Consider the following 144,179-nt stretch of genomic DNA (forward strand, 5'->3'; position numbering starts at 1 on the left):
ACCTTCCAAAGAACAGGAAGGATTTGGGACATGGAATATTTGAAGACCACTCGAGCATAAGCTCAAGTGATGGTGAACTTGAACTACAAATGAAATCTAAAAGGTTCATGAAACAAAAATTAAAAAATAAAAAGAACGGAACTACTTGCTTTGAATGCGAGAAGAAGAACAAAAATTGGGATGAATTGAGCTCCTCTGAAGACGAGGAGAAAATCAAGAAAGGCGAGATGGCTAACTACGCCTTAACGGCTTTCGACGTTGAGGTAATCAAAACGCATTTAGTTTACTTTGAAATTACATGATGCTTTCCATGATGTATTTTCTTTTTTATTTAATTTAAAAAAAATTATTTTTTTTTAAAATTGCATAATGTAATGAAAATGCAAAAATTATGATCATGATAGTAATTTCGAAAATAATAATAAAAATTACATGTTTAATAAAAAAATTTATTTTGATTAAAAATACCTTATGAAATCATGCTATATGTGGTTAAGAAATAATAATGTGTATCATGTTGATTTTCATATTATTTCTCGATTTTGATTAAATGAAATCATATTTGATTTGAAGTAATGCATAATGATCATGCTTAATAAATTTATATTTCGAAATTATGCATGATGATTTTTATGATTTTGCGATCTTTTGAAATATCTTTTTCGGCATTAATGAATGATGTATGGATTTGGTATAAAAGAAAAGAACAAGCATGTATGAAATCAATCAATGAGTTGAAACAAGAGGAAAGCATTTTTCTTGAAAAAATTCCTTTTTCTCTATCTTCTCGATTTTTCACTAAGAGACCAATAAAATTATTTATGCCATTTTGAATCTCTTGAATTAATGTTGAGATTTTGATGATTATGATGATTTGAATTTAATGATTTTTATCGAAATCATGATCTTGATTTATCATGAGTTATAACTTGAAATCATTTATGAGTCAAGATCTCCTACTTTGTGTTCTTGTATCTTTTTATTGAAATTTATCCAAATGAATCATGATTTTTTTTCAGAATTATAATTTTTATGATTCAAGATTTGAATCAAGATTTGAATTATAATTTATCCAAATGAATCATGTTTTTAATTGAATTTTTCTATGAATCAAGATTTTTCATACCAAAATTCTCTTGATATTTTGAATGTGATGAAATGAAATTATACATGAAATACAAATGAGAAGTTAATGATCATGCATGATAGGATGTAATGAATTTTGACATTTAGATACCATCATTTGAAAAGCTATGATCATGTTGCCAAAATGATGTATCATGAATGCTTGAATATCATGTATGATATGCCCATAGTGATGATTAATTTTTTAGTATCATGCATGGAGTAAGGATTGTTAGGATCGGAGCGGCACTAAGAGGGGGGGGTGAATTAGTGCAGCGGTAAAATACGATAAACTTTCGACGATTTAAACACTTACGAGAACTTCATACGATAAAAGCAACGTTTTGTTTGAAACCGTTTCGATTGCGTTTTAACTTGAAGGCATATGTAAGAAGGAGACTAAGCAGTATAGCATTAAAGTGCAAATGGTTTGCAGTAATATAAATGACAATAAGTAAATGCAAACCAGAGATTACGCCGATTTTACAGTGGTTCGGTCAAATGACCTACATCCACTTGCGAGGCCCCTCTTCGATGAGGCTCCCAGCTTCCACTAGCAAATCTCTTGAAAGTGAAGGGTGAATACCCCTCTTACAACTTTTACAAGCGGTTCACTCTCTTACAGATTTTCAGAAAGAAAGAAGGAGGTGAACACTAGCAAATTGAAAACAAGACAAGCTAACACTTTTCTAAGGCCTTTCTCTCAAACACTTGCTGCTCAAAAGTTGTTCTCTCAGCTGAGATTTGAGGGGTATTTATAGGCCTCAAGAGGATTCAAATTTGGGCTTCAAAATTTGAATTCTCTTTGGGTTCCCGCTGTTGGAGGTGCCACCGCCCAGCCAAGCGGTGCCACCGCCCAGCGCTCGGGTGCTGGGCGGTGCCACCGCCCAACCAGGAGGTGTCACCGCCCAGCTCTCGGGTGCTGGGCGGTGCCACCGCCTAGGCTAAATCAGCTCATTGGTTGGGCTCCAAACTTGGCCCAAACCAGTCCGAACTCGGGTCCAATTGGCCCCTACTTGGGTTATAGGATTAAAACCTAATCCTAACCCTAATTAACATGCTAACTACGAATTTAAAGACATTTTCTAAGCTATTACAAAGTCCGTAAGTCAAGACTTCTTCCGGCGAGCTTCTGGCGAACTTCCGGCGGTCTTCCGATAAACTCTCGGAAACCATTCTGCGGACTCCCGGCAAGCTCCTAGACTTCACGATTTGATCTTGGCGAGTTCCGATGAGCTTCTTCGGCAAGCTCCGATCTTTCTCGGCGAGCTCCGCGAACTTCCAACGAACCTTCCGGCGAGCTTCCGAAAAACCCTTCGGCAAGCTCCCTACTCATTCTCGGTTAGTTCTGGCAGCATTCCCGACGAACCTTCGGACTTCCGTCGAACTCTCGAACTCGCAACAAATCCTTCGCGCTTGACTCCAGCACTTTGTTTCACTTTATGTCTTCATCATTATCGTAGTTAATCCTGCACACACAAACCAAAACTCAACTCTGATCTAGACAATTATTACAACGCGAATTGACATTCTGTTGCCCGGCACGTCATTGGTTGGCGCTTCGTCCGATTCTTCGGTGCATCGTCCTCTCTTGCGGCTTGTTGCCCAATCGGCGGTTGACCTCCGCAACCCCAATATCCTTGGCACAATTCCACTCTCCTTGGCCCGACGCCCGACGTCCGAAGCCTTCTACCGTCCAATACCCTGACGTGATCTCCTCCGGCACAACGTCAATTCCTCCTGCCTTAATTGTCTAATCCTGATCGAGTAGACCTGCATCACTCAAAATACAGTTAAACATAAACATAATTATCAATTGGTTTCATCATCAAAATACGAGATTCAACAATCTCCCCCTTTTTGATGATGACAACCAATTGATGACGGAGTTAAACTTGACTCCCGGAGTTTAAACAAACTCCCCCTATCAATATGCCATATTGATAGAACCTTAAATTCAAACTGAATTCAAGTCATTGCAATATTCATCATGAATACTTGCAACACGTCATTATGAACTCATGCATAGACTTATGCATATCATGTCATCAACATACTTCTCCCCCTTTGTCATCAACAAAAAGGAGAAGTACAACTATTCTTTGTGTTTGTAATATAAGTTCAACTCATTGCATGAAAAACATAATATTAAGTTTTATCATCATGCAGTTTTGAAGCTAGAAAATTTAGCAAGTAATGCATCATGCTTAGGACATTCAAGCTATCAAGTTTTAGATATGCAAGTTTTACAGCATACAAGATAGCACTTTTGGTAATGTTCAAGATAGTAAGTTCTACATCATGCAAGCTAGCAATATTGAGATGTTCAAGAAAGCAACTCTTGCTTCTTGAAATATGCAAATTTGTCAAGTTTTGCTAGATGTGCAAGTTAGCATTTTTGCCTCTTAAGATAGGAAAGATAGCACATTTGCTTCTTTTGAGATAGCAACTTTTTGCTTCTCTTTAGACTACAAGCTAGCAATTTTTACGATATGTAAGTTTCACAATATATAAGCTAGCAAAAATTTCGAAAGCAAATGCAAGATAGCTTTCTTATGTAGGCTCATGACTCTTGCTTCCTATTGCAATGTGCAAGTTGCAAGTTTTTGAAATATCCAAGTTCAACATTGGATACCAACATTGCATAATTAACATAATCTCCTAGTTTTATCATTATGCAATTTTGCTATCATCATAGATATGCAAGGTAGTATGATAGTAATTTCTACAACATACAAGCTAGCAAATTTTACAATATTTTTAGAGCATGCAAGCTAGTAAAATGTTTGAAAAAGTGATCAAATTTTGCAACATACAAGCTAGCAAAAATGTCAAACTAGCAAGAGATAATGTTTTACATGAGGCAAGCAAACAATTTGGCAAATGTTACATTTGCATCTTCTGTTTTGAGAAGTGCAATTTTTGCTTTCATCTTGAATTGTGCAAGCTAGTTAGTTTACCTCTTTTCATGATGTCCACGCTAGAAATTCTTGCTCCCCTTTGTCATTGTCAAAAAGAAGGGAAGACCCTTATATCAATTTTCATATTATGACAAAGGTAAGTATCATTCTTATTTGTGCATCATTATATATTCAAATTAAAACATACACAATTTCAATAACCTTATTTTTCATGCACGATACCGAAAAATAAATCAATCATCATTAATAAGCATATCATACATGATACTCAAACATTAAAATTTTCAAGCATTTATCAAAATGTTGATCATGATACCAAACATTCATCATTTAAAGCATTCATGATACACATCATATGCAATACATCACATAAAAAGCATAAGTGTTGCATGCATTATTTTAGCAACAACTCATAGCATTTAAATCATGATTTACATCATATGCAATACATCACATCATAATTAGAAAGCACAAGTATTGCATGCATCATTGCAAATCATAAATGTTTCATGATGGTATAAATTTTGTCAAATTATATCCTACCATGCATGATCAAAACTTCTCCCCGTTTTATCATTGAAAACAAGAAAGAAGTAGGGAAGAGCATAAAAGTGTAAAATATTTCAATCATTTCAAGGCATTTATATCATAGATATAAAGAAATCATATCATCAAAGATAAAACCATTTGAATACTAAAAGACATGATTCATTTTATCAAATCTCTTCCTTTTATAAATAACAAAAATTGTAGGTGTACAAAGAAGAGATTGTGATTAAAAAAGAATCTCAAGTAGTAAATCCAAGAAATCAAGATCATAATTTAAATACAAACTCATTCAAATTCAAATCGTCAAATTCATCAAAATCTCAACATTACTTTCAAGAGATTCAAAATGATATACATAGATTTATCATAATAATCATCAAGATCAATAAGATAGAGAAAAATAAAATTTCAAGGAAAAAATATTTTTCTCTTTTTAGTTGTTTCAATTCATATGATTTTATTTCATTTATGCCAAATAAAAACATATATCATGTTTAAAACTGAAAGTGTAAGATTTATTACAACAAAGATCAATAAGGCACTTCCATTATAGTAAAAATCAATAATCCGTAATTCGCAAGATTCATCATGCATAATTTTAAAATTTATTAAGCATGATCATTATGCATGACACTAAAACATGGTTTCAAAATGTTTAATATTTTCATTACATAATTTCATCATTATGCATCATCATATTTTCAAATTCGAACATGCACAATTTCAAAACTATATCTTTTATTTTTCATGCATGATACAAATAACTCAATCATCAATATCGGCATATCATACATGATATTCAAGCATTCATGATAAATCATTTTGGCAACATGATCATAGCTATTCAAATGATAGTATCTAAATGTCAAAATTCATTACATCCTATCATTCATGATCATTAACTTCTTATTTGAATTTCATGCATTATTTTGTTTCATCACATAAGGAATATCAAGAAGAGTTATTGGGTGATGAGATAAATATTTCATGAGTACAAGGAATTGCATAAAAATCATATCATGAAAAGATAATAATAGAAGACACGTTTTGTTTTGAAAAATCTCCTCTTAAATAATCAAGGAAAAATCTTAGGAGATCATGATATAGATAAAATTCATTCAATCTTAATTCAAGTATATAAAATTTCTCAATTCATTATGAATCATAAAAAGAATTGTGGTTCCGAAATATCACGATTCATTTAGGAAAATTTTCTCTTTAGTGCACGATAAGAAGAAATATAGCAATGATACCAATCATAATTCATTTGGATAATAGATGCTAAAAAGGAACATTGAGGATACAAGATCTTGATTTTTATAGAGTAAATCTCAAGTTATAAATCTCGAAAAATCAAGATAAAGCTCATTCAAATTCAAATCATCAAATCAAAAATTATTTTCAAGATATTCATAAAAAGATGATAAAATAGATTCATCAAACCAAGAATTTTCAAGAAAAATACTTTTATCTATTTAGTTGTTTCATATAAGTATGCATTTGTCCTTTTTGTGCCAAAAAATATATATATATCATCAATTATTTAGGATCGAAAAATAAATTTCTTCATAACAACCATCAAGATCATTATGTATAACTTTTAAAATCTCATGCATAAAATGGTATTAAAACATTTAATATTTTCATTCCATCATTTTGCATTTTTTATTGAACATAATTTTGAATGATTCTTATAGATAACTAAAACTTCTTTAGTTTTAATTTATGTGATTGACTTTATATTAGCATGCTCAAGTTTTGTTCTTATGTCAAAAACATACATCATGTTTGAAAACCAAAGACAAGGTTTAAAAAAAAATATCATCAAGCCTTCCATATAAAAACCATGCATCATCATTGAAAGTTAATATGGAAATCATCAAAATACACATTCTTGCTTCTCAAGCACATATATATGATTATTTAAATCTAACATTTTATTCTATTAACATAAAACATACAATTTTCAAGAAAAAATAATTATTCAAAAGAAAAGAGAAAATGCATCATGGAAAACATCAAGTAATTTCAAAATAATTCAAGAGAGTTGAGTTACTTACCTTGTGGTCGAAGCTCGTCAAAGCCCAATTCGTCGTTTCACCTTTGGAAGTTTTTGATTCATCCTTGGGTGCCTTCCTTTTCTTTGGCCTCTTCCTCCGTTCAAGTTCATTGTTTATTTTAGATTTTTGTTTAATAAACTTATTAAGATTTAGTGTTCGAAGTTCAAGTTTATCATTGTCCTCATCACTTGAGTCATCGCTCAAGTGGTATTCATTTGTCCGGAGTTCCAAATCCTTCCTGTTCTTTGGAAGGTGGTTCAAGTGTTCATTGTGTTCATCATATGCATTGCGCACCATTTCATATGTCATCAATGAGCCGATAAGTTCTTCAAGTGGAAATATATTTAAATCTTTTGTTTCTTGTATTGCCGTTACTTTTGATTCCCAAGCTTTAGAAAGTAATCGTAAAACTTTACTAACAAGTTCAAAATTCGAGAAACATTTGCCAAGAGCTTGTAAACCATTGACGACATCCGTAAAACGGGTGTACATGTCAACAATGGTTTCGCTCGGCTTCATTCGAAAAAGCTCGAAATCATGTATTAAAATGTTAACTTTCGAGTCTTTGACTCTACTAGTTCCCTCGTACGTGATTTCAAGTGTTCGCCAAATATCAAAAGCCGTTTCGCACGTTGAAATCCGATTGAACTCATTTTTGTCCAAAGCACAAAATAAGGCATTAATAGCCTTTGCGTTTAAAGAAAACATCTTCTTCTCCAAATCATTCCAATGGTTCATTGGAAGAGAAGACATTTCAAATCCATTTTCGACTATGTGCCATAAATTCAAATCCAAAGAAAGTAAGAAAACTCTCATTCGAGTTTTCCAATAAGTGTAGTCCGTCCCATTGAAAAAAGGAGGACGAATGAGAGAGTGACCCTCTTGAAAGCCATAAAGAGCCATTTCTATTTGGGTGTTAAACCAAAGTAGAAAACCGTGGCTCTGATACCAATTGTTAGGACCGGAGCAGCACTAAGAGGGGGGGGTTAATTAGTGCAGCGGTAAAATACGATAAACTTTCGACGATTTAAACACTTACGAGAACTTCATATGATAAAAGCAACGTTTTGTTTGAAACCGTTTCGATTGCGTTTTAACTTGAAGGCATATGTAAGAAGGAGACTAAGCAGTATAGCATTAAAGTGCAAATGGTTTGCAGTAATATAAATGACAATAAGTAAATGCAAACCAGAGATTACGCCGATTTTACAATGGTTCGGTCAAATGACCTACATCCACTTGCGAGGCCCCTCTTCGATGAGGCTCCCAGCTTCCACTAGCAAATCTCTTGAAAGTGAAGGGTGAATACCCCTATTACAACTTTTACAAGCGGTTCACTCTCTTACAGATTTTCAGAAAGAAAGAAGGAGGTGAACACTAGCAAATTGAAAACAAGACAAGCTAACACTTTTCTAAGGCCTTTCTCTCAAACACTTGCTGCTCAAAACTTGTTCTCTCAGTTGAGATTTGAGGGGTATTTATAGGCCTCAAGAGGATTCAAATTTGGGCTTCAAAATTTGAATTCTCTTTGGGTTCCCGCTGCTGGAGGTGCCACCGCCCAGCCAGGAGGTGTCACCGCCCAGCTCTCGGGTGTTGGGCGGTGCCACCGCCTAGGCTAAATCAGCTCACTGGTTGGGCTCCAAACTTGGCCCAAACCAGTCCGAACTCGGGTCCAATTGGCCCCTACTTGGGTTATAGGATTAACACCTAATCCTAACCCTAATTAACATGCTAACTACGAATTTAAAGACATTTTCTAAGCTATTACAAAGTCCGTAAGTTAAGACTTCTTCCGGCGAGCTTTTGGCGAACTTCCGGCGGTCTTCCGATAAACTCTCGGAAACCATTCTGCGGACTCCCGGCAAGCTCCTAGACTTCACGATTTGATCTTGGCGAGTTCCGATGAGCTTCTTCAGCAAGCTCCGATCTTTCTCGGCGAGCTCCGCGAACTTCCAACGAACCTTCCGGCGAGCTTCCGAAAAACCCTTCGGCAAGCTCCCTACTCATTCTCGGTTAGTTCTGGCAGCATTCCCGACGAACCTTCGGACTTCCGTCGAACTCTCGAACTCGCAACAAATCCTTCGCGCTTGACTCCAGCACTTTGTTTCGCTTTATGTCTTCATCATTATCGTAGTTAGTCCTGCACACACAAACCAAAACTTAACTCTGATCTAGACAATTATTACAACGCAAATTGACATTCTGTTGCCCGGCACGTCATTGGTTGGCGCTTCGTTCGATTCTTCGGTGCATCGTCCTCTCTTGCGGCTTGTTGCCCAATCGGCGGTTGACCTCCGCAACCCCAATATCCTTGGCACAATTCCACTCTCCTTGGCCCGACGCCCGACGTCCGAAGCCTTCTACCGTCCAATACCCTGACGTGATCTCCTCCGGCACAACGTCAATTCCTCCTGCCTTAATTGTCTAATCCTGATCGAGTAGACCTGCATCACTCAAAATACAGTTAAACATAAACATAATTATCAATTGGTTTCATCATCAAAATACGAGATTCAACAAGGATGATATGTAAAGTTTTGGAATCTACAAGTTTTAATTTAAAACTAGGATGATGCACAAGTATATTAAAAAAGGATTAATATTTTACCTTTGTCATGATTTAGAAATTGACGCAAAGGTTCTTCCCTTCTTTTTGACATTGACAAAGGGGGAGCAAAACATGCTAGAAAGCAAATTAGCTAGTTTGCACAAGTCAAGAAAATGCAAAAACTTGCTTACCTTCTTGCACATCTAAAGAGAAGATGCAAACATAACACTTGCCAAATTGTTTGCTTGCTTCATGTAAAACATTGTCTCTTGCTAGCTTGTTATCTTGCATTTTGCTAGCTTGCACTTTGCAAAGGATGCAAAAATTAGCACTTCTCAAAAGAGAAGAAAGAGCTTGCTATCTTGAAACATCACTATCTTGCCTATCTCAAGAAGCAAAACTTGCAACTTGCATATTGCAATGAAGCAAGAATCGCTAGCTTGCACACTTCAACAAGAAGCTATCTTGCATTTGCTTTCAAAATTTTGCTAGGTTGTATGAAGTATAACATGCTATCTTACTACCTTGCATATCTACAACTTGATAGCTTGAATGTTCTAAGCATGATGTAACACGCTAAATTTTCTAGCTTCAAATTGCATGTGTTGAATCTCGGATTTTGATGATGAAATCAATTGTCATTTGTTATCTAATCTATATGTTGAGATAAGTGTGCAGGATTAACTACGATAAAAGTAAGACATGCAGCAGGAGTTACGTCGGAGTCAAGATAATGATCAAGTTAGGAGTTCGAGAGTTCGACGGAAGTTCGGACAGTCGTCGGAGGTTCTGCAGGAACAAATCCGAGAAGTCCATGAGCTTGCCAAAGAAGCTCGTCGGAACTCACCAAGTGGATCGTCGCAAGTCCAGGAGTTTGCCGGAAGTCCGCAGGAGCATCACCGAGGGTTCATCGGATGATCGACGGAAGTTCGCTGGAAGCTCGCCGGAAGAAGCGATTGACGCACCGGAGCAAGTTGCAATAAATGTCTTAGGGAATATCGTAGTTAGCACAATGATTAAGTTGGAAATGGGAGGTGATCCCATTAACTTAATCTTGGGGCAATTGGGCCCCTGAAAAACCCAAATTGGGCCGAATGGATCAACCCATTCGGACCCTGATTTCTGCCAGGCGGTTGAACCGCCCAAGGCAGGAGGTTGCACCGCCTGGGCTCAGTCTCCGAGCGAGACTGGGAGGTGCAACCACTCTAGCCAGGCGGTGGCACCGCCTGAGCTCAGTCTTCGAGCGAGACTGGGCAGTGCAACCTCCCCTAACAAGAGGTGGCACCGTCTGGGCTCGGTCTCCGAGCACTGGCTAAGCGGTGCAACCGCCTCAGTCAGGAGGTTGCACACCTGAGCTCGGTCTTCGAGCTCTGGCAGGAGGTGCAACCACCCCTGACAGGAGGTGGCACCGCCCAGAGGCTCAGTCTTCGAACTCTACCAGGCAGTGCAACCGCTCCAGTCAGGAGGTGCAACCGCCTGATCCCGGAATTCCGGGAATTGACAGTTTTGAGCTCCAAATTTGAACTGGGTTGGGGCCTATAAATACCCCACCGATTCAGCACTGAAAGGGCACAGAATACACTCCGAAATCTTGATCTTGTTCTGTGATTTTTAGAGCTCAAAATTGTTGTAAAGGCCAAAAGTCCTCCCTCTTTTCTTCCAAGTTCTGAGTTGTAAAGAGAGGAGAGAAAATTCTGTAAGGGTTGTCTCCTAAGCCCGTCAAAAGGAGTGAAACTGTAAAAGGGTGGTTGGCCTTCGCCTATTGAAGGAAGGCCTCTAGTTGACGTCGGTGACCTCATCGGTGGACGAAGCCAAAAGTGGACTAGGTCAAGATTGACCGAACCACTCTAAATCTCGGTTTGCATTTACTTTGAGCATTTTATCTTTACTGCAAACCTCCTCTAAAGCTTACTGCTTTCTGCGCATATACGATCGGGTTTCAGCTTTGCACTTTCCGAATCAACGTTTAGACGTAAATCTATTTTTTTGTACGATCATCATATTTCAGTTTGCGTTTACATTTTGATTTATATCTTAACTACAAACTGCCTTAATATCCTTGCTTAAGCTGCATCTCGCCTAATCAAGTGATTTACGAATCAGCATTTAGACGTAAATCAGTTTCTTCGTACGAACATCATATTTCAGTTTGCGCTCATATTCTGGTTTTCATCATAACTGCAAACTGCCTTCATAGATTGACTTTAACGTCATCTCAAGTTAAAGTAATCTTAGAATCGGCTTTCACACCGAAATCATTTTTATCGTTCGAACGTTTTTATCGTCGAAAGATTTCCGCTGCACTAATTCACCCCCTCCCCCCCCCCCCCCTCTCTTAGTGCTCTTGATCCTAACAGCATGATGATAAAACTTGATATTATATTTTTCATGCAATGATTTGAACTTATGTCTAAACACATGAGAGTTGGAACTTCTCCTTTTTGTTGATGACAAAGGGGGAGAAGTATGTTGATGTCATGCATGAGTTGATCATGACATGTTGCTTAGATTTTTGAATCCAAGAGTTTCTATCAATACGGCATATTGATAGAGGGAATTTGTTTAAACTTTGGGAGTTAAGGTTAACTCTGTCGTCGATTGGTTGTCATCATCAAAAAGGAGGAGATTGTTGAATCTCGTATTTTGATGATGAAACCAATTGACATGTGTTTATGTTTTAATCTACGTTTTGAGTGACATAGGATGCTTCGATCAGGATGAGACAATTAAAGCAGGAAAAATCATGTTGGGCCGGAGGAATATATCAGAAGATTGGACGTCGAGCCGATGGATCGGTCGACGTATCGACAGAAGGTTTCGAGACATGGATTCAGGCATCGGGCCAAGAAGAGCGGATATTGTGCCAAGGATATCAGAGTTGCGGAGTTAATTGGCCGATTGGGCAATAGGCCACAAGAGAGAACGATGCGCCGAAGAATCGAACGAAGCGTCGAGGGACCAATGACATGCCGGACAACTTGATTAATGCTTAGTATTAATTGTCTAGATCGAAGTATGTTTTACATGTACAGGATTAACTATAATAGCAAGGCATGTAGCAAAATGAAGTCCCGGAGTCAAGGACGCGATTTCGTTGGGAGTTCGAGAGTTCGTGGAAGTTCGGACGTTCGTCGGAAGTTCTGTCGGAACCAGCCGAGAAGTCTCGGAGCTTGCCAGAGAAGATCGTCGAAACTCACCGAGAAGATCATCGTGAAGTCCAGGAGCTTGCCAAGAGTCCACCGGAACATTGTCGAGAGATCATCGGAAGTTCGCCGGAAGATCGCCGGAAGAATAGACTTACGGACTTATTTAGCTCAGATTATGTCTTAGATTTCATAGTGAGCACATAATTGGGTTTGGGTTTGGGTTTGGGCCAACCCAATTAGGGGCCGACTAGGCTCATGTAAAGATTGTGTTGGGCCCAATAAGAGGCCCAAACATTGCCCCAAGAAGTCTCACCGTCATGGCATAGTCTTCGAGACTATGTCAGGTAGTGGTACCGCTAGTCTGGGTGGTTGTACCACCCCTGGCAAGGTGCTAGGTGGTGGTACCGCCCAGCACTGCCCCCCAAGCGGTGGTACTGTCAGACCTAGGTGGTGGTACCGCCTAGGACAGTGTTAGTGTCAGACTGACACTAGGCGGTGGTACCGCCAAACGCAAGCGGTAGTATCGCCCGTGCCCGAGGAACCCGGGATGGGAAAGTTTTAGGCTCCAAGTTTGAATCAACTTGAAGCCTATAAATACCCCTCTCATCCCTGGTTAAAGCACACAAGCACAGAGAGTCTAAAAGCAAAGAAACGCTGCTGCTATCTCTTTAGAATTCCCTCCTCTACTCTAAGTGTTAGATTTCTGTAAGAGAGGAGTGTGAGTGCTTGTAAGGGTTATCTCCTAAACCCAATAAAAGGAGAAGAGGGGTGTAAAAAGGTGATTGGCCTTCGCCTATTGAAAGAAGGCTTCTAGTGGATGCCGATGACCTCGTCGGAGGAGGAAGCCGAAAGTGGATGTAGGTCAAGATTAACCGAACCACTCTATCTCGGTTTGCATTTTATTCTTGCTATTTCCTTACTGCAAACCTCTTTAAGTGCTTACTGTCTTCAAGCTATCTTTACGAATACACTTTCAAAGTTATTATCTTTACGAAATGGCTTTTACGTTGGAATTGGTTTTCAACGTACGAAAGATTTAACAAAGTTAACATTTTTATCCGCTGCACTAATTCACCCCCCCCCCCCCCCCCCTCCCTCTTAGTGCTTTTAATCCTAACAACAGTGCCCTAAGAAGTCTCACCGTCGTGGTATAGTCTTCGAGTCTGTAACAAGCGGTGGTACCGCCAGTTTAGGTAGTTGTACCGCCCCTGGCAGGGTGCCAAGCGATGGTACCGCCAGTCTGGGTGATGGTATCGCCCAACACTACCCCCAAGGCGGTGGTACCGCCAGACCTAGGTGGTGGTACCGCCCAGGGCAGTGTCAGTGTCAGACTGACACTGGGCGGTGGTATCGCCCGTGCTCGGGGAACCCGGGATGGAAAAGTTTTAGGCTCCAAAGTTGAATCAACTTAAAGCCTATAAATACCCCTCTCATCCCTGGTTAAGTGAAGAATTGCTGTAGAAATCTCTTGTGAGAATCCTCCTCTAGTCTAAGTGTTAGAATTTTGTTTAGAGAGGAGAGTAAGTGCTTGTAAGGGTTATCTCCTAAACCCGGTAAAAAGAGAAGATGGGTGTAAAAGATGGTTGGTCTTCGCCTATTGAAGGAAGACCGATAGTGGTTGCCGGTGGCCTCGACGGAAGAGGAATCGGCGGAGTGGATGTAGGTCACGACGACCGAACCACTATAAAACTACTGTGTTCTCTGGTTTGCATTTTACTTATTGCTATTTACCTTACTGTAAACCTCCATATGTGCTTTACTTCCTCATTACTTTTGCTGCACATCTTTACGAACATGCTTTCAAGTTAAGCTCTTCCGAGTTTGGTTTTTATCATACGAAAGATTTTTCAAAACCGACATTTTTATCCGCTTCACTAATTCACCCCTCTTTTAGTGCCGACCTCTTGATCCTAACAATTGGTATCAGAGCCTCGTTATTTCTCAGTTGGTTTAACACCCAAGAGAAATGGTTTTTTTCGACTTTCAAGAGGGTCACTCTCTCATTCATCCTCCCTTTTTCAATGGAATGGACTACACTTATTGGAAAACTCGAATGAGAGTTTTCTTGCTTTCATTGAATCTCGATTTATGGCATATAGTCGAAAATAGATTTGAAATGTCTTCTCTTCCAATGAATAATTGGAATGATTTGAAGAAGAAGACGTTTTCTCTAAATGCAAAGGCTATGAATATCTTATTTTACGCTTTAGAAAAAAATAAATTTAATCGGGTTTCGATGTGCGAAACGGCCTTTGATATTTGGCATATTGTCGAAATCATACACGAAGGCACGAACAGAGTTAAATATTCTAAGATTAACCTTTTAAACTTTTTCATATGAAACCAAGTGAAATCGTTGTTGACATGTACACCCGTTTTACGGATGTTGTCAATGGTTTAAAAGTACTTGGTAAAAATTTTTTGAATTTTGAACTCGTTAACAAGATCTTAAGATCACTTTCTAAAACTTGGGAATCGAAAGTAATGGCAATATAAGAAACAAAAGATTTAAATATTTTTTCACTTGAAAAACTTATAGGTTCATTGATGACATATGAAATTGTGCACAATGCACATGCTGAACATGATGAATAAAACCACCTTCTAAAGAACAGGAAAAATTTGGTACTTAGAATAATTAAAGACCACTCGAGCATAAGCTCAAGTGATGTTGAACTTGAACTCACTAAGAAATTTAAAAAGTTAATGAAACAAAAATTAAAGAACAAAAAGAATGTAACTACTTACTTTGAACGCAAGAAAAAGAACATAAATTGGGATGAATCGAGCTCCTCCGAAGACGAGGAGAAAATCAACAAAGGTATGGTAGTAAACTACGCCTTAACGGCTTTTGACGATGGGGTAATCGAAACCCCCCTTAATTTATTTCGAAATTACATGATGCTTTTCATGATACATTTTTTTTATTTAGAAATAATTATTTTTCTTAAAAATTACATGTTTAAAAATAAAAATATAAAAATTATGATCATGCTAGTAATTTTGAAAATGATAATGAAAATTAAATATTTTATAATAGAATAGAATGTTAGATTTAAATATAATAATGATCATATGTATGTTTTTTCAAGAATAAATAATGTGTATCTTGATGATTTTCAAATTTGAGTGAAATCATGCTTGATGTCTTAATAAAAATATTAAGAAGTTTGATATCATGCTTAATGATGATGCATAGCTTTTGTATAAAAAACTAAGCATGAAAAGTTGATTCACCTAAAAAGAAAAATACTTTATGAAATTAATTTCGATGATGCATAATGATATAATTATGTAATGAAAATATTAAATATTTTGAAACCATGTTTTGATGTCATGCATAATGATCATGCTTAATAAATTTTGAAATTATGCATGATGATTTTTAAGTAAATTATGGTTTATTGATCTTGATGGTTTTTATGACAAAATTTATTTTTCGATCCTAAATGATTAATGATATATATATTTTTTTGGCATAAAAGGACAAAGGCATGCTTGTATGAAATAAACTAAAAAGAGGAAAGCTTTCTCTTACAAATATTTCTCTACTTTATCGATTTTTCCAAAAAGGAGATTAATGAATCCATTTGTATCATTTTTACGAATCTCTTGAACTTTGAAAATGATTTTGATGATATAAATTTGAATAAATTTTTATCAAAATCATGATCTTGATTTCTCGTTATTTATAACTTGAAATTGTTTATGAATCAAGATCTTGTTTTTTGAACTCTCATGTTTCTTATTGTCATTTACAAAAGAGAAAAATTATCCAAATGAATCATGAATGTTCTTTCGGTATTCATGAATTGATTATAACTTGAAAGATTTGTTATGAATCAACATTTTTTATTAATCGTTCTCCTACGATTATACTTGTTATCTTCTTTAGAGGAGATTTTCTAAATGAATCTTGATTTTTTCTTGTGAGTTCTTGGATTTATTACTTGAGATTTTTTTTTAATCAAGATCTCTTCATTGTACACTTGCGATTTTTTCTTGGTATTTTATTTAAAGAAGAGATTTACTATATGAATCATGTCTTTTGGTATTTAATTGGTCTTATCCTTCATGACATGATTTCCTTGTATTTATGGCTTGTATGCCTTGAAATGATTGAAATATTTTACACCATCATGTTCTTCCCTTCTTCTTTCTTGTTTACAATGATAAAATGGGGAGAAGTTTTGATCATGCATGATAGGATGTAATTTAATAAAATTAATACCATCATGATTTGAAATGCTATGATTTGTTACCAAAATGACGTATCATGAATGTTTTAAATGATAAATGTTTGGTATCATGATCAAAATGTTGATAAATGCTTAAAAATTTTAATATTTTAGTATCATGTATGATATGCTCATAATGATGATTGATTGATTTTTTGGTATCATGCATGAAAAATGAAATGTATGGTTTTGAAATTGTGCATGGTTTAATTTGAATATATAATGATGCACAAATAAGATTGATACTTATCTTTGTCATGATTTAGAAATTGTTGAAAAGGAAAAAAATTATAATATTATATTTTCCCTTCTTTTTAATAATGACAAAGGGGAAGCAAAACATTCTAGAAAGCAAATTAGATAGCTTGCACAAATCAAGAAAATGCAAAAACTTGCTTACTTTCTTGCACATCTAAAGAGAAGATGCAAACGTAACACTTGCCAAATTGTTTGCTTGCTTCATGTAAAATATTGTATCTTGCTAGCTTGCATGTTGTAAAATAATGTAAAATTTTGCTAGCTTGCACTTTGCAAAAGAAGCAAAAATGATACTTCTCAAAAGAGAAGAAAGAACTTACTGTCTTGAACATCACTAGCCTACCTATCTCAAGAAGCAAAACTCGCAACTTGCACATTGCTAAAGGAAGCAAGAATGGCTAGCTTGCACACTTCAACAAGAAAGCTATCTTGCATGATGGAAATTTTTTTTTTTGCTAGCCTATATAATGTAGAACTTGCTATCTTGAACATCACCAAGACTTACTAGCCTGCATGAGGATAAAACTGAAGATTATATTGCAATGATTTGAAATATTATATCTCTAAACACATGAATAGTTGGACTTCTCCTTTTTGTTGATGACAAAGGGGGAGAAGTATGATGTTATGCATGATTTTAATCATGACATATTTGCTTAGATTTTTGAATCCAAGAGTTATACGGCATATTGATAGGAGGAGTTTATTTAAACTCCGGGAGTTAAGGTTAACTCCATCGTCGATCGGTTGTCATCATCAAAAAGGGAGAGATTGTTGAATCTCGGATTTTGATGATAAAACCAATTGATAAGTGTTTATGTTTTAATATGTGTTTTGAGTGACGCAGGATGCTTCGATCAGGATGAGACAATTAAAGCAGGAAGAATCATGTTGTGCCGGGGGCAAACATGTCAGAAGATTGGACGTCGAGCCGGTGGATCAGTCGACGTATCGACAAAAGGCTTCGAGCCATGGATTCAGGCATCGGGCCAAGAAGAGCGGATATTGCGCTAAGGATATTAGAGCTGCGGAGTCAACTGGTCGATTAGGAAATAGGCCGCAAGAGAGGACAATGTGCCGAAGTATCAAACGAAGCGTCGAGGGACCAATGACATACCGGACAACATGATTAATGCTTAGTATTAATTGTCTAGATCGAAGTATGTTTTACATGTGCAGGATTAACTATGATAGTAAGGCATGAAGCAAAATGAAGTCTCGGAGTCAAGGATGCGACTTCGTTAGGAGTTCAAGAGTTCGTCAGAAGTCCGGACGTTCATCGGAAATTCTGGCGGAACCAGCCGAGAAGTCTCAGAGCTTGCCAGAGAAGCTCATCGGAACTCGCCAAGAAGATCATCGTAAAGTCCAAGAGCTTGCTAGGAGTCCACCGGAACATTGTCGAGAGATCGTCCGAAATTCGTCGGAAGATCGCTGGAAGCTCGCCGGAAGAATAGACTTACGGACTTGTTTAGCTATGTCTTAGATTTCATAGTTAGCATGTAATTGGGTTTGGATTTGGGCCAACCCAATTATGGGTCAGGTAGGCCCATGTAAGAACTGTGTTGGACCCAATAAGAGGCCCAAAAAGTGCCCCAAGAAGTCTCACCGTCGTGGCACAGTCTTCGAGACTATATCAGGCGGTGGTACCGCTAGTCTGGGTAGTTGTACCGCCCTTGGCAGGGTGCCAGGCGGTGGTACCACCAGTCTGGGTGGTGATACCACCCAGCACTACCCCCCAAGTGGTGGTACCGCCTAGGGCAGTGTTAGTGTCAGACTGACACTAGGCGATGGTACCGCCCGTGCCCGGGGAACCCGGGATGGGAAAGTGTTAGGCTCCAAGTTTGAATCAACTTGAAGCCTATAAATACCCCTCTCATCCTTGGTTAAAGCACACAAGCACAGAGAGTTTAAAAAGTAAAGAATTGCTGTAGAAATCTCTTGTGAGAATCCTCCTCTAGTTTAAGTGTTAGAATTCTGTTTAGAGAGGAGAGTGAGTGCTTGTAAGGGTTATCTCCTAAACTTGGTAAAAGGAGAAGAGAGGTGTAAAAGGTGGTTGGTCTTCGCCTATTGAAGGAAGACCGATAGTGGTTGCCGGTGGCCTCGACAGAAGAGGAATCGGCGGAGTGGATGTATGTCACGACGACCGAACCACTATAAAACTGTCGTGTTCTCTGGTTTGCATTTTACTTATTGTCATTTACCTTACTGTAAACCTCCATACATGTTTTACTTCCTCATTACTTTTGTTGCACACCTTTATGATCATGCTTTCAAGTTAAGCACTTCCGAGTTCGATTTTTATCATACGAAAGATTTTTCGAAATCGACATTTTTATCCCTTGCACTAATTCACCCCCCCTCTTAGTGCCGATCTCTTGATCCTAACAGGTAGTACCACTGCCTGACAGGGGCGGTACCACCACTTGGCAGCATTAAATACTGATCGTACCACCGCCCAAACCACTTGGGAGATCCAGTCACCAAGCGATGCCACCACCGACCGTGACTTAAGGTGCTGAATGGGCTATTCAACCAGCCCGATTCAGCCCTGTTAAGGGCCCAGTTTACCCCTAACTGAGTTAGTAGGATTACCTCATAATCCTAACTCAACTTAAGGTCTAACTACGATAATTAAGACATTTAAACAAGCAATCTCTATCCAGTATGTCAATTGTTCTTTCAGTGATCTTCCGACGAATCTTCTTGGCGAACTTCCAGTGAACTTTTGGCGAACTCCCGACGAACTCTCGGCGAGCTTCCAACAAACTTCCAGCACATCATCCGAATCTTTGTCATTTCGTCCAATCTTTGACTCCGGCCCAACATCTGCCTTATGCCTTATTGCTTTCGTAGTTAATCCTACACACTTATCTGAACATATTGATTAGATCAAACACTTTACCAATTGATTTCATCATCAAAATCCGAGATTCAACACAAGGAGGTCTTGTATGAGTACTCTATTCTTTGATACCGAACTTATAGGTCTGGAGGTTCCAGATCTAGCACAGTCAGTCATCGGGAGTGGTAGCCAACCTTACGATGATTATTGAGTGTCAATAGATGATCATCCACTCTCGATGTCATGAGAGAAATATCTCATGTGTTCTTGCTCAGACAAATCCCTAGTCAGCGTCATTCGGATTGAGAGATAGTTCTCCGGGAGAATCTGATTAGAGCGAGACTCGTAGAAACCGTATGGGTCTGACAGCATAATGCCCAGTATATGGTCTCTAGGATATTAGATGGATGAGGGACTATAAGTATACAGTAACTGATGACAGACAGGTCGAATGAATTAGATTCCCTTGTATTATCTAGGGACTATGGTGTAGTGACTTAATACGTCCGTAATCGATAAGTCAAGTAAATTATTATTGAGATAATAATTCACTGAGTCAGAAGGAGTTTTGACAAGTATGACTCATGGCCACGATATTGGGTCTTGAGAATCACACACATATGGTAGGCATTGAGATGAGTAGAGATTCGAATATGAGATATCCGTCGAAGCCCCTATCTTATTAGATATCCAATAAGCCCTTAAATTATTGGATCCAATGAATGAGATCTAATAAGAGCCAATGAGAGATTATTGGATAGAGATCCACTAATCTTCTAGAGATATGCATGGATATACGATCTCCCTAGGTAACACAATCTTTCATATACATAATTTTAAGTTTCACGATTTTTGTGTACCAATCTTCCAAAATTAGAGATTTTATTTTTTATGTTCTTTTGCTGTGCATGTGATGTCGCTCCTAAGATTTCCCAACAAGAAAAACATAATCATATATTATAAAGGTCAAATTGGCATCCCTTTGTGAATTGTTTTGGTGCTATGAGCTATTAGACTTCTTTGCTGATATAAGATATGAATTGGAGTATAAATTTAAATTGTTAAAAAGAGATCCAATAAATATATATATATATATATATATATATATATATATATATATATATATATATAAAGCTCTTCATTTGTATATTATGATGTTATGAGGCGACTTAGGGCTAATTATATATTATCCCTTATATTTAAAACCTATTAGTATTATATTTTAATATCATAAGGAAAACACAACATCTGACACAATGTGTTATATTTTAATATTATAAGGAAAATACAACATATGACACAACGTGTTAGACCAACGTGAAAGTAATAGATAAAAAGATGCTTTCAATATCCCTTTTACTTTCGTGAGATATTAAAATTATCTTTTTACTAATAAAATTATTAAAAATTAAAAATTAAAATTATTTTTTTATCGATCACTTTTGTATCGAATATGTTGTATTTTTCATCAATACAACTAACTTGACGTTAGGACAAATAAGATTATTTAATTTATTTTTAAAATTATAAAAATTTAAATGTAAATTTTTTAAGTATAAAAACGATGATATTGATAAGATCCAAATATGTAATTTACAAATAGACATATAACATATAAAAATCATGTATATCAACGAGATCATACGAAATGCCAATAACATCAATAACAACCTTCTCTCACAGTCCCAAGATTGCTTCCCTCTGCAGCACTAGCTTATTTTGCAACACACAACATTAGATAGAACTCGGTGCTAACCTGAAGCATATTTTTCATGAAGAGTAACGGGAAACAGAAGCTAATCTCGAACACGATTGGAGAGTGATGGCTGTGAGGCACCTAATAAGAAGCTGAAGAGAAGCTTATTGAACCTGTTGGCGTCCTCCATTTGAGGCAGGTGGCCAGTATTCTGCAATACTTCCAACCTCGCGTTCTCTCCCAAACGCCTGCACTTGTTCATCTGATTCATATTAACTCACATCACCATGTCATCAACAGGGATGATTACCTTGAAGGCAACAGGCAAACACTCACTTTTGCAGCTCGATCGCTTTGGCCACAGGGAAGATCTGATCATGCTCTCCCCAGATGATCAGAACTTGCTGTAAGAGACAGGAATTAGAATAACTTGAAACTTAAATGATGAGCTGAGTCCGTGCAAGGATACGGTAAATATTTATCACCTGGGGAAGAGGAGTGAGGTGGAACTCATCTTTGTTGGCTACGGTGACTCCCTTGATAAGCTCCAGCTTCTCCTAGGTTATCGCTAAATAGATTCTGTTAAGGATATAAATCAGGTTGTAGCTCATCCACTAAATTTCTTAGATGCAATTACAATGATTAGAAATTTAATAAAATAATCAAAAGAGTAGGTCTCTGTTTAAATCTTATGCGAGTCATATGTAATTCAGGCGGTGTTTGGCATAACTTGTGCCTTATGTTCTTCTTTTCTAATAGCATGAAAAGCATTTGTAGAAAGACATGCTTGGTGCTCTTGCATTTGTGCATTGCTCTTTAGAAAGAACTTGCAGAAGTTCCTAAATTTTCAGGAAAAAAAAAAGCCCGAATTAGGTAGAAAGTTGAAGAATAGCGACTTCAAGGAAAAAATCGAAATGGGATAAAATGATGATGATGATGCTAAGCATCTTTCCCAAAAAATAGAATAAATAAAACGTAAGTATTTTCTGTATTTGTTTGGTTCTAAAAATGGACTAAAGAATATAAACGCATTGACAAATCAGAGAAAGTTATGTCCAATTAAATTCCTAATATTCAAATTTTGGTGAAAGGCAAGTCAAAATGACATCAAATCTCAGTGAACATAAGATGGACAAGATTGAACATTCTCTTTGTCAGCAGATGTTAATCATTGTCTAATTTCAACCTTTGAATGGGCTCTATTTTTATGAGCTGAAAAAGACATGGAAAGCAAAACAAAAGAATGATGTATACACGTCAACTTAAACAGAGTTCAGAAAGAAAATATAAAAATAATTAATCATTCACTTGCTCCAAAGTGTGTATCTCCTAATATTAAATTAAAGATTCTCTTAAGGAATTCCACGTTACCGAAAAAGATTGATTGCTGTCAACAGACCGCTAACTCTTCTGACTCCAGACTTGTCCTTGGTTATATACACATGCATATATGTCATGTGCGTCTAATAAATAACATACGGAATTCAATTTATAATGTGTGTACCGATTGCAGTCGACGCTCTGGTAATTTCTTTAGCCGCCAGATGATGAGAGCGGTGACAAAATGGCGTCTGTAGGATCCACGGAGATGTCTCACGCAAGGCTCGACAAACCATAGGAAAAGGTCCTTCTCCTAGCCAGCAACGCCCGTGGGACCCACAGCTACGCCCAATGGACCTACACCGACCCACCCACCCCCACCATTCCCCCCCGCCCCATCGGTCTGTCGTCTCGTCTCGCTCAACCAACTTGCGACAACCGGGACCCCACAATTTTTCCCCGTCAAAGCCACGTAAATTCCGTGACTTAAGTCACGAAAAATAGTGGATATAAAACAGATTTCCCCCAAATGGAGAAAAAAAATGGGATTATATATATGTTTGATTTTAAAAAAACTCATTTTTTTGGATATTTCTCAAACCATACACCCCTTCATTTTAATTTTTCTTTAATTATATTTTTAATTAAAAAACTATCCAAACTGTCGCTCCTGTACTCTTCCCCATTGTCATTGTCACCTCTGTCGTCGTCATCGCAACCCGCACCTCTCTCCTCCGCCTCTCCCCTGTTTCCCTGTGATCTGCCCTTTTCCCTTCTTCTTCCTCCTCTTTCTCCTTCCTCCTTCCCCACCATGTCCTCCCATCCGTTCCCTTCCCACCTCCCAACGTGGACGGCGGGCGGCGAACAGATAACGATAGCGACTGGTAGACGACGAGGTGGAGGTGGAGGTGGAGGTGGAGGGGTAATTTTGGTATTTCCTGAATTAAGGATACATGGTCTAGGAAAAATTAAAATGGCCGATATGGTCTGTAAAATACCTAAAATAGGGACATTTACCTGTAGCATGTCCCTGAGGATGAACTCAGGCACGAACAGAGGCGGGCGGTAGACGGCGAGGTGGGCAAGCCTCCTGAGGTCGGCGGTGGTTCGAGGGAGGAGTAGCTCGTCGATGCTGCGCGCCCCGCCGGCCCGCTCCAGCAGCGCGCGGTCGTCGTCCGGCCCCTTCAGCACGTCGGAGCTGGCGATCACCACGCGCTCCACCCACTCCGGGCCCAACCCCCGCGCTACATGGTACGCCACGAACCCCCCGTAGCTAGTCCCGGCCACTGACACCCTCGCCCGGTGCGGGGGCCCGACGCCGAGCACGGCGAGGAGACGGGCGATGGCGGCGGCCTGGAAGGCCTCGGACCGGATCGGGGACCGAGTGGTGGATCCGCCGAAGAATAGGAGGTCCGGCACGACGAGGTCGAAGCGAGCGGCGAGGTGCCAGATCTGCCTGCTCCACTGCCACGTGCCCCGTGGCCCGAAGCCGTGGATCAGAAGGAAGCGGAGGAAGGGGGAAGGAGGGATGACGAGATCCAGCAGTGCACGGTAGTGTCGTCATCGAGGGCGACGGTGTGGGGGCGGAGACCGGCGGCCTTGTAGACGAGGTGGATCAATAGATCGATCACCCACACCATGCTAAACCCCATTCCCTCTTTCTCTCTCTCTCTTCTCAGCGGGCACAAGGTATTTACGTAGCCTAGAATAAAGGAGAAATTTAAGAGAGGACAACAGAGACGGAGAACGGTTATAGTGGCCGTTGGTTAGGTGTCATGGAGGGCATATAGAGAAAGTAATTGGGATTATAAGAGAAAATAAATTAATGAAAACAAATAATAAATTGGAGATGGTTTAGATAAAGAATTAATGTTAACAATATGTTTCGTTTAGATTATGATAAAAATGAAAGAAATGAATGCTATATATGCGTATTTAGAATTCATTATCTAAAAATAAGATTAAAGCAAGTTTAAAAAAAATTAACTACATAAAGCGCCCTTAATGATCTGACAATCATAAAGAAAATTTAAAGGATATAAATGCCAAATGTGCTAGTCAAATGATAATTACAAAAGCCAAGTAATAATCCTTTCAAAAATTACAAATGTTAGGGGGGGTTTTACATTTAAGTACTGTGGGGGTTGTGATCATTTAATCCTATTCAATTGTGTACGTTTAGCATATTCTTGGCCAATGCATTCCTAGAATAAATTTCAAATAAGGCTCACCCTACTATGCATATGCTTCCTTCCAATGGCCTCTCCGGTAGGACATTTGAGCTACCCTACTTTGCACATGCTTCCACACCCCGTGTGACATCTGACCTACCATATATTATTTATGCTCTAAATTGATTAATCTGAAAGAAGGATTAAATCTCTTTCATGCATAGTTACCAGTGGAAAGGTCCGACCGAGTCTGGGGTCATCGGGTCACTGGTCAAAACCGCAGGGTCCGTATATTTAATTAAAAATATTTAAAATTATGTAATAAAAAAATAAATATTATGATTAAGAAAAAATAAACCATTTTATAAAAATGAAAAATATTGATAAAAATGATAATGTTAATCAAATATTAGACATAAATTGTAATGTGGATTAAACAACATGTATTAATATCTTTATGAGGCACAAGATCAATTATTAGACACAAAGGAAATAGTTTGTCTAATGTTATTTTCTTAGACATCAAAATCAATTGAACATATATATATATATATATATATATATATATATATATATATATATATATATATTTATTTATTTATTTATTTATCAATATGGGCATTTTCTTATTCATCAATATGTGATTTGATAATTATACCAGAAGAGTCCATTCGGTCAGAGAAAGGTGAGGAAGAAAGCCCAATAAAAAACAAAAAACGATTACATGAGATAGGTCAGTTTCGTTTTTATATTTTGAAAAGGATGGATAACAAAAATAAGATTCGAATTCAAAACCTACACATTTATTTCTTTTCATATTAATCATGATTTCAAAATTACATAAATGTCATTTTGAAAAAAAAATAATAATAATAATCTTAACTATATCAACAAAACTGAATGAATTAGATTCATGTGCGTCATCTACAAACGGACCAGATCAATCGGTTCATACCAATTGTTTAACACAACCGACCCCATAAATAAATCAGATCTATTAATGGTTCCCAATTTTTCCTATCCAACAATCCCATCCAATCCGGTTATAATAACTATGCTTTTATGAACATCTATATATAATATGTAAGAAAGAGATGAACTGTTGATTGAGTTCATTGATAACCTTTCTAATTATTGAGAGTAACTACTGAAAAGATTTTTATGATGTGATCGGTGAACAAGAGAAGGATGAGTTGAAGTAATAACTCAGGGTAGGGTGGAAATGTATTTGGAAGACTCATCTTCCCAACCAATTTAAGCCTTGGGAATTAATGTTCATGATTGAGATGTGAAGAATAAGATAAAACCTCAATCAACAGTTGGTAAACCCGGAAAAACACAAGGGAAAAGATGGCAAGAAATACACTTATATATCAACCATAAACAATCATCAACAGTATTGATCATTATTAAGCTGATAGAACAACGAATCTCATCAAAACTTAGCAACTACCATTGATGTCAACCAAATAGAATATAGTCCGAAGTATTCTTTGATACTAGATGTTGTGCTTGTGTTGGCAGTTCTACCGAGAGGTTGTTTCCATTTTTCGTAAAATGATCATCTGATCCAGATAGTATAGGAGCAACCTTAGGAAACTACCATTTTCAAGCTAAAGCAATCTTCAGTAGTCATAGTACTGTTTCTTGTTATCTTTTTGATAATGAACTCTTAATGGACCAACTTCAGTTCATATGATATTAGCAACTGCAAACAGAGACAGAAGCTACAGAGTAAAAGCTAAATTTTTAATTATACATCAGCCTTCAATGTTAAAAGCATCAACCTGAATTCATGAACATATCAAGCTCAACATAATCTATGGTAGTCATCACAATGTTTAATGGTCATTTTTCCAATAATGGACTCTAAAATGACCAACTTTAGCTGATTAAACACTCAGCTTACAGCATGTCAATTATATGATGATGTTTGAATTAGACTCGCATCAATGTGGGGTAGAGTCAATGCACACATCAACTCTATTTATAGAGAGGCCGTCTTCCGTCCACCTGAGTAAACTACCTGTTCGCTAGCTAATGCAATAGTCACAGTAGTATTTAATGGTATCTTTTCGATACTAGAAGACTCCTAATAGACCAACTTAAGCTAATTAAAAACTCAGCACTACAGCATATCAATCCTACAATGATATTAGAATGGGAATGAATTCACATCAGGTCAGACGAAAGCCATATACGCGACCTTATTTATTTTTGATTAATTTTCATTCTTCTTATGGTAAAATAAAGTCCACAAACTCCACTATATTACTAGCAACTGCATACATAGACAGAAGTTACACATTAAATACTAATTTTTTTGTTATACATCAGCTTTCAACAGTAAAAGCATGTGAATGTGTACATGAACATCGGAAGATTCAACACAATTAATCATTCATAGTAACATTTATATAACTATGCGGAGATAATAAGCATGTAAAAAGGAATAGACATACATAGAGTGACCATGCTACTACGTAGAGTCGTAAGATTGCAAACCAGTGTATATTTAGGTTAATTCATTTATGAAGACCAATAATTATGAACCAGAAACAGATGCTCCAATCAAACATGAGTAGAACCCTAATCAACATCAATGGCATTACCAACTGCATTTGCCTAAATGTGAATTATAGACCAAGCACCACCTTCAAAGACAAAAGATCGAACACATCATAAACACTACACTACGCTTCAAGATCTAAAATCCAAGTATTAAGTTCGAGCAGATTAGGAAGGAAAAATGGCTTGGAAATAACGAGAAGAGTACGATACGACCGTCAGATTGCGCGGATCAGGCGGTGAGCACGACGGCGCCACCGGCGGCCTTGATCTTCTTCTCGGCGATCTTGGAAACGAGTTTGGCCTTCACCACGACGGGCCGGTCAGGCGGCAGAATTCCCTTGCCAAGCACCTTAAAGTACCCAAACTGGGTAACGTCGACCAAGGGGGCGGTGGCGCCGCCTTTGGCGGCGGCGGCGTCCTTGACAGCTTCGGGGACCAGGGACCAGAGGCGGTCGACGTTGACGGCGGGGCAGTAGAATTTGTTGCGAAGGCGGTGGAAGTAGCGCATGCCGACCTTGCCGAAGTAGCCGGGATGGTACTTGTCGAAGAGGATACGGTGGTGGTGCATGCCGCCAGCGTTACCGCGGCCGCCAGGGTGCTTCCGGTGCTTACCGATGCGCCCGTGCCCGGAGCTCACGTGCCCCCGCTTCTTCCGGTTCTTCCTGAAGCGCGTCGTCATCGTCAACACCACCTCCTGCCCTCGAAATGGCGACGGCCTGAACCCTACAGATTGGCTATTTATAGGGAGATAGAATGAGTAATTGCCGTCCGATCGAGATGCCAACGGCGCATGTTGTGGGCTAATTTTTCTGTTTGAACTCCGGCCAAATCGCATCAGTTTGGTCAACCAAAGCCACATGTTTGGCATTTAACGAACCGAATCTGATCATCAAACCCCAGCTCATCCATTTATTAATATTAAACTTATTCAAAAATAATATTATTACTAAATTTAAAATATTTATTTTTTTTTGGTTTGTTTCTTTCTAATAAAATCTACTTATGTCTCCATCTATCTATAATAATCTTTCTTTATGTTATCTTTCACTAAAGTTACACCCTTTTTTTTTACTAATAAAAATATTTATTTTTCTAACTCCATATATTTATCGGAATATCATCATTTGAGGGACATAAATTTTTTATTTATAATTTATGAACTATTTTTTACTTAGGTCTAAAAAAAAAACTAATATGATAACTATCTTATAAATTTTTTTTTATTTTAATCTAAAAAATAAAATACTCAGTAGCTCTTGATATTGTTAGGATCAAGAGCGGCACTAAGAGGGGGGGTGAATTAGTACAGCGAAAAACTTTCGCGATTTCAGAAAAATATTCGTTTCGATTAAAACTGATTCCGATGAAAATGGCTTCGATTCAATCAGTTTCGGAGAGAAGTTGAACTTAAAAGCTTTCGTTAAAGTGCAAGAGAAGATTAAGGAGGTTTGCAGTAATGTAAATTACACAAATGAAAAACAAACCAGAATTTAAAGTGGTTCAGTTAACATGACCTACATCCACTTTCGGATTTCTCCTCCGACAAGGTCATCGGTGTCCACTAAAAGCCTTCCTTCAATATGTGAAGACCGAATACCTCTTTACAGCGGTTTCTCCTTTTCTCGGGTTTAGGAGATAACCCTTACAAGTCTCACTCCTCTTTCTTAGATGGTTATAAGGCTAATAGATGAAGGAGGAGAACTCCAACTTTTACAATACTTTTATAACTTAAGAATTCAAGATTAAGCCAATACTTTCATGCCCTTTTATGCAGAAAAGGGTGGGATTTTTATAGACCCCAATGACTTCAAAATTAGAGCTAAAAAGTGTCATATCCCCAAAATTTGGGGTACTGGCGGTACTACCGCAACTAATCTGATACTGGGTGGTACCATCGCCTGACAAGGGCGGTACCACCGTTGGCAGCATTCACTACTAGCGGTACCACTGCCCAGTCTGGGCGGTACCACTGACCAGTCTGGGCGGTACCATCGCCTAGATATCCTGGGTGGCATTGCTTTCTAAGCGGTGCCACCGTTGGCAGACCAACTAGGCTCTTAACAGGGCTGATCAATTCGGCCTAATTCAGCCCTGTTAAGGGCCCAATTGGCCCATAATTAAGTTAGTGAGATTACCTTCCAATTCTAACTTAATTTATGCTCTAACTACGATAATTAAGACATAATTATAGCGCTTCTTGTTCCAGTGCATCAATTGCTCTTTCGGCGAGCTTCCGACGTACTTCCGGCAAACATCCGACGAACTCTCGACAATGTTCCGGCGGACTCTCGGCAAGCTCCTGGACTTTACGACGATCTTCTTGGTGAGTTCCGACGAGCTTCTTTGACAAACTCGTGGACTTCTCGGTTGGTTCCGGTAGAACTTCCGATGAACGTTTGGACTTCCGACAAACTCTCGAACTCCCAATGAGATCTTGATCTTGATTCCGGCACAACACCTGCTTTATGTCTTATTGCTATCATAGTTAATCCTACACACTTTTCTCAACATATAGATTAGATCAAACAAATTACAATTGACTTTATCATCAAAATCCGAGATTCAATAATTATCCCCTTTTTTATGATGACAATCAATTGATGACGAAGTTAATCTTAACTCCCCCTATCTATATGCCATACTTAAGAAAAGATATTCTTGAATTGAAGACCTTTAAATTCAAAAAACAAACTGATAAGATAAGTTTATTAAACTTATCAACATGCACATCATGATTTCTTTCATTATCTAACATTCTCAAAATATGATGCCAAGTATTTCTCAAAATGATATCAAGCCATGACATCCATTTTCAAGTATGATATTTTAAATATGAAAGATGACAAAGATAGCAATTCATCATTCTATGGTAAGATATCAATTGTAAAATAGCAAGTTAAGCTCTAGATATCTTATCATAATAAAATAAATTTATTAAGCAAACATTTTAAATATATATGATGAAATACATTTCATACATTTGTCATCAATTTATCATATTTTGATATTATTTCTCCCCTTTTGTCATCAAAAAAAGGAGAACAATTCAACAATACAAGAATGGTAAAAAAAATCAAGCAAGTTTCACACTCAAAAGTTCTCATCATTAAACGTTATCAACATTAAAGTGATATATTCCAACAACTTCTCCCCCTTTGTCATCATAATTTAATTTAATTTTGCATGAAGAGGAGGAAAGAAGGTAAGGAGGGAGTCCTAAGAACTAAATTTATGAAATGATCAAAATCAAGTCAAAAAACGATAAATAAGTTTTCATTAAAACATGCTTTCATTTTGATAAAGAGAAGAGATTCATTAAAAGGATCGAGATATCCATATGAAATCAAATCCTTACGAAAATTATCACACACATGCTTTCATTATCACACACGAGAAGGGATTCGTTAATACATGCTTTCATTATCACACACAAAAATTCATCTTTCAAGGATTAAGATATCCATTAGAATTCCTTCAATTTTCATGAGAAAAATTTATGGGAGAGGAGTGTCACATGAAGGAGAAATTCACGAATAAGATTTCATAGTGAGAAGAGCATTACATCAAATCCATTTCTAATTAAAAATTCATAAGAGTGAAATCCGTGAGAGATACATTTGTCAATTACTTCCATCTATCAAACATCTGTTGGGCTGACAGCCCATATTCAGCCCAATGTGAGCTTTATCAGCCCACATCTTACCCCCTCTTAACCTAACCCTAATTAACATTAGGGTAGTGTGGGTGGCTGCATTTTAGAGGCAGAAAAAGGTTATAAATAGGGCAGCAACGTGGAGATCTTGGCAGCAGCAAAGAGGAGAAGAAAAAGGCAAAAAAATAAGAGAAATAAAAGGAAGAAAATAAGGACAACGCAGAGAGACTATTCTCAATCATCTAGCAGTGTTCTCATCTCAGGTTAGATCAAATCTATAATAGACTCTTGCTGTAATTACTTGGGGAGGTTTTAGATAATGTGGACAGTGACGTGATCCTTGTATCCTAGTTATTCTCTTGTGATTGTTGCTAGGGTTTAGGATAAGAGATTGAGATTTGTATATTCATTATTCTCATGGTGGATTATCTTTAGTTTGCCCCGTGATTTTTACCCTTCACATTGGAGGGGTTTTCCACATATATCTTGGTGTTCTATTTAATTATGATTTTATTTAATTCCACTGCATATCATGGCCTACTAGTATTTGTTTATATACAAAAGTTATTCTGCTTTATATCCCATCAACTAGTATCAAAGCAAGGGTTTTGGTGATTTAATTTTTGTATTTGAACATGGAGGCCAATAATGTTTCTCGCATGATTAGTTTAAATAGAAACAATTGGATGATGTGGAAACCAAGAATGGAAGATCTCTTATATTGCAAAGATTTATCTGGACCTTTGCAGGGGGATAGTGCAAAACCCACAACTATAACAGATGATGAGTGAAAGAGGTTAGATCGAAAAACAATTGGGTTTATTCGACAGTGGCTTGATGATAGTGTCTTTCACCATGTTTCTATTAAAATTTCTACATATTCTCTTTGAAAAAAGTTAGAAAGTCTCTGTGAAAGAAAAACAGCTGGCAACAAAGCTTTTTTGATAAAAAAATTTATAAACCTAAAATATAGAGAGGGTGCTTCTATTGCTGAGCATTTAAATGAAATGCAAAGTATTACTAACCAGTTATCCTCTATGAAAATATCTCTTGATGATGAGTTGCAGGCATTGTTACTTCTCAGTTCATTACCAGAAAGTTGGGAGACACTAGTGGTTTTCCTTAGTAATTCTGCGCCAGATGGTGTTATCACTATGAGTCAAGTAACAAGCAATTTATTAAATGAGGAGTTGAGAAGAAAGAGTTCAACAACATCTCAGAATGATTCACAGACACTTATCTTAGAGAATAGAGGAAGGTCAAAGTCTAGAAGTAGTTCACGCATGAGTAGGAGAAAGTCAAGATCAAGAAAAGATATTGTTTGCTATAACTGTAGTGAGAAAGGACATTAAAAGAACCAATGTAAGCAACCTAAGAAGAGCAAGAAAAAGGAAAAAGAAGTGGAGTCTATGGAGTCAAAAGATAATATCACAACTACAATGCAGGGTGGTGATTATTTGATTTTGTCTCCTTCTGATGATATTTTTTCTTGTGTGTGTCAGGATCTTGAGTGGGTGATTGACACAGGTGCTTCTTATCATGCTACACCACGGAGGGAGTTTTTTGCTACATACAGGTCTGAAAATTTTGGTGTTGTCAGGATGGGCAATTATGGCACAGCAGACATCATAGACATAGGTGATATCCATTTAAAGATCAATCTTGGCTACAAGTTGGTGCTTAAGGATGTGAGGCATGTGGTTGACTTGAGGCTGAATTTAATTTCAGTTGGAAGGCTAGATGATGAAGACTATGATAGTAGATTTCACAGAGGGCAATGGAAGCTCAGTAAGGGTTCTCTTGTTATAGCTAATGGAAAGAAATGTCATACTTTATACAGGTTGCAGGCTAAAGCTTATGGTGAGCAATTAAATGCTATAGAAAAAGACTTCAACATGGAGTTGTGGCATAGGTGACTGGGACACATGAGCGAGAAGGGGCTGCAAGCTCTTTCCAAGAGAGAAGTATTGCTAAACCTCAGAGGCTTTGGGATCTAGAAAAGTAGAAGGTGTTTAGAAGTAGAGACGTAGTCTTCTTTGAGGATAAAACTTTTGAAGATTTGAAGAAGAAGACACCAGCCAATACTTCTACAGAAGGATTAGCAAATTGTGACCCAATTACTCCTCCAGTATATCAGAGTGATGGGGGAGATGTGCAGGAAGATAGTATAGAGTCTGATGTTGATCTACCTGTAGGATATGTTGAGCAAGAAGAAGTCGGAGAGCAACTTCCTGCAGAACCTCAATTGAGAAGATCTTCTAGACAACGTCAACCTTTCAGAAGATACTCTACATATGAGTATGTGATGCTTACTGATGCAAGTGAACCAAAGAGTTACCAGGAAGTAGTTGAAAGTGAGCAGAAAGAGAAGTGGTTAGTTGCTATACAGGAAGAGATGGATACTCTTCAGAAGAACCATACTTATGATTTGGTGCTACTACCAAATGGAATGAAGGCCTTGAAGAACAAGTGGGTTTTCAGGTTGAAGACTCAAGAATATTGTTCTCAACTAAAGTATAAAGCTAGATTGGTTGTGAAAGACTTTGGTCAAAAGAAAGGTATTGACTTTGAAGAGATTTTTTCTCCTATTGTTAAAATGTCTTCTATTCATGTTACTCTTGGTATTGTTGCTAGCCAGGACTTGGAGGTTGAACAGTTAGATGTGAAGACAACTTTCCTTCATGGGGATTTGGAGGAGGGAATTTATATGGAGCAATCATAAGGCTTCAAAGTCAAAGGTAAAGAGAACTTTGTCTACAAATTAAAGAAGAGCTTGTATGGGCTAAAGCAAGCTCCAAGATAGTGGTATAGAAAGTTTGATTCATTTATGACAGAAAATGAATACAAAAGAATAGCTTCATATCATTGTGTGTACATCAAATGGTTTGGTGAGGATTTTATTATTCTCTTATTTTATGTTGATGACATGCTTATTCTTGGGAAAGATATATCTAAAATTGATAGATTGAAGAAAGAGCTGAGTGAGTCTTTTGCAATGAAGGACATGGGGCCAGCAAAGCAAATATTAGGTATGTAGATTTCCCGTGACAAGAAAAATAAGAAGATTTGGTTGTCACAGGAGAAATACATCGAGAAGGTATTGGAAAGACTCAGTATGAGTAATACAAAACCAATTGGTTCTCCTCTTGCAGGTCACTTCAAGTTGTGCTTAGAACAAAGTCCGTCAAGTGATGAGGAGAAGGAGAAAATGCGAAAGGTTCCTTATGCTTTAGCAGTTGGAAATTTAATATATGCAATGGCATATACGAGGCCAGACATCGCATATGCAGTTGGTGTTACTAGTAGATTTCTTGCAAATCTAGGCAAAGAGCACTGGGCAGTAGTGAAGTAGATTTTTAGATATCTCAAAGGGAGCTCTAAGGTTTGTTTAAGCTTTGAAGGTGGACCACATGTGTTAACAGGTTACACAGATTCAGATATGGCAAGAGATATAGATACGAGAAAGTCTACTTCAGGTTATGTACTTACTTTTGCAGGGGCAGCTGTGTCATGGCAATCCAGGTTGCAAAGGTGTATTGCTCTCTCCACCACAGAAGCAGAATATATTGCTGCTACAAAGATATGCAAAGAAATATTATGGATGAAAGAAATCTTACAAGAATTGGGGCTGAAACAAAAAAATTATGTGGTGCATTATGAAAGCCAGAGTGTCATTCATTTGTGTAAGAACCCAATGTTTCATTCCAAGTCAAAGCATATAGATGTCAGATACCACTGGATTCGAAATGTATTTGAAGAGAAGCAATTGCAGCTTCAGAAAATTCATACAGATGATAACGGAGCAGACATGTTGACAAAGACTTTACCAAAAGAAAGATAGGAGATATGCCTGTTAGTCATAGGTGCCTAGCAAGCCAATCACGTGAGTGATGGCACGTGTGACTTGATATAGAATCCTTTTGCTTATTATATTTTGACATATATCACTTTATAACTATTGCATATGTGCATATATATATTGTGATATCCTTGGATTTATGCAATGGGAATCGGATCGTGATGAGATCCCGAAAATGAGATCGATTCACCTTTAAATATATATCCTAAATAATCCCGGTCATAGGTTACTCGAGAGGGACATCGTGATAACCGGACAGACTAGTGTGCTATATACCCGTCCATATGATGGATGCAGCTAGTCTCATAGCTGCTCGTGTAAGGACACTAGGGATACAGTATAGGTGCTCATTGGAGAATGAGTTCACTGATTGATCCGCTTACGGAATGTTGGATGGTTGATGATGCCTTATTGTCAGACAGCGATTCCGTAGTCCTAGTGGTATATCTGGTCCTTAAACTTGAGACACCAAGGATGTCCTGTATGAGTGCTCCACTCTTTGATACCAGACTTATAGGTTTGGCTATCCCAGATCTTATACAGTTGGTTATTGGGAGTGGTAGTCGACCTTACGAGGGTTATTGAGTGTCAATAGAGGATCATCCACTCTCGGTGTCATGAGAGGAATATCTTATGTGTTCTTGCTCAGACAAATCCCTGGCCAGGGTCATTCGGGTTGAGAGAGAAATAGTTCTCCGGGAGAATCTGATTAGAGCGAGACTCGAGTAGAAACCATATGGGTCTGATAACACCATGCTCGATATACGGTCTCTGGGATATAAGATGGATGAGGGTTTATAGGTATACGGTAATTGAGGACAGATATGTCCAAATGATTGGATTCTCCTGTATCATCTGGGGACTACGACGTAGTGGCCTAGTATGTTCGTAGTCGATAAGTCGAGTGAATTATTACATAGATAATAATTTACTGAGTTAGAAGGAGTTCTGACAGGTATGACTCACGGCCTGCTCGATATTGGGCCTAGAGGGTCACACACATATGGTAGGTATTGCGATAAGTAGAGGTTCGGATATGAGATATCTAACGAAGCCCTTGTCTTATTGGATCCCATGGATGAGATCCAATAAGAGCCCATGAGAGATTATTGGATAGAGATTCACTAATCTAAAAGGCTTGGGTTATTGGATGCAGATCCAATACCCACTAGGGGAGGATCCATTAGGGTTTGATAAGGGACCTCTATAAATAGGAAGGATTCAAAGCCTCATAGGCTAGAGCTTTTGCTTGCCTCTCCTATTCTCCTTCCCCTCTCCACCTTAGAGCAGGCCTGGAGTTTTGAGGAGCGTCGTTGCAGCCCTGTTTTGAGGAGCGTCGTGGCAGCCCTATTGCATCGTCGTCGCAGCTCTATTATATTTCTCGTTTAATGTCGGGCCTACGTGCCTATGATTAAGTTGTAATCACATGAGGAGGCACAGCGGGAGCGTGGATGCGATAACGGGACCCACGAGACGGACGATCACGAAGCATGAAGATGCATCGAGATGTTGACGGAACCGACAAGGACGAGATGGACGATCATAGGGCATGGAGATGTACCGTTGCACACATAGATCTTGATGTGAGTGATTAGGCCTACTGGCTCGAGCCTAATCACATTAGGTTGTGGTCCATGATCATCTGGTGTGATTGCTTATACATATACTAGATATGTATATATATTTGCATGCGATGTAGATATATATTAAATATGTATATGTGTGACATGTCATATTAGGAGACCAAATCATAGAAACATCTCTCTCGATAATATTAAGTCGGTAAACGTGAGGCAATTAGATTAACCCACGTGGTCTTCCATCGTTATAAGTAGGAATCGATTCCCGGTGTAGGTTGAGTTGGTCGAGTCCCTCGAGACTCACCTATATCGTAATTCGCTATCTTGCTTACGACATAGAGATGTCACCGGTGACCTGAGGACATGGTATGCTTGGTCAAGTCTCTCGAGGGTATATCATCAAATCAAACTCATCTTATAACGAAGGTGTTGACTTAACCGAGTATAATAGTTGGTCGAGTCCCTCGAGACCATGGTGATTCGAAGGACAAACAGGACGGGAATCACAAGGAGTTATGATTGGCAAGAGTTGCCTACCTTTTAGGCTTAGTGTGATTGGTCGAGTCACTCGAGGTTACACTAAGATACTGATTGGATCCTGATCCCCACTAGAAGTCTGCCGAAGACTTCCGTTTCACGTGCTGAGGGTGTCGCGTGACTCGTTAGTAAAATAGTGGGAGCATATTAAGATAGAAGTTCATATCTTCATAGTTTACTTCTTGCAAAATCTGCATGTTATTCATTTCTGCCGTATCTTTATTTTCAGAAAATGTTGCTTTCAAATCCCTTACGTGGCATACTTGATGTCAACCGCCTCACTAGTCTAAATTATACGGATTGGCTCTATAACTTGAGAATTATTCTCATAGCGGAGAAAATTGTGTACGTCCTTGATATAGTGATGCCTACGCCCGAAGAAGGGGCAAGCGAGGATGAGATCGCTCGCTACGTGAAGTACATTGATGACTCTACTCTTGCTCAGTGCTATATGTTAGGCTCTATGACTCCTGAGTTACAGAGACAACATGAAAAGATGGATACCAGATTCATTCCCCTACATGTCTGTAAATTGTTTGAGGAACAAGGAAAGACTCAGCGATATGAGATATCCAAGAGCCTCTTCCGCGCTAGGATAACTGAAGGGACACCGGTTTAGAACCATGTCCTAAAGATGATTGAGTGGATAGAGAAACTCACAGGTCTAGGAATGGTCCTAGAGGATAACTTGTGTGTGGACATTGTGCTTCAGTCCCTACCAGATTCCTTTTCACAGTTCATAATGAATTTTAATATGAACAAGTTTGAAGTGACTCTCCTAGAGCTCCTCAATATGTTGAGGGAGGTAGAGAGTACTATTAAGAAAGAGAAGCCAGTTCTCTACACTAGTGAGACCAAAAAGAAAAGGAAAGCAGAAAGGTCCCTTAAGTAGGGAAAAGGTAAGGGCAGACCAGGTAAAGCAAAAGTTGCTAAGAAAGACCCAGCAAAGGGCAAAGGCCAGTGCTTCCACTATGGTAAAGATGAGCACTGGAAAAGAAACTGCAAAGAGTACCTTGCAGAAAGGGCGAAACAAAAGCTTGATGAAGCTTCAGGTACATTCATGATAAGTCTTCATTTGTCAGACTCTTATGATAACACATGGGTATTGGATACTGGTAGTGCTTATCATATATGCAATTCGTTGTAGGTTCTGACAAGGCCTAGGAGAATAGAGAGAGGCGAGATGGACCTCAAGATGGGTAATAGAGCAAAAGTTGCTATAGTAGCTATTGGCAAGGTCGCCCTACATCTGCTTGGTGGAGCTTTTATTGCATTAGATGCATATTATTTTGTTTCTTCTATTATCAGAAATATTATCTCCATTTCATGTTTGATAGTTAGTGGGTATAAATTAGTTTTTGAGAACAATGGTTGTTCGATATTATTAGATAATAAGATCATCATGAAAAGAACATTGCATAATGGTTTATTTATGTTAGACACTACTCCACATATCATGAATGTAAATGTGTCCAAGAGGAAACGAGATGAGATGAGCAGTGCATACCTGTGGCATTGTAGGCTAAGTCACATCCATAAAAGAATGATTTAAAAGTTGCTAAATGATGGATATCTAGATCCATTCGACTATATGTCATATGCAACTTGCGAGCCTTGCCTTTGTGGAAAACTGACCAACTCTCCATTTAGTGGAACTGGAGAGAGAGCCACTGAGCTGTTGGAACTCATACATAGTGATGTATGTGGACCCATGTCAACTCATGCCATTGGTGGATACTCCTATTTCATTACCTTTACTGATGATTTCTCAAGGTATGGATATGTGTACTTAATGAAGTACAAGTCCGAGGCCTTTGAGAAATTCATAGAGTATAAGAATGAGGTGGAGAACCAGACTGGAAAGAGTATCAAAACTCTTCGATCAGATCGAGGAGGTGAATACTTAAGTACAGAGTTTACTCAGTTCCTCAAGGACCATGGGATATTATCCCAATGGACACCTCCTTATATACCTCCGATCAATGGTGTCTTTGAAAGGAGAAATCGTACGCTATTAGACATGGTACGGTCCATGATGAGTTTCGCTGACCTACCCATCTCATTCTAGGGATATGCCCTAGAAACCATAGCTTACCTTCTGAACAGAGTTCCAACTAAGTCGGTAGTGTCTACACCATATGAGATATGGAAAGGGAAGAAGCCTGATCTTAAGGTTGTTAAGATTTGGGGTTGCCCTGCCCACATTAAAAGACACAACCCCGATAAGCTAGAATCAAGGACAAAGCGATGCAAATTTGTGGGATACCCCAAGGAAACTTGTGGATATTATTTCTATCATCTCGAGGACCAAAAGGTTTTTGTAGCTAAGAGAGCAGTGTTCCTTGAGAAGGAACACATTCTTGGCGGAGATAGTGGGAGAATGATAGAGTTAAGCAAGGTTGGAAAACTAAGCTCAAGCACCACTCTACAGCCCGAGTCTGTTCAGGTACCTAATACACAAGTTTTAACTTTACGTAGGTCTGATAGAGTATCTCATCCTCCTGAAAGATATGTGAGACATATTAGAGGAGAGGATTTTGAGGATATTGATCCTCAGACCTACGAAAAGGCTATTATGAGTATAGACTCCGGGAAGTGGCAAGAAGCCATGAATTCTGAGATGGATTCTATGTACTCCAACAAGGTTTGGAACCTAGTTGATGCGCCCGAAAGCATTGTACCCATCGGTTGCAAGTAGATCTTTAAGAAAAAGATCGGAGTAGATGGAAAGGTAGAGACCTATAAAGCAATGCTAGTGGCTAAGGGGTATCGTCAAAGGCAAGGTGTTGACTACGACGAAACCTTCTCACCCGTAGCAATGCTAAAATCCGTCAGAATTCTATTGGCTATTGCAGCACACTATGATTATGAGATCTGGCAGATGGATGTGAAAACTGCATTCCTCAATGGGAACCTCGAGGAGGAGGTGTATATGATGCAACCTAAGGGATTCATGTCCAAGAACTGCCTAGATAAGGTGTGTAGGTTGCTTAGATTCATTTATGGACTAAAGCAAGCTTCCCGAAGTTGGAACATAAGATTTGATGAGGCAATAAGATCTTATGACTTCGTTAAGAACGAAGATGAGCCTTGTGTGTACAAGAAGGTAAGTAGGAGCATTATCACCTTTTTAGTGTTATATGTGGATGACATCCTGATCATTGGGAATGACGTAGGAATGCTATCCACAGTAAAGACTTGGTATCTAGACACTTCTCCATGAAGGACTTAGGGGAAGCATCCGATATCTTGGGGATTTGAATATATAGAGATAGATCCAAGAGGATGCTTGGCTTGTCCTAGTCCAAGTACATAGAAACTATTGTCAAAAGGTTTGGCATGGAAAATTCCAAGAGAGGTCTCATACCGATGAGACATGGGATATCGCTTTCTACGAGTATGTCCCTAAAGACTCCAGAAGAAAGGGCAAACATGGATATGATACCTTATGCCTTAGCAATAAGGTCTATCATGTATGCCATGCTATCTACTAGGCCTGATATAACGCATGCTCTGAGTGTCATGAGCAGGTATCAGGCGGATCCAGGCTTGGAGCATTGGAAAGCAGTAAAGTGTATCCTTAAGTACTTGAGAAGGACTAAGGATCTTTTACTAGTATATGGAGGTAGTAACCTTAAGGTTGAAGGCTACACAGACTCAAGTTTTTAGTCTGATGTCGATGATAGCAAGTCAAATTCGGGGTACGTGTACACCTTGAATGGAGGAGCAGTGTGCTGGAAGAGTTCCAAGCAAGATACTACTGCTGACTCGACCACAGAGGCGGAGTACATTGTGCAACAAAGGAGGGAGTCTGGTTGAAGAAGTTCATTATAGATTTGGGAGTCGTGCCGGGTAGCGATGAGTCGATCTCCTTATATTGCGACAACAACGGGGCGATTGCTCAAGCGAAGGAACCTAGGTCTCATCAGAAATCTAGGCACGTTCTGAGGAGGTTCTACCCTATCAGAGAGATCATAACTCGAGGAGATGTAGTAGTAGAAAGAGTTTCATCCGAAGATAACATTGCAGATCCACTGACAAAGTCGTTGTCTCGGATCGTCTTTGAGCGTCACAGGGGTCTGATGGGGATCAGACACATAGGTGATTGGCTTTAGGTCAAGTGGGAGATTGCTAATCATAAGTGCCCAGCAAGCCAATCACGTGAGTGATGGCACGTCTGACTTGATACATAATCATTTTGCTTATTATATTTTTGCATATATCACTTTATAACTATTGCATATGTGCATATATATATTGTGATGTCCTTGGATTTGTGCAATGGGAATCGGATCGTGATGAGATCACGAAAATGAGATCGATTCACCTTTAAACATATATCCTAAATAATCCCGGTCATAGGTTACTCGAGAGGGACATCGTGATAACCGGACAGACTGGTGTGCCATATACCCGTCCATATAATGGATACAGCTGGTCTCATTAGCTACTCATGTAGGGACAATAGGGATACAGTACAGGTGCTCATTGGAGAATGAGTTCACTGATTGATCCGCTTACGGAATGCTGGATAGTTGATGATGCCTTATTGTCAGACAGCGATTCCATAGTCCTAGTGGTATATCTGGTCCTTAGACTTGAGACACCAAGGATGTCCTGTATGAGTGCTCCACTCTTTGATACCAGACTTATAGGTTTGACTATCCCAGATCTAGTATAGCTGGTCATTGGGAGTGGTAGTCGACCTTACGAGAGCTATTGAGTGTCGATAGAGGATCATCCTCTCTCAGCGTCATGAGAGGAATATCTCATGTGTTATTGTTGTTAGGACCGGAGCGGCACTAAGAGGGGGGGGTGAATTAGTGCAGCGGTAAAATATGATAAACTTTCAACGATTTAAACACTTTCGGAAACTTTGTACGATAAGAGCAACGTTTCGTTTGAAACCGTTTCGATTGCGTTTTAATTTGAAGGCTTACGTAAGAAGGAGACAAAGAAGTAGAGCATCAAAGTGAAGATGGTTTGCAGTAATATAAATGACAATGAGATAAACGCAAACCGATTTATAGTGGTTCGATCAATCGTGACCTACATCCACTCCTCCGATTCCTCTTCACTTGAGGCCACCGGCTTTTCCACTAGCTATCCCCCTTCCAACGGGCGAGGATCAACTCCCTTACAACACTTCTCCTTTTGATGGGTTTAGATCACACTTTAGAATAAGAGGGAAGGTTTTGACACTATTAGAGCAGAGTTTTCCCTTTTTCTTTCTCAGTTTTTGTGTGTCTTTCAACCATGAATGAGAGGGGTATTTATAGGCCCCAAGAGGATTCAAATTTGGGCTCCAAAATTTGAATTCTCTTGAGTTCCCGAGGCTGACAGCGGACTGGCGGTGCCACCGCTCAATCCGGCGGTGCCACCGCTTGGCTCTCGGCTGTTGGGCGGTGCCACCGCCCAGTCTGGCGGTGCCACCGCCTAGCTCTCGGGTGCTGGGCGGTGCCACCGCCTAGTCTAGGCGGTGCCACCGCCTAGGCTTTTTCAGCCCACTAGTTGGGCTTCAAAATCAGCCCAAACCAGTCCGAATTCGGGCCCAATTGGCCCCTACTTGGGTTATAGGATTAACACCTAATTCTAACCCTAATTAACGTGCTAACTACGAATTTAAAGACATTTTCTAAGCTATTACAAAGTCCATTACGTCAAGACTTCTTTAGGCGATCTTCCGGCGAACTTCCAACGGTCTTCCGATAAACTCTCGGAAACCATTCTGCGGACTCCCGGCAAGCTCCTAGACTTCACGATTTGATCTTAGCGAGTTTCGACGAGCTTCTTCAGCAGGCTACGATCTTTCTCGGTGAGCTCCGCGAACTTCCAACGAACCTTCCGGCGAGCTTCCGAAAAACCCTTCGGCAAGCTCCCTACTCATTCTCGGCTAGTTCCGGCAGCATCCCCGACGAACCTTCGGACTTTCGTCGAGCTCTCGAACTCCCAACGAATCCTTCGTGCTTGACTCCGACACTTTGTTTCGCTTTATGCCTTCATCGTTATCGTAGTTATTCCTACACACACAAGCCAAAACTCTACAACGATCTAGACAATTATTATAATGCGAATTGACATTCTGTTGCCCGGCACGTCATTGGTTGGCGCTTCGTCCGATTCTTCAGTGCATCGTCCTCTCATGCAGCCTATTGCCCAATCGGTGGTTGACCTCCGCAACCCCGATATCCTTGGCGCAATTCCGCTCTCCTTGGCCCGATGCCCAATGTCCGAAGCGTTCTGCCATCCAATATCCTGACGTGATCTCCAGCTCAACGTCAATTCCTCCTGCGTCAATTGTCTAATCCTGATCGAGTAGACCTGCATCACTCAAAATGCAGTTAAACATCTAAACACAATCAATTAGTTTCATCATCAAAATCCGAGATTCAACAATCTCCCCCTTTTTGATGATGACAACTAATTGATGACTACCGGAGTTAACCTTAACTCCTCAGAGTTTAACCAAACTCCCCCTATCATTATGCCATTGATAGAACACTTGGATTATCCCAAATCCAAGCAACATTCATCATATGTTATGAAAAAAAAACATTTAAACCATCATGCAAATATATATAAAATATTCAATTCAATGCATGAAGTCATCAATATACTTCTCCCCCTTTGTCATCAACAAAAAGGAGAAGTAGCTCTAGCTATTTTAACAGATATACAAGTTTTTGCAATATGAAGCTAGATTTTCATCACAACATATAAGCACAAAAATATAGCAAGATTCTTAAGTTCAATCATGGCAATTCAACACTTGCTTCTTGTGCAAGATTACACTTTGCTTTTCTTTGCATGTTCTAACTAGCAAAAGCTTTCTCCCCTTTGTTTTTGTCGAAAAGAAGGGAAGAGTACAAGCTAGCAATTTAGAGATGTTCAAGAAAGCAACTCTGGCTTCTTGAAATATACAAGTTTGCAAGCTAGCAAAATTTTTTTACTTCCTTTGTAATTATTGAGCTCGCAATTTTGTTTTCATTGCAAAGTGCAAGTTGAGCATGTTTAGCATCTTGAGATAGGCAAGATAGAACATTTTTGCATTTTCTTGAGATTTCAAGCTAGCAATTATCGGTGATGTTCAAGATAGCAATTTCTTCTCTTTTGAGAAGTGCAATTTTTGCTTTCGTCTTGAATTGTGCAAGCTAGCTAGTTTGCCTTTTTCCAAAATGTGTAACTTGGCACATATTGCTTCTTTTGAGATTTGCAAGATAGCACTTTTCCCTCTTCTTGAAGTAGGCTAGCAAAATTTGTTCCCCCTTTGTCATTGTCAAATAGAAGGAGAGGAACCAATGATTTAGACTTTTACATCGACTTTGCATCAATCAATATTTCAATCATCAAATGATGCATACAAGACAATAATGCAAAGAAATCATTTCATGAAGGATATCAATGTGAAAATTCACCAAGGATCACATGATACAATCGCAAATCATGATATCATTATGCGATACATGTGATACATTGCAATGCACTAAAAAATTTAATGCGATGCTTTTAAGGATATCAACCTATTTTTGATACAAAGCATGGCAAGAGCAATTTTGTTGTAAGTTTTCTAAGTTTTGCACTTTTTGCTTCTTTCGATAGGCAAGATATTTCTTCTCTTTTTGAGAAGTGCAAGCTTGCAAGTTTTACTTAGCATGCTAGGAAGTTTACTTTCATTTTCAATGCACAAGCTAGCAAAACCTTCTCCCCCTTTATCAAAGTCAAAGAAAGGGAGGACTCAATGGCTAAAAATTTCAACCATTCAACAAGCTAAATATGTAAATAATTCAAGAAATATATCAATAAGGATCAATTCATGAATACCAAAGATATGATTCATGGTTCATTAAAATTCATCTTAACACGTTCACGATCAAGATTCATATAATTCATAATAAAGCAACTTGATGTGCAATAATCACATACATCATCATAATAAAAAAATATGCATCATTCCAAATCATAAACATTTCAAATCATCATGGTATTAATCTGTCAAATTGCATCCTGTAATGCATGATCATAACTTTTTATCATTTTATCATTGTAAATAAGAAGGAATAAGGGAAGAACAAAATAGTACATACTATTTCAATTATTTCAAGGCATACAAGCCATAAATCCAATGGCATCATGTCATGAAGGATAAGACCTCTTGACTTACAAAAGACATGATTCATTTTATCAAATCTTTTATTTTTATAAATAACAAAAATTGTAGGTGTACAAAGAAGAGATTGTGATTAAAAAAAATCTCAAGTAGTAAATCCTAGAAATCAAGATCATAATTTGAATACAAACTCATTCAAATTCAAATCGTCAAATTCATCAAAATCTCAACATTACTTTTAAGAGATTCAAAATGGTATACATGGATAAACATCAAGATCAATAGGAAACAAAAATAATTTTTCAAGTAAAACATATTTTCCTATTTTTAGTTGTTTCAATTCATATGATTTTATTTCACTTATACCAAATAAAAACATGTATCATGTTTAAAACCGGAAGTGTAAGATTTATTACAACAAAGATTAATAAGGCACTTTCATTATGGTAAAAATCAATAATCCATAAATCACAAGATTCATCATGCATAATTTCGAAATTTATATGATCATTAAGCATGACAATAAAACATGGTTTCAAAATATTTAATATTTTCATTACACAATTTCATCATTATGCATCATCATATTTTCAAATTCGAACATGCACAATTTTAAAACTATAGCTTTCATTTTTCATGCATGATACAAATAACTTTTAAAATCTCATGCATAAAATTGTCAATCATGGTATCAAAACATCATTATGCAATAGTTTCATTGAACATAATTTTGAATGATTCTTATAGATAACTAAAACTTCTTTAGTTTTAATTTATGTGATTGACTTTATATTAGCATGCTCAAGTTTTATTCTTATGTCAAAAACATACATCATGTTTGAAAACCAAAGATAAGGTTAAAAAAAAATCATAAAGCCTTCCATATAAAAACCATGCATCGTCATTGAAAGTCAATATGGAAATTATCAAAATACACATTCTTGATTCTTAAGCACATATATATGATTATTTAAATCTAACATTTTATTCTATTAACATAAAACATACAATTTTCAAGAAAAATAATTATAAAAAAAAATGCATCATGGAAAACATCAAGTAATCTCAAAATAATTCAAGAGAGTTGAGTTACTTACCTTGTAGTCGAAGCCCATCAAAGCCCATTTCGCCGTTTCACCTTTGGAAGTTCTTGATTCATCCTTGGTTACCTTCCTCTTCTTTGGTCTCTTCCTTCGTTCAAGTTCATTGTTTATTTTAGATTTTTGTTTAATAAACTTATTAAGATTTAGTGTTCGGAGTTCAAGTTCATCGTTGTCCTCATCACTTGAGTCATCGCTCAAGTGGTATTCATTTGTCCGGAGTTCCAAATCCTTCCTGTTCTTTGGAAGGTTGTTTTGTTCATCATGTTCATCATGTGCATTGTGCACCATTTCATATGTCATCAACGAACCAATTAGTTCTTTAAGTGGTAAGTTGTTTAGGTTTTTAGCTTCTTGTATTGCAGTTACTTTTGAATCCCACTTTTTAGAAAGAGAACGCAAAATTTTGTTTACGAGTTCAAAATCCAAAAAACATTTGCCAAGAGCTCTTAAACCATTGACGACATCCGTAAAACGGGTGTACATGTCGCCTATAGTCTCGCTTGGTTGCATTTGAAAAAGCTCAAAATCATGCAATAAAATGTTAACTTTCGAGTCTTTGACTCTACTAGTTCCCTCATGCGTGATTTCAAGTGTTTGCCAAATATCAAAAGCCGTTTCGCACATAGAAATCCGGTTGAACTCATTTTTGTCCAAAGCGCAAAATAAGGCATTCATAGCCTTTGCGTTTAAAGAAAAATGCTTCTTCTCTAAATCCGACCATTCGTTCATCGGTTTAGAGGGAAGTTGAAATCCGTTTTCAACAATATTCCATAAATCCAAATTCATAGAAATCAAGAAAACTCTCATTCGAGTTTTCCAATAAGTGTAGTCCAATCCGTTGAACAACGGTGGACGAACAACCGAAAAGCCCTCTTGAAAGCCATGAAGTGCCATTTCTCTCGAGTGTAACTTCGAAATGAGAAATACCGAGCTCTGATACCAATTGTTAGGACCGGAGCGGCACTAAGAGGGGGGGGTGAATTAGTGCAGCGGTAAAATATGATAAACTTTCAACGATTTAAACACTTTCGGAAACTTTGTACGATAAGAGCAACGTTTCGTTTGAAACCGTTTCGATTGCGTTTTAATTTGAAGGCTTACGTAAGAAGGAGACAAAGAAGTAGAGCATCAAAGTGAAGATGGTTTGCAGTAATATAAATGACAATGAGATAAACGCAAACCGATTTATAGTGGTTCGATCAATCGTGACCTACATCCACTCCTCCGATTCCTCTTCACTTGAGGCCACCGGCTTTTCCACTAGCTATCCCCCTTCCAACGGGCGAGGATCAACTCCCTTACAACACTTCTCCTTTTGATGGGTTTAGATCACACTTTAGAATAAGAGGGAAGGTTTTGACACTATTAGAGCAGAGTTTTCCCTTTTTCTTTCTCAGTTTTTGTGTGTCTTTCAACCATGAATGAGAGGGGTATTTATAGGCCCCAAGAGGATTCAAATTTGGGCTCCAAAATTTGAATTCTCTTGAGTTCCCGAGGCTGACAGCGGACTGGCGGTGCCACCGCTCAATCCGGCGGTGCCACCGCTTGGCTCTCGGCTGTTGGGCGGTGCCACCGCCCAGTCTGGCGGTGCCACCGCCTAGCTCTCGGGTGCTGGGCGGTGCCACCGCCTAGTCTAGGCGGTGCCACCGCCTAGGCTTTTTCAGCCCACTAGTTGGGCTTCAAAATCAGCCCAAACCAGTCCGAATTCGGGCCCAATTGGCCCCTACTTGGGTTATAGGATTAACACCTAATTCTAACCCTAATTAACGTGCTAACTACGAATTTAAAGACATTTTCTAAGCTATTACAAAGTCCATTACGTCAAGACTTCTTTAGGCGATCTTCCGGCGAACTTCCAACGGTCTTCCGATAAACTCTCGGAAACCATTCTGCGGACTCCCGGCAAGCTCCTAGACTTCACGATTTGATCTTAGCGAGTTTCGACGAGCTTCTTCAGCAGGCTACGATCTTTCTCGGTGAGCTCCGCGAACTTCCAACGAACCTTCCGGCGAGCTTCCGAAAAACCCTTCGGCAAGCTCCCTACTCATTCTCGGCTAGTTCCGGCAGCATCCCCGACGAACCTTCGGACTTTCGTCGAGCTCTCGAACTCCCAACGAATCCTTCGTGCTTGACTCCGACACTTTGTTTCGCTTTATGCCTTCATCGTTATCGTAGTTATTCCTACACACACAAGCCAAAACTCTACAACGATCTAGACAATTATTATAATGCGAATTGACATTCTGTTGCCCGGCACGTCATTGGTTGGCGCTTCGTCCGATTCTTCAGTGCATCGTCCTCTCATGCAGCCTATTGCCCAATCGGTGGTTGACCTCCGCAACCCCGATATCCTTGGCGCAATTCCGCTCTCCTTGGCCCGATGCCCAATGTCCGAAGCGTTCTGCCATCCAATATCCTGACGTGATCTCCAGCTCAACGTCAATTCCTCCTGCGTCAATTGTCTAATCCTGATCGAGTAGACCTGCATCACTCAAAATGCAGTTAAACATCTAAACACAATCAATTAGTTTCATCATCAAAATCCGAGATTCAACAATTGTTCAGACAAATCCCTGGCCAAGGTCATTCGGGTTGAGAGAGAAAGAGTTCTCTGGGAGAATCCGATTAGAGCGAGACTCGAGTAGAAACCGTATGGGTCTGATAGCACCATGCTCGATATACGGTCTCTGGGATATAAGATATATGAGGGATTATAGGTATATGGTAACTGAGGACAGATAGGTCCAAAGGATTGGATTCCCCTATATCGTCTGGGGACTACGGCGTAGTGGCCTAGTACGTCCGTAGTCGATGAGTCGAGTGAATTATTACAGAGATAATAATTCACTAAGTTAGAAGGAGTTCTGACAGGTATGACTCATGGCCAGCTCGATATTGGGCCTAGAGGGTCACACATATATGGTAGGCATTGCGATGAGTAGAGGTTCGGATATGAGATATCCGACGGAGCCCTTGTCTTATTGGATATCCAATAAGCCCCTGAATTATTGGATCCCATGGACGAGATCCAATAAGAGCCCATGAGAGATTATTGGATAGAGATCCACTAATCTAAAAGGCTTGGGTTATTAGATGCAGATCCAATACCCACTAGGGGAGGATCCATTAGGGTTTGATAGGGGACCTCTATAAATAGGAGGGATTCAGAGCCTCATAGGCTAGAGCTTTTGCTTGCCTCTCCTATTCTCCTTCCCCTCTCCACCTCAGAGCAAGCCTGGAGTTTTGAGGAGCGTCGTCGCAGCCTTGCTGTGTGGATCACCGCTAGAGAGGAGGAAGCTTGACCTCCTTCACCCTCTCCTAAGGATCTGCAAGGAAATAGGGATATACGATCTCCCTAGGTAACACAATCTATTCTATAAACAGTTTTTCAGTTTCGCGGATTTTGCGCACCAATCTTCGCACGACGACGAACATCTCTTTGGGAATCGAGGATTTTGTTTTCTTGTTCTTCCGCTACGCATGTGATGTCGCCCCCAAAGGTTTTCCCAATAGTGGTATCAGAGCCAAGTTGTTCGTGCGAATGATTGGTTTTGAACTGCGTGTGTTGTGTTTAGGAAGAATTTTGACGTCAAAATCGTTGACGCAAAAACAAGGAAGGGCAGCAACAGTTGTTGCCCTCGATTTGCGTGCCTGTAGCCACCTATAGCAGCAACCACAGCCAGGCAGCACAGCGCCGACGCATGTGCAAGCACTGTGCTTGCAGCAAGCTTGTGACCGGCGGGGCTGGCAGCCAGTGGGCAGAGGTACCGCAAGGCAGCGGTGTCACGACCCGAGTCTGATGAGCCAACTGGCCAATAAATCCATTTTAGTCTTTCAACCACGGACCAAAATGCTTAAGCGGGAGTTAACGTAGTACACTCATCAGGCCCTTATAAGCTAATCATACACATTGCCCACTTCCGATGTAGGACTAATGGGATGTTACAATATCCCTAACTCAATTAGCTTGACGTCCTCTTCAAGGCCTGACATAACCCAGATCGAACCCTAGCATAGTGCATGTGAAGTTTAACTCAGTGGTGGCTCCACACCGTGATGAGTTCTCGACTCCATCCACGGGTAGCCCTTTCCTACTCGAGCCTTCTCACCCTGCCCAAATGCTAGGTCGGCTCTGATACCATATGTCAAGACCCAAGTCTGATGAGCCAACTGGCCAATAACTCCATTTTGGTCCTTCAACCACGGACCAAAATGCTTAAGCGGGAGTTAACGTAGTACACTCATCAGGCCCATATAAGCTAATCATACACATTGCCCACTTCCGATGTAGGACTAATAAGATGTTACAAGCGATGCTTGCGGCCGCTGCTCACGCGGGGTGACGCGTCGCAGGGCAGCGGCGCCTGTGGCCATTGCTCCCACGGGCAAAACCCCTGGCGAGGCAGCACCGCCTGCGGGCACTGCCTCGCGAGCAGAACCGCCGGCGGAAGGGGCCCACGAGGGCGCCCACCTACAAGGGCGGCGCCCCGGCCCCGTTGCACCTACCGCCGTCAGCAAGGTGGCGGTAGCAGCAGCAGCGAAGAGGGAGAGGGGCTTAGGGTTTTGGGCAAAAAGATAGTTTTGCCCCTGTGAATTTGAGAAATTCCAATTTCTATCTTTTGTCTAAATTATGAAAATACCCCAAGGAATTAAAAAATTCCTTATATGTCGCTGATTTTATAAAATACTAATTAATTAAAAAATTTAGTTGATTATTATTTTTATTATTATCTAGTAGTCCTACATGATGATGATTATTTATACATGTGATGTATGATCTGTGGATGGATGATCATGGACCGTGTGATGTGTGTACTTGTGATTATTATTATTGGGGTCTACGAGCCTCTATTATATTTCTCGTTTATTGTCGGGCCTGCGTGCTTATGATTAAGTTGTAATCACATGAGGAGGCGCAGCGGGAGTGTGGATGCGATAGCGGGACCCACGAGACGGACGATCGCGAAGCATGAAGATGCATCGAGATGTCGACGGAACCGACGAGGACGAGATGGATGATCATAGGGCATGGAGATGCACCGTTGCACACATAGATCTTGATGTGAGTGATTAGGCCTACTGGCTCGAGCCTAATCACATTAGGTTGTGGTCCATGATCATCTGGTGTGATTGCTTATACACATACTAGATATGTATATATATTTGCATGCGATGTAGATATATATTAAATATGTATATGTGTGACATGTCATATTAGGAGATCAAATCATAGAAACATCTCTCTCGATAATATTAAGTCGGTAAACGTGAGGCAATTAGATTAACCCACGTGGCCTTCCATCGTTATAAGTAGGAACCAATTCCCAGTGTAGGTTGAGTTTGTCGAGTCCCTCGAGACTCACTTATATCACGATTCGCTATCTTGCTTACGACATAGAAATGTCACCGGTGACCTGAGGACATGGTATGCTTGGTCAAGTCTCTCGAGGGTATATTATCAAATCAGACTCATCTTATAACGAAGGTGTTGACTTAACCGAGCATCATGGTTGGTCGAGTCCCTCGAGACCATGGTGATTCGAAGGACGAACAAGACGGGAATCACAAGGAGTTGTGATCGATAAGAGTTGCCTACCTTTTAAGCTTAGTGTGATTGGTCGAGTCCCTCGAGGTTACACTAAGATGCTGATTGGATCCTGATCCCCACTAGAAGTCTGTCGGAGACTTCCGTTTTACATGCTGAGGGTGTCGCGTGACTCTTGCTGTGATTATTTGGGGAGGTTTTAGATATTGTAGACAGTGACGTGATCCTTGTATCCCAATTATTCTTTTGTGATTGTTGCTAGGGTTTAGGGTAAAAGATTGAGATTTGTATATTCATTATTCCCATAGTGGATTATCTCTAGTTTGTCCCGTGGTTTTTACCTTTCACATTGGAGGGGTTTTCCACGTATATCTTGGTGTTCTATTTTATTATGATTTCATTTAATTCCGTTGCATATCATGGCCTGCTAGTATTTGTTCATATACAAAAGTTATTCCGCTTTATATCTCATCAACATCAAGATATGTATAAACACTTCATGCATTTATAAAATGTTTTGTCATAGCCTTTCATCACTACTTGCATGAGGTAACATCACTAGTGCTTATAGCACTCAAAAGTTAAGAATCCGATGTATGATTAAAATTTCTCAATATTCAATAGAGATCATAATCATTATAGAAATTTTCAGCATCAAAGTAAACACAATATTGCACCATTGTATGATAACATGCTCATCATTTAAAGAGATCACAACATCATAGAAATCAAAGCAAACACGATATTGCATCATTGTATGACAACTTGCTCATTATTTGAAAAAATCACAATATCATAGAAATTTCCAGCACTAAAGCACAAAATTTCAACATCAAAGTAAACATTTTATTATTGTAAAGCACACAACCTTGTTTACATCATCATGTAAAATTCACATCATAAGAGGAGAAGATTTAAGTGAGTGATCCAAAGAATCAAGAAAGTCCAAAAACGAAATTTAACAAATTCATGCATTCAGACAAATTAACATTCCTAATTCTCTTCTAATAAAATCAAATTGTTCTTCACTTCAAGGCTTTATAAAAATATCAGCTATTTGATATTTTGTATCAATAAACTCTAAGATTATATTATGATTATTGACATGATCTCATATAAAATGATGCATAATATCAATATGTTTAGTTCTAGAGTGTTGAATGAGATTTTTTGTTAAACATACTACACTTATATTGTCACATTTTATGGGAATGTTTTTAAGATGAATCTTATAATCTTCTAACGTGTTTTTCATCCATACAACTTGTGCACAACATGTACTAGCTACAATGTACTCAGCTTCGGTTGTAGATAGTGCAACTGAGTTTTGTATCTTGGAAGACCAAGAAACAAGTGTGTGTCCTAAAAATTGACATGTTCTAGATGTGCTTTTTCTATCTAACCTACATCCAGCAAAATCCGCATCAGCATAAGCAATTAGTTCAAAGTTCTTAGATTTTGAATATCATAATCCTAGATTAGTGATACCTTTAAGATATTTAAGTATTCTCTTAATTGCTTTAAGATGAGATTTCTTATGATTAGATTGAAACCTAGCACATAGTCCTACACTAAATATGATATCTAGTCTAGTTGCAGTGAGGTATAGTAAATCTTTTTAGCAAATCTAAAGCATATTTTGTTTGACTAAGAAAAATATCATTACTTAGTTGTTTGATTTGTAAACCTAAAAAGAAAGTTAATTCCCCCATCAAACTCATTTCAAATTAAGACTCATACTTTTAGCAAATGACTCACTAAGAGATTTATTCGTAGAACCGAAAATAATATCATCAACATAAATTTGAACAATAAGAAAATTATTTTCAAATTTTTTTATAAATAATGTACTATCGACCTTGCCTTTCGAAAAATTATTTTCGATAAGAAATGAGTTAAGTCTCTCGTATTAATCCCTTGCGGCTTGTTTCAATCCATAGAGAGCTTTAGTCAATTTAAACATATGATTAGGGAGATTATCATTCTCAAATCCGGGAGGTTGTTCAACATAAATTTATTCGGAAATAAAACCATTAAGAAAAGCATTTTTAACATCCATTTGAAACAACTTCAAATTATTACTACTAACATAGGCAAGGAGCATCTTTATGGCTTCTAATCATGACACAAGAGCAAAGGTTTCTTCATAATCAATACATTCTTCTTGGTTGAAACCTCTGGCCACTAATTTAGCATTGTTTCTAACCACGATACCAAATTTATCTTGCTTGTTTTTAAAGACCCATTTAGTACCAATAACTAAATGATCATTTAACCTAGAAACAAGCTTCCACACCTTATTTCTCGCAAATTGGTTCAACTCTTCTTGCATTGCGATAACCCATGAATCATCTTTCAAGGTCTCGTCAATACATTTTGGTTCAATTTGAGAAAGAAAAGCAACGTTGACACAAAAATTCTTAAGAAAAGAACGAGTTTGTGATGTGTCTCCAATAATTAGCTCCTTAAGATAAGCATCTACATACTTCCATTCCTTGAGTAAGGATGTTTCGAAAGAAGATGCATCCAAGTTGCTAGATGGAGAAAGGGTTTCATTTAAATTCAAAGCATCAAAATTAAGATCATCAAACTCATTTTTTTTAACTTCGGAAACTTCATTGAAAACAACATGAATAGACTCTTTTATAATTAAGGTTCTTTTATTAAAGATATGAAATGTTTTAGAAATAGAAGAATAGCCAAGAAAAATTCCTTCATTAGATTTAACATCAAATTTTTCTAAGGCATCTTTTTCATTCAAGATAAAACACTTATACCCAAAAACTTTAAAATATGAAACATTAGGTTTTTTGTTGTTCCACAACTCATAAAGAGTTTTGGTGAGTAAGGGTCTTACTAGAACTCTATTCATGATATAGCATGTCGTGTTTATAGCTTCGGCCCAAAAATATTTGGGTAGACTATGTTCATTCAACATGGTTCTTATCATTTCTTGTAAGTTTTTATTCTTTCTTTCTACTACATTTTGTTGATGATTTCTTGAAGTAGAGAAGTTGTGGTTATATCCATTAGATTTACAAAATTCTTGGAAATCACGGTTTTGAAATTCACCACCGTGATCACTTCAAATTGACGAAATCATAAAACCCTTTTCATTTTGAACAAGTTTACAAAACTTAGAGAAATACCTAAAGCATTCACTTTTGTACTAAAAAATAAGTCCATGTGTATCTACTATAAACATCCACGATGACAAATGTGTATTTGCTACCTCCTAGGCTTGATGTAGCAATTGGTTCTAACAAGTCCATATGGATCAATTGCAAAGGTTTAGAGGTGCTTATTTGGTTCTTAGGTTTGAAGCTACATTTTATTTGTTTTCCTAGTTGACATGCATCACACACATTATCTTTGACGAACTTGATATGAGGAATTCCTCTTACAAGTTCTTTAGATGAAATTTGAGTGATTAGTTTCATGCTAGCATGACCTAATCTTCTATACCAAAGCCAAGCATTATCATTCAAAACCAAAAAATACATTTTATTGCAATGATTATTGATATAAATGGTGTATACGTTATTTTGTTTTAATGTAATCATAGATATGTTTTTGTATGGTTTTTCAATAATGCAAGTATTAGATTCAAATTTAATAATATATCCTTTATCATACAATTGACTAATACTCAAGAGGTTATGTTTTAAGTCATCAATTAACAATACATCTTCAATAGAAAAGGTGGATTTGTTACCTATGATTCCTTTGCCAATAATTTTACCCTTGTTGTTGTCTCCGAAGGTGACATATCCTTCGTCTATGCTAGTGAGCTTAGAGAATTGAGATGGATCTCCGGTTATATGCCTTGAGCATCTACTATCAAAGTACTATCTCTTGCTCCTAGCTTGTGATGATAAATGTTTCTATAAAAAAAGATGATTTTTAGATACCCATTTGACCTTGGGTGCCTCAAAAATCAATCTACATAGCTTATCATGTTGTATTGAGTCATTTGAAGTTCTTTTAGGAACCCAAATCAATTTGTGTGGACTAAATTTCTTAAATGGACAATGATAAGCTACATGCCTAAATTTGCAACAAAAGTTACATTTCTTTCGAGGTGAAAAATGCAAAGTAGGGCCTTTAACAAAGGTGGTTGGATTTTGGTGAGAGCTACTCACAAATCCGATTCCAGCTTTTCTATGAATGTGACCCTTGTTGGCAAGGATCATGTTCAAGAATTTGCTACCAACCTCAAACTTTTCTAAGGTTTTCTTAAGTAGCAAGTTTTCCTTTTGAAGTAATTCTAGTTCATCATATTTCGTACATGAAGCTAAACTATCATTGTGCTTAACTTTTAATCTATCATAATCACTAACAAGATAATCATGCTCATTTTTTAACAATTTATATTTTTTATTAATTGACTTGCATTCATCAAATAAATCATGAAAAGCATTTAAAAGTTCATTAAATGATAAATTTGTATCAAATAAACTTGTTACCTCATATCGAATGGCCATTAGTGCATAGTGAGCAACTTGCTCGATGTTGGTTGACTCCTCTTCTTTAGATGAACTTGAGTCATCCCATGTTGCTTTAAGAGCCTTCTTCTTCTTTGGTTGTCTCTTCTTTGATTGGGGACATTCACTCTTGTTATATCTTGGTTTCTTACATTCATAACATATCACTTGTTTTTTCTTAGGTTCAATTTTATTTTTAGTATCATTTTTAAATTTATTTCTTTTTATAAATTTTTTAAATCTTTTTGTTAATAGTGCAAGTCTTCATCGAAGTCCTCATCACTTGAATTTTCTTTCAAGTGGTCTTCTTGAGTTCTTAGAGCCATATCCTTCCTGTTCTTTGGAAGGTTGTTCTCTAGCTCCTCATGAGCATTACAAGTTATTTCACATGTCATTAGTGACCCGATTAATTCTTTAAGAGGAAAGTTATTTAAATCTTTGGCCTCTTGAATGACCATGACTTTAGGGTCTCAACTCTTTGGAAGGGATCTTAAAATTTTATTAACAAGTTAAAAATCTGAGAAACTTTTATCAAGTAATTTTAGACCATTGATAACATTCATAAATCAGGTGTATATGTCTCCAATGGTCTCACTCTATTTCATTCAAAACAATTCATAAGTATGTACTAAAAGATTGATTTTTGACTCCTTCACTCTACTAGTACCTTCATGAGTCACTTCGAGTATGTGCCAAATATCAAATGTTGTTTCACAAATGGACACATGATTAAACTCGTTTTTATCTAAGATACAAAACAAGGCATTCATAGCCTTTGCATTTAAAACGAAAGTCTTCTTCTCCAATTCATTCTAATCGTTCATTGGAAGAGAAGAATTTTGAAATCTATTTCTATAATATTTCATAATTTGAAATCCATTGAAATTAGGAAGATTCTCATTCTAGTTTTCCAATATATGTAATCCATCCCATTAAACATGGGTGGATGTGTAATTGAATGACCCTCTAAATTGCCGGCAAATGTCATCTCTCTTGGGTTTAAAACCAAACGAGAGTGAACCTTGCTCTGATACCAACTATTAGGATCAAGAGCGACACTAAAAGGGGGATGAATTTGTTTCGATTAAAACTGATTCCGACGGAAATGACTTCCATTCAATCAGTTTCGGAGAGAAGTTGAACTTGAAAGCTTTTGTAAAAGTAAGAAGATTAAGGAGGTTTGCAATAATGTAAATTGCACAAATGAAAAGCAAACCAGAATTTAGAGTTGTTCGGTCAATGTGACCTACATCCACTTTCGGATTCCTCCTCCGACGAGATCACCGACGTCTACTAAAGGCCTTCCTTCAATAGCTGAAAACCGAATACCTCTTTACAGCGCTTTCTCCTTTTCCTGGGTTTAGGAGTTAACCCTTACAAGTCTTACTCCTCTTTCTTGGATGGTTACAAGGCTAAGAGATGAATGAGAAGAACTCTAACTTTTACAACACTTTTATGACTTAAGAATTCAAGATTAAGCCAATACTTTCATGTTATTTCATGCAGAAAAGGGTGTGGTTTTTATAGACCCCAATGGCTTTAAAATTGGAGCTAAAAAGTATCACATCCCCGGAATCCGGGGTACTGGCGGTACCATCGCTATTGATCTGATACTAAGCAGTACCACTATCGTTGATCTGATACTGGGCGGTACCACCGCTGGCAACATTCACTATCGGTGGTACCACCACCCAGTTAGTGGGATTACCTCCAAATCCTAACTTAATTTACGCTCTAACTACGATAATTAAGAAATAATTACAGCGCTTCTTGTTCTGGTGCGTCGATTGCTCTTTCGGCGAGCTTTCGGCGTACTTCCGACGAACATCTGACGAACTCTCGGTAATGTTCCGTCGGACTCTCGGCAAGCTCCTGGACTTTACGATGATCTTCTTGGCGAGTTCCGATGAGCTTCTTTAGCAAGCTCCTGGACTTCTCGGTTGGTTCCGTTAGAACTTCCGACAAACGTTCGAACTTCCGACGAACTCTCGAACTCTCAATGAAATCTCGATCTTGACTCCGGCACAACACCTGTTTTATGTCTTACTGCTATCGTAGTTAATTCTGCATACTTTTCTCAACATATAGATTAGATCAAATAATTTACAATTGACTTCATCATCAAAATCCGAGATTCAACGGATATCAATTATTATTTTAATTATCTAATTTTCATCGTTAATAATAATATACACACTATCAAGGATTCAAAAGATCTAACTGAGATGATTTGATCTAATATGATAATCGACCTTTTAAATTTTTATACTGCACTGTGTTTCCCATAAGACACTTTATATGCTCCACGTGTCAAATGGCTATTGGAGAACATTTTTATGTTCCGTGATCATTAATGACAAAAAAATATTTATCAACTAGTCAAAAATTGAGGTTTTAAAGTTATCAAAAATTACTTTAAATTATTTTCATTATAAAAAACATTAACTCTAAGGTATTATGTATTTTTAAAAATACTTCATCATGTTAGGCATTCTTAAGTTTAAAACATAAAGCAGAATACGCCGGAGGTAGGTTTTATTGTGCTTCATGTTCAATGTAGATCAATTACTTCATGCATGTAATATGAAGTACTAAGGCTGAAATATTTCGTCCATGAAGTCGATTTAAATTATTTGATCGTGAATTTTATTCCAACTCGTATTCTCTTATAAATATCTTATATTCTTTTTTATAACTGGTTTGTGATGTCCCAAGTTCTTTCTCTATTTAACCATTTAGAGGTTAAATAGTGAGTTTATTGGCTTTGTCAATTTGCTAAACGAGATAATCGTGCCAGAGACATTGATAGTTCTCGTGAAATAATTAAGTTTTTTTTTTACATATTATAGTTGTTTCTGTTAATGGACAAGTCAATAGAGTTGTGCTTTGCTACATGTGTTAAGATTTACTTAAAATTATGAATATTAGAATTTACATTAGTATAAGCTATTTGTTTCATAGCATAAAATTATTATTATTAATTTTTACTTTATAGTTTTTCGTATTGCTCTTATTAACAATGTTCCTATTATAATTCTGTAGTCTCTTTGAGCGTATAGACCTTAAAAATGTGTTCATAAGAATGAAAAATTTAATAATATAATCATCAAGTTAATAAAGTCCATCATTTCAAGTGTCATGTTAATAAACTTTGACACTGAGGAAGTCGCCATCGTCGACGAGATACAAGGGGGTGGCGAAGGTGCGATTTCCCATGAGCCACGAGAGGCTGTGGCTTGACTCCCTACCCTACTGTCGAGCAAGCCTACTGTGGGTGTGGTTCGTGGTAATTATTTTACCTTCGTAACATTAAGATAAGTAAAATTAAATATTTTACCTTCGTAACTACATGCATTTCAATATACATATTTTAAATATATCTAACGATCTATATTTATCCTCCCGGTGAAATGATCCACTAGTCCACCTCCCTCATTAGCGATCCACTAGATACATTTTAAATATATCTAACGATCTATATTTGTCCTCCCGGTGAAATGATCCACTAGTCCACCTCCCTCATCAGCGATCCACTAGATATAGATATATTTTAAATATATCTAACGATCTATATTTGTCCTTCCGGTGAGATGATCCACTAGTCCACCTCCCTCATCAGCGATCCACTAGATATTTTTAAAATATATCTAACGATCTACTAGTCCACCTCCCTCATCAGCGATCCACTAGTCCACTAGTAAAGCGATCCACTAGTCCACCTGGTGGATCCACTAGTCCACTAGTCCACCTCCCTAGTCCACCTCCACTAGTCTAACGATCCACTAGTCCACCTCCACCTGGTGGATCCACTAGTCCACTAGTCCACCTCCCTAGTCCACCTCCACTAGTCCACCTCCCTAGTCCACCTCCACTAGTCCACTAGTCCACCTCCACTAGTCTAACGATCTATATTTGTCCTCCTGGTAAAGCGATCCACTAGTCCACCTCCCTCATCAGCGATCCACTAGTCCACCTCCCTTATCGACTTACTATGTCGACCTACCCTAGGCGTGATTCACAGTAATTGTGGTTGTCGCCCTCGACCTCAGGCATATCAAGGTCATCGCTCCCAAACACACCATTGCGATCCCCAAAGCTCCGCTGCCAACAACGTGACACCGAAGGGGTGGTTCACGATGTAGGCAACACCGACAATATCGACGACGAAACGATGGAAGCAATGGGCTTGTGAAGGTCAAGAAAAATCATGAGGCGATAGAGCCGATTTCCAGGACTTTATGGCATCAAACGAAAGCATGGTCAGATTGTGGAACGAGAAGTTGCGATTACGACGCCGCCGCCATGAAACCTGTTCACTGCCATCATCCTTCCACTTGCACAAGTCATTCTTCTAATTATTATTCTGACTATTGCAGCACAATATAACTTCACAACAAGATATATATGCATGTGACTAGCAAATACATTATATTCCATATAAATAACCATTAGTAAAAAGAGACTTGTATTTGCTGAATTCAATATTCTTAAAAGACAATAATTCACAATATAAACTTAATGAGCACAGAAAACAAGATAAGAAAGAACGATCTGCGTCAAATTTGTTGAAATGTTTCAAGATAAATCGGCAAATATAACAATGGCTGGCCAAACGATAAATAAAAAACGCAAGAGAGAGGCACTGAATGTGATGCCTAAACAAAAATTAAATTCTCATATGTGGAACTACTCGTCACATTCATTTTACTCCCAGCCCGTGGGAGCAGCAGCAGGTGGAACGCCTGGAGCAGCAGCACCAGCTTCCACAGGTGGAGCAGCAGCCACATCCCATCCCTCCGCACCCACAGGAGCTGCTGATAGGAAAGACATAAATATGTTGTGGATCCAATCCTTGGAGCACATGGAATTGGACAAGGTACGTCTATGTCTAATGGATCAAAATGTACTTGTTCAAACCATCATTACAGCTAAGATTTAGTTCCTTGCAAGTATATAATTCGCAAAATTGTGCTCTTAAAAATTGATGTTAGTTCTGATATTGAAACTATCCTATATTGGACATAATTGCAAGAATTATAAAGACGAACTTTCTGTGCCATCCAACTACAAGAAATCAATCCAATTTAAGAGCTCTGTGTTCCACAGGCTAACAAGTCGAGATTTAATCACCATAAAAAATGTGATGACAAGGAGACAAATACTAACCTCGGAGTAAGAAGGCTATTAATAAAAAATATCTAATTGGTTGAATCATAATATAATCATATCTAGAGGTTGTAAAATCACATGACCTTCATTCTCTTTCTTCACATTTTCATATGTCAACAACAACGATTTTTCAGTAAACCAAGCAGGGTAAACCAAATTTATTTCTATTTATTGCAGAAAACTTGAGATGTGGATATTTGTCCAACATGTTGATCGGATCCTGGAATTCCTATACCCTTATTCAACTGATGGTTAATGGTAGATCATTACACATAAAAGGTGATGAGAGAGGACATTTGAAAACAAAATTGGAAATGTCCAAAGTATCATTTGCCAATGACTTGTTAGAGGGAGTAGATGAAACTGGGTAAGTGACACTAACCTAGAGATTTGATCAGAGCATACCAGAGGCAAATAAAAACTATATTGTACAGATCATTATATGGAGAGTGGTGGTGCTTTTAAAAAGGATACATATCGACATGTGGTCAGCGAGACTAACCTTGACCAGCAGTTGACTCAACCCCGGTAACTGGAGGCTCTACAGCAGATACAGCTCCACCATCAGGCATCCACTGTTCAGTAGTCCATTGATCATTTGGTACCATTGCACCATAATCAGGTGCAACTGGAGCCTCTTCTTCCTCCTGCTCCTTGGCCTCCTCAGGATCTCTATAGAAAAACAGATCAACCTGCAGTAACATTGCTTGGTTAGAAAATAAAGGTAATTAAAGAATACTTCAAAAAAGACCTGATGATGAATCTTCCTAAGATGAAAAATTATCGCATTAGTTTGATGAACCATCCGTGTTTGATGGATTGGAATCCACAGGAACCCATCAGCAGATATTTAAAGCTTACACCCAAAGGCATGTAGAATTTTGAACGAAATTACTTGCAAGTTCACGAGATTTGTGCTTTGGCACACCTGCTGTGCAATTAAGAGGATACAAATAAACTCTTTGTAGAAGTTGTCATTAAGATTTCTTTAACCCTGAGCAAAGGTGCATCCATCGACACATAGCTTGCTATGAACCAAAAACAATAACTGGAAAGTGAACAGTCTATGTAAACTTACCATTACTTCCCATTTATGCCCGAGAGGAATAGTGCCACGCATTTGCAGCACCATCCTTGCCAACAACCAAAAGAGGCAGCCAATGCTGAGCTTTCCTTTATTGTTTGCAGGAATTCCAATATCAACATATCGCATTGAAGAGTCAGTGTCACAGAAGGCAATTGTTGGAATGTTACCAAGAGCAGACTCCTTGATTGGCTGTTGGTAAATGGATTGGACATTCTTTAACAAACCTATCCATCCAAATACAAAATTTCTATTTTGTATACTGATTTTCTTACCTGGTGGTCAGTTCTAGGATCAGTAAGGATCAAAAGACGAGGCTCACTAAAGGATGTCTGAAGCTGATTGGTAAAGGTTCCAGGTGTATGCCTTCCTGCAATAGGATAAGCACCAGTGTACTGTGCAAACTTCAAAACAGCTCTCTGGCCATATGGTCGTGCAGATTGGACAATAATATCCTGAGGGTTCTCAATGGCAACTATGACCCTAGCTGCTAGCCGAAGCTTCTCCCAAGTTTTACCAAGGTTGATGATATGTACACCTGAACAGTTAAATAAATGCATTTTTGAGAAACCGGCAGGTAAGGATTGATGGGTTCCATGAAAGATAAGTTGCTACACCGAAAATTAAAACAAAAAAAAAACAATAATTGGGATGCAAAAAAAAACAAATACTAGGAAACAGAAATGTATGTGTTTAAATGTTTCAGATTACTAACAATGGGAACATCATATATGTTTTTGAAACAAACTGATCATATACAAACAATCAAGTGATGGTACACAGATGAAATCTAATGTCCATCAAACTATAGTCATCTCTAAGATTCGAATGCCTTTAAGTAAGTTCATTAATTAGTTTTGATTAGTTTTAGTGCTTAATCAGGTTGATTCTTGCTTCAGTTAATTCACAATTACTGCAAATCAAAATCAGTTATGTTGCGAAGTATTAAAATTGGTAGTAATAGAATAGGATTACTGATTTGTGGATGTATGCTTTAAATGCTGTACATTTACATAGTGCTTACCAGCATTACATATGTAAGTGGCAAATGACTACAGAAAAGATCAAATATTCTCTGATAATTCGACTAATGAAAACCATATCATTAACTTAAATGCAAGGCATCACAGTCAGCTGGACAAGATACTTGGTTCAAACCCCTGAACGTTTATTCCAGTCAAATGGTAATTATGATTTTTCTAAGCTCTTGATAGTAGAAGATGCTGAATAATCACTATGTTTTGGCTTCTACAACTATACCCCACTGAGAACAATCAGACTATTGGGTTTTGATGTCCAATGTCATCCAATAACAATTACAATGATACAACATTCTAAGTAGAACAAACTGGTAAACCATACTGACAAAAAGAACCACTGGTGTTAATGGTAGAGAAGGCTCTAAAGCCTGCTGTGCACTTTTGTTTCATTAAGTTGTTTTGATAAAACATATCAAGGTCCATGTCTACTAGTCACTTTTTTGCATTGCTTATGACTCCTATGCCATTCACATCAGTTAGGAAAAATAATCAGATCTTATATGTGATTCTTAGCTCACAGTGTCACTCGTGTTCCCTTTTTTTTCTTTTTCCCCTTCAACCAGCACTTTTATTAATGATAGCTCGGTGAGGAATATTTTGTGTACCCAAAATCTTAGTGACATCTACATGAGGGACGGTCACAATTTCTAGCAAAACCCAGCACACAGCTCATGGACGACTTCAGCTACATCATAAGCCTACTTCAGTCCCTAAACGATAAAAACTCCGACTTTGATATGCCACACCAAAGTCTCATACCCGACCAAGGAAAACTCTTTTATCTTCCGAACAAGGTCGACGACAGTCACAAGCTTCTACAGCGGTCAATGACCATCATTCCGAAACAAAGCATACAAAATCACCACTCCTATGAACAAAAAACGATTTCTTCCCTGGAGTTCGTTGCCACTAACATGCCATATCGAGATCGCAAACAAAACAACAAGCCCTCGTGGAGATCTACTACCCGTAGCTCTCCTCACGACCAAAAAGCAGAAAATTTGAGCCGGACTCGACAGCTTGATGGTACGGAAGGAAGCACGGATCAGGCAGCAGGAGAAACAAAGAAGTTAAAAGGAAGGGGTTGGGGGGGTGGGCACCATCGGATCTCCGCTTGTAGACGTAGCGCTCCATCTGGAAGTCGCAGTTCCTGGCGCCGAGATGGACGGCGGCGGAAAGCATCATCTGTATGTCCTCCTCCTTCTGCGAAAGCACCCGGGTCGCCATGGCCTCGTTCGCGCGCCGTCGCTCTCCCACCCCCGGAAACCCTGAAGTTTGAATCTCGCGAGTGGCGACGGCTGGGAAAAGGAATAGAGGCGAAGCGACGCGGCTTATCTCTCGGTACACAACCCTAACGTCCGGGTTTCTCCAGCTGGTTCGCCCCGAACCGTTTCAGGTGGAGCATTGAGACCTGATATGCACATGGGTCGAGCCGGAGGCCACAAAGTTACAGGCCTTGGGCCATAGACTACAGCCCATGACGTGGCATTACGCTTGTGCTGAGAGGGAACGTCGTACCAAACAAACCCCAATGCACACTTGATTAACTAAGTTAGTGAGGTAACCAAAAGTATATAGTTTCTTATTAAGCTCATTAAAAGTATACCATGATAACCCCTGTTAAGATGTATTGAATTCTTTGAGATCATTTGTTAAGCATCAACTCATATCATCCTTTTAGTGAAAGAAATTTTAACTACCCAAAGCACTGCAGGTGTCTTTTGAAGATTAAACACACCAATCACAATCCAATCTGAACTACTGACACAGCAAACCTACCTTTAGATTTGTGTTCAACATCACTCAGAAAAGTGATCGAGGTGGTTTAGGCTTATTCATCTAGTTGTAGAAGAAAACGGTTCTTGTGCTGTCGAATGTGATGTGAAGTCAAGTGTAAAACTAGATGCAAACCTTTCCACTTATTTAAAGGATTGACATTGCAGATAAAAAGAAAAGCAAAATACAGATAAATTCAACCACAGAAGCCTCCAAGAAATCAAAATATCATTCATCGAGTCATGTCATGTTCTCCTTGAACAAAAGTTAGCATGTTGCCTGAAGGACATATATCCAGAAACAACAAGACCATTACAGGCTAATTGAACACAAAAACAGAACTGGAATATCCACCTACAACACGATTTCGGTTTAGAATTTCCATCGACAAAGCAAGAACAAAAGATAGTGATCATTGTCAACCACTAACTGAATTTAGTCAACCGCTAACTGAATTTATTCAACGATCATTGTCGATGATACATGATATATTTGCATCTGTGCAACAACGAACTAAAGGTCATCCTTTTGGCTTCACATCAGTTCCAATCTTGAGAAAGCAACGAAAATAAAGCACACCAGGGAACCAGGTTCAGCAGCATGTCTTAAACCATTAGCTTACATCATATACAGAAACAGTCAACACTGGTCAACTCAAGAGTCCACAAAGCAGCAACAAAAAGCTGTTGTTCCTGAAGATTATGCTGCAAACCAAACACACTTTGATTCATGATGGCATTCAAACAATTCTGACCCTCCATAAGCTTCTCTAATTGGTTCATGAGATAGAAAACTAAATCTAAGGGAAAGAACCAATTTGTTCTCCGAACAAGGAGATACTTGCAAGCCAACATGGCCAAAGAAAACGTGTGTCACCTTTGGAATGCTTATTTTTTCTCCCTATTTACAGATCACCGGTAGCGACAGCCGAAGTCTCTCAGTAGACACTGCCCTCCATGGGCAGGTCATTGAAGCTCCATAGGTTGACAGTACTGAAATCATCCTGAGCCAGTTCACCACCAAACAGGCAATTGAGCGACACATTGGAACTCCCCTCAGTGTAAGGAAACTGCAGAAAATTCATGTACGAGTCGAAAGCATATAAGTTCTTAGACAATTTGATTGCCGTTGTCTCTTCCGCAGAGGATTCCGCTCCACAACCATTTTTCAAATTCTCCTGATGACCATCATCTCCCAGCAACCCAGTACCATTTCCTTCAATAGCAGTGGGAACATCAACTAACTTGATCTCAGGGGTTTTGTCCTCATGTTCCCATATGAATTCTGGATGACCAAAGGAGTCACTTTCCTCAGTACCTTCCTCAGCAGAATGGAAATCCAGGCCTTCACAAGGTGCAGAAGGTCCTTCACTTGCAAAGGGGTAAAAGTAGTCAGGCTTGGTCGGTTCCTCCTCCAAGAGGCCCATAGCAGAATAGAAAACACAATCTTGGTCATTCGGATGGTCGGAATGCTTGCACTCAAGCTTTTCTGACATGTTTGATGTGTGAGTTCTTGGGGCAGTAGGTTTCAGTATGCTTTTTTTAGCACCTGATTTTGATCCTGCAGGGAAGTTCACTTTGGCTTTTTGGCCACGAATCCTACGAGCTTCAGAATCATAAGCTCTTGCAGCCTGTTCAGCAGAGTCGAATGTCCCGAGCCAAACACGAACCCCTTTACAGGGATCTCTGATTTCAGCTGCCCATCTGCCCCACGGGCGCTGGCGGATTCCACGGAATTGACTCTTTCTCTTCCTTTTGCCTGACTTGCATGCAGGTCCACCAAAACCTCTTGATCTTAGAGTGATTGAGACCTCTGCAATACAAAGTAGAACAAGAGGTAAGCCTAAACGTTTTCACACTCCCAAAATCCATACAAAAAGAGAAGGTAAGGGATTTGGAAGCAACTGGTCACTGCTCAGCGCACACACATTAAAACTCATCAATCAGAAGTTTATCAAATTAGCGAATCGAAGTGACTATGAAACAAACTTTTCTGTTTTACTTTCGTATCAGATTGTAAAACCTAACGCATTATGAGGTGCCTGTACAAAATCATATAAATATTCCTGTTGTCGCAAGCAACTGCAGGTGAAATTCCAGTCAAATTTTGGTTCTCAAATTCAAGATGCTTGTTTCTTGGACCAAACCAAAATTCAACTTCAAAATCTTGAAATCAACATCAATTTGTATCTTAATCACTTCTTCAAATAACAATTATCCCAAAACTATGTTTGGATCCACAGCCACAATCGGTTACTAATATAATTTCATCACTTCATGTTATTCTGCTGCCTGTGAACAATCAAGATCTACCTAGAAAATAATGGAATTTTAAACAATAAGATTTTCTGACGGAAAGATCTGACTTAGAAATTAAAGGATGAAAGAAGAATCAAGCAAAAGACAAACAACATATTTCATTGGAACTAGCAAACAGTTGGCAAAAAAAAACTCTAAAACTAAAACTAAGCAGAAAAAGTTATCTGGGTGAGAAAAGAAATCCCATTTCTAGTGTCAAAGCTTAAGTACCAAGAAAGAACAAAAGAATGACCTGTTATAAACTTATTTCTCGGTAATCCATAGAAGGAAAGCTGATTTAGGGAAGAGGATCTGCTATTCTGAAGGGGGAAAAAAGTAACCTTAGAAGTAAAAAAAAAAAAAAAATTAAACTAATTTCTTGTAATTACCTCGAGAAAAGGAGGAATTCGATCCGAAACCAGAGGAATTGACATCGACCTCATCATCGAACTCGTCCTCGAACTCGTCCTCCCCCGACTCATCATCGAACTCCAGGAAGTCAGCCTCGAAGTCCTCTTCGACCTCCCTTCTCTGCTGCTTCCCCCTCCTCCTCCTCCCGCCCGGCCACAGGTGCTCCGCCGTCACCCGCCGCGCCACCGTGGCCGGTATGAGGTCGGAGATGATCGCGCCTCCACACATCTCTCCACAACCGCTTCAAGACTCCTCCTTTATGGGTTCTTTTCGACTCAAGGTGTAGTCTCCCTCTTGGAGAAAGACGTGGGGAGGCGGGGGGGGGGGGCATTTATACCCAACGGGGTTGGGTTGGGTTGGGTTGGAAAGATCGGATTTTGGTGGCCGAGTGGGGCCGAGATAAAAGTAATTGCAAATGGGAAAGTTGGGAAGTACTTTAATGGTGGTTTCGTTGGGGTGGGGAAATTGGGGGGTGGGGGGAGTAGGATGCATGTGGATAGGGTTGAGCTGACCTTGTTTCCATGGTAAAGGTTTGGGCTAATTATGCATTAGTCTTGGCTTTTGACATTATTGTAAGTGTTGCAACGGTCATTTGTCTTGATGGAGCTTAATGGAAGTTTACATCTACAGTGAAAGGACTTTGATTCATGAGAAATTATCTTTGTGGGATGAATGTCAAAATGTACTCATGGGAGAGAAATGGTCTCTTCTCATGCGAGACTTGATAGAATTAAAATTTTTTAAATTCATAATAGATTTCGAGATCCATCATTAATTATCATTGGTATATACATTTTACGATATAAATATTAAAAAAAAAAAACTAATCTCTTTTTATCTCTAACAAATATAAGAGTAAATTCAATCTCCTTAGAAGTTTTAATTAGGAAGTCAAATTAATATGTATCATTTATGAGATTTATTATTAATTATCATTATTATATATATTTTTTACTCATAAAAATAAAATTAATTATATAATTATTTTTATAATGAATTATCTTTAATATTTTGCATCTATGTACTTTCAAAAGTTACATTAAAATTTTTATACTTACCAAATATTTAATCTCATTACTCCAATAAAATTTTTCTCTCTTTATTTAATTTTCAATCATGTATAAAGATCTCAATATTTTATTTTTATATATAGAAATCATAATATAATTAAAAATATATAAAAATCGAAATACTATAGATAATTAATTAAAGTAAATAATCTATAATTAACTAAAAAAATATGATAAGAGTGATCTTTTCATTCTTCATATTAATTAATTATATATATATATATATATATATATAGTACATATCATTTGCCCATCATTAGTTGATAAGCATTTTACTCCATGAAAAATTATCCATTTTGTAAACCTTATATAGTTTTACTCTCTTTGAAACGAACCTAAAAAGACTACGAGAATAAACACTATCTCATCGATTTTGTTAACATGATTTTAAAAAATAATAGAGAAAAATAAATAGCAACTCCCTTCAGTTTTGGATTGCAGGCCAAATCATCACTTTACTGTGACAATGCCAACAGCCTCAGGCAGGCAGGACCAGAATGAAAATATAGGTGGTGAGACCAGAGGCTTAAAAACAAGCAGATGCAGGAGGACCACAGTGAAAGGTGAGAGCAGATGCTAGAAGAGCAGATGCATGCACCAAATCTGGAGTAAAACCCAGGAGGAAAGGGACGGGAGAAGAGACAGCATGGTCAGCTGCAAGCTGCAAGACATACAGCTCTTCGCTGCTGCAAGTTGGCTCCTGATAACAACACAGCACAAATATACATCCATGCCCTGTTGATGAATTTGCCCCTCCATAGCCAAGAGCTTGCCCCTGAGAAGATTCAACACCACCAGCACCTGCACTCCAAGTTGATGAATTTGGCCTTTCAGACACACATGAGGCTCCTCGGTTGTGGATAACCATTGCAGCCCAGTACGCTGGTAGAGTGGAAAGATGGCAGTGACGATGACAGCATCAGTCAACTTTTGCTGCGGAGCATCTGAATCTATGAGTGACATCATGATCAATTCCTTGGGACCGGATGCTGTGACTGCAGCTGGAACCCAGTTGCATTCCTACTCCTCTGATAATGGCCAGAATCATTGAGGAGGATCGACATCACGCTGAATCCTTTGGGACTGCATGCTGTGACTGCAGCTGGAACCCAGTTGGATCCCTACTCCTCTGCTGGCTACAGATGCTGACGTCGCTGTCAACATTGCTCAGATGTTTTCTGCTATGGCATTGTAATGGGACGAATTCTCAAAACAATAAATTTATTTTAATTTATTTTCTACTTAGCATTCCAGGATAGTTAAGGCACTGTTTCTCTACCGAAAACAGTAACATCTTAGTCGTCGACTCAATAATAATTGATATAATAAATAATAAATTATTAATTTTGGGACTTTTTCTGTGGACTCTAATTATTTATTTTATTATGATGAAAATGATAATAGTAGTGATGGGAAAATGAATTAGTTGAAGAAAAATTATAAAAAAAGATTGAATGTGACATAAATCATAATATTTATGATGAATTAGATATTATTAGTTACGAGTTAAAAGCTATATATATATATATATATATATATATATATATATATGATAATGTTGAATAAGTATTTGTTGAATACAATTATTGTTGGGAAATCTGGGGCGATATCACATGCGCAATGGAAGAACAGAAAACAAAATTCCAGAATTTCCACATAAAAAGATTTATTATCGCCATGTAAAAATTTGTGCATAAAAACCCACGAAATCGAAAAACTACGCATAAGAGAATTACCTAGGGAGATCGTATATCCCTATATTCCTATATATCTATGGGATTATATGAAGGAGTTTAAATGTCATCATCTCTAACGATGATCCACACAATAGGGGCTACAAAGACACTCCTCAAATCACTATCCAAAACTCTTCCTTGTGTGCACCATACAATTAAGAAGGGGTTGTCCCTAGGGGCTACAATACGAGGAGGAGAGGGAGAGAGAAGAATATGAAGTGATAGTCAAAAAAAACCTAGCCCATGGCCCTTTGGTTCCCTCATATTTATAGAGATGCCTCATGTCAACTTAACCCTAATGGATCCTACCATATTGGGTATTGGATCTCCATCCAACCACTCAAGTCTCTTATATTAGTGGGTCTCTACATAATAATCTCTTATTGACTCTTATTGGATATATAATAAGATAGAGTTTTCAATGGATATCTCATATCTGAACATCTATTCGTTGTAACACCTACCATATATGTGTGACCTTTTAGGCTTAACATCGAGTTGGTCGTGAGTCATACATGTTAGAACTCCTTCTGACTAAGTAAATTATTATCTCTACAATAATTCACTCGACTTATCGACTACGTACGTACTAGGCCACTACGCCGTAGTTCTCAAACAATATAGGGGAATCCAATCCTTTGGACCTATTTGTCCTTAGTTACTATGCATCTATAGTCCCTCATCGATCTAATACCCTAGAAATCGTATATCGGACATGATGCTGTCAGGCCTATATGGTTTCTACTCGAGTCTCGCTCTAATCGGATTCTCTTGGAGAACTCTTTATTTCTCAATCCGAATTACCCTGGCTAGGGATTTATCTGAACAAGTACACATAAGATATTTCTCTTATAACACTGAGAGCAGATGATCATTTATCGATACTCAATAGCCTTGTAAGGTTGACTATCACTCTCGATGATCGACTGTGTTAGTTCTAGAACTTCTAGGCTTATAAGTCTAATATCAAAGAGTGGAGTACTCGTACAGAATATCATTGGTATTTCAAGTCTAATGACTGCTAGTCATACGTGCCTTGCAAGCCAATCACATGAGTAATGACACGTGTAACATGATAAACACTCTTTTTGCTTATTATATTATTTAATATTTTATCACTTTATATTACTTATTATTATTATTATTATTATTATTATTATTATTATTATATATATATATATATGTCCATGGATCTATGCAATGAGAATCAAATCGTGATGAGATCACATAATGAGACTGATTCACCTTTAAATACAGATCCTAAATAATCTTGGTCATAGTTTATTCGAAAGAGTAATCAAGATAACCGGACAGGCTAGTGTGCTATATACTCATCCATATGATTGAGGTAGCTGGTCTCATAGCTGCTCATGTGGGGACATTAGAGCCATAATATAAGTGCTCATTGGAGAATGAGTTCACTGATTGATCCACTCATGGAATGCTGGATGGTTAATGATATCTCATTGTCAAATAGCAATTCCGTTGTCCTAGTGGTGTACCTGGTCCTTAGACTTGAGACACCATAGATGTGATGTATGAATATTCTACTATTTGATATCGAATTTATAAGATTGAAAGTTCCAAATCTAACATAATCGGTTATCGGGAGTGGCAGCCAACTTTACGAGGACTATTGAGTATCGATAGAGGATCATCCACTTTCGGTGTTATAAGGGAAATATCTTATATATTCTTCCTCAAACAAATCTCTAGCTAGGGTTATTCGGATTGGGAGAGAAAAAGTTCTCCAGGAGAATTCGATTAGAGCGAGACTCGAGTATAAACTGTATAGCCTTGATAGTACCAAGTCCGGATGTATGGTAACTGAGGACAAATAGGTCCAAATGATTGGATTTTCCTATATTGTTTGAGGACTACGGTGTAGTGGCATAGTATGTATACATATATATATGTATATATATATATATATATATGTATATATATATATGTATATATACATATGTATATATACATATGTATATACATATGTATATATACATATATATACATATGTATATATACATGTATATACATATGTATATATACATGTATATACATATGTATATATACATATGTATATACATATATATACATATGTATATACATGTATATATACATATGTATATATACATATGTATATATACATATGTATATACATATATGTATATATGCATATGTATACATATATGTATACATATACATATATATATAAATATATACATATATATACATATATATATATACATATATATACATATATATATATACATATATATACATATATATATATATACATATATATACATACATATATATACATATATATATATATATACATATATATATACATATATATATATACATATATATATATACATATATATATGTATATATATATATATACGCATATATATATACACACATATATATATATATACATAAATATATATATATATAATGATAAAATATCAAATAATAATAATAGACAAAAAGTATGTGTGTCATGTCACACGTGTCATCACTCACGTGATTAGCTTGTAGGGTACAAATGACTAGTAGTTATAACCAATATGATAGTATGTCATTAAACATACTAGTTCATTTCACGGAAGATGATGATTGTTCATGCAATGATATGTTTGTTCAGGTATGGTATTTGAATAATATTAAAATTATTTTATTATATATATATATATTTTATAACCCAAATAATATCTTTCTACATGTGTTTTGATATATAATTTAAATTTCAAAATGCTTTGAAAGATAATGTTGTTAGGAACAGGGGTCGGCACTAAGAGGGGGTGAATTAGTGCAGCAATAAAAATCATGTTGGTTCTGAAATTTTCTCGTTCGTACGTTCGATTAAAACTGAATTCGGAAATGCTAAACTTTGAAAGCGTGTTCGTAAAAGTATTGAAGGTAGTTTGCAGTTAATGTAAATTGCAAGAAGGAAATGCAAACTAAATTTTATAGTGGTTCGGTCGTCGTGACCTATATCTACTACGTCGATTCTTCTTCCGTCGATGCCACTGGCATCCACTACCAGTCTTCCTTCAATAGGCAAAAACCAACCACCTTTTACACCCCTCTTCTCCTTTTCATAGGTTTAGGAGACAACCTTTACAAGCACACACACTCCTCTCTAAACAGAATTTTAAATTTAAGCTAGAGGAGGGATTTCTTAAGAGATTTCTACGGTGTTTCTTCACTTTTAAACTCTCTGTGCTTGTGTGTGTTAATCAAGGATTAGAGGTGTATTTATAGGCTTCAAGTTGATTCAAACTTGGAACCTAAAAACATCTCATCCCGGGTTTCCTGGGTCCGGGCGGTAGCACCGCCTGTGTCAGTTTGATAATGATACTGTACTGGGTGGTACCATCGCCTGCAGCCTCTCGGAGGCTGTGTTTGGGCTGTACCATCGCCCAAACCGTCGGTACCACCGCCCAAACCGTCGGTACCACCGCTTGACATAGTCTCGGAGACTGTGCCATGACGATGTCACCTCTTGGGGCACTGTTTGGGCCTCTCATTGAACCCAACACAGTCCTCACATGGGCCCAACTGGCCCCTAATTGGGTTAGCCCAAATCCAAACCCAATTATGTGCTAACTATGATTCCTAAGACATATTCTAAGCTAAACAAGTCCATAAGTTTAGTTTCTTCCGGCGAGCTTTCGATGATCTTCCGACGAACTTCTAACGATCTCTCGGCAATGTTCCAGCGGACTGCCAACAAGCTCCTGGAATTCACGATGATCTTCTTGGCGAGTTCCGACGAGCTTCTCTGGCAAGCTCCAAGACTTTTCGGTTGGTTCCGATAGAACTTCCGATGAACTTCCGGACTTCCGATGAACTCCCAACAAAATCGTGTCCTTGACTTCGAGACTTCATTTTGATTTATGTCTTGCTATCATAGTTAATCCTACATATGTAAAAATAAACTTCGATCTAGACAATTAATACTAAGCATTAATCATGTTGTTCGGAATGTCATTGGTCCCTCGACGCTTCGTCCGATTCTTCGGCACATCGTCCTCTCTTGCGGCCTATTGTCCAATCGATCAGTTGACTCTATAACTCCGATATCCTTGGCGCAATATCCACTCTTCTTAGCCCGATGCCCGAATCCATGGCCCGAAGCCTTCTGTCGATATGTCGACCGATCATCTGGCTCGACGTCCAATCTTCATATTTTTCTCCGGCCCAATATGATTCTTCTTATTTTAATTGTCTCATTCTGGTTAAAGCATCCTGCGTCACTCAAAACGTAGATCAAATCATAATCACTTATTAATTGGTTTCATCATCAAAATCCGAGATTCAACGAATGTCATTCGAAAAATTTTAAATTCAATATGCTGCAACTAGAAATTATAAGATAAAAGCAAAATATAAAATTTTTGATTATCAATGGATGATAATAAATCATGGTGGAACTGATAATTTTTGAATTAGCAAGTTTCATAATGAGCATTGCTGTAATTTACCAAGATCATATAGGGATCCTAAGGAATGCAATAGTTATTCTATTGTAGATCAAATCAAAGATTATGTTATAAGGAATGTTAATTAAACTCCAAAGATGACTATTGTTGAAATTCATAAAAGATTTAGAGGAGTTGTTTTATACAAGAATGCTTATCTCGTATGAGAGATTGTATTTAATGAATTTGTGGTGACTTTGACCAATGGATATAATTTTATTGTTAAGGGAGTTAAAATTGAGTGACTATGAGGTTCATGTTCAAATGGTAATTTTATTATAAAATCATTTTCAAAAAATATTTTAAACTTTCAGAGCTTAGTCTAGAAGTTTCGGATGATATATTCGATCTATTTTTAGTATTGATGTTGCATATATATTAAGCAAATATCTTAATGCTTTGATGACGATTATAACTATTGATGGTTATAATAGATTATTTTCAATTATATTTGCTATGATGAAGTTTGGGTGTACGGATTCATGGGAGTGGTTCTTAGATCAATTGAGAATATGTATTATGAGATGTGAAAAATTGACTATTATCATTAATCAAAATCCAAAAATTTTAAAGAGATCTTACTAGTAGCATATTATAGTTATTGCATGGTTCATTTATCTGAAAATCTTATGAATGATATATGCGATAGAGAGGTTACAAAGCTAGTTTGGACTATCGCTATATCTCATACTATGTATAAATTTAATAAATGCATACAAAAGTTGAGGTAAAATTATAAAGAAAAATTCATATAGATCTTAGAAAGAGAAATATGCTTCTATATATTTCCTTAGTCATCGTTATACAATGCTCACCTTATATACATTAGAAAATATAAATTTATTACTAAGAAATGTTCGTGACTTACCTATTACATTGAAATGATTAGGAAGCAGGTTATTAAATGATTTAACATCTATCATGAAATAGTCAATAATTTAAAATTAACTTTAATAGATATCATCGAAGATAAACTTGTCAAGAGGAAGGAAAAGGGTTGATAATATAATCTTTCCTCGTACTTATATTACAAGTATAGACATCGTGTGAGATAGTTATATTAGATTTAGAGAAAAAAAAGTTATTCGTGTCTATGTTTAATATTTTAAAATTTTCATATTCGGTTACTATTGGGGTATACGAATGATAAATATTCGGCTACTATTAGGTATAGGAATGATAATCCATATCATATTCTTTTGTGAAGATTATTATAGAGTTTGATAGTTATAAGAAGACATACAATGATAATTTCTTTTTTCTATTAGAAGCAAGCAATATTGGATAAGATGAGAATATGACTGTGTTGTATTACCTCCAAAACTCATGGCGTAAACTGATAGAAGAAAGAAATCAATAATTGAAACAATATATAGTGGCAAGAAAAAAAAAAAAATATTCAAGGTATCAACAATTTGGATATAACCATCAAATTTCTACGTTGAGGACGATGACATTTAGTTTGAAATTTTGGTTGTAGAAGTTTATTAAAAATTAAATTATAATTTTGAAGCAAAAATTACTTTCAATGACTTATATATTTATAATTTAATATATTTTAATTTGTTCTAACTGTAGGATTGACATATGAATGAGAACTAAGTTTATGGTGCAAGCCAGCAACCAATTTGTTTGCACCTTTGCTTTGTACTGTGAGAATATAGTGTGCCATATTCCATTCAACTGTGCCCATTCAGACTACTGATAAATCCTCTCTCTCTCTCTCTCTCTCTCTCGATTGTTTGGGCTTCAAGAGATCTCATGCCAGTTCTGCACTCATAGAAATATTAAAAAACTAATTATAATTCAAAATATCGAGAGAAACCATCGATACCACTTTTTAAAGAATCCAATGCTTTCAATAACAAACGCCAAAACCATCTAATCTTGAAAGAAAAATTAACCTTCCAAGATTGGATGGTGGCAGCATATTTGGCTACAACTCATATGCTATCCTCTTTAGATAAAGAAGACATGATTCGATTAGCTAGACGAGCTTAGTATGATTAACATTGGAATTACCAGTTTGAGAGCAATAATTTATTTTTTTCCCAAATTATCACGTCTAAGTCTGTAGCATTCAAACTCTTTCTACCAAACGAAATCCTCCAAAATCCAAGTCACAAACCACGGGAAGCAAGAATAAATAATTTAATTAAAGATAAATAGGTGAATTGCCATCCACCGAATTTATGTTGAATGGCACAAGTTCGAGAATCAAAATCCAAAAAAACCATTCTACTTTTGCCTTCCCTTCTTCAAAACCCCAACCACATCCACCCGACCCCCTTTTCCTTTTCGACCGCTACTTCATGTGAACCCTAAATCTATAAAGAAAGTTACAACCCGGTCCTCCTTAATTAGAGGGAGAGCTTGAATCACAGGCGAACTGGTAACCATGCAGCAGCCGACGCATCCGCCGACCCCCGTGTCCACAGTTCCCGTCGCCAACATCACAACCGAACAGATTCAAAAGGTATCCTTCTGCCGCTCCCATTGATTTTCTTTCTTTTTTTTTTCTTTAATTTCACTATTCATGATGGTCACTCTGCGGGCTATCCTAGGGTTTGATCAGTTTACTTGGAAAGATGTCATTTTGGGATGAAGCCTCTGTTTGGTTGGTAAATTGAGAGAAGAGAAAGGGGAATAAGAGAGGAGAATAGAATGAGAATTTTACTTTCTGTTGCTCTGGTTGGACACGAGGAAATAATACAATATTGTCTCTAGTTTGATCTTTTAAATGAATTTAAGACGAGAAGATTGGGCGACTAACGAAACAAAATATATGGATGATCCATTTCTCTCCACTTATAAGTATCTCCAATTTTGGGGAGAAGCTAAAACAACTTTTGTAGAGATTTGATTAGATTCTCAACGAGAGAATCTGTTTTTCTAGATCCAATTCCCTTCTCCTCTCCCCACTTCTATTCACTTGACATATTCATTTGTTGTGTTTTGAGTTATATTTTCTGAAGAATACACTGTCAGAGGAACATATTCCTATTGATTGTTGAGGATGCAGTAGTCCTAAAACTATTCTAGTTTTACCTTATTTACTTAACAAGCAGAGATTATCCTAAATCTTGAAATTTTTTTTTTAATCTTTGTTCTTTTTTGCATGGCCTAACTAAAATTGTCGTGTGCTTGGTTCAAATTTGTAAATTATTATGGTCCCTTTGATTGGACTTGTTTTCGGAACTTTCAGACTTGTTTTGCTGAAGGAAGAAGCACAATTTAAACATGCAATTTCTTCATTAGATACTTGTGTTAAAAGACTAGTGCAATGTTACGAACTAAGGTCAGAAATGTGGACCGAATGTTGAACATATCGGATCTTTTGTGACTTGCCCCCATGCCCGTACAGACCATTTGTGTTTGTACATTTATGTCTAATTTGGATCGTGGCATGCAGCTTTCTGCTAGACTGAAGAATATTGTATTTAAAATCCAATCCACCAAGGTAAATGATCTTACTTAAATACCAGTTTACTCAACGCTTAGCCATGACCGGAGGGCAAATCCTTCTTCATTACTGACATCATCTTTCTTTTTGCCATAGGGTACAGTTCTACCTTATGGCGGTATTTTATTAGGATTAATGAAACTTTAGTACGTTTGGCTAGGACAATCTTTGAAGCCATTAGGGTTATCTGACTCTAGTTTTATCCTCTGATATCAAGTTCAAAGTGTTTTGATATTGTTCTTACAGAAAGTTTTTTCTATGGACTGAACCTTCTGATATTGAATATGATAAAAATGTTGTGATGCTTGTCCTGTTGACAAAAGGCTAAGTTGTTACTCTAAATTCTGGTGCTTTGGAAATTTTCTCTCATTTTCTCTCTCATCCCGTTTGGTTTTTACTCAATAAATTCATTAGGATCATTTTAAAATGTTAACATCTGTAGTTATTGTCCTTAAACTTTCCATCACATCGTAGGATTGTGAAATCAAAATTTTGTCTTGAACATTTTGTTACCTAATAGAAATCCAGCATTTTCTCAGACCTTAGACTGCTCAGACAATCAATTTTCCCAGTTCTAATGTGAATGCTCATCAAATCATGGAAAATTCATCAAGATTACCTTCTTATGCTGCAGTCCTGATCCCAGAGAATCTAACTTATATTTGTGTTATATCAAACTTACATGATGAAGATTGCTATGATGGAAGGTATGACATTGCTTGATAGTGTTTGGTAAACGTAGTTGTCCTTGATCCAAAAATAAACCAGTCTTGCTTTTCGTTTTCGCATCCAACATTCTCTGATGTGTGTAACAGTCATGTTCTTATTTTTGTGGCTCTGCATCAAATCTTATTACTTTATGTTTATCATCACAAGCTAGTTTTTCCAGCATTTTACCTTGCATGTTTGAATGCTGAATTGCCACTTTAGTTGTGTGCTGTGATTTTAGCCTTCTGCAGTTCTAGCATTTACTTATCTCAGCTTACACTGTTTTCACAATTTGTTGATTTTTCTTTGATGCAGTACTTGGATGAGAACAAGCAGCTCATTTTGGCAATCTTGGAAAATCAGAACTTGGGAAAGTTGGCAGAATGTGCTCAGTAAGTTGATTAATGAACTAAACTTCTGCAGTTGTCTATTTTTAACATTCCCATCTCTTTGTTTGATGCCTCTGTTGCATGTATATACAATTTGTAAGCACCTTTCACGGCTATCAAATTAGTACTGTTGATATAACTGGTCTAACACAAACATGGTGCATTTCACTTTGATAGTTATGCTTTGAACAATTTTGGTTTCTTGAATTTAGTATCCATTTAATATTAGCCTTCAAACTATATCCGCTCAATATAGATACAACTATGGTTTTGTTACTATGGACCATATCTGATGGGGATAGATGTCGGTGGTTGATTTGGAGTGTCTGACTAGCTCGACTCGATCCTGGTTCGACTTGCGCTAGGAGCCCTAGAATCCGCACAATGCACCTTCGAGTGTCCACTGTGGGGCCGACTTGCAGTAAGACCAATGTTGGGTGGGGTTCTCGACGTGGTCCTTTAATTCTCAAGTCAGATTCTTGAAATGGACTATGTGCAGGTGAGGGTGAGAAGGATCATACCTCGATAACCATGCCCTGATTTGCCATTTATAGTTGGTCCCTTCCTTGGCCACTACGAAATAGAAAATATTCCCTGAGTATTTTATGTTCGACGGATGTTGATGTGGCTGGATCAGCGGTTGATGGTTTTTGTCTTCTTCTGTTGACCAGGATGCCACTTATCAAGCTTTGACTGGAGGCAAATATTTCCATTATCAATATCCATTGATGTTCACCCTTGTAAAGATGTGATCACTCTTGTGGAAAATGCATGTACCTCATTTTATGATAGACTTCTATTTATGTGCCCTTTTCTTGTGTGTTAAGAACATTGCAGTCAAAGTCTGTAGTGCGACTGTAGTTTTCTGATACTTTTGATTCTTGATTGCTAAAAAAGAGAAGTTTGGTTTCAGGCTAAAAATCATTGAAAAAAATTTAAATTCTTTGTTGTATAATCTAATAGAGAGGCATTAACAAGTTAGATTTATGTAGGACCTGAACCCGAATCTTATCAGAGAATTATAGTAGATCTCAGTCAACTAATTTTCGGACTTGGATTTAATGAAAACATCATGGATGTATTTTGTGTTAGGTAAGGTCCACGATGCATGCCGATATCAATACATTAATGGATCTTGTTTAAGGATCTACACAGATTAGTACCACCCAATTTTTCAATTTTGGTTATGGTAAGAAAGTTGTAGTTTTTTTGGTTTATATATGATACTTTGGAGAATTTAAATGGCTGTTTACTCTTTTCCAGTGTAGTCCTGCATTCCTAAGCCCTTGATCATTGTTGTTACCATCGTAATGGTTTACTGCTGAGGGTCACTTGTAATCTTGCACAGTCAAAAGTTCGATCTTATGATGCCTTCTTCTCTCTTTACCTTCTTATATTGATTCTCTCTTGCCCTTCTTATATTGATGCTGATTTTTCATGACCTAGGTGTCAATCTTCCTGTATTTAATTATGTAGTACATGTTTTTTTTTAAAATTATGTAGTACATGTTAGTGTTGATATTACAAATATGATTATCAATATATAGAATTTTTTATTCTTTGGATCAGAGACAACTGCATTTTTTTTCCTTTAATCTATATTCTATAGAGATAAATTCCACTCTCACTGTTCAAGTTCTAAATCAGGTATCAAGCCCAGCTTCAAAAGAATCTGTTGTACCTAGCTGCAATTGCAGATGCCCAACCCAATGCACCTGCAGTTCGCCCTCAGGTCAGTTTGGTACCATTTTCTAGAAACTTTAGTAGTTTACCATTATTTGCTCATTGTTTCCATTTCATTAACTGGTATTTTTTTAACAGATGATGCCGCATGGCTCAATACCACAGGCAGGTCATTACATGCATCAGGCACCTATGTTCTCTCCGCGTACTCCCCTACAGTATAACCCACAACAGATGCAAGAGCAGCAGCTACACCACCAGTCCCAAGGAATGGTATTCCCAGGCCAAATGATTTTTCGACCTGGGGCTGCCAATGGTGTACAAAACATGCATACCGGACTACCTCCTGGAGGCAATGCCAATCCCCATGCAAATCCAAGTATGGCTGGATTTCCACTGACTGGCGCTTCTAGCAGCACAGTACATGGATGTGGGAGTAAGCAAGACACAATTAGTGCTGCGGTAGCTGCTGACGATAGCCATAGGAGCTCAGGATCTGAGCATGGCAGTGGGGATGCTGACCAATCACATATCAAAAGGCCAGAGGACGCCAAAGCTTCGTGAAACTTATTGTATATGAAGAATGTGATGCACATTAATAAGTGACTTGTATATACAGAATATTTTATTCATGATGTACCTCTAAGCATGGATGTCGGTTCTGGAACTGAACCTTACATATAAAACTCTCTTGTTCTGAACCTCATTTAGTTTAGCATCTCTTGATTATGTAGTAATTACTTGAAACTTTATTATGACAGATTTGTCTCATGATTAATCTTCAATAGCCTTTGATATATTTTCATCAGTTGCATCCTTTCTGTATGTTTCAGGCCAGGAAGATGCTGTAGAAACAGTGGTTGGTAAGCATCTTGCTTGTCCCATACCTTAATATGGTTGATTATTGACAGTCTCTTTGTTTATTCTGGCATAGGCTGTGTTCTGCTGTTGAATATTTCATCAAGGAAATCAGAAGGCTAAAGAAGAAAACTATGGTTCTTTGGTGAGGTAATACTGGTAATGTTGGCAGGCTTTACTCAGCAGTCGGTCAGTAAACCCATTCACATAGTCAAATTGTTTATAGAAACTTGGGTGATCCTGTAGTTGCTTTTAAGTTATATGCTGATTGATGCTAAGCTAAGCATTGGACAGAGGGATTTGATTCTTTCTATGTATTCAAGCTGTTGACAATTATCCGATTTCTCATTCTGCACTCTGTCAGGAACCCTAACAGGTCCAGACCAGTAAGGATTTCTTTTCTCACAACTTCATGGTATTTTCTGATTAACCATAATATTTTTAGGAACTTTGTACTTGAACAGCACCCTTGTTGATTCTAAATTGTCAAGAGGACAACACGTGGCATCTGTGCTATCTACTTCTACCTAATTTACTTCTGTTCTACCAACACCTTGCTTGAATTGTGAACAATGAAGTAAATGTTTAATGTTCAAGCAAATGACAAATAGGTGGGAGTCAGTTGCTGTCGTGTGACTTACCACCTTACTGAAAGGAACTGTAAGACTATCTAATCACTGACACTTGCATGGATTGGTTTGTGCTGACATGGTCTCGTACAACCCGTCATATCAATTTAGGTGGCTCTAACATTTAGTAATAATAAGCTTTTTTGTCTTTTTGTGACAAATCTCAGCTGCCATTTTTTTTTTATAGCTTCAGAATCACTTCAAACTGGTCTCCCTGGGTTGAAGCTTTGAAGCCACTTCAAAGGCCCGATTTAGTTCAGCTACTTCCTTTTTGGTGTTCTGAGCAGATGGACCATAGAAATGACATAGAAGTTGCATGTATGACAAAGTTTTAGGTGTATATGATTCTCCATGTGTTGGTTGTAGGTCTCCTCTTGTCATAACCCTCTGTTGACCATGTGAAATTGTGCAACTCATTGTTTTGTGTTTCTTTGGGCAAGAGAATGTATTCAGGTGCAGACCAACTTGCAAACTTCTGCAGGTTGGTCATCATGAATATCAAATGTCAACTATCATCATGAACTCATGCTTTGTTAGGCCCATGTCTATTTTTCCTGTAACTATATTCATGTCATTGGGTCAACTCAAGATGTGCATGACTTGTCAGAATTCAACATGTTTTTCAATGCATGGGTATGTGTATGTGCTAAACAAATTGCATATCTTGTAAGCCAGAAAGAAGCCAATGTTGTATATGAATAAATTTATGTTGTATATGAATAAATTTGACTGTTTTTTTTTTTTTTTTGTTAGTTAACAAAGGTACCGTGATTGATGAGTCAGCACGGTTAGGCCCACGTGCCGACGTCGGGAACTTCTGGTGGGAATGCGAAGGTTGACTTTCCAAGGTCTACCGACCCCGAGCTCCGTTTGTTGCGACCTTCCTCATCACGCGGTGTCACGACCTTAGCTGAAATTGCCTAAGGCGTGAGGCACCCTTGTAGCCAAGACGCGAACTTAGCTTGCGTTGCCAAAGTCGCGAGGCACCCTTGCGTCAAAGACACGAACTTAGCTTGCGTTGCCTAAGTCGCGCTTCGCCCTTGCGATATTGCTCCGCAAAGATCATCCCACTTGCAACCTCTCGCAGGTCCCGAAGGACCTGTAAAAGAGAAAGTTGATTAGTTCGAAAGAACGAGCGATGGACAAGTCCCGACGTCTCGCGAAAAGAGGGGAAGCTTTACAAGCAGTTCAGCGAGCACCTTGCGTGCATAAGAGAAAAGAGGGAGAGGGGAAAAATAAGGACTTTAGAGGGTTGAACGAACAGCTGCAAGTCCACAAACAGCTGCTCACCGGGTGCCGGGTACGACAACAAGTTCCCGTCAAGGTAACGTGCGAACTTGCGAAAGGTTGTTCAATGCCCGACACTATACCGAATCCCCATCCAGCCCTGTGCCACTCGGGGGGTTCAAAGGGGCTGAGATGGCTGATGTTTTGGTGAGCGGAGGCGGGCTACATAAAATAACCTGCGGTACACGAAAACGGAGCTGTTTTGGGGTTGTTTTGCTCGGTTCGGTGAGCAGTCGCTTTGTAGCATTGTAACTTGTTCGAACTTACATTTTTACAAGCAAAATGACTTAAAACCAAAGCAAAACAGGTTGCCAAGTAGCTGTACATGTAGATGAGAGCGACGAATGGTTCGTTGAATGGAGTTGTTGTGGGTGCGCGACAACCGTTCATGACATTCTCCCCCACTTAAACTGTTGACGTCCTCATCGATGCTTGTTTGTAGTTGTTGATGATTGCTTCTTCATGTCATAGGGCGTCTTCAGGCTCCCAACTGGCTTCAGTTCGGGGAAGCTTTCGCCACTTCACCAAGTACTCTTTTTGTTCAGCTCCATTGGGTAGCTTTATCTTGCGGTCCGCTAGAATGGTTTCAACTCGCTTCTCGTATGAGGCTGTGATGGGAGGTAGCCGAGTTGGAACACTTTGGGAAGCATCTTGCGGATTCGAATGGTAGGCTTTTAGGTTGCTAGCGTGAAGAACGTTGTGAATTTTGAACCACACCGGCAGCTGCAACTTGTAAGAGACGTTGCCTACCCTACTGATAATTGGGAAGGGCCCTTCATACTTGTGCACCAATCCTTTGTAGACTTTGTTCCTAAAGAATTGGAGTGATGCTGGTTGGAGCTTTACTAACACCAAATCACCAACCTTGAACTCTTGTGATCGCCTTCCCAAGTCTGCCCACTTCTTCATCCTTTTTGTCGCCTTCTCCAAGTAAGCCTGCGTAATATCTGCATTTCGGTGCCACTCCTTTGCGAAGTGGTAGGCTGACGGACTACTCCCAGTATACCCAATTGCCATGGTGTGAGGAGTTGACGGTTGTTATCCGATAATGATCTCGAAGGGGCTCTTGTTGGATGCAGAGCTCCGCTGCAAGTTGTAGGAGAATTAGGCAATGTCCAACAGCTTCACCCAATCTCGTTGGTTAGCACTCATGTAGTGCCGGAGATATTGCTCTAGGAGCGAGTTTATCTTCTCAGTTTGGCCATCCGTCTGGGGGTGGAGACTTGTGGAGAAGTATAACTTGGATCCCAACAGTTTGAATAACTCGGTCCAGAATCATCCCAAGAACCGAGCATCCCGATCACTGATGATATTATGCGGGACTCCCCAATACTTCACCACATCCTTCATCATCAGCTTGGCTGCCTCCTCTACTGAATATTGTAGGGGAGCAACAATGAAAGTTACATACTTTGAAAATCGATCGACTACCACGAGTATCGATCCAAGTCTTCCTACTAGTGGCAAGCTCGATATGAAGTCTAAGGAAATGCTCTCCCACGGCCTTTCTGGTACGGGCAACGGCTCCAAAAGTCCCATCGGCTTCTGCTGCTCTGCCTTGTCTTATTGGCAAGTGAGGCATATTCGAATATATTCCTCCACATCAGTCCCCATCTTCGGCCAGTAGAAGGCCCTCTCCACGAGAGCCAACGTTCGATGAATACTTGGGTGTCTAGCCCAGAGGGAATCGTGACACTCTCTTAAGAGTTCATGCCTCAAATTGTCCACTCGAGGAACATAAACCCGATTCCCTTTTGTGTACATGAGTCCCTCCTGGACCCAAAATCATCGTGCTTTGCCTTCTTTGATGAGCTGCATCAGCAGAATTGCCTGGGGATCACTATACAGTCCATCCCTGATCCTGGAAAGGATGTTGGAGTGCAATTGACTTGATTGGCCTCCGCCCTCTAATTGTATGGCATTCACGCGCTCCACTTTCCGACTCAATGCATCGGCCATGACGTTTGCCTTCCCAGGCTTATACTCCATTGCCATATCAAATTTAGCCAAGAAGTCCTACCATCATGCTTGTTTTGGGAAAAGTTTCTTTTGTGTTTGGAAATAGCTCAGAGCGATGTTGTCTGTCCTCAGCACAAATCACGATCCGAGAAGGTAATGTCGCCAAACTCGTAGATAGTGGATCACTACTGTCATCTCCTTCTCGTGCACTGGATATCGCCGCTCGGTCTCGTTGAGCTTGCGGCTCTCGTAGGCCACTAGATGACCTTCCTGGATGAGTACTCCCCCAATAGCGAAGTCCGAAGCATCTGTATGGACTTCAAAAGGCTCCCCATAGTCTGGCAATTTGAGCACTGGTTCTTCCATAACTGCAGCCTTCAGATCTTGGAATGCTCTTTCACATTTGTCCGACCACTTCCAAGGCCGCTCCTTCTTCAGTAACTCTGTCAGTGGAGTTGCACGCTTCGAGTACCCCGCTATGAAGCATCGATAGTGGTTGACAAAACCAAGGAAGGATCTCAACTCTAGCACCTTCTTTGGAGTTCGTCATTCCGCAACCGCTTGCACTTTTGATTTGTCCATGCGAATGGAACCATCACCGATTCGATGCCCCACGAATAAGATCTCCATTTGGGCGAAGTAGTATTTCTCCCTTTTTACGAACAAAGTGTTCTCCCTGAGAACCTTGAAAATTATCCGAAGGTGCTGAACATGCTCCTCGAGCGTTTGGCTATATATGACGATATCGTCTAAGTAGATGACCACGAACTTGTCCAAATACTCCTTGAATAGTTGGTTCATGAGAGTGCAGAACGTGGCCAGAGCATTGGTTAAGCCGAAAGGCATCACCAAGAACTCAAACGCTCTATACCTGGTCACACATGTAGTCTTCGCTTCGTCGCCTTCAGCAATGTGCACCTGCCAATATCCCGACCGAAGGTCGAGTTTCGAGAAATACTTAGCTTTGCCCAACTGGTCGAACAAGTCCGCGATGAGCAGGATGGGATACTTATTCTTCACTGTCACTTTGTTAAGGGCTCGGTAATCGACGCATAGTCAGAGGCTCCCATCTTGTTTCTTCTGGAAGAGGACTGGAGCTCCGAAAGGTTCTTTAGAGCTGCGGATGAGACCACCGCTTAGTAGTTCGCCTAACTGCTTCCTGAGTTCTACCAACTCTGGTAGGGGCATGTGGTAGGGTGGCCTCGCTGGAGGCTTCACTCCTGGCTCCAGCTCGATGTTGTGATCCATGCCCCTGCGTGGTGGAAGAGTCTTTGGCAACTCGGGTGGCATAACGTCATTGAACTCTTTCAGGACATTCGCCACCACAGTAGGTTCTTGAATGGCCTTCTCGTCAAGTGGCTCTAGCTTCATAGTAGCCACGAAGGTTAATTCACCTTTTCGCACCCCTTTCTTTAGTTACAACGCCGATATATGTTGCGGTTCCTGTTGAATCTCAGATTTTGATGATGACGTCAATTGTTATTTGTTATCTAATCCATATGTTGAGATAAGTATGTAGGATTAACTACGATGAAAGTAAGACATGTAACAGGAGTTACGCCGGAGTCAAAACTATGATCACGTTGGGGGTTCGAGAATTCAACGGAAGTTCAGACGGTCGTCGAAGGTTCTGCGGGAACAAATCCGAGAAGTCCAGGAACTTGCTAAAGAAGCTCGTCAAAACTTGCCAAGTGGATCGTTGCAAGTCCAGGAGTTTGCCGAAAGTCCGCAGGAGCATCACCGAGGGTTCATCAGATGATCGACAGAAGCTCGTCGGAAGCTCGCCGGAAGAAGCGATTGACGCACCGGAGCAAGTTGCAGTAAATGTCTTAAGAAATTTGTAGTTAGCATGATGATTAAGTTAGAAATGGGAGGTGATCCCATTAACTTAATCTTGGGGCAATTGGGCCCTTGATAGACCCAAATTGGGCCGAATGGATTAGCCCATTCGGACTCAGATTACTTGGCCAGAGGTGGCACCGCCTGGGTCGGCGGTGGCACCGCCCAAGGCTCAGTCTCCGAGCTCTAGCTGGGTGGTGCAACCGCCTTTGACAGAGGTGCAACCGCCTGAGCTCGGTCTCTGAGCTCTGGCAGGAGGTGCAACCGACCCTGACAGGAGGTGGCACCACCCAAAGGCTCAGTCTTCGAGCTCTGCCAGGCGGTGCAACCGCCAGACCCCGGAATTCCGGGAATTGACAGTTTTGAGCTCGGAATTTAAACTGGGTTGGAGCCTATAAATACCCCACCCTTTCAGCAATGAAAGGGCAACAAAAAAAACACCGAAATCCTGATCTTATTATGTGATTTTTAGAGCTCAAAAGTATTGTAAAGGCTAAAAGTTCTTCTCCCTCTTTTCTTCCAAGTTCTGATCTTTCAAGAGAGGAGAAAAAATTCTATAAGGGTTGTCTCCTAAGCCCGTCAAAAGAAGTGAAATTATAAAAGAGTGGTTGGCCTTCGCCTATTGAAGGAAGGCCTCTAGTGGACGTCGGTGACCTCGTCGGTGGAGGAAGCCAGAAGTGGATGTAGGTCAAGATTGATCGAACCACTCTAAAATCGCGGTGCTCTCTGGTTTGCATTTACTTTGAGCATATTATCTTTACTGCAAACCTCCTCAATAGCTTACTGCCTTCTGCGCATTTACGATCGTGTTTCAAAGTTCAGTATTTTTCGAATCGGTGTTTAGACGTAAATCAGTTTTATCGTACGAACATCATATTTCAGTTTGCGCTTACATTCTGATTTCCATCATAACTGCAAACTGCCTTTATAGATTCGCTTTAACTGCATCTTACTTGATCACAAGTTAAAGTAATTTACGAATCGGCTTTTCTACCGAAATCGCTCTTATCGTAACGAACATAATTTTAATCATCGAAAGTTTTCCGCTGCACTAATTCACCCCCCCCCCCCCCCCCCCCCCTCTTAGTGCTCTTGATCCTAACAATTGGTATCAGAGTGGGGTTAACTCTCAAATAGATTAAAACCCAAGAGAGATGGCATACGTCGGAAACCAAGAGGGCCATTCTATTGCACGTCCACCCATGTTCAATGGGACGGACTACACCTATTGGAAGACCCGAATGAGGATCTTCCTTATTTTAATGGATTTTGAACTTTGGAATCTTGTCGAAAATGGATTTTCAAAGTCTTCTCTTCCAATGATCGATTGGAATGAATTGGAGAAGAAGACTTTCGCTCTTAATGCAAAGGCTATGAATGCCTTATTTTGTGCGCTTGATAAAAATGAGTTTAATCGTGTTTCGGTTTGTGAAACCGTATTTGACATTTGGCATACACTCGAAGTGACTCACGAAGGCATAAGTAGAGTGAAAGAATCAAAAATCAATCTTTTGATACACTCTTTCGAACTTTTCCGAATGAAACCGAGCGAGACTATTGGCGACATGTACACCCGTTTCACGGATGTCGTCAATGGTCTAAAAGGACTCGGCAAAAGTTTTTCGAATTTTGAGCTCGTAAATAAGATTCTAAGATCCCTTCCTAAGAGTTGGGACCCTAAAGTCACTGCTATTCAAGAGGCTAAAGATTTAAACAACTTCCCTCTTGAAGAACTAATCAGGTCATTAATGACCTATGAAATGACATGCAAGGCTCATGAAGAGCAAAAGACATCCTTCCAAAGAACAGGAAGGATATGACACTTAGAACTTTAGATGACCACTTGAGAGAAAACTCGAGTGATGAGGACTATGACGATGACTTGGCACTTCTAACAAGGAAATTCAAAAAATTCATTAAGAGAAACAAGTTTAAAAATGACACAAAAAATAAACTTGAACCCAAAAAGGACCAAGTTATTTGTTACGAGTGCAAAAAGCCGGGACACTACAAAAGTGATTGTCCCCAAGCCAAGAAGAGAACATCAAAGAAGAAGGCGCTCAAAGCAACGTGGGATGACTCGAGCGCATCCGAAGAAGAGAAGTCCAACACCGAGCAAGTTGCTCATTACGCCTTAATGGCCATCGGAGAGGAGGTAACAAATTTAGTTGATGCAGATTTATCATTTGATGAATCATTAAATGACTTCCTTTGATGAATGCAAGATTATTAGTAGAAAATACAAATTGCTAAAAAAGGAGCATGATAGTCTTACTTGTAATTTCGATAAGTTAAAAACTGAATATCATGATAGTTTAGGTTCTTGTATAAAATGTCATGATCTAGAAACTATCCAAAAGGAAAACTTGCTACTTAAGACACCTTGAAGAAATTCAAGGTTGGTAGCAAGTCTTTGAACATGATCCTTACAAACAAGGGTCACGTTCCCAAAAGAAGTGGAATCGGATTTGTGAGAAATCCTCACCAAAATCCAACCAGCTTCATAAAAGGCCTCATCCTACATGTTCGACACCAAAGCAAATGCAACTTTTATTGCAAACATGGACACAAAACGTATTATTGTCCATTCAAGAAAATTATTCCGAATAAATTAATTTGGGTTCCTAAAGGAACCATGATAAATACTATGCAACATGATAAACAATGTAGATCAGTTTTTTAGGCACCCAAAAGTAAATGGGTACCTAAAAATTATCCTTTCTTGTAGAGACATACATCATCACAAGCTAAGAGCAAGAGATGGTACCTTGATAGTGGATGTTCAAGGCATATGACCGGAGATCCATCTTAATTCTCTAAGCTCACTAGCATAGATGAAGGCTATGTCACATTCGGAGACAACAACAAGAGTAAAATCATTGGCAAATGAACCATAAGTAACAAATCCAACTTCTTTATTGAAGATGTTTTGTTAGTTGATGGTTTAAAACATAACCTCTTGAGCATTAGTCAATTATGTGACAAAGGATATATTGTCAAATTCGAATCTAATGCTTGCATCATTGAAAAATCACACAACAACACATCTATGATTGCATTAAAACAAAATAACGTATACACCATTAACATCAATGATCTGTGTAATGAAATGTGTTTCTCGGTTTTAAATGAGAATGCTTCGCTATGGCATAGAAGATTAGGTCACGCTAGCATGAAACTAATCACTCAAATATCATCCAAAGAACTTGTAAGAGGAATTCCTCATATCAATTTCATTAAAGATAATGTATGTGATGCTTATCAATTAGGTAAACAAATTAAGGGTAGTTTCAAATCTAAGAATTAAATAAGCACCTCTAGACCCTTGCAATTGATCCATATGGACTTGTTCGGACCAATCTCTACATCAAGCCTAGGAGGTAGCAAATACGTCTTCGTCATTGTAGATGACTATAGCAGATACACATGGACTTACTTCTTAAAACATAAAAATGAATGCTTTAGATATTTTAACAAGTTTTGTAAACTTATTCAAAATGAAAAGGGTTCTATGATTTCATCAATTAGAAGTGATCACAGTGGTGAATTTCAAAACCATGATTTCCAAGAATTTTGTGAACTTAATAGATACAACCACAACTTCTCTACTCCAAGAAATCCTCAACAAAATGGAGTAGTAGAAAGAAAAAATAGAAACTTACAAGAAATGGCAAGAACCATGTTGAATGAACATAGCATACCCAAATATTTTTGGGCCGAAGCCGTAAACACTGCATGCTATATTTTGAATAGAGTTCTAGTAAGACCCCTACTCACCAAAACTCCCTATGAGTTATGGAACAACAAAAAACCCAATGTTTCATATTTTAAAGTTTTTGGGTGTAAGTGTTTCATCTCGAATGAAAAAGATGCCTTAGGAAAATTTGATGCTAAATCCGATGAATGAATTTTTCTTGGTTATTCTTCAGTTTCTAAAGCTTTTCGTATCTTCAATAAAAGAACTTTAATTATAGAAGAATCCATTCATGTTGTTTTCAATGAGATTTTCGAAATCAAGAAAAATGATTTTGATGATGATGTTAACTTCGATTCTTTAAATTTAAATGAAACCCCTTCTCCAACTAGCAACTTGGATGCATCCACTTCCGAAACATCCTTACCCAAGGATTGGAAGTATGTAGATGCTCATCCTAAGGAGCTAATCTTAGGAGACACATTAAAGGGGGTTCAGACACGTTCTTCTCTTAAAAATTTTTGTGCCAACACCGCTTTTCTCTCCCAAATTAAACCTAAATGTATTGACGAAGCCATGAAAGATGATTCATAGATTTTCGCAATGCAAGATGAATTAAATCAATTTAAGAGAAATGAGGTATGGAAGATTGTTCCAAGGCCAAATGACCATTTAGTTATTGGTACTAAATGGGTCTTTAAAAACGAGCAAGATGAATCTGGTATCGTGGCTAGAAACAAGGCTAGATTAGTGGCCAAAGGTTTCAACCAAGAAGAAGGTATCGATTATGAAGAAACCTTTGCTCCTGTGGCTAGATTAGAAGCCATAAGAATGCTCCTTGTCTATGCTAGTAATAACAATTTTAAGTTATTTCAAATGGATGTTAAAAGCGTTTTTCTTAATGGTTTATTTCTGAAGAATATGTTGAACAACCTCCCCAATTTGAAAATAAAAGCCTCCCTAATCATGTATTTAAATTAACCAAAGCTCTCTATGGTTTAAAACAAGCCCCAAGGGCTTGGTATGATAGATTAAGTACTTTTCTTATTGAAAATAATTTCACAAAAGGCAAGGTCGATACCACATTGTTTATCAAGAATTTTGAAAATAATTTTCTCATTATTCATATTTATGTTGATGATATTATCTTCGGTTGTACGAATGAATCTCTTTGTGAATCTTTTGCTAAAACCATGAGTCTCGAATTTAAATGAGTTTGATGGGAGAATTAACCTTTTTCTTAGGCTTACAAATTAAGCAACTAAGCAATGACATCTTTATTAGTCAAACTAAATATGCTTTAGATCTACTGAAAAGATTTAATATGGATAGCTCAAAAGCTATTAACACCCCTATGAGCACCTCCACTAAGTTAGATGTTGATGAGAGTGGAGAAAGCTTCGATCAAAAAACTTATAGGGGTATGATAGGAAGTTTACTTTACCTCACTACAACTAGACCAGATATCATGTTTAGTGTAGGACTTTGTGCTAGGTTTCAATCGAACCCTAAGATATCTCATCTCAAAGCGGTTAAAAGAATACTTAGATATCTTAAAGATACCATAAATTTAGGATTATGGTATCCAAAATCCGAAAATTTTGAGTTAATTGCTTATGCTGATGCTGATTTTGCTAGGTGTAGACTAAATAGAAAAAGCACATCAGGAACATGTCAATTTTTGGGACATTCCCTTGTTTCTTGGTCATCTAAGAAACAAAACTCGGTTGCACTATCAACAACTGAAGCTGAATATATTGCAGCTAGTGCATGTTGTGCACAAGTTGTGTGGATGAAAAATACCTTAGAAGATTATAAAGTCTATCTTAAAAACATTCCCATTAAATGTGATAACACGAGTGCAATATGTTTAACAAAGAATCCCATTCAACACTCAAGAACAAAACATATTGATATTAGACATCACTTTATATGAGATCATGTTACTAATCATGATGTAATCATAGAGTTCATAGATACTAAGCATCAACTAGCTGATATTTTTACAAAACCTCTAAGTGAAGAACAATTTGATTTCATAAGAAGAGAATTAGGAATGTTGATGTGTCAGAATGCATAAACTTGTTAAAATTATTATTCGGACTTTATTGATTGAATGATCAAATCACTTAATTGTCATTACATGCCTAAAATAACATGTTGGAAATTAATACAAAAATTTCCATAACAATGAGCATGTCTTCATAATTGTATAGTCATGTCCGATTGCATGAAAGTGTTAAATTAAATTTTCAGTTCCAATCGGATTTCATGAATACATTATTCTCTTTCAGACTTAATAAACATATGTCACATATAGTTTGATTCACATCATTGATTTTTGACAAATAGAATCATCTAGCAAATGCATATCTTTTAGACTTATCATATAAAAAATATTCTCTTTGAGAAATAGATTTGATGATTCCTTCTTATAAAAGAAAGATATTTTTATGTGCAAGGATTTGATTCACATAAATATCCTGATCCTTGTAAAGTATGCCTTAATACCCTATCGATTTGAACTACACAAATGGCTTTCCTCCTTCATGCAAAAAGATAATAACAAATAAAAAGGAAGAAGTTTTCACTCTATAATCTTCATGTCATGTTTTTCTTGAGATGTTTGTATAATTTATATCCTATCACTCTATATAAATAAATGACATGAACCTACTTATGACATCGCACGTATATTTAAAAGTTGTTTATATTGTTCTCCTTTTTGTTGATAACAAAGGGGGAGAAATATATGAATTGATGCTATAAATACCATATTATGTTGAAAAAAACAAATATATGAATTGATACTATGATTATGTCATGTTTGCATCATCGAAAATATATGAATTAATGATAACTATGATTGCCATATTAGCAATATGCCATGTTTGCATCATGTAAAGATATCAAGAACTTGCATCATAGTCCTACGTGTTGATATCTTACCATGTGATGAAATGCTATGATTGCTAAAACACTTGAAATGTGTGCATCATGTTAAGATATCAAAATCTTACTTCGAAATTTTACATGTTGATATCTTACCATATGATGAATTGCTATCATTACCATCATTCACATTTGAAATTTGAAAATGGATGTCAAGCCTTGACATCATACATCATTTTCAGAGAGATACATCATGATGGGAATCATGATGGGAGTATTGGTAAGGTTAAATGATTTTAACTTATCAATATGTCTCTTGAATTCAAAAGCTTTGAATTCAAGAATGACTTATCTCAATTATGGCACATAGATAGGGGGAGTTAAGGTTAACTCCGTTATCAATTGATTGTCATCATAAAAAAGGGGAAGATTGTTGAATCTTGGATTTTAATGATGACGTCAATTGTCATTTGTTATCTAATCCATATGTTGAGATAAGTGTGCAGGATTAACTACGATGTAAGTAAGACATGCAGCAGGAGTTACGCCGGAGTCAAAACTATGATCATGTTGGGGGTTCGAGAATTCAACGAAAGTTCGGACGGTCGTCGGAAGTTCTACGGGAACAAATCCGAGAAGTCCAGGAACTTGCCAAAGAAGCTCATCGGAACTTGCCAAGTGGATCGTCGCAAGTCCAGGAGTTTGCCGGAAGTCCGTAGGAGCATCACCGAGGGTTCATCGGATGATCGACGGAAGCTCATCGGAAGCTCGTCGGAAGAAGAGATTGACGCACCGGAGCAAGTTGCAGTAAATGTCTTAAGAAATTCGTAGTTAGCACGATGATTAAGTTAGAAATGGGAGGTGATCCCATTAACTTAATCTTGGGGTAATTGGGCCCTTGACAGACCCAAATTGGGTCGAATGGATCAGCCCATTCGGACCCAGATTACTTGGCTAGAGGTGGCACCGCCTGGGTCGGCGGTGGCACTGCCCAGGGCTCAGTCTCCGAGCTTTGGCTGGGCGATGCAACCGCCTCTGACAGAGGTGCAATTGCCTGAGCTCGTTCTCCGAGCTCTGGCTGGGTGGTGCAACCGCCCCAGTCAGGCGGTGGCACTACCTAAGCTCGGTCTTCGAGCTCTGGTAGGAGGTGCAACCGCCCCTGACAAGAGGTGGCACCGCCTAGAGGCTCAGTCTTCGAGCTCTGCCAGGCGGTGCAACCGCCCTAGTCAGGCGGTGCAACCGCTAGACCCCGGAATTCCAGGAATTGATAGTTTTGAGCTCGGAATTCAAACTGGGTTGGAGCCTATAAATACCCCACCCTTTCAGCAATGAAAGGGCAACAAAAAAAAACACCGAAATCCTGATCTTATTATGTGATTTTTAGAGCTCAAAAGTATTGTAAAGGCCAAAAGTTCTTCTCCCTCTTTTCTTCCAAGTTCTGATCTTTCAAGAGAGGAGAGAAAATTCTGTAAGGGTTGTCTCCCAAAAGGAGTGAAACTGTAAAAGGGTGGTTGGCCTTCGCCTATTGAAGGCTAATGGACCTCGGTGACCTCGTCGGTGGAGGAAGCCAGAAGTGGATGTAGGTCAAGATTGACCAAACCACTCTAAAATCGCGGTGCTTTCTAGTTTGCATTTACTTTGAACATATTATCTTTACTGCAAACCTCCTCAATAGCTTACTGCCTTCTGCGCATTTACGATCGTGTTTCAAAGTTCAGTATTTTCCGAATCGGTGTTTAGACGTAAATAAGTTTTATCGTACGAACATCATATTTCAGTTTGTGCTTACATTCTGATTTCCATCATAACTGCAAACTACCTTTATAGATTCGCTTTAACTGCATCTTTCTTGATCACAAGTTAAAGTGATTTACGAATTGGCTTTTCTACCGAAATTGCTCTTATCGTACAAACGCAATTTTAATCGTCGAAAGTTTTCCGCTGCACTAATTCACCCCAACCCCCCCCCCCCCCCCCCCCCCCCCCCCTCTTAGTGCTCTTGATCCTAACAGTTCCTTGGTTCCTCTCTGAGAGACAGGAACCACGCAGGGGTCGTCGCCTCCCATCATACACAAGGAGTTTAGGAACGACATAGGCACCAACTTCGCCTCCTGTTGAGCCCATGGCTTCAAACCATCGAGGAAGCTGAACAACTTGTCCTTCTCGGACATATCCTATATGTCCAGCATTAGTGCAAAAAATTATTTCACATAGTCTCGAATGGTGGTACTCTAGCAGAGTTGTCTCAACTTCCTTCTTGCGACGAACTCTGTGTTCTCCGGTAGGAACTTAGTTCTCAACTCCCGCTTTAAGTCCTCCCATGTGTCGACCCGACACCGACCTTGTTGGATCTTCTCCCAACGGGTTCGCCACCAAAGTTTCGCATCTCTGTTTAGATACATTGTTGCTATAGAAACTTTGGTATCTTCAAAATCGGGCCTCATAGCTTGAAAGTATTGTTCCATGTCAAACAGAAAATTCTTGAGCTCTTTGGCATCTCTGGCCCCTCCATAACCATGAGGCTTGGGTGCCCTCAAGTTCTATGGTGGTGCAACGTGGGTGTTGCTTCCTCCTGGATTTAGTGCTCTTGTGAGCATGGCCACCTTTGAAGTGAGTTCCGCCACAACATCCTGTAAGTGTTGCATGGAGTCTTTGGTGTCATCAGACAGTCGGTCAACTAGGGCCTCGACCTTGTCGATCCTGGACTCCGCTTCCTCTTGCTAGCTCTATACCCCAACAAGCCTTTGTTGGCCATGGCAGAGTTTCTCCATGCTCGCTTCAAGAACATCCAAGTGGGTTTCCGTCATTGTGAGTCTCTCCTTGTGACTCTTTTTCCCAATTGGCGCTCTAGATTGTGCCTCCTCCACTCGCAGAGAGTAGCCAATTTCTCGCTCATCATGTTCACTGCCACGCTCCTCTTGAGCAGCTCCAACAGCTTGAGAGCGAGTGTGCACATGCAACCCACTTACGGCTGTTTGGGGCAAGGGTCCTGCTTGCCCCATCTTGCTTGATTCGCCACGATGCTTTGCCATAGAGAAGTTGCGAAGTTACTACGCTGCTCGCTCAAAGTGCTTGCCGGCTCTGATACCACAATGTCACGACCTTAGCTAGAATTGCCTAAGGCATGAGGCACCCTTGCGACCAAGACGCGAACTTAGCTTGCGTTGCCTAAGTCGCGAGGCACCCTTGTGGCAAAGACGCGAACTTAGTTTGCGTTGCCTAAGTCGTGCTTTGCCCTTGCGATATTGCTCCGCAAAGATCAGCCCACTTGCAACCTCTCGCAGGTCCTGAAGGAGCTATAAAAGAGAAAGTTGATTAGTTTAAAAAAATGAGTGACGGACAAGTCTCGACGTCTCGTGAAAAGAGGGGAAGCTTTATAAGCAATTCAGCGAGCACCTTGCGTACACAAGAGAAAAGAGGGAGAGGGGGAAAACAAGGACTTTAGAGGGTTGAACGAACAACTATAAGTCCACAAACAGCTGCTCACTGGGTGCCGGGCGTGATAACAAGTTCCCATCAAGGTAACATACGAACTTGCGAAAGGTTGTTCAACGCCCGATACTATACCGAAGCTCCATCCAGCCCTATGTCACCTGGGGGGGTTCAAAGGGGCTGAGATGATTGATGTTTTGGTGAGCGAAGGTGGGCTGCAGAAAACAGCCCGCAGCACACGAAAATGGAGCTATTTTGGGGCTATTTTGCTCGGTTCGGTGAGAGGTCACTTTGTAGCATTGTAACTTGTTCGAACTTACATTTTTATAAGCAAAATGACTCAAAACCAAGGCAAAACAGGCTGCCAAGTAGCTATACATATAGATGAGAGCGACGAACGATTCGTTGAACAGAGTTGTTGCTGGTGCGCGATGACCGTTCGTGACAGTGGGCTCCTCTTTGGAACGGGAGATGAGACTGGCACCTGTCAGATCCAAGCCGCTGGGTCACCCTCCTCTGCGTATTGGGAGATGACTTCGAGGTGATGGCGCCTACAGCTTGATGACGACCACCTCCCTCCTCTCCCCCCCCCCTTTTCCTGGATCAGGTCGGGAGTATTTATACCTGCGTGCGAGAATTGGTCGGACCCTAGTCCGGCATGGCCGTTGACTCTGGGGGCGGAACAACCTCTCTAATGAGATGGCGTCTTCGGGGGTGCTTGAGCGGTGTCAGACGACACTGCCCTAACAACAGACGACACTGCCCCCAGCTCTTGGGGTGGTCAGGCCGTACAGTCGCACCGTTGGAGCTTGACATGGCGTGCACCCCGCGCTTCTAGAGGCGTACAGTGTCGCGTTGGTCTACAGCGTTTGTCGGTGGTTCACATAGAGCGTTTGTCGGTCTGCAACATTTGTCCGAGAAGCATGCCTGGGTTCGAGGGATATGACAGTGCTGGGCTTTTTGTGGGAGGAACGAATTGATTTGTCGGGGGTAATTTAGGGGGGCGGTGCCCAGTGATCCGAGCAGGACTGACCCTGCTGGTCGAACGGTAGAGGCTTGTCGAGGTGAAACCGAAGCGTCACATCGGTGAGGCATGACCTGCGCGGCGAGGTTGGATTGACTCGTCGGGTGGCATTTTAGAGGGGCGGTGCCCAGTGATCCGAGCAGGACTGGCCCTGCTGATCGAACGGTAGGGGCCTATCGAGGCGAAACCGACGTGTCGTAGGTCGGATAATGGGTTTGGCATGGCCCAGAGTTACGGTTGCCGAGATGCGACTAGGGTGTGGCTCAGGCGTTGGATTGGCCGAGGTGCGCTGAGGCCGTGGCTCGAGTGTTGGACTGGCCGAGGTGCGCTGAGGCATGGCTCGAGCGTTGGATTGGTCGAGATGCGCAGCTCGGGCGTTGGATGGCTGATGTGTGTGGCTCGGACGTTGGGTTTGACCGAGATGCGACTCGGGCGTTGGATGGCTGAGGTGCGTGGCTTAGACGCTAGATTTGGCCGAGATACAACTCAGGCGTTGGATGGCCAAGGTGCGTGACTCGGACGCTAGATTTGGCTGAGATGCGACTCGGGCGTTGGATGGCTAAGGTGCGTGGCTTGGATGCTAGATTTGGCCGAGGTGCGTGGCTTGGATGCTGGATTTGGCTGAGATGCGACTCGGGCGTTGGATGGCCGATATGCGTGGCTCGAACGCTAGATTTGGCCGAGATGCGACTCAGGCGTTGGATGGTCGATGTACGTGGCTTGGACACTAGATTTGGCCGAGATGCGACTCGAGCGTTGGATGGCCGAGGTGCGTGGCTCGGACGCTAGATTTGGCCAAGATGCGACTCAAGCGTTGGATCCAGACCTGTGGGCTGAGTGGTTTATACTCGTGCTCAGGTTTCAGTGCTAGCGAGTTGCCTGTCAGGAGCGAATTGGAGCGACCTGGGCAGAAAATGAACCTGGGGGCCGAGTGGGTATATTCGGCTCTGAATCGGACCTAGGGACGGAATAAGTTCGGTTCTGATTCGAGTTTGGGGGCTGAGTTTATGAGCTTGGTTCCGAATTGAATCTGGGGATCGAGTTGTAAGCTCGGCTCCAAATAGAATCTGGGGACCGAGTTGTGAGCTCGGCTCCGAATTGAATCTGGGGACCGAGTTATGATCTCGGCTCCAAATAGAATTTAGGGACCGAGTTGTGAGCTCGGCTCCGAATTGAATATGGGGACCGATTTTGTGAGCTCGGCTCCGAATTGAATTTGGGGACTGAGTTGGGAGCTCGGCTCCGAATTGAATATGGGGACCAAGTTTGTGAGCTCGGCTCCGAATTGAATCTAGGGACCAAGTTGTGAGCTCGGCTCCGAATTGAATCTGGGGACTGAGTTGTGAGCTCGGCTCCGAATTGAATCTGGGGACTGAGTTGTGAGCTTGGCTCCGAATTGAATCTGGGGACCGAGTTGCGAGCTTGGCTTCGAATTGAATCTGGGGACCGAGTTGTGAGCTCGGCTCCGAATTGAATCTAGGGACCGAGTTGCGAGCTCGGCTCCGAATTGAATTTGGGGATCGAGTTTGTGAGCTTGGCTTCGAATTGAATCTGGGGACCGAGTTGTAAGCTCGGCTCCGAATTGAATCTGGGGACCGAGTTGGGAGCTCGGCTTCGAATTGAATCTGGGGACCGAGTTTGTGAGCTTGGCTCCGAATTGAATCTAGGGACTGAGTTTATGAGCTCGGCTCCGAATTGAATCTGGGGACCGAGTTGTGAGCTCAGCTCCGAATTGAATCTGGGGACCGAGTTTGTGAGCTCAGCTCTGAATTGAATCTAGGGACCGAGTTGTGAGCTCGGCTCCGAATTGAATCTAGGGGCCGAGGTGTGAGCTCAGCTCCGAATTGAGTTGGGTTGCCGACAGGTCACTTGTCGGGGGCGATCTGGAGCGACCCGGGCAGGATTTAAGCTTGGGTTACCGACGCATACCTGAACGGCGCTTGGCGTCGTGCCATGTGGCAGGTCATGCGAAGCGCCGTGGGGCTTGGAGGGAAACTCCTTTTTGAACGGCGCTTGGCGAGGTGATGGGACGACACTAGTGGGGGGTCTGAGGCGGGAGAATCTGGCGAATCCGAGGGGTTGTGACAGGTCTTAAATGTCGCGAGTGTGGCTCTCCTTGGGAAGCCCTATCCGCCGCCTTGCCGTGGGTCGCACCCATCATATAGTCCCCATCCAGGGCGATTATCATCACTCGTGCGATCAGTCCTCTGCTTCGTGCTTCGACTCCTTCCTTGCAACCTTGCTGCCCTCTTTGGTTCAGCTCTAGCCCCCGGCGACCGGACTTCTTTCTCGCGACTTTGAGGTCAGGATGTCTTCGTCTTCCTTCTCGTCCCCCATTCTCATTCCTTCTGCCACACCTTTTCCTTCTCCCCCACCTTCTCCTTCTCCTTCGATGAGTTCTCGTGATGAGGTGGTGAGCATATCCTTGGGTAGTGCTTCACCAGGGATCTCTAAGGGCACCGTCGAGCTGGAGGCCTTGAAGTCCCTGCATGATGTGGACTTGGTGGTCACTGAGGACCTCGTGAGAGTGCTCCGGGACCGCTATCGCATCCCGAAGCATTACCGCTTGCATGCCCCTTTTCCGGGGCAACAACCATATGACCGGTTCCCCAACGGATTCGGTTTGACGGTGGGGGCGCTTGAAGCCGGCCTATGGTTTTCAGTGCACCCTGTCATTGGGGATTGCCTTTACTTCTGGGGGATTTCCCCATCCCAGGTGTCGCCCAACTCTTGGCGGTACTTGGTGGCATTCATCTAGGAGTGTCGGGGGGCTAGGATTGAACCGTCCTGCCCTTTATTCCTGACTTGCTTCCGCTTGGGGAAGGGGCCAGGCGGATATTACCTGACCACTTGCAGTGGTTTCAATAGTGGCGCGCCCTCTAACAACAAAGGTTGGAAGAGGCGCTTCTTCTTCATCAATTGTGATCAAGAGTGGGGTTTCAGCACCGGGTGGGCCATTTGGCCCATTGATAATGCCCTCCCATCGCTCCCTGCTGGCGACATAGCGCTAGTGGACCATTTGAGGAGCATCCTGTCCTCTTCTCAGGTAATAAAAGAGATGATCGAGGAGTGGATGGTTGGAGCTGAGCTGAGCCCCGCCACTGGGGGTATGGCTATTCACATATAACGGCTCATTTGTCCATTTCATGTCGTCTGACCACTATATGTTCTTGCAGAAATGGTGGACTTATGAACAATGACGAGGAAGGCGAGTACTAGGGCCATCGAGCCCCCGCCTCGAGATAAGGAAGGCTCCGGAGGCAAGATCGTCCCATTGGAGGGGACCCCAAAGAGGGCACCGACATCACTGGCAATGGAGCGCCCTCCCAAGAGGACGAAGCTGGCGGTCCGAAAGACGCGAGCTAGTCAGGCCACGTGCTCGAGCGCCCCCCTGGCATCATCTGGGACCTCTGTCCAAGGAGAGGGTGCAGGGAGTGAGAAGGGGAAGGGGTCGATCGGATCATCCGGTAGTGACCCTTCCAAGAGGGGGCCAGCATTCCCCCTACCGGTGCGGGAAATGTGTTGCGTCTTCTCCTGGCCCGAGGGTGGGCAGTTTGAAGCCCAATTGATGGCAAACCTTTCGGTCGGGGAGCCGGGGGCCCCTTACGCCGCCCGATGGTCATCTTTGAAGGCCAATAGTCGACCCTGGGCCGATGGAGAAACCGCCCAGGAGTTCGTCCGAGGGGTACTACACCCCTCGTTGGCCAAGGAGCCATACAGCTCCGACTCGAAGGTGCTGGCAGAGGGGGTGGCCAAGTCGCTCGTCCGGGTAAGTGATGGCCTTTCCTTTTCTTCGCATCCTTGCTTCGTAGATGTTGACAATGACTTTCATGCAGGGCCTGCATTATGGGATGGCACTGATCGACCAGGTCCTTAACGTCGGCCAAGCGATTAGGCGTTAGATGGACCTCGACGATGCCCTTCGGAAGGTGAACCTAAAGCTGAGGGCTGAGGGGGGTGCGAAGGCAGTTGCCGCGGTCGAAGGGCGCGCCACGGCGTTGGAGGGGGAGGTGGCTCGTTTGAAGGCCATGCTTGAAGAGAGCCGGTCACACATCTGTTCGTTGGATGATGAGCTGCTGTCCCTCTCCCAGGATGTTGGGGCCGCTAAGGCGGCGGCCCGGGCCACCGAAGAGGCGCTCGAGGAGGAGCGTCTAAGGTTGCCCAAGAGGGTGGAGGAAGCGATTGCTGGGTACAAGGTGCTCGTAGGGTTCGAGCGTGGCCTAGTGAGGTTAGGCCGGGTCACGTACGAGTACGGGTTCCGGGTGGCTTGTGCTCGTTTCCGAGTGAAGTTCCTAGACCTGGAACCGGACCCATTTTCCGAAGACTCTACGTACCAGAATGTCGACATGCCGACGAATGTGCCTTTTGATGATAGGCCATCGACTCCTCCCTCGGGCTAGGGACTACCTCCCCTTGCTTTTGTTTTGTCTTTCCTTCTTTTTCCTTTTGTTCGTCGGGCCTGGGGGCGGGTCGCCCGACCGCTATATGTACATACTTTGCAACCAAGAAGTGATTTCATTTTAGGAACCCTAGCTTATTCTTCTCCTCTGATCGCGTATGTGCGGGTTCTCCATACCTTTATTGCATCCCAATCAACTCCTCCCCCCTCAAGGGTAGAATTTCTTTAGGTTCGCGACATTCCACGTCCTCAGGAGGGGGCTTCCCTCCATTGTTTCGAGCCTGTAGGTGCCTTCTCGCACCATGTCGTAGATTGGTAGGGGCCTTCCCAATTGGGTGTGAGTTTTCCCCTTGGTTGGGCCGGATTGCTCACTTCTGTTTTTCGGAGGACGAGGTCTATGACTTGAATCGGTCGCTGACAGACCCTCCGGTTGTACATCCGAGCTGTCGCTTTCTTGTATGCCAGGGTGCGCAGGTGTGCCTCGGCTCTTCTCTCCTCGAGAAGGTCCAAGTTGGCCCGTAGGCCCTCCTCTGAGTGCCTTCGCTCATAGTGGGAGGTGTGCAAGGTCGGGAATTCCATCTCGGGTGGAGGAACCGCTTCAGTCCCGTACGCTAGGCTGAACGATGACTCTCCCGAGGCGGCTTTAGGGGTTGTTCGCATCGCCCATAGGACGCTGGGGAGCTCATCCACCCAAGCCCTATGCGCGCCTGAGATTCTCTTTATGAGGCCTTCAATTATTGCTCGGTTCATCACCTCGGTTTGACCGTTGGTCTGGGGGTGTGCGACCGAGCTGAACTTCAGCTGAATCCCATAGGACTGGTAGTATGCCTTGAACTTACTGTTGTTGAATTGGGTCCCATTGTCGGTGATGATAGCCCTTGGGATCCCGAACCGGGTGATGATGTTCCTCCATGTGAAGTTCTGAACGTGCCTCTTGGTGATGGAGGCCAAGGGTTCGGCCTCGACCTACTTCGTGAAGTAGTCGACCCCGACAATGAGGAAACGTCGTTGGCCCGACGTCGGAGGGAAAGGCCCGAGGAGATCGAGCCCCCATTAGGAAAAGGGCCAAGCCACATCAATGGAGGTCAGGGGGACTACCGGCTGGTGTGGCAGTCGGGCGTGTCGTTGACACTACGGGCACTATCGTGTGTATGTCATGGCGTCATGGTGCATGGTCAGCTAGTAGTACCCCTACCGAAGGGTCTTGAAGGCCAAGGTCTGCCCCCTGACATGCTCCCTACATATTCCCTCGTGGAGCTCGGCGAGGATGGCCTCAGCCTCCGACGGTGCAAGGCAGCACAGGAGGGGTTGAGAGAATGCCCTTCGGTACAATCTTCCGCCGATGATGCAGTACCACGCTCGAGTTCGCCTCAGCCATCTTGCAGCTGCGGGATCGTCGGGCTCTTTCCCACCTGCCTTGTAGCGGAGGATCTCTTCTATCCAATTCGGAGGTAGATTTGTTTCGGTGACCTCGTGAGTTGGTATGGTCAGGACCACCATGGACTCAGTGGTCGGGACCGACTCAGGGGTGCGGGTGGAGGCTGATTTGGCCAGCGCGTCGGCCCGCTAGTTCTACGTCCGAGGTATTCTGGTGACTGAAAAGTGGTTGAAACAGTGTGCGAGCCACTTTACCTCCACTAGGTATGATATCATCGTGGGGTCTCGGGCTTCACAGCTCCCATTGATGTGCCCTGTTACTAGCTGGGAGTCACTAAAGACTTCAAGGTCGCCCACATGTAACTCCAGAGCGAGACGTAGACCATGGAGTAGCGCCTCATACTCAGCTTCGTTGTTGGTGGCTCGAAACTTTAATTGGAGAGATCTCTCATAGGCCTCTCCCGAGTAACCTTTGAGGACGAAACTGACCCCAGCCCCCTCAGAAGTGGAAGAGCCATCTACGTGCAACGTCCACGTGCCCCGGCCACTTCGTCGCCCTGCAGCTTGGTCCTCGGGCATCAGCTCAGAAATGAAATCGGCTAGCACCTGAGCTTTAACGGTGGTCCTGGGGGAGTACTGGATGTCGAATTCATTGAGCTCAACCGACCACTGCAACATGCGACCCGATGTGTCGAAGTTGGATAGGGTCTGCCGTAGTGGTTGGTCGGTTACTACTCTGATCGTATGAGCTTGGAAGTAGGGCCGCAACTTCTGGGCCGTCAGGACCAGGGCAAGAGCCAGCCTTTCGATCGGGGGGTAGCATATTTTAGGCCCTCTGAGGACATGGCTAACGTAATGCACTGGCTGTTGCATCGGTGGTACCTCCCGAACTAGCACTGAACTGACAGCTTGAGGCGAGGCCGCCAAGTAGAGGTCGAGGATCTAGCCCGAGAGGTGGGTCGAGGCAAGCGGACGAGGCATTCCTTCAACTTCTCGAAGGCCTCCTCGCATTCCGGGGTCCAAGTGAAGCTGCCGGCCCATCACAGAACTCAGAAGAAAGGGAGGCTCTTGTCGCCCGAATGCGATACGAACCTGCTGAACGCTGCCAGCCTCCGGACGAGTCGCTGCACTTCTTTGGCCGAGCGGGGGGAGTGCATCTCAGTAATGGTGTGAACTTTCTCTGGGCGTCAATTCCCCGTCGGTGAATGATGAAGCCAAGGAACTTCCCCGAGCTGACCCCGAAGATGCACTTTGCTGGGTTCAAACGCAAGTTGAACTGTTTGAGGGTTTGGAATGTTTCCGCCAGGTCAGCCAAATGTGTCCCTATGACCTTGCTTTTTACAATCATGTCATCTATGTACACCTCCATGTTTTTCCCGAGCTGGTGATTGAAAAGCTTGCTGACCATCCTTTGGTAGGTCGCGCTGGCGTTCTTCAAGCCAAAAGGCATTACTTTGTAACAGTACACCCCTTGGTTGGTGACGAAGGCAGTATCTTCTTGGTCTTGGGTCACCATCCGGATTTGGTTGTAGCCGGAGAACGTGTCCAAGAACGTAAGGCGTTCATGACCGACGGTGGCGTCGACCAACTGGTCTATCCTGCGGAGCGGATAGCAGTCCTTGGGGCATGCTCGACTGAGGTCGGTATAATCAATACACATTCTCCAACTTCCATTAGGCTTTCTGACGAGGACTACATTAGATAACCATCGGAGGTACTTAACCTCGGCGACGAACCCAGCCTTTATGAGGCGATCGACCTCGTCTCGAATCACCCTCTACCGGTCGGGGGTGAACCTTCGAAGCTTTTGCCTTACCGGCCACGCCCCAGGGTCGACGTTGAGCCGGTGTTGCGCCACCTCCGAGTCAATCCCAAGCATCTCCTCGGGGGACCATGCAAATAGGTCAGCATTCTCCCTCAAGAAATCAACAAGGTGGAGGTGGTCCGCTTCGGGGAGCGCAGTCCTGACTCTAATGGTCTGGTCGGGTCTGCCCCGCTTCAAGGGCACCTCGATAAGTGGCTCCGGGGGCTCCAGCGTCATTTGTGGTACAGGTGCCTCACGGGGGTCAGGAACCAGGGTTGGGGGAGGCTTTAGCGGGAGAGCGACTGTGGTGAGGTAGCATCGCCTCGACTCCCTTAGGTCGCTCCAAGCTTCCCCAATCGCTGCCAAGGTTGGGAACTTGATGGTTCTGTGATAGGTAGAGACCACCGCCTGGATCCTGTTGAGGGTCAGACGGCTGAGGATGACATTGTAGGCCGATGGTAGGTCAACCACCATGAAGGTGGTCATTACTGTTTTCGTCCTCGGTTCCTCCCCGAGGGTGATGGGGAGCACTGTGGTTCTGAGAGGGGAGATGAAATCTCCGGTGAACCCTTTAAGAGCTGACGTCACAGGGGTAAGGTTTTCCTGGGTCAAACCAAGCCTCCCAAAGGCATCGAAGTAGAGGACATCGGCACAACTCCCCGTATCAACCATCACCCTCTTGACCCGGGCATTGGCGATTTGGATAGAGATCACTAGAGCGTCATCATGGTGGGAGCGCTCGACCTCTCCAGCTCCAAAGGTAATTGTAGGCTCGTGCTCAGGCTAGGGACGCTTCTCCACCGTGTTCGCAACGTGCATAGGCCTTTCTTGCTACCGTGCTAGTGCCGCCGGCTACCAGTCCACCAGAGATGACGTCGATCTGTCTCTCGGGGGGCCCTCTGGGGTGCGGAGTCACCTCCTGGGACTTGAGATAGCGTCCGAGGTGGCCTCTCTAGATTAGTGCTTCTATCTGGTTCCAGAGGTCATGGCAGTCCTCTGTGTCATGGCCGTGGTCCCGGTGGAACCTACAGTATTTAGATTGGTCTCTACGGGTGGCCTTCATAGGGCGAGGCTGCTGTAAGAGGGGCTCGTCTCTTTGATCTGGAGAAAGATCTCAGTGCGGGATGCGTTTAAGGGGAGAGGTGGTGGTCTTGGGAGCAACAGCTCTTGTCGGTTGGGCCCTCGATGGGGAGGCATTAGGACCGCCGAGGTCGTTCCTCGAGATAACTCCATCCTCGGCTTCTTGCCTTCCACGTGCCTCCCTACCACCAAAGCCTCGGTGGCAACGTACTGGTTGGCACACTAAAGCATCTCAGAAATGGTTGCTGGCGACTTCTCGATCAGCGACTAGAAGAACCTTGAGGGTTTAAGACCCATCAGAAAGGCCTGCAAGATTAAAGATGGGTGAGCATCCGAAAAACCTCGGATCTCGGTGGTGAACCATGCCACGAACTGAGAGAGTGACTCATCCTCGCGCTAAGATAGTGCGAGCAAATTGGCCATGGAGGGCCTAGGCCGCGTGCTGGAGAGGAAACTTTACTCAAATTCCTCAGCCAACTGGTCGAAGGATGAGACTGAAGCTTGGCATAGCCGGCTGAACCACATCCGCACCAGGCTACGTAGAGTGGTTGAAAATGCTCGGCACATCAGCGCATCGAAGGCGCCATAGAGGGCCATCTGGGCCCGGAATACAAAGACATGCTCCATGGGATTGGAGCCTCCATCGTACGTTTCCAATGTTGGGAACCTGAAGTTGAGGGGTACCAGCTTGTCTTGTACTTCATGGGTAAAGGGGGATCCACCCGAAGCGCCCTCGCTAGGCTCACTATGTGATCTCTGAAGCTCATGCTGGAACGCGTCCAGGTGCTGATTGACCCGGGACAACTGTGCTCTGAGTGAGTCGTCCACCGAGTCGGACGATATAGTGTCAAGCTCTAGATGAGATGGGGTGGCTCGGCAAGGTGCGGGCGCGTTCTACTCGGGAGGAGCCCTCGGGTTTGTTGCCCGCCCAGAGACTGCCCCAACCCCGAGCTGTTCCCCGTTCGGGGGTTGCCGGGCCAAATCGGTCGGGAGCGTCGGGGGTCGCCCGAGTTAGGGGATGACCAGGGCGAGTGTGTGCATCATGCCTGCCATGGTCTGTGCTTGCTTAGTTAGGCTAAGAAACACCTCGGGCGTCACGGCCGGGCCCCTCGGGGTGAGCCCCAAGGGCGACAGTCCTGGGTCGTTGAACAGGCACCAGTAACGATCAGGCATTGAAGCCAAAATCCTTCCGTCCATAGGGGCGGAGAGGGCTTGTCCTTCTGGCTCGGCGGAAGGGAGGTCAGTCGGGAGCTCCCTCCCGGGGCACATTCCTGTCAGCTGTTCCTGCGACATGGGCTCTCCTTCTAGCACCAATCTGATAGTTAACAAAGGTACCGTGATTGATGAGTCAGCACGGTTAGGCCCACGTGCCGACGTCGGGAACTTCTGATGGGAATACGAGGGTTGACTTTCTAAGGTCCGCCGCCCCCGAGCTCCGTTTGTGGGAAGATGTGTCCGCTCGTCTCTAGGATAGATGGCGACCTTCCTCACCATGCGGGCTCCTCTTTGGAACGGGAGATGAGACTAGCACATGTCGGATCCGAGCCATTGGGTCGCCCTCCTCTGCGTATTGGGAGACAATTTCGGGGTGAAGGCGCCTACAGCTTGATGACGACCACCTCCTTGCAAAAAGGCCTTCGTCAGGTGTGTCTCGACTTTGGCCCCTCCGACAAGCAAGTTAGATTGGTTTTTATTCCCTGTTTTTCCTCCCCCCCCCTCCCCCTTTCTTGGATCAGGTCGGGGGTATTTATACCTGCGTGCGGGAATTGGTCGGGCCTTGGTCCAGCATGGCCATTGACTCTGGGGATGGAACAACCTCTCTGACGAGATGACGTCTTCGGGGGTGCTTGAGTGGCGTCAGACATAACTGTCCTAACAGCAAACGACATCGCCCCCAGCTCTTGGAGGGGTCAGGCCGCACAGTCGCACCGTTGGAGCTTGACATGGCGTGCATCCCGCGCTTCTGGAGGCGTACGGTGTCGCGTCGGTATGCGACATCTGTCGGTGGTTCAAAATAGGGCCAAAATATGCCCTATCACTTTTCATAATGAAATATCCCTACTGGCCATAAAAAAAATTATTTTTAATCATCACTAAATTAATAGTAAGAAAACTAAGATTTATTTGTATTATACGTTTCATCATGGAATTACCGCACATGTAACAAATTGATATTGTTTTCTTGTTCAAATGCTAAGTCGAAAAGAAGATATTTGATCTTAGGAGATTGCTATCCACGTTCAAAGTCCTTGCTAACTTGCTAATATCTTTAAAATTTATCATATAAGAGTTCAACTATGTCGATATCTTAGGTATTAAAAATTTATCAAATGAGATTTTAAATTCTTTATTGTTTATATCAAATGACAAAAGTGCTTGTTGCATTTAGTGTTTTCAGGTTCAAAGAGAGACACATAAGATCAGACTATTAAAGAAAAGTATGTGGCCTGTTCTCAAGAAAAATGCATCAGGAAGGGCCATCATTACTCCATAATTATGTATGACAATGATGGAAAGCTACAGCAATTAGTTGGAGTAGTTGATGCTTCCTACCAACTCAAGAATACGTTCTTCACATAAAGACGAAAGCTGCGTCACTGCCATCTAATACTTGATAGTTAGTTTCCAAGAGAATGAAAGGGTAAGATGCGAGTGAATCAACAGTACTTGTAGTCATCCTACAACTTCACATGACCCAACACATCCTCTTCAAATGAGTTGGTGACTGTCATTTCATGGCACTCATAGTTCCCTTCCATTGCAGTTACTTGCAACCTAATCCATGTCCTAATTACTTTACCTTACAGCATCTTCCATCATAGGATCTTGCATACCTTGAGGGGATTGGACTTTCATGAAGTTTGCTTCAAGATTATTTCTAATATATTTCAGACAATTGTATGTCCACCCAACTTAAATCCAATACATCCCCTAATTTATGTTTCACCCCATGGAGGTTTCCGACATGAAAGCTGTCCATGTCCATGTAATACACCCCTAATAGTTGGGACATGACAGTTTAAGTTGTGAATTGTATCATTCACTTTTAAACCTGATATTAATATTTTTCAATTAAATAGGTCTTAACCTGTAGAGTTTATTCAACCAAGGCAGTCACACATCATCCAAATTTATCATATCATCATGAATACAAGTGAAGAATATTCTCAATTTAGCTAATACTCTGAGGACCACTCACTATGAAAAGGACCCCCTTCTATGGTTCTATAATTAAATTTTTACCTTTATATATATATATATATATATATATATATATATATATATATATATATATATATATATATATATATATATATATATATATATATATATATGTTTCTATTGAGATATCAGGCCACCGCCGTGATGGGGTGTCATGGAAGCTTCGCCTCGCCCCTCGCCGTCAATGGGAGGGATCGGCCACCACCACGAACCTCACACGGAGGTATTCCCACCACGTAACGCCACCGACACATGTTGCACACCAGCCATGCAGGTGGGGGTTCGATGCGGACTTCTAAACGTTGACTTTGTTTCAAACTATCACCTCAAATGACAATCACAAATGTTTGTCCGAATCACTTGGGACTTGCAAGTCTGCCATGTAGGGTTTCGGATCATTAGCTATCCGGTCAGTAGCGTTATTACACTCTCAAACGCAAATTAGACTACTGTTGATTGTTGTTGATGCTCGTACCTCGGTCGATCGATGAGTCGCGTCGATGAACAATTCATGTACGTACGTGGTTAGCAGTTCTTTAAGACAGTAGGGTTGGGTTGAATGTCGAATTTTGATGGTAAAATTAATTATTATTTAGTTATCTAATCTGTACGTTGAGATAAATGTATAGGATTAACTATGATGACAGTAAGACATGTAGCAGGTATTAAGCTAGAGTCAAACCAAGATTAAGTTGGGGGTTCGAGAGTTCGTTGGAAGTCCGGACTGTCGTCGAAGGTTCTGCGAGAACAATCTGACAAGTCCAGGAGTTTGCCAAAGAAGCTCGTCGGAACTCGCCAAGAGGATCGTTGCAAGTCCAGAAGTTTGCCGGGAGTCCGCCAGAGCATCGTCGAGGGTTCGTCAAATGTTCACCAGAAGTTCGTCGGAAGCTCGTCGGAAGAAGCGATTGACGCACCGGAACACGATCTGTAGTATTGATGTCTTAATTGTCGTAGTTAGCATGTAGATTAAGTTAGGATTGGGAGGTAACTCCGTTAACTTAATCTGGGGCCAACTAGGCCATCCAAATTGGGTCGAATAGATTAGCTCATTCGGACCCAAAATTCCTGGCCGGTGGTAACACCACTAGGGCCAGTGGTGGCATCGCCTAGGAGAGTTGGTCTCCCAGGAGTTCTGGGTGGTAGTACCGCCCCTGTCAGGCGGTGATACCGTCGGCAGTTATTACTGCCGACGGTGGTACCGCCCCTGTCAAGCGGTGGTACCGCTTGAGCTCGGTCTTCGAGCGATGTCAAGCGATAGTACCGCTCAGACTGAGCGGTAGTACTGCTAAGTGACAGATGACAGGTAGTAGTACCGCTAGGACCTCGAAAATCCGAGAATGGACACTTTTGAGCTCCGAATTCAAACTGATTGGGGCCTATATAAACCCCACCCGTTCTTGCATAAAAGGACACTAAAAGCTTACTTTTATTTTGAGTATTTAAGAGCTTAAAAGTGTTATAAAAGGCTAGAGTTTCTCTCCCTCTTTTCTTTCCAAGTCTTGATAGAAGAGTGAAAACTTATAAGGGTTGTCTCCTAAACCCGTCAAAAGGAGAACAGCTGTAAAAGAGTAGTTGACCTTCGTCTATTGAAGGAAGACCTTTAATGGACGTCGGTGATCTCGTCGGAGGAGGAAGGTAAAAGTGGATATAGGTCAAGATTGACCGAACCACTCTAAATCTCGATTTGTATTTACATTCTGCTCTTTATCTTAATTGCAAACTGCCTCTGTTGCTTTACATCAACTATACTTTCGTTTGCTCTCAAGTTAAAGATCTTTCTGAAACGATTTTCGTATGAAATCTTTTTAAACCGATGAAAGTTTTCACTGTACTAATTCACCACCCGCTCTATTAGTGTTGTTGATCCTAACAGGTTGACCAACTGATCCAACGTCGAACAGTTTGTATACGTTCAGATCAATGTGTTGGTAATTAATAATGCTACTACTTCAACACTATTTTAACGATTCTAATTTATTGTAAGACTAGTTTATTTTAATGTGTTTGTGAGTTCAGCAGCTGAATAAAATGGACCGAAGGAAAGATTTGGAGTGATTAAATGCCTCCAAGAAATCAACAACTCTTCCTAATTGCTTGAAGTACAACTATAAACTAATGCGGTATGGAGACTTGTTCAAGCTGTTCTTGATCAATTTCTTCTTGTTATTTATACTGGTTTTTTGTTCTCAAAACGACTATTTGATTGAGGAGGTTCCAAATACAATCACAGTTGCATGTTGGAGAGTTTTTTTTTTTTCAAAATTATTGTTAGACCGGGGAGATTTATAATGAATGGATTTGTACACACACATATATATATATATATTAAAAATTTTTAAAATATCATATTTTTCATTATAAATTTTAATACAATATGTATATTCCTTTTTTAAATAATATTCTCGACACATGTCATTACCATAAACATCCATGTAGAACATCTTTTGGAACTACTTTTAGTTAAATAATACGCATAAAATATCTAAAATATTGTTAATATTTTTAACATCATAATATAATTTTTAAAATAATTATATATATTATAAAATTAATAATTTACTTATCGTAACTAACATAATTGCATGTAAATAAGTTTTTTAGATTCTTAGTGTTGAAAATGATAAATTATTATTAGGTTTGACTCATTTTTACATTACTTTACAATTGAATCTTCGAGGTGGTATGTTGTTTTTGAAGAATTCTTCACAACCCTAACATCACTCATAAGACTAGTGCTCTAGTTTAAGAGCATACTGAGAAGATCATTTCGATACTCAAGTTAATAAGATATTTTTATATGATATAAAAAAAGAGTTTAACATATGAAATCATAAAGTCTCCTATTTACAAAGAAGGAACAAAAGAATAAAAATATTATAAATAATATTCTTTATATCGTATCCTCGATAAGTAGATATGATTGATTGAATTCTATATATCGTATCTCCGATCGATTGAGAATGTTGATTATATTAAAAATGATTATATATATGTTGAACTTAAAATTTAAGAGACGAATATAAAAATCCCTTATTTGGGGGTAATATATATATATATATATATATATGTAATATTATAACATAAAAACGTTAGTTGCTTGCTGGAAGAGAAATGAAATGAAAGAGTAGTGGGAGGAGACCAATTGGCCTTCAATTATGCAACAGCTAATGATGGATTCTCTTAGTCATGCTATCTTGCAAGACATGTCATCGATGTCTTCCTAAATATTCTAATCTCATAACTATCTTATTAATCTTTTGACGCATTCTTAGCTTTTAAGTCAATCATATGATAATTCGGATCAGATTAATCAGCATCAAGATTATCACCGTCGGAATCCGACGGTGCCGATCCGCCCACCGACATGAGTCCGGTCACCGGTCGGTGCCCATCTCTGTCGCTTTCTGTCTCCGTTCTCTTGGTTGGTTCTACTGCAGCGGCAGCAAAAAGCCCTCTTCTCTCAGCTCACAGTAACAGGACAGTAATCATTTCTTACCGTGATCGAGCATCTACTACCCGCCCCGATCATCGAGATCGGAATGTGATGATTGTCCTCTTTATCTTCTATAAATTCTTGGCTTTTGGATTCTTCTCCCTCGTCGTGCCAGCTTGCTTCCCTTCCTTCCTCTTTTCGGTGAATAATAATATATAGCAGAAATAGTCGAATTATTGGCATGATTATTGTTGTATAGTGTAGCCACAGCAGAGAGTCGAGGTGGGGAGAGAGGGGCTTGTCTGTTCCTGTAATCCTTGGTGCCGAGGGGGGAGAATGGCGAAGGCGAGAGGGAGAGAGACGCTGGCGATTGGGGTTCTCTTCGCCTGCATTTTGGTCGGCAATCCGGGAGGTGTCGGTGGCGCCACGGACCAGAATGACGGTGAGTGGTTTCAGATCCTCAGCAGCTTTTTCCTTTCTTTTTCTTGAAATAAAAAGGGAGCTTCTTTTTTTCTCCTTTTCTTTTGGGTGGAATCTTTTTCGAGTCGGACTTATTGTTAGATTTGAATGGAAAGATAGAGAGGATCACCGCATTAACATGTTGATGCTGAATCTTGGTTCTTTTTTTATGTGGGCATTGTCTAAAAGGCGAAAAGTCGTGTTCTTGATCCTTGTTCTTGCCTTCTTTGCTGGATTTTGGGATCAAAGATTTGGGTACCTTTTGGTTTATGGTGGGTGTTAAACGCTGGAACTATATATGTAGATTTTGGTTGGATTTGAAGGAAGATCTAACCTTTGACGGAAAAAAAGAGAGAAGATACGTTTCCAAACAAGGGGAGATGCCTTGATTTCTTGTTTGTGGGTTTAGGAGACAGAAGAGTGCTTCTACTTTTGAGGCGAATTTTACCCTTTGCTAGATGTTCCTGGTGTTTTGGCCTGCAACCCTGAGAAATGTAAATGAAAACCGTCCCGATTGCAACTGCATCACTCTCTTTTAAATAAAAGTTGCAATGAGCTAATTGAAATTGCCAATATTTCTGCTTCAATTTTTTTTTGCTCTTATCTTGAAAGCATTGGTTCCTACTGTATGTAATGAAGGGCATAGTCTGAGATTCACGATTTGCTAAGTTGAGTACTAAATTTTTTTGTTGTAATGTTCCATTTGCAGTTTCAACTCTCAATGTCCTGTTTACCAGCCTGAATTCACCATCTCAGCTAACCGGCTGGATTGCAAATGGTGGTGATCCCTGTGGGCAATCATGGCTGGGTGTTACATGCACTGGATCGGCCATTACAACTATGTGAGGTTTCATCAAAGTGGAATTGATGTTTGGAAATGTTGCTAATCCCTACTTTATCTGATACATGTTTCCCTTTTGGACTATTTCAGCAAATTGTCTGGGTTGGGACTCTCTGGAACACTAGGCTATAATTTGCAAACCATGACTTCACTGGCAGAACTGTGAGTTGGATAACTCTTCACTGTGTATATGTATTTAGAATTTGGAATTTAATTTCTTGATATTGACACAGTGACATGAGCAATAATAATATTGGAAGCGGAGGCCAGTTACCTTATAATCTTCCTCCAAACCTCCAGAGCCTGTAAGTTACCGTGAATGTGGATAGCATCAACTGTTTTCTTGGTTTCTTGTGACTATTTTATAAGGATAACATGTGCAGAAACCTTGGCGGTAACCAATTTTCTGGAAATATACCTTATTCAATCTCCCTGATGGTGACACTTAAATATCTGTAAGTGGCTTTGTAATCCCATTACTGATTATTAGATGCTTTCAAACTAAACCAATTTCTCATTGATGTAGAAATCTTGCTCATAATCAGCTACAAGGAAATCTGACCGAAATGTTTGGAGGCCTTACTAATCTCACAACAATGTAAGTACAACTTGTACTTTCTTGGCCTTGTTTTACTCATTGTTTCATAAAAAACACCTGTCCAATCATCAACCTTTCGGTTTGCCAGAATTTTTTTTTTCTGGAACACCTATTTCTGAATATTAAAGCTTGCATTTGGTGTACCATGTCACATTCTTAAATTCAGTTGCAGAGCTTGGGCTAAATTTCATGTTCTGGAAAATTATTGAAAATGGTGAATGATAATTTCTAGAAGGTTCATTGTTTTTGCCAATTTGTTCATTTCACCAGCAGATCCTGCTAGAAACTGATAGGCGATTGATGTTGCACTGATGTTTCCTTTGATGACATTATCCAAGTGAATATCTAAGTTAAAGATTAAGTTCTTCTTACTGCAGGGACCTGTCCTTCAATCAACTGACTGGTGATCTTCCGCAGAGCTTCAGCAACCTATCAAGTTTGACAACCTTGTATGTTGAATATATTTATTTCTAACATGTTTTCATAAAAAAGGTACTCATGTTAACATCCATTTACATTATGCAGATATTTGGAGAACAACCAATTTACTGGCCACATAGACATCCTTGCCAATCTTCCCCTACAAGATTTGTAAGTTTGTATACACAGAAATGTCCCTGTATAATAGAAATAGTTTGCATATTGTACACTTTTTACACATTCTTGCTTTTAGGAATGTGGCAAATAACCGCTTTACAGGATGGATTCCTGATCAGTTGAAAAAGATTAATAATCTTCGGTGAGTACTCATTGTTTTGTTGGCATAAATGATGACCTAATAACCATGTAAATTTCCATATAAAAGCCTCATGTACTTATCTTATATTTGTAGTACTGATGGTAACTCATGGAGCTCAACACCAGCACCTCCACCACCACCTTATAGGCCTCCTCCACCAAGTCGAAAAAGCAACCCAGGCCAACATTCTGGTGGAAGTAACAAATCATCTGGTGGCGGAAATAACTCTGGTATAGGTGCTGGGGTTATAGCGGGAATCGTCATATCTGTTTTGGTCGTAGGAGGAATACTTGCATTTTTCTTGATGAGGAGGAAATCACAAAAGCATTCAAAGGAAGAAATTTTTGAAAAAGATCCGCCTTTTGCCCCTCTTGCTTCCAATGATGCTAAAGGTAATTGGACTCGTGTAAATGTATTTTCTTTGGATTATTTTATTTTATTTTATTTATTATACACATGAAGCATGTGATCTGCCAGCCTCTCTTCAATCAACTGCTGCCTTTAATTTGCATTTCCCACTTGAGGGCATGAGATCTACAGTCCTATGCCATCCACTTCATCATTGGCATCCATTTCTTGCTTCAGTTTAGCTGCATCAACCAACTAAGAGAGAATTTTTGGCAGATCTCATGCAACCACTTGCAACAAGGGATGTGAGGGAGCATTTTTTTTTTTTTTTTCAAATGTTGAACAAAGGACATTTTGGATTAATTTCTGACTCTATAATACCAATATGTTGCACAGATCGAAGTATTCCTATGTGTAATGTTGTATCATGACTTGGGATTGGACCAAATAGTTGCCTACTTATTCTGAGTGAATGTATCTTCACGTACTTTTAACGAAGTATTAACATGTACAAACTTATTAACTTCTCTGAACATACAAGGCCCGAAAGTTCTTTAGCTGAATGACCACTCAGCTGGGCCTTATAATTTATTAGAGACCTGTAACAGATATTTATCTGATGTATTTTTTTAATTTCATTTTTTAGATTTATGTTTTAATGACTAAAAACTCTACTTTTGAACAAGAATAATAATTTTAAAGCTATATAGCTTCGGTTTTTTGTCCTTTTATTTGAGGTGTTATGTTTATGGTTTGTTGCATGCCATTCTTGATTAGTCATGTTTGTAGTGCTTTAACTTTTTTGTTGATGAAATTAAAACTCATCTATTGTTAGGCTACACCAATTGATTTAGATGGTTGATTTCTAGTTGTGTAAAGTTCTATTGCATAAGTTAGCCACTGATATAAAGCATCGGATTCCCTTTACATATTGGTTAAATCTATAGAAAGCATTTGATAACACACATTTGGAACCTGTCAATGTTATATAACATTATAACCTCCAAAAGATAAATTGCCAACTAGATCTTTCTTTTTCACTTCATCGAAGCACGTTCTTTTTCAAAGTTCATCAATCCTTTTAATAGCTGGTAAAAAGCAAAGGCTGCTAAGTACAAGTAACGAGGTAGCCACTTTTCTTTTCACATAAACTCCTAACATGCATATAACTCAGGTAACTATCATGAGGTCGCCTGATCTGGAAGCATGATGAAATCATTCATAAATGCCTTTCATCCCATTTGACTTACTAAAGAAGGTAGAATTGAAATATAAAGGTGCAGAGGCACCAATACTCCAAGAACTTTATGTGATGGCATTGGGCACCATTTATTTAGGCCCTATGCAATTAAGGCTGCTGACATGGTACAAGCGACCATTCATCAGGACTATTTGCTTGTCTCACTGTATCAGAAACTGGCTGGTTTTTTGGGAGAAATGTTGACTTAAGAGGTTCCCTATTAGAATTACTTGTATTGGCAAAATGTGCAGTTTGAAAGAACATCAATGCATTTTGGTTAAACGTTTGACGAAAGCTTTTCTTACTTGTTGTCTATTAGGATTCATATCAAGACTTTTGGACCATAAAATTTGATGAGTTGGACAAGTGTTGTAAACATGTTGTAGGTTAAATTCTTAAATAGATAACTCATGACAAATATCTAATCATAGTAGACTCAGTGACATTCAAAACATCATAAGCTGATTTCAGTCTTTGGCTTTTCATCTGTGCCTGTTGGTCTTTAGTTTTAGATTTGTACCAGACAAATTTTAAGATACTTTCCATGTGAAATGAACATTAGCTATTCTTTTCACTGTTATTAGGTAATTAGATTTCTGGTTCATACTATGTATTATTTTTTTGCTTATTGTTGAACAATCTTTTATAGAGATGAAGACAATCCAGGCATCCTCTACATCTCATACAGCAATATTGCCACCACCTGCTCCTATAAGCCTTAAACCTCCACCTATCGAGAGGCATAAATCATTTGACGAAGATGATTTCTCAAACAAGCCTATTGTGAAGAAGGCTAACACAACACCAATAAAGGCAGCTGTTTATTCAGTAGCAGATTTGCAGATTGCCACAGATAGCTTCAGCATAGATAATCTTGTAGGTGAAGGCTCTTTTGGTCGTGTTTACAAGGCACAATTTAGTGATGGAAAGGTAATATTTACTTCAAATGAGAGTGTTTCTATCCTTACATTGATCTTGATTCATTTTTATCTTTTCTTTCTCAACTAAGCATCTCTGTTATTTAGGTTTGAATAGCATATTTCATGTGAGGTGTCTGTTTCTCTTGGAAAAGGAGACTAACTTGGGAGATGAAACATTGGAGATATTTTATCATTAAAAATGAATCATATTAATGGGGAGTATTTGTTGTCACTAGAAGCAGCATCAAGTTCTGCAGGATGGCTGCAAAACTGATGGAACAACCATGCCAACTATATTGACAAATCAAAACCAAGTAGCATAAATTTCAAAAATAATTTTCTAAAAAAACAAACAACCAACTAATTCTTTCACTTTCTAGCAGGTTCATCATCAATAATAAATAGAGATGGCATGTCTAATAATAGCTCATGAATTTTCATATTAGTAAGTTAATGCACTTCTATAACGACAGTAGAGCTCATGAATCATCATGCACAAGAAAGCACTTTAATTTTTCTACTGCAGTAGTAGTGGTTGTCATGTTCTTGTAAAATACTCGCTTACCTAGTTACAAGCTTCTATTGAGTTTCCATAGTAATATCCTTTCTTTTTTTCAATATGTTCATGAGACAAATTTTCTCGACGATGTAACTGAAAATTAGTTCTTGGAGATATTACTGCCCCTTATGTCCATAAATAAGCATGTACTTCACAACACTCCATTAATGTTTTCTGCTCTTTGAAATTCTGTATAATAGTAGCTTCTTTCAGGAATTTAGGAACTGAAGATAAATACTATTTGTCTGTAGATTATGGCTGTGAAGAAGATAAATTCTTCAGCTCTGCCCAATCAATTACCAGATTGCTTCATTGAACTGGTTTCAAATATCTCACGTCTGCATCACCCAAATTTGTGTGAACTGGTAGGTTATTGTTCTGAACATGGGCAGCATCTACTGGTATATGAATTTTACAAGAATGGCTCGCTGCATGATCTGCTTCACCTCTCAGATGAATACAGCAAGTCATTGAGCTGGAATGCTCGTGTCAAAATAGCCCTTGGCACAGCACGAGCATTAGAGTAAGTGAAAATATGTTCTTCTTTTTTTGTCTTTTTGTTAAACCTGATTTTTTTTGTTTCTGTGGTTGACAAAATCATATATGCCATTTGATCAAGAAATTACTTCTAATCTTGCTTCAGGCTGGCTAGAAATATTCTCTGAGAATTTTCTTGTGTTGACACAGATGTCTTCCATCAACAAAATCAATGATCTCATTTCTCATCATTAGACTTAGAGAATCATTATTCTGACTCACAATCTTTACAGTATTGCATTTGTCTCTTGTATGGTGTTTTTGGCCTTCCTGAACTATTCAAGTACATGTTTGGACCATCTTCTCCGTGCAAATTTTTTAGGACTTAACATTGCCTTACATGATCAACCCATGAATCTTGTTCAAAGCTAGTAATGTCTTGTGGAGAAATTCGGCCATAAAATTGGACAAGTTTGCTGGTTCTACAGAAACTGTCTTATTGCAGAAGATTTCAATGGCTATGACAAACTTAATGGTTGACAGTCATTTTTTCATCTTAAAGAATGTCAAGTTTCTCACAACCAGATAATAGTTTAATTGAGTACTCAGATTGAAGTATGTTATGTTAAGTTGAGGATTTGAATTGGTAGCATTAGTTATACATTTCTGCTGCTCTCCGTACCCATTAGCAGTATTATGTTAAACGTCTTATCCTTTTTGCAACGAGGTTCTTCTATCTCACCTTTTTTTTTAAACCAACGAATAAACTATTTCTTTCAAGCAAAGTTTGAAATATCGTACCGTACTGACGTTTCGATAGTCGCTTGGTATGGTACAATACTGTATATCGAGCGGTATACCGCTCGGTATATATATATATATATATATATATATATATATATATATATATATATATATATATACCGTCCGGTAACGGGTGGTCCGTGTACCAATCAACTGACAGACCGGTACATACCGCTCGGTACGGGCGGTATTATTCGAAACTGTATACCTTGCTTTCAAGTATAACAGGCATGAATGACCGACTTGATACACAAACTTGAGGTTGGGTGATTGAGTCCTAGATGCCATGATACACAAACTTGTCAGTGACCTTTCACATCATATATGAAAATTGTCATAGTTACCAAAACCCCATTTAGGTATCAAATGATATGATTCCTAGTGAACAAATATATTATTTGCAATAAACCGAATAGTAATGTATTATGCAAAAACTCATGAATATTACAAACTATATATACTAATTCATGAATATTATCTACGAGTTGTAAAAGATGTAATGGTATTTCATATAGTTGAGGTATCTGTTCCCCTTTTTACTTCAAATCAATCATGTTGTTAAATGTTACTTGCAGGTATCTGCATGAAGTTTGCTCACCGTCTCTTGTCCACAAGAATTTTAAGTCATCCAATATATTGTTAGACATGGAGCTCAACCCACACCTTTCAGATTGTGGGTTCGAGAGCCTTGTTCCTGATGCAGAATTTCAGGTAAAGCTCTATGTCATATATGTCTACTTTGAATTAGTTTTTCTACAAGGTTTTAGCAGTAAATATATGTCGTTGATAATAACATTATATCTTTAGAATTATCTGCATTTTACCAGAGAAACATTTAGCAATTTCCTGAGGAAAAATCAGTTTCTTGTATTCTATGGTCACTTAAGCTAATCTCTGTTATTTGCCATTGTTATTTCATTCACAATATCAATTAAACAAAACTGTATACTATGTGACATTTAAGTCCTGCTTTATAGGAGGATGTGAATGAAGTGAAAGAATATGGAAAAGGAGGGGAGAAATTCAGTATATTAAGCAAGTTACTTAAGAATGAAGATGAATAACTGATGGATACTGATCCTTTTGACTTCTCAAGTTTCAGAGGTATGTCAGAAAGTTAGTTTCCCTCTGACAGTGGGGATTCAGAGAATCGTATAGCATGTAACTGGCTAACTTGCAGGAACAGATACTAAGCTTAAAATTGTGGCAGCATGTGTTGGTGCTGTATTGGATATGATTAATGGAGAGACTGACTAAGCTGTTGATGACATAGGATCCATTGGTTAAGAAGCTTAATTGCAGCACTAGCCATATAGGTTTAAGTTCAGGTGGATAACTTGGGTGTTAAAAGAAGAATGTGAGGCTAACAGCTATATGGACTTATTATATCTGACTGATGGAAGAAAGCATAGATCACAGATATGAGATGATAGTCGTGATGTTATTTTATGCATATGATTAGGGAGCTAGAGTTTGAAAGCTGTGTAGATGATGTCAAACAATGGCTGAACCTGTTGTCCATTTAATAGGTCCGGTCTTATGGTATGTTATAGCCATGAGTAAGTGCTGATGAAGTTTTTTGTTTCTCATCTTTTTGCCTCATTCCTGTTCTTCTGGTGACAAGTGTGGTGGGGTCACTGTTCAGATTGAGGATTTCATAAGATCAGTCTTTAGAAGTTAACTGTAAGTAGTCGTAACAACAGTTTGAGATCCATGGCTGAGAAATATTTATCCTTGCCATAAGTCAAACAGCTCAACAAAGTGGATTAGTAGCTAACATTATTTTCTCTGAGATAAACATAGACCAATGCAGGGATCAGCCTAGACAAATTGTACTGAAATTCTAGACCCAAGATTTAATAGGAAAAGATATCAAGAGCTGCTAATGGCTGTGGCTCAATCCATGAAGCACAGTTCAACATGCTTGCATAAGTGTGTAAGACACCGACCCTGACCAGACACCTCTTGACATGTGCCCAACAGTTCAAAGAGATATTAGGATTATATATGTTTGCTTAAATCATGGATCTAAGACCTTAGTACATGTTGATATTGACAATATATATGTATTTGGACTTTAGGCTTACTCCTTAATTTTGTATTATATATATCTGTTTATGTACATCTGTATGTGTGTCAAATACTTTTGTGAATGGCGCTTCTTATATGAATGGTTGTTATACTTCATTTTAGTTTTATATAAAAACTGCAGCCCTGTGCATATCTACACATCATGACCATTGATTGTCTATGCTATACAAATCATAATATTATTATAGCCTATGAATTATGAAATATATATGTATCAATCGCCTCATAAGACTGTCAATGCGGTGCCCTGTCCTTTTGTTACATCTGCCATATCAGCATCTATATTGTGTTGTGTCCATGTCCTGTGTTCATATGCATGTTTAATACAGCTCGAGTGATGGATTCACCTCCTCTAGATGATAATTTTCTACAGTTGTTTTGTAGGCGGTAGTACTGATATTTACATAGGATTCTTGCTAGAAGCAGTTATTTTTATCAACATGCTTGGATTAGTCTTTGCCATATAAATTAAGATAATTAATTTTCCTTATTTTTTCTCTGAAGGCATCTGAACAGAATATGGCATCTGGATATAGTCCTCCTGAAGTTGCCATGTCTGGCCAGTATACTTTGAAGAGTGATGTCTACAACTTTGGTGTTGTCATGCTAGAACTTTTGACTGGGCGGAAGCCTTTCGACAGGTAACTCTATATTTGCTATAACTTGATTCACAAACAGAATCCAAGCAGCACCAAATTTCTGTGATTCCAAACTTAACCTTGCTCTGCCTTTCAGAGTCAATTGAAAGGCATCTTGCCAGTCTACTTATTCGCATTCAATATACACAATCCTATAAGGATTTTCTTTTCATGCCTTGGGTGATATATTATCCATGTGGCGCAGCTGAAATCAGTTGGTTTTGTTGTTTGATGCTGATGCTGATGCTCTGGTTTGTCGTCGCAAAACTCCTTACAGCTCGAGACCAAGATCTGAGCAGTCATTGGTTCGATGGGCTACACCTCAGCTCCATGACATCGATGCACTAGACAGGATGATCGATCCTGACCTCAAGGGGCTATACCCTGCAAAATCGCTTTCTCGATTCGCTGATGTGATAGCTCTCTGCGTACAGGTAAAACCATGCATCACATACAATACTTTGTTTGATTCATTTTGCCTAGGCAAAACTTGACATATCTGGCATTGTGTACCAAAGCTGCAGTGTAGCTGTTTGCACTCATCTGGATTATGTTTGAACTTTAATTGAGTTCGTTGGATTTTGTTTCTGTTGGCAGCCCGAGCCTGAGTTCCGACCACCTATGTCAGAAGTTGTGCAAGCGCTAGTTCGCCTGGTTCAGAGGGCCAACATGAGCAGCAAGCGAACCGTAGGTGGAGAAGGACCAGAGACTCGGCGAGCTGATGAATCGGATGACTATACTTTCTAGTTGCATGAGATATATCCAGCTTGGTTTTGCAAAATCTTTTGCATGTTTATATACTTATTTCTCAGATATTGTTACACGTTACCTCTGTCTTTGGTTTCGTTGCTATGAAACATATTTTCGACTACGATCCCTACACTGCAATGAAATAAGCCTCTGTATCGCAGACTGAATCATTGTCCTGTCGCATCAGCCATCGGCGAATTCCGCCATGGACAAGGGAGAGTCTAGGGGTGCTTCAATTGGGCATTGGTACTGTTTCCAGGGTTTTAGGAGGAGAGAGGGAGGGGCTGATGGCGGTGGGCTGGCGAATGGGCCTTCAATGCTACCCCCGTCAAACTACTTTATTAAGTTGTTTAATTGAGTTTTAAATCGGCTTATAATAAGTTCTAATTCGGCCCAACTCATACATCCTTTGTAGTGATTACAGCTTATTTTATGATTTTTTTAATATGACTACTCCCCTTTTCTAAAGCTAGGAAATAAGGTTTTCTTTGACTAAGAGAAGTATTTTTATTTAATATTTTTTTAAAATTATATATATATTTATTTTATTATATATATATTTAATTACTTAAGTCCTTATGATTTATTCGTATCTAAAATAATTTTCTTATATTTTAAAAAACATAACACGTAAGCTTTTATTGTGAAGTCTGAGTTAATAAATAAGTTTTTTTTAAGAAAATCACTTCCTCAATAAGATGAATCATAATCTTTTTTAAACTTAAATTATATATATCATTATATTAATAATTTATTTTAAATCAACATATAACTATAACAAAAAAAACTTATGTACTATGTTTTTAAAAATATAAAAATTATTTTAGATAAATAAATCATACGAATTTAAATTATCCATGATAAAAATCACATAGGCTAAAATAAATTTGAACTCTTTTATAAACTTAAATTATACGTATTATTATATTAATAATTTATTATAAATCAATATATTACGTAAATAAACTATTAATGTTTGTTAACTGTTGAAAGAAACTTATATATTATATTTTTAAAAATATAAAAATTATTTTAAATATGAGTAAAATAAACCTTGAGTGATCCATTACCAAAATCAGATAAGCTAAAATAAACCTTAAACATGATATATATATATATATATATATATAACACGTAAAGATTGAATAACAATGCAACTACTTTTATGAAACGTTCATCTCCGTGCTTTAATCACACATTTTGGCAGGACATCCTCGAGACCACTCCGTTTCTTCCATCATGAGAGAAGATCAACAATGTGAAGAAAACAAAGATTATAAACAGCCGTGTGTCTTTTTCTTTTAAGGGTGAAAACCTGTGATACAATAAACTGTCGTATAAAGGGTACAGATCAGTCCCCACATCCTTGAACAGCTAGCAGAGCATCCATTCTGCAAAATACTAATCATGTTCCGCTCTAGCTTTGCCAAAATTCGAGATGAACTATTCAGGGGGATCAATCAATCACCTGACAAAAAACAAAAAACCCAAATTTACCATTTGCCTTTAAGTGTTTTTGAAAAAATAAATTAGTAAGAAATATTTATTATATTAAACAACATATAAGACGCTACATATAGCAATTGTGCTAGGGTCCACATCGTACATTAGGCATAGTTTGTAGACAGAATAAAAGAAGCATGCTAACAATTACAGCCTACCACAATATTTTTTAATGTAAATAAGAATGCTAAAAAAGCTGCCAAGGGAACAATGGCTTTGTTGTCAAAATAAGCTGCAGAAAGTACATGAGGAACAATGTGATAGGTTACTCCTTTTGACCTCAACTCAACATGAGAGTTTCTAGTGTTTCTCTGATGCAATGTTTTTAAAGCTCGTTCACATTGATCATGGACATTGTACCCTATTGCCTTGACTGTGTTCCTTGAGAGTAATGATTTATACAAGACCTTATACTGAAGATGCAATCCATTACAGGGACAACTGTGTTGATTAGTGGGGCAAAAAATTGGTTCTTATATATATATATATATATATGTATATATATATATGTATATGTATATATATATGTATATATATATGTATATATATATATATGTATGTATATATATATGTATATATATACATATATATATACATATATATATATATGTATATATCTCTTTGAACTGAAAAAAGGTTTCCAATACTTACTTGCTACAGGATCTATATGTACAAAGAAACTTGCAGCAACTATGAGGTAGCACAAAATAAGCATTAGTCCCTTGAAATAATTTGCAGTACCTTCCTGAAAGAAATATCAGACAAGTTAAACATAGTATATTGCTTATCTAAAATTTATATTTATAATCTGCAGTTTAGATTAAACAGAGCAGATGAATCTTATGAAACTTGGAAAAATTCTCAAGCAGGTCAGAAGCTTATAAAATTTGCAGAGCAAATGAACCAAATTTGTAAAGTTACTACAAACAATACCGAAAAAATAAAGACAACATAATTCTAAAAGTTTCATAAAAACATTTATGTACCAGAACATATCACAAAGTCTATTTTTCTCTAGATACAAACTTTCATGAGTATTGAGATATATGCTTCTTTCAAAGTTGATTATGATAATTTCTTGAAGCACCTCACAAAAGTACTAGATAATAACAGAACAATTAAAGCAGCTCTACCATTCAACAATTCCACCAATGCAAAAATATATATATCACATCAAAGTTAAAATTAGATGCTTAAGTGATCACTAAGGACTTATCATCAACCAAATAAAACTTCAACCACCGGATGCCATCAAGCTTGATCCAAAGTTACAGATATCAAAATAATTATACTGATATCTATTTATCAGTTTCTCCATTTTTAAGAATATCAGATGATTTATCAGTTTTTATCTATTTATATGTTTTAAAAAGAAGAAACATATACTAGCAATTATTTCACTCTCTAAATATATAGAGATTAAGTTTTCTTAATGTCAGCAATTATTTCAAACATAAAAACATACCTTTATCATAACTATATATCGTATTTGAATCTGTTTCTAGCAGCCAAGACATGTATAACTTACACTTTACAATATGCAATTCTTCCAATCTAAAGTTCAGAACTAAAAACAGCCAAACAATTTTATTTGAATCTGTCTCATGGTGCTTGGTCTTATGCATAAGGATTACAAAATCATATAGAACAAGATGAGATTTTATAATTATGTCTTTCAACCTTTCACTTAGTAATCTCTATTCTCATTTAGAATAAACATAAAGTTATCCAGAAAATAGGGTACAAAATTAGTATATTTGCAATAACAATATAGATAATCATAACCAGAAAAAAAAAAATATATATATATATAGATTATAATTTTAGCCCGTACCGGTATGGTATGTTGTGGCATATTGACAGTACACTCAAAATCATCAAAAAAAACCTCTAAAAATATCTAAAAAATAAAAAAAAATAGATAAGGATTTTTTAAGTTAGAAATAAATATAAATTTAATATAATTTTAGTAAAAATAATATAAATTGATCGAATATCAATCAAATTTTGATTAAATCATCATTAAAACCACTAATTATAATATTAAAAAACTTAATTAAAATCTAATATACATAAACATATGATCCAATCCTTAATATGAATGAAAAATAAAGATTTCACCTATTAAATGTCTAATTTCGAAAAAAAATCAATATTAAACACACTAATCACAACGTTAAAGACCTTAATTACACCCTAATTAATAATATTCTATCATAACAAATATACCGAACAATATATTAGACATTAAGCCATACACCACATATAATAGGCTTAATCATCTCATAAATCGATAAAAATCTAGAAAGAGAATACACATTGCTTTATTAGAGTGTTCTTCCTATTAATCCTCTCAAATTAACCTCCTAAATTTGATCCAATCCACAAATTATAACTTTGTTAAGTTTAGGAGAGTGAAAATGTAAGAATAAAAGTGAGAAATGAATGAAAAAGAGTTTCCGAGAGTTTAAAAGATTAAGTGAAATGAGTTGAAAGAGGGGGGAGAAAAGGGTTTAAAAACCTTTTTCTAAGCCTCAAACGATTAAATTGACCGTTTGAAATCGGACAATTTCAGCCCTTGATCGGCGACAGTCAAAATCTGATCGTTACTAACTGGTAACGATCAGATTTCAACCATTACCGCTCGGTAGAGGACGACCGCATACCGGGCGGTATGCATCGGTATAACAAACCCTATATTTATATATACATATATATTTATGTATATATGTATATATACATATACATATACATATACATATACATATACATATACATATACATATACATATACATATATATTCTGTTTGTACCCTGGTTTGAATTAGTGGCTGATGCAGTTTTACAAATATCCCCATCTAGAGTCCTCTTACAACTCCCGTCTAGATAGAGTCCTCTTAATTATACCACTTCGGTTGAAGCTGCCTGCCTTTTCTTATAATGGTTTCACTAACACTTAGAGTTGGTGTTTATAATATATAGTAATAATTCACACCCTCGATCATTATAGCAATCCTTAGCCCAAGTCACTAGCATATGAGAAAATTGATAGCCTTACCAATTGCAGTGGAGACATATACTGCTATATATATGTTCAAGCTATCACTCTCTGCATGAATCTTTTCTGTCGTTAAAAGTTAAAAATTGCTTCCATGATAGTACCATATGAACCTTAAATACTTTTTGTAATATCATTCATGACCTGCCCAATCTGATTTTAGTAACCTACCTGTAGTATCATCTGGTATCATTGAAAAAATAATACAAAAATAAATAAGAATAATAATGTACTTATATCAAGCTATATTTTTCAATACTGAAACTTAGTCGGACTAATAAATACTGATCCTTACCAACCAGTAAGATTGAAATTTGACACCTTGATTGGAAATTGATTGTAGCAAAATAACAGTAGAATGATGGTCTTTCATGGTTTTCAAATAGTGAGATAATAAGTAAAAATCTCAAAACAAATAATCATGCTGGCCAAGTAGAAAATTGGTCTAGACACCATATTAGCCCTAACAAAAAATGGAAAAAGGATCACATTGAAGTAATAACCATTTCTGGCATAATGCAACATAAATGATATAGCCAAGTAGTTATAATCAAATTATTATAAAGCTATCAAGTGGTAAAACTATTTCGGAGAGACCTGCAACATAAATGCTACAACCAGTACTGTTATAAAGAGAGTGGCTGTTTCAAATAGTTGGAAGTTCAAGTCCATTTGCCTCCCCATAATCCAACCAACAACCACACAGAAAGGAATCTGCAAATACCAACAAGAATCAGTTTATGTCCATGATATCAATTTTCTATTATTAACACATGCAAATCTCAGAATCATCAGAAAGGATGAATGAGACCCGTATTATGGTTATAATGTTGCAATATAAGATATAATCAGCTCACACAATAGCTAGAATTGGCCAGAAAATTGGAATGCACTGCTCTGGCCTAAAAAGATAAAAAAGCAAGCACTAAACATTTCTGTGGATAAAAGGGGTTAAAAAATTGTAGCCTATTCGTAAAACCATGGATTGCAAAACCAACCGATTCGGTATGGTTTGACCTGTTTTTACTGGCCACAGTGCTGACCAATGCACTGAGCAGCCTAAATTAGACGATCTGGTATGATTCACCACATATATACATATATACACATATATACATATATACACATATATACATATATACACATATATACATATATACACATATATACATATATACACATATATATATATATATATATATATATATATATAGAAGGCATGCACCCAATGCGGCTCAAGAGGATTCATGAGTTGTCTCCACCCATTGTCACTACTTGACGTCCGTCGCAGACTTAGCTGGTTTGGCAAAGAGGGAGGGCCCCTGCCCTATGAGGGTAGGTCAACTATGCTTATGGCTTCCCTAACCCGTTGTGGTCAGGTTGGGGTCAAGGAAGAACCAGGCCTGGTCTACCGCAACAACATTCGGTTCGTGGCCAGTTTATCCTCTCTCCTGAGGTGTTCAGTGTCCTCTTGAAGTGAACATTGTGCCACCTGGATAGGCAGTTATTCCACCTCCATGGACAGTTGCACCACATAACTGCCCTTAGAGGGCAATTATGCCACCTCAGCCACCACATCAGCAGGTAGTTGCATCATCGAGGCATCGACTATGCCACCTCAATAGGCAATCGTGCCACGCCGACAATTGCCCTAATCATCCTAACCATTAATAGTTATAGACTGTGGGTATAAATAGTCTCTCATTCTCTTCTCTCTTTCCTGTAGTTCATATTCCACTACACTTCGAACAACCTATTAACTTGAGCCCTAGAACTGCACACGTAGTTTCGAGCCGGATGAGGCTATGGTATTGTATTGTGCTCTGGTATGGAAAACATAATCTCATATGCAAAGTGTGCGTAGTCTTACAAAGCACTCCAAAACCCGATTGAGCGGCTATAGTTGGACTTGCGACTATCTTTTTACTTTTAAAGTCCATGAATTTCTTCTTGTCTTCCAAGTGTTTGTTGAATTCATTAGGTGTTGTGCTTTTGAGCAAGATGTATGTCGCTTGTTTTTTAGACTAATCAAGTTTTTGTTGAATTGTTTGAGTGTTGTGCTTTTGAGCAAGATGTCAGGACTTGTCTGCCAATCATTTTTTAAACTAATCAACTCTCTTTTTGCATGTCTTTGGAGACCTGAGCAAGGTTACACTTGGGTCAACCCTTTGTGGACGAATGTCACAAAGGTATCTCATGACTTAAACAATTCCAACTAAGTCTGTGATATTTAGTATCGGAGTGGGCAAGCGATTTGAGCAAACAACAAAGTTTGCAGCTCAGCCATGATGAAGCACCATGGTGAATCAAGGTTGAATCCAATGGGGCCACAAGTGTACCCTCGCTCTCAAAATGTGGAGCCACTCAAGAGGAGCGTGACAGTCATAATGGTGTGCAAGTAGTTCGCAACTCCCCGCAAGCGAAGGACTTTGAACAGTAAAAACATAGCCGCAAGTCCAGCAACGATTCATGGATATGCATCAAACACCTTGATTGCATTGCACCATACAGTTCACTTTGGTACACCTCCTCTGCCACCTCTTTTCCACCTCTTATTCTTTCTCCTTTTTCTTCCTTCTTCCTCTTCCTTCTTCTAGTCCTTCTCTCCCCTAGTAGTACCATGCTATGTTCCAATGTACCAATATCAATACATTAACATGGCACGGACCCATACAGGTCCAACAATCAAAATTGCAAACCTTGGGTAAAAGACAAGCATAACAATAGAATTTCAGTAACAAGCATTAGATTCATGCATACTGTGGTCTGGAAGAAAACATACCATGACACGTTAAAGGCAGTTAATCATCAGCATAGCAGAGAAGTGTAGCATTTAATTTTATATATTGTGTGTGTTGTTGTCTATTGTACCTTGCCAATGCCTGAAACATATCAAATGTATCCCTAGGTTATGTAAGTAATTGTTGTGCATGCAACAACCCACTGGAAAAAATTTACTATGTCAGAGTACAACTAATATATTTTCTAGCATAGGCACCTTCAATAACCACTAAAAGTTACATTTTGGGTTACACTAGGACTTCTTCACACACATTAACATCCATAACTCTTCCATCTCTTCTATCAACATAGCTTGCTCATTGCTGGTCAGGCAAAGTCAGATTTGTTATCTTAACCATTTCTCATAAATGAAACTAGTTCAGGATGAGGAACCAAATCATGACAGTTTGTATACAAGTTTCTAAAATTATCATTCATACTGGTTAGTATGGGCCAGTATTTACTGGCTCAACAACTTACCAAGATATAGACTGGATCTCTTCGGTATGGTTGTACCACTCGCATCAAAGTATGTTGAGATATATCATTTTGTAATTTTTTGGATGCATTAAAATTAGTCGAGTATATACAGATGTTGTCGCTGCTCATGGGTGAACAATAACCCACATGGACAGAAGATACAAATCAGTTGTGCCTCGTCAGTATAAATCAGGATTGATAATAAGAGTTTCTTATTGTGTGCTCAATTTTCATATGAACAAAAACCAATTGTTGAAACTTTTGATATCTTTCTTCCTACCCTAGATTCTTTCTCCCCATATTTCACTTCCTTCCCAAATATTATATGGTATATTTGTTTCATGGCAGATTGTTATCTCATGCACATAAATAATTTCTTTTACCACATCTTATCCTCTTCAAACATCAAAAAGTAAGACTTAGTTCTAAGCAAAGAAATCTCAAGTACCGCCAGTCACTGACTGAAGAACTTGCAAGTGCAAAGCACAAACAAACTGAACACTAATTATGTCCATATGATTACCACAAACATCGATATTTGTGTAGAGGATCCAATTGCGACACCCAGTGTGATGTCCTGCAAAAAAAAGAAAACTTGTATCAACAAATATTGCCAATTGGATTTGAAATCCTCCAAGAAAAGTGAAACTAAAACCAATAGTGGTATGATAAAAGAGGATATGCCTCAAAGTACTAACCAGTTTGTCTTTCATAGCAAACATTATTGCGCTAGCATGCTCAGCAGCATTTCCAACAATAGGTAGCAAAATAACACTGATAAAAGCCACCGGCATGTTCATTGACTCTGATGCCCCCTGGAAGAAAATATCAAAAATACAATTAGATCATGGGCAACCACAGCAAATTATTACTTTAGTAAAAGAATATAATGTATTTTCCATAGTCCGCTTTACTAAATGAATACCGTACAATATCTAGAGTCTAATGTAAAAGCATGACAAGACAAAATTCAGTACGCATTGATTCAGAAGCAAAATATCAGCTTGGTCTACAAAGAAGAAACTATCAAGTAAGAAATCTATATACATGTTTGGCCTAAATTCTCCTATGTGTTCTAGTTTACCCTACATGGAGGGACCATACATGTCATATTTGTTGTGACTTCAGATCAATCTTGATATCAGCCAAATCCACGATCATTTAGTAGAAAACAGAACATGTAGAGGGTGACTATGTTATAATAAATTATGGTACCTTGAATAGTCGTGCCCAGAAAAATATGTACAAACTTCATTTGAAGAAAGAAAAATTGCAAGTCATATAAATTTACATAATCAAAATTTGTCATATGAACAAGCACAACACAAATGGATGTGAATCCAATAGTATATGGAAATATATTACTCAATTTCAGTATGGATAAGAAGAGTAGATCATAAAGATTAGAACAAAGTCCAGTTCCATTGCAGTTCTTTGTCTTAACATAAGTTGGCACACATCCACATATGCTGTGTGTCATATCATATCTCATTCCTATATGGCTTATCCATGGGAAACTTCACCAGATAGTAGACACCTGAAAAACAATGGTAACAACATTTGGATTGGGGAAGGGTCAATGTGTGCAGCCTTGCCTTTATATTTAGAGAGATTGTTCCTGAATGGAACTTCTCCAAAGCTTGTGCTGTTCTTAGCAAAATTAAAATTGGGTGAGATCCTCTCATATTATATTGCATTACCATCCAATAATTTTGCTCATGATCACATGTCAACAGCTAGTCACGCCCAACTTAATTTCTCTTGACTGATATTAACTTTGGGCTGTTAGTTGTCCTACTAGAATTAGATAGATATTTGATTAAAAAAATCTTATGCCCACTGCATATCTTATACACAACTCTTATATTCTGAGATGAGAGAACATGAGAATAGGATTTTTTACTACAAAAATCAATTCTTTACTGCAGTGATGGAAAAACTCCATGCATAAAATATGCATGTGGGTTTTACATGTGGGAATATCATTTCTCTCTTTCATAACTGTATTAGCATTACCAGTTAGTCATTGACTTTTGGACATTGTCATAACAGTTCCAATTCTAGAGTTAATAAATTAGAGTGGGATGTCTATTACCCTTAATTTAATTAACAATCTGATGAATGAATGGAAATACAACTGCTGCCAAATTACATTCGTTTCCCTGTTATCATGGAAACTTCAAATCAGCTGCTTTCATTAAAATAAGGATTGGGTTATTCTATATCCCAAAGTGATAACTGGTCAAGTAACTCATGAATATCTATAATAACATGTAAGACAAACACACAAGATTGTTATGAATGAAGCAGAAAAAAGGGTACAAAAGGAAGAATCTAACACCTGTATAGCATCAACAAGGTATCCAGAGAGAATAGAAACCCAAACAGTCAAGACAGCAAGCCAGGATATTGCTTCCCATTGAGTTATCTCAGGAGCATCCTCATCATCACTGTCGTTCTCATTCGCTACCTCTTCCTACAATGTAATATGAATTTTTAGGAACCATGTGTTTTGATGCATATCTAACACAAAATAACAATTGGTTAAATTTCAGACAATAGATTGACCACCAACCAATGTTTAAACAAATAAAATGACCTTTTGTATATCTTAGGCAAAAAAAAAACAAAGAATTTGTGATAAAAAATTTGTGATTAATGCTTTCAACTAAAGCTTAAGGCCAGACCTTGAAAAGTCAATAAAGAAAAAAAGAAAAGAAACGAAAATTAAAATAAAGCTAGATGTATGACAAGCTAGAATTCACTCAGACATGAAGTCCTTTTATAGCTCCTTATGTTGAAACCCTTAAAATGCACTTAAAAAAATAGAAGAAAAAAATTATTTTTTGAAAATAAAATATGTATGCTATGACTAAAGCTGAAAAATATCAAGTTGTCTATTTGGTACAGGCTTGCATCGTATTACCCTAATTTATTGCCCCTGCAACCAAGATTTTAAATACTAGTCAGATTTATCCTAACTGATATTTACTGGTGTATCCAAGAAACTATAAAAGACCATCCACTTGGTACCCGTGTTTGATGTACCATCCAAAACAATACGAAGCAGGCCGTACATGCCAGTCTGTCAACTAACCGATACATGATGCATCAGCCGATACAGTTCATACTGTATCGGCTGACACGAGTTGGTATGGGTTGGAACTGGACTGCTACCAACCAAAATTGGGTCAAGTTTGCCCCCAATGGTCAAATTGGTCTTTGGAACCTCTTTTGAACTATAAATCCCCTCCCTCCCCCCTCTTTCACTCACTCTCACTCTCATTCATTGTCATCCGCTCTCTCATTCTCACTCTCACTCCTAGTCACTGTCATCCTTATAACTTAGAATTCCTATTCATTTATGCCTCATATACACTCTATTCTATATAAATACAATAAAATTATCATTAGATTAGGATAAAAAAAACCCTAAGAAATGGTTTTCTGTAAATTTTTGGCCATTTTCAATCTTTTTTTCAAAAATCTGTACATGTCAGCAACAGAGATACATTACAGTATTCATGTACTGGCCCAAAAGTGAGTGAAAGAGAGGGGAGCGAGGGGCCTAAAAGTGGCCCCAACAATCAATTTGACCATTAGGGTCAAAGTAGACTCGATCTGAGCTACATCGGTCAAATTCCAATTGGTCTTGACCCGTATCATCTAATACATGACATGTTTCAATCGTGTCAGTCGATACATGCCCTGTACCAACCCATATTAGGTCATATTTCAACATTCTTTTCATAATGGGCTAGTCTGTGTACCAATCAACTGGCACACAGTTACACACACCATTATGTACTATCTGTTTCATACCATTTCTGGTGTATGTGAAACCTTGCTAGCCAATATGAAGCAAATAAAAAATACAAGAAAAAGAACAAGAAACAACAGAAGCAATAAAAAATACAGGATAGAACTCTCTTCTCTAAACCCTTTTCTTCTATTATTCATTTCAAGACACTAGAGATAGGAGCGAGAACCAAAGAGATTATGCTTTTCTAATGTAGATGTGGGTTCATCATGCTTTAAATGGAAATTAAAATCCTTTATCATATTAAAAATGAATAGCCCAAGCACCTAGCCATCAATATTGGGTCGTTTATCATGCAAGTTAATAGCGCTAAACTATTTTAAGCTCAGTGTACCATGGTTCAACATGGGATGTGATATTGTATCGGATATGATTGATTAACTAGATGAACCTAAACCCACATGACCAAAAATATTTAAAGTTGTAAACCCAAGTTAATGGCTGTAAACCCATCTAGCCATAAATTTATTATCACATCCATCCTCACTTCTAATAATCTCCACTGGGGTATCATAGGTATACCCTCATATTAATGGATGATCCATATCTAAAACCTTAGGCTGGTGGTATGAACCACCTATACAATGAATTTGAAATGTCTTGCTTATTAAATAATATAGTATAAAATAGATAAGGTAAATATCAGATATTTGATGGTATTCTGTATGCTGTATAACCAGTGAATTCATAAATATCAACTAATTAGCCAAAGTAAAATTTTGGCACGAAAATTGCGTTCATACATTTAACATTGATTTTGTCACTATTGCTCCTGAGAAACTAACCAAATAAAGGCAAGCATGATGAATCCCTGGTAGTACACAAAGCGCTTATTCAATTGATAATCCTTGACAGTACAATGTGACCTCAACTTATCGTATGGCTAACAAAGAAAATTGCATGTTTAAGGACCAGAACATTTTATTTAAGGTGCTGCACCAGCTAGACCTAGGACATCACCCTGACTAAACCTTCTAGCAACCTGTGCAAAATCACAGATGAAAGAACATTTAGATACACATGTCACACACCCAGACTAAACCTCGTAGCTACCTGTGCAAAATCAAAGATGAAAGAACATTTAGATACACATATCTAGACATGTGTATTGAAGCAAAATCATGCATGAAAGAATATTTAGTTATGCATATTGAAGCAAGCATCATCCCACAATAAGCAATGATTGCTTTCCAAATGAAATACATAGTGCAATAAACTAAACTTATTAACAAAGATATTCGATAATTTAAGCATCTCTGGCATTAAGAGAAGACAGGTACAGATAATCCTTTTTTGCAATTTATATGATCAAATATGTACTAAACTACTCCTGAGCAAGGTTCACAATTTCGTAGCATACCGAAGTATCGAGTTCAGCTCGGTATGATACGGTACGAGTATACCGAGTGGTACGCTCTGGCGTACCTCTCGGTATGTATATATATATATATATATATAATAAAAAAATTAATAAACAAAAAAGGGCGACATCGCCGCCTCATTTCTTCTCCCCGTGCAGATGAGGAGAAGTTGTCGTCGACGTCGAGGCCTCATCGCCTAGATGAGGAGAAGACGATATCTCATCTGCGACGTCCAACGAGGGAGGGCGGCAACAGATCGGGATCGTCGAGGGAGAGCGACATCGGATCTCCAGGTTCTCCCTTTTCTTCTCCCTCTTCTACTCCCGCTTTTTCCTTCTCCCTCGGCTAATATCGTCCCATAGCAGAAACAACCCCAATCGACCGTCACCAACCGATTTCGCGTGGTAATAGGGCGCAAATAGCCCTAATCGACGGTACCACCCGATAGCAGACGGTCCGCATACCAGTCTGCCAGCGGACCGGTACATACCGCCTGGTATGGGCGGTATCATTCAAAATAACAAACCTTGCTCCTGAGCACCATTAGAAACTTTTATATGCATCACCAATTAAAGGCACTCAAAATATAGCAAAAAAATTAAGTAAATAACACTTGATGACTATAGTCACAAGTCTTGATTTAACGAGAACATATTCCATTTTGCTCTGCTTATGGGTTGGCAAGCTATAACAAATTAACAACTATGCATAATGAGAAGAAGATAACCACTTTCACATAACTAATGAGACATCTCAGCTTGAGAAACCTATAAAAATAAGAAAGAAATTCAGATCACGACATATTTCATATATATGTATATACAAAGAATGCAAACTTCTGTGGGACCTGTACCGGTCCTAGGCTGAACCGGTACATACCGTTGTAACTAGCATACCGACATTCATACACCAATGTGTAACATAGAGGAAGTATTAAGAAGGAGATGAAGGAAAAAAAGTTGGCAGTGGCGGGAAACGAGGAAGAGGAAGGAAGAAGAAGAGGTCATGGAGGAAGAGAAGGAAGAGGAAGAAGTTGGAGGAAGAGGAGGTGGAGGAGGAGGAAGTGTATCCAAGGTAGGCGAGCAGCAGATGGTAGCGACCTTCGCATGTACAGAGAAGAGGGCTGATGATTTCGGGCTCTGCACATATGGAGAAGAGAGGCCACAAATTGAACCCAGAAATTTAACTTTTTAAGATTTTATTTTAACTGGACAGGACTGGATCGGATCACCCATAACAGGGGCAGTCCTCTTATCCGTTCATGCCCAGACCGGTACGAACCGTTCCAGGAAAACTTGCAATCTTTGTATATAAATTTCCAAGGCCACAAACTAGAACAGCTAGCTTACTTCGCCAATTGGTTTATAAAGTTCATGTTGACTCTTCAATTGAAAAAAGAGGTAGCCAGCATATGCCACAAGCATGATACAGCTGCTGAACCTTGAAAGAGCCAGTTCTGATCTTCCATAATGTAATTCTGAGTGTGTAAAATGAAGTACTGCTGGAAACATTAGACCCATCACTGCCATTAATAGCAATCCTGAGTTCACGACGGCAGCAGCCTGTTTCGCATAGAAGCCATATTATTGTTTCATACAAAAAAATACAACCAATCTATTGGACAAGAAGTTGTTCTGTTCGATAGAGTTACCTTATTGAAGACCTGATCTTTGTTGCAATGGACAATTCCACCAGTGAAGAAAGCACATCCCAGAACTAAGAGCATATTTGACAATATGGAGCCCAGCAAAGATTGCTGAACAACACGAATCATTCCATTGTTCAATGCATAAATTGATATTATCATCTCTGTTGCATTACCAAATGTAGCATTCAAAAGTCCTCCAACTGCAATTCCAAGTGGTTAATTGCATCATTTAATGCTTAAAATTGACAAGAAAAAAATCAAGATAGTTCCATCACATAAGTGTATAATATTTATATAAGAAACAAAGTGCAACAATAAATATAGATGTACCTGTTGGACCAGTGTAACTTGCTAGCTGTCTGTGTTATAATAAATCAACAACAACATATTAATTTGCAAACTCAGAATGAACAGATAAGAAATGCAATGGCAACCCAGATTGACAAACAGTGAAACTTACTCTGTGGCATAACCCAAACGCTCAGCCAGAGGTATTATTCCAATCAGACTGAAAAAGAAAACCCATCCCTGTAATTTGAAAAGTATGGTATTAAAAATACAACACAACTCAGAACCAAAGACGGTATATAATTGTCCCATATCAAAGATATAGCTTCCAGGACAAAATAAAGGTGCTTTGCCCCCTTTCATTTATCAGTACAAGCAGTACGACTTGGTATGCATCTATATTAGTTTCATCAAATGAAAAAATAACTGTGACTAATATGAGCCACAGTACAAACCATCCACTTGTGGTACAAAATTGCCACAAAACACTTGTAGAGAATCAGTCAGGATGATAAGCAACTAGAATAATCATTTTTCTAGTAAACTGTGAGTGAACTGCAGCAGTCAAGACCTCAGTAATTTCAACCTGATACATTAGAAACTATAGTCACTTGTTCCAGACAAAACTTATAAATATGAAAGGAGAATGAGTCATAAAATATTATGATAAAGTCGTAGAAGCAATTGAGAAGTTATTCATAGTCTGTGAAACCTTGGATCACCATAACAACCAACTTGCCCAAATCAGATACTCATGTATCCACCAATACTACACGTTTATGTTTTAGATTTTTAATGTAAGCATTCCCTTTAAAAGAGTTAGTACAATGGTGAATGGCTAACATTGCCTGGATATTTTTGGCTAGAGCCAACGTTTCAGATATGTTGGCTTCAGCTCAAGATCAACTGATTGATAAAAGGTAATTAAACGAGTGGTTTCATGATTGATATGATTCAAGTGCCGATCTTCCACTCGAGTGCTTCATGGAAAGTTGAGGCTAGCAATCACTAGGAACTCCATATTTCTAACAGAATGAATGCATTATTCTGTCCCTTCCAGCCTAGAAAAAGGAAAAGAATGACTTTCTTGGTTAACAATTAAAGATGTTTATTGTAGTGGTTAGCACTAATCATAATATAAAAGCAAATATCATATATCAGTAAGGAAAATATAGGTTTTCATCCATGCCATATTAAACAAACATTATAAGAAAGTCCTATATTTACCTGCCTGCAACCTTTGAACCTTATCCACCTTATCTACACTGATAGGCTGAAAAAGCCCGATTGGTGGGTCCCCTATGGCTCCCATGTGCTCTCTCCAGTTATTCCAAGGGGGTGAATTGGAGAAGACACACGTTGGCCAAACAGAATTGCTCAATATTATATATTTTTTAATGAATTGCTATTTTGGTATATATTTGAATCATGTTATATCAGAATCAGGCACTGGCCTTCATTCTTTATAGGCCATCATAGTTCCTCTATGCTCAGATGCATATTTACCATTATGAAACAAGCAAAGACAATAGGAGTTAGACAAGTCCACTATAAGATTGAGAAAGTAGGCAAATTGAATATTGCATGTAAAAGCAGTTTGAAATGAGAGTTGATCTATGGACCCAAAAAAGGCTTTGGAGCTGATAAAACTAAGGTGATAAGTAAATGCTTACATGCTTTCCAGTAAGATAGTGAAGCATGATTGCTAAAGGTCCAAAAGGTAATAACACATTAATTTTCGCCTTGATTAGCACAATGTAAATACTCATCAATATTCTATTTCTTGTCCTCCCAGGGGTGTATTGAGCAACAGTTGCAAATGATCCGATGTGATCAAATGTGTGCGTCTTCCTGGTAGCCAATGGTGAACCAACAATTGTATCTTCTGGGAGTTCAAGATCTGTCTTCTCATTAGGTCCCATCTGCACATGCACATCTTTTTGAGATCATAGTCATTTTTTATAAGAACAAGAGTTATAATTCTGAAGCACTAAACGGCTAACATCATTTTCAGCACTAAGCATGATTTGCTTATCAAACATGAAGCACCATTATGCAAAATTAAATTACTCTAAAAAGTGCATCCAAGAATGGATAGATGAACATGGAGGACAAAAATTAGTCATAGTCTGAAAAAGAATCAGTCAATTTTTTTATTTGGAATTTGAATCACAAGGTAGTTGTTTGGTTGAGGTACCAACGATAAAATATAACCAAGGCTTAAGGCTTTGGTTGGTCAATGTCTACTATTCTGACCATGAGCCAGCAAGCAGATCAAAAAATGTCTCCTGGTCTGGATTCATACAAAATATACCACCCACGAGTTTATTCTATACTACTCATACTTTCACTAATGTCAAGCTGTACTAGGCTGTACTCTTGCTATCGATGACCCCAAAGATGAAAAAATGGCTGTCTCGGCAATTAAACCATTGGAACAAGCCTGTGCAGCAGCCAGTTCTATTAACAGCAGTCTCCCCCATGACAATAGAGTTTCCTGCTTGCCAACTGTTTTTGAGACAGGCCAAGATGCTAGTCTTCTAGTTATTAAAGATTTTATTGAGAAAAAAAAATAGCATTAATAGGGAGTCTGCCCTGCCCATGACGTATTAGAAAGTTCTGAAACCCCAAAAGCAAAGAAGGTAAAAAAATAACTAGAGTTACTGCAGTGAGACACATCCCAGAAACTAGGGTTCCCAAGCAACCTTCTAAGAGAAAGCCCAAGAGAGATTAAAAAAGAAAAAAATTGATGAGAAGATTTATAACCTCGTTTATATTCCAAAGAATAAGGACAATTTTCCAATGTTCCAATTCCAATGGATGGAAACACCAAAATATCTTGAGGGTGAGAATAGTAAGAACAAGTGGATGGAAACAATTGAAGACCAATAAATAAGAAGATGAAGAATTGGGTTACCAAAAATGCACGCAAGGAACGTAGAAGGTTCACCAATGCAACGCTTAAAGAATCAAGAGGTCTATAATGATCAGCATAAAGGACACATGAGCTAGTTTGACATTTCTGGGCATTGTTACACAACGAAGGGGTTTCTTTTAGTGTTCACGGCAAAGCAGATCGAGAGGCTCATTCCAAATCATACTCTAATTTCTCACGTTGACTACAGTTCTTACCAATTCTACATATTGATGGAAATACGGGTTAATTTAAAGCCATCTTGATCAATTAAACACAACTTCGTCCCATCAAAGCAAGCAGCGAACAAGATGATATCGCCGGCTTAGACAAGGTGAGGAAACCCAGGGTGACGATCCCAATTCCAAAGTAACAAGAAGTCCTCAAATCATGCCCAAGATGTTACAAACGAACCACAAAATTAACATCCCAACCAATGCAGGTAGAGAAACCTTGTCCTGTGTTTCTTGATTGAAGAATCAAGAAGACGGCGTAATGAACAGAATCTCACCATTCTGTACGATAAGATGATGAATGAAACACAGTTTGGATGCACGAGTAATATAGCTTTCAACAACAAGAGAGGATCGCAGGTAAGAGAAGCGGAAGAAAACACCAAGATAAAGCCCAGAATTGCAAAGAAACAAGAAATCCTCGAATGAAGCCGAAGATGCTATGATCGAACCACAAAATCAACATCCAAGGAAAGCAGGTACGAAGGTCTTACCTCGGATCGTTGAATTTCACAGAAAGAGGGAGGAGGAGCCAGATCTCGGGTTCACGGCAGCCCAAGGACCGACGTGTCAAGAAACCGCATGTCGAAGACCGGACCAAGAACGAACCGGAAGAGAACACCAAAGAAGGTAAGAAAGGGCAAAAGAATGGGGGAGGGCTATAGTTAGGAATTCACGTGGATGGGGGGAGAGAGAGGGAGAGATCCATGAAAGCCGCAGAAAGGGTCGCAGGCGGCATCTCTTGTTCTTGGTTACCCGGAAGGTGGCATCCGACTGCCACCGTCTCCATCATCTGCTCCAGATCTATCTTTGAACGATAATGCATACATAATGTATAATGCTGGTAATCAATACTTATTAGCACGAGGACGAGCGAAAGAGAGAGCCCCGTGAAGTAATCTGGAGAAGAGGAGCTGTGTTGTGGAAAATCTGTCCTGCATCAGGATTCGTGCGGGTGCGAATCTCGAGGCTCCGGGCGGTGGTTCCGTCTGGCGTTGCTGTTTCCGGCAGGAGGGAGCGGACACGTGCGATCGTCGCGCCCCCAAACCCAAAGTTGCAGCCGTAAAAACTG

At 39.3% G+C, this 144,179-nt stretch overlaps 7 protein-coding genes and 2 pseudogenes across 10 annotated transcripts; 3 read left to right on the forward strand and 6 right to left on the reverse strand.

Annotated features, from left to right (window-relative positions):
* Positions 1-21,315: 21,315 nt before the first annotated feature.
* On the reverse strand, positions 21,316-25,344 carry LOC135597241 (uncharacterized; annotated as a pseudogene).
* A 2,022-nt stretch (positions 25,345-27,366) lies between these two features.
* On the reverse strand, positions 27,367-28,263 carry LOC103973467 (large ribosomal subunit protein uL15x). Its single transcript, XM_009388042.3, has one exon. It carries the CDS (start codon positions 28,122-28,124, stop codon positions 27,675-27,677), a length of 450 nt encoding a protein of 149 aa, XP_009386317.2. The 5' UTR covers positions 28,125-28,263; the 3' UTR covers positions 27,367-27,674.
* Positions 28,264-37,413: 9,150 nt separating this feature from the next.
* On the forward strand, positions 37,414-42,036 carry LOC135596436 (uncharacterized; annotated as a pseudogene).
* An 18,724-nt stretch (positions 42,037-60,760) lies between these two features.
* Positions 60,761-64,988, reverse strand: LOC135597243 (small ribosomal subunit protein uS2y-like). Of its 2 annotated transcripts, none has more exons than XM_065089940.1 (5): positions 64,706-64,988; positions 62,841-63,103; positions 62,560-62,757; positions 61,984-62,173; positions 60,761-61,126 (listed from the first exon to the last, which is right to left on the reverse strand). In XM_065089940.1, exons 1-5 carry the CDS (start codon positions 64,830-64,832, stop codon positions 61,017-61,019), a joined length of 888 nt encoding a protein of 295 aa, XP_064946012.1. In that variant the 5' UTR covers positions 64,833-64,988; the 3' UTR covers positions 60,761-61,016. The 2 variants fall into 2 exon arrangements, with proteins under 2 accessions (XP_064946012.1, XP_064946013.1); XM_065089941.1 differs by having other exon boundaries at positions 60,761-61,123; positions 64,706-64,987.
* A 600-nt stretch (positions 64,989-65,588) lies between these two features.
* Positions 65,589-68,388, reverse strand: LOC135597242 (ethylene-responsive transcription factor 1-like). The gene is made up of 2 exons (XM_065089939.1): positions 68,068-68,388; positions 65,589-67,193 (listed from the first exon to the last, which is right to left on the reverse strand). The coding sequence occupies exons 1-2, from the start codon at positions 68,315-68,317 to the stop codon at positions 66,319-66,321; spliced, it is 1,125 nt and encodes a 374-aa protein (XP_064946011.1). The 5' UTR covers positions 68,318-68,388; the 3' UTR covers positions 65,589-66,318.
* A 9,207-nt stretch (positions 68,389-77,595) lies between these two features.
* On the forward strand, positions 77,596-82,334 carry LOC135597244 (GRF1-interacting factor 2-like). Its single transcript, XM_065089942.1, has 4 exons — positions 77,596-77,861; positions 79,872-79,948; positions 81,593-81,677; positions 81,767-82,334. Exons 1-4 carry the CDS (start codon positions 77,784-77,786, stop codon positions 82,190-82,192), a joined length of 666 nt encoding a protein of 221 aa, XP_064946014.1. The 5' UTR covers positions 77,596-77,783; the 3' UTR covers positions 82,193-82,334.
* A 21,556-nt stretch (positions 82,335-103,890) lies between these two features.
* LOC135596437 (uncharacterized) lies at positions 103,891-105,891 on the reverse strand. Its single transcript, XM_065088484.1, has 3 exons — positions 105,274-105,891; positions 104,872-105,207; positions 103,891-104,607 (listed from the first exon to the last, which is right to left on the reverse strand). Exons 1-3 carry the CDS (start codon positions 105,889-105,891, stop codon positions 103,891-103,893), a joined length of 1,671 nt encoding a protein of 556 aa, XP_064944556.1.
* Positions 105,892-114,554: 8,663 nt separating this feature from the next.
* On the forward strand, positions 114,555-125,142 carry LOC135597245 (protein STRUBBELIG-RECEPTOR FAMILY 6-like). Of its 2 annotated transcripts, XM_065089943.1 has the most exons (16): positions 114,555-114,999; positions 115,726-115,858; positions 115,948-116,019; positions 116,091-116,162; positions 116,241-116,312; positions 116,384-116,455; positions 116,833-116,904; positions 116,981-117,046; positions 117,129-117,194; positions 117,288-117,586; positions 119,432-119,712; positions 120,513-120,784; positions 122,118-122,253; positions 124,138-124,274; positions 124,549-124,705; positions 124,869-125,142. In XM_065089943.1, the coding sequence occupies exons 1-16, from the start codon at positions 114,894-114,896 to the stop codon at positions 125,016-125,018; spliced, it is 2,163 nt and encodes a 720-aa protein (XP_064946015.1). In that variant the 5' UTR covers positions 114,555-114,893; the 3' UTR covers positions 125,019-125,142. The 2 variants fall into 2 exon arrangements, with proteins under 2 accessions (XP_064946015.1, XP_064946016.1); XM_065089944.1 differs by lacking the exon at positions 124,869-125,142 and having other exon boundaries at positions 114,636-114,999; positions 124,477-124,613.
* Positions 125,143-126,280: 1,138 nt separating this feature from the next.
* LOC135597248 (vacuolar cation/proton exchanger 2-like) lies at positions 126,281-144,154 on the reverse strand. 2 transcript variants are annotated; one of them, XM_065089948.1, is made up of 12 exons: positions 143,602-144,154; positions 141,730-141,882; positions 140,133-140,200; positions 140,003-140,031; positions 139,676-139,872; positions 139,374-139,586; positions 135,185-135,319; positions 133,542-133,658; positions 133,367-133,420; positions 130,180-130,296; positions 127,176-127,269; positions 126,281-126,489 (listed from the first exon to the last, which is right to left on the reverse strand). In XM_065089948.1, exons 2-12 carry the CDS (start codon positions 141,880-141,882, stop codon positions 126,482-126,484), a joined length of 1,185 nt encoding a protein of 394 aa, XP_064946020.1. In that variant the 5' UTR covers positions 143,602-144,154; the 3' UTR covers positions 126,281-126,481. The 2 variants fall into 2 exon arrangements, with proteins under 2 accessions (XP_064946020.1, XP_064946019.1); XM_065089947.1 differs by having other exon boundaries at positions 141,634-141,882; positions 143,602-144,149.
* Between the last annotated feature and the right edge of the window lie 25 nt (positions 144,155-144,179).

Source organism: Musa acuminata, chromosome BXJ1-11 (genome assembly GCF_036884655.1).
Source record: "Musa acuminata AAA Group cultivar baxijiao chromosome BXJ1-11, Cavendish_Baxijiao_AAA, whole genome shotgun sequence".
Lineage (NCBI taxonomy): Eukaryota > Viridiplantae > Streptophyta > Magnoliopsida > Zingiberales > Musaceae > Musa > Musa acuminata.

Bases quoted from the DNA above. Each gene is read 5' to 3' on its own strand.
- LOC103973467 (XM_009388042.3), bottom strand. From the start codon at position 28,124: ATGACGACGCGCTTCAGGAAGAACCGGAAGAAGCGGGGGCACGTGAGC.
- LOC135597243 (XM_065089940.1), bottom strand. From the start codon at position 64,832: ATGGCGACCCGGGTGCTTTCGCAGAAGGAGGAGGACATACAGATGATG. The intron at 63,104-64,705 runs GTGCCCACCCCC...TTAACTGTTCAG, and splicing joins CTACAAGCGGAGATCCGATG to GTGTACATATCATCAACCTT. The intron at 61,127-61,983 runs GTTAGTCTCGCT...CTTTCCTATCAG, and splicing joins TGAGTCAACTGCTGGTCAAG to CAGCTCCTGTGGGTGCGGAG.
- LOC135597242 (XM_065089939.1), bottom strand. From the start codon at position 68,317: ATGTGTGGAGGCGCGATCATCTCCGACCTCATACCGGCCACGGTGGCG. The intron at 67,194-68,067 runs GTAATTACAAGA...TTTGTATTGCAG, and splicing joins GAATTCCTCCTTTTCTCGAG to AGGTCTCAATCACTCTAAGA.
- LOC135597244 (XM_065089942.1), top strand. From the start codon at position 77,784: ATGCAGCAGCCGACGCATCCGCCGACCCCCGTGTCCACAGTTCCCGTC. The intron at 77,862-79,871 runs GTATCCTTCTGC...TCTTTGATGCAG, and splicing joins CAACCGAACAGATTCAAAAG to TACTTGGATGAGAACAAGCA. The intron at 81,678-81,766 runs GTCAGTTTGGTA...TTTTTTTAACAG, and splicing joins CACCTGCAGTTCGCCCTCAG to ATGATGCCGCATGGCTCAAT.
- LOC135596437 (XM_065088484.1), bottom strand. From the start codon at position 105,891: ATGCAACAGCCAGTGCATTACGTTAGCCATGTCCTCAGAGGGCCTAAA. The intron at 105,208-105,273 runs GTAAAGTGGCTC...ACGTAGAACTAG, and splicing joins TGATATCATACCTAGTGGAG to CGGGCCGACGCGCTGGCCAA. The intron at 104,608-104,871 runs GTCAGGGGGCAG...TTCACGAAGTAG, and splicing joins AGGGAATATGTAGGGAGCAT to GTCGAGGCCGAACCCTTGGC.
- LOC135597245 (XM_065089943.1), top strand. From the start codon at position 114,894: ATGGCGAAGGCGAGAGGGAGAGAGACGCTGGCGATTGGGGTTCTCTTC. The intron at 115,859-115,947 runs GTGAGGTTTCAT...GGACTATTTCAG, and splicing joins GGATCGGCCATTACAACTAT to CAAATTGTCTGGGTTGGGAC. The intron at 116,313-116,383 runs GTAAGTGGCTTT...TCATTGATGTAG, and splicing joins ATGGTGACACTTAAATATCT to AAATCTTGCTCATAATCAGC.
- LOC135597248 (XM_065089947.1), bottom strand. From the start codon at position 141,882: ATGGGACCTAATGAGAAGACAGATCTTGAACTCCCAGAAGATACAATT. The intron at 140,201-141,633 runs GTAAGCATTTAC...TTCAAATTACAG, and splicing joins ACTATCTTACTGGAAAGCAT to GGATGGGTTTTCTTTTTCAG. The intron at 139,873-140,002 runs GTACATCTATAT...TTGGAATTGCAG, and splicing joins AAGTTACACTGGTCCAACAG to TTGGAGGACTTTTGAATGCT.